Source organism: Malus sylvestris, chromosome 15, assembly GCF_916048215.2.
Source record: "Malus sylvestris chromosome 15, drMalSylv7.2, whole genome shotgun sequence".
Taxonomy (NCBI): Eukaryota; Viridiplantae; Streptophyta; class Magnoliopsida; order Rosales; family Rosaceae; genus Malus; species Malus sylvestris.
The window spans coordinates 9,733,990-9,862,279 of NC_062274.1; the positions used below are offsets into that span (position 1 = coordinate 9,733,990).

At 38.2% G+C, this 128,290-nt stretch overlaps 11 protein-coding genes and 1 long non-coding RNA gene across 20 annotated transcripts; 7 read left to right on the forward strand and 5 right to left on the reverse strand.

Moving 5' to 3' along the window:
* The first annotated feature begins 503 nt into the window (after positions 1-503).
* LOC126601924 (nuclear transcription factor Y subunit B-7) lies at positions 504-1,665 on the forward strand. The gene has a single exon (XM_050268702.1). The coding sequence runs from the start codon at positions 767-769 to the stop codon at positions 1,475-1,477; it is 711 nt and encodes a 236-aa protein (XP_050124659.1). The 5' UTR covers positions 504-766; the 3' UTR covers positions 1,478-1,665.
* Positions 1,666-3,992: 2,327 nt separating this feature from the next.
* On the forward strand, positions 3,993-22,025 carry LOC126601912 (DNA topoisomerase 3-alpha). Of its 2 annotated transcripts, none has more exons than XM_050268686.1 (25): positions 3,993-4,396; positions 4,582-4,760; positions 4,847-4,919; positions 5,184-5,306; positions 5,445-5,566; positions 5,644-5,716; positions 5,799-5,915; positions 6,497-6,580; positions 7,548-7,727; positions 7,855-7,983; positions 9,566-9,640; positions 10,469-10,558; positions 10,701-10,805; positions 11,461-11,495; positions 12,599-12,728; positions 13,773-13,825; positions 13,913-14,003; positions 14,800-14,838; positions 16,255-16,333; positions 18,300-18,371; positions 18,819-18,890; positions 19,987-20,151; positions 20,484-20,645; positions 21,149-21,269; positions 21,628-22,025. In XM_050268686.1, the coding sequence occupies exons 1-25, from the start codon at positions 4,103-4,105 to the stop codon at positions 21,863-21,865; spliced, it is 2,901 nt and encodes a 966-aa protein (XP_050124643.1). In that variant the 5' UTR covers positions 3,993-4,102; the 3' UTR covers positions 21,866-22,025. The 2 variants fall into 2 exon arrangements, with proteins under 2 accessions (XP_050124643.1, XP_050124642.1); XM_050268685.1 differs by having other exon boundaries at positions 3,994-4,396; positions 13,904-14,003.
* Positions 22,026-25,753: 3,728 nt separating this feature from the next.
* Positions 25,754-29,654, forward strand: LOC126601916 (protein kinase STUNTED-like). Its single transcript, XM_050268692.1, has 10 exons — positions 25,754-26,224; positions 26,343-26,425; positions 26,512-26,764; positions 26,911-27,597; positions 27,689-27,937; positions 28,037-28,200; positions 28,281-28,357; positions 28,429-28,576; positions 28,793-28,942; positions 29,047-29,654. Exons 1-10 carry the CDS (start codon positions 26,041-26,043, stop codon positions 29,281-29,283), a joined length of 2,232 nt encoding a protein of 743 aa, XP_050124649.1. The 5' UTR covers positions 25,754-26,040; the 3' UTR covers positions 29,284-29,654.
* A 1,428-nt stretch (positions 29,655-31,082) lies between these two features.
* On the forward strand, positions 31,083-35,119 carry LOC126601918 (F-box protein At5g39450). Its single transcript, XM_050268694.1, has 4 exons — positions 31,083-31,468; positions 31,698-33,573; positions 33,686-33,755; positions 34,622-35,119. Exons 1-3 carry the CDS (start codon positions 31,438-31,440, stop codon positions 33,711-33,713), a joined length of 1,935 nt encoding a protein of 644 aa, XP_050124651.1. The 5' UTR covers positions 31,083-31,437; the 3' UTR covers positions 33,714-33,755; positions 34,622-35,119.
* Positions 35,120-38,035: 2,916 nt separating this feature from the next.
* On the forward strand, positions 38,036-42,196 carry LOC126601919 (farnesylcysteine lyase). The gene is made up of 5 exons (XM_050268695.1): positions 38,036-38,636; positions 38,723-38,896; positions 40,500-40,859; positions 40,990-41,165; positions 41,736-42,196. Exons 1-5 carry the CDS (start codon positions 38,106-38,108, stop codon positions 41,998-42,000), a joined length of 1,506 nt encoding a protein of 501 aa, XP_050124652.1. The 5' UTR covers positions 38,036-38,105; the 3' UTR covers positions 42,001-42,196.
* Positions 42,152-45,015, reverse strand: LOC126601925 (vacuolar protein sorting-associated protein 20 homolog 2). Its single transcript, XM_050268703.1, has 6 exons — positions 44,666-45,015; positions 44,264-44,416; positions 43,992-44,144; positions 43,270-43,353; positions 42,601-42,742; positions 42,152-42,464 (listed from the first exon to the last, which is right to left on the reverse strand). Exons 1-6 carry the CDS (start codon positions 44,765-44,767, stop codon positions 42,439-42,441), a joined length of 660 nt encoding a protein of 219 aa, XP_050124660.1. The 5' UTR covers positions 44,768-45,015; the 3' UTR covers positions 42,152-42,438.
* Positions 45,016-46,372: 1,357 nt separating this feature from the next.
* LOC126601927 (RNA polymerase II transcriptional coactivator KIWI) lies at positions 46,373-48,558 on the forward strand. The gene is made up of 4 exons (XM_050268705.1): positions 46,373-46,557; positions 46,699-46,804; positions 48,176-48,198; positions 48,290-48,558. The coding sequence occupies exons 1-4, from the start codon at positions 46,423-46,425 to the stop codon at positions 48,344-48,346; spliced, it is 321 nt and encodes a 106-aa protein (XP_050124662.1). The 5' UTR covers positions 46,373-46,422; the 3' UTR covers positions 48,347-48,558.
* A 95-nt stretch (positions 48,559-48,653) lies between these two features.
* LOC126601910 (protein CHROMATIN REMODELING 24-like) lies at positions 48,654-101,811 on the reverse strand. 5 transcript variants are annotated; one of them, XM_050268682.1, is made up of 22 exons: positions 101,594-101,811; positions 101,382-101,483; positions 100,471-101,246; positions 100,247-100,377; positions 100,096-100,150; positions 99,492-99,617; positions 98,751-98,858; positions 98,590-98,645; positions 98,413-98,503; positions 97,606-97,743; positions 97,431-97,508; positions 90,136-90,345; positions 89,964-90,035; positions 89,151-89,231; positions 88,948-89,066; positions 88,631-88,742; positions 88,071-88,139; positions 87,879-87,973; positions 87,435-87,566; positions 87,232-87,297; positions 87,008-87,140; positions 48,654-49,040 (listed from the first exon to the last, which is right to left on the reverse strand). In XM_050268682.1, exons 1-22 carry the CDS (start codon positions 101,718-101,720, stop codon positions 48,867-48,869), a joined length of 3,051 nt encoding a protein of 1,016 aa, XP_050124639.1. In that variant the 5' UTR covers positions 101,721-101,811; the 3' UTR covers positions 48,654-48,866. The 5 variants fall into 5 exon arrangements, with proteins under 5 accessions (XP_050124639.1, XP_050124637.1, XP_050124638.1 ...); XM_050268680.1 differs by having other exon boundaries at positions 100,471-101,249; XM_050268681.1 differs by having other exon boundaries at positions 101,382-101,486.
* Positions 49,264-68,779, reverse strand: LOC126605590 (protein CHROMATIN REMODELING 24-like). The gene is given in 22 exon segments (XM_050272997.1): positions 49,264-49,357; positions 55,596-55,705; positions 55,829-55,923; positions 56,035-56,103; positions 56,624-56,735; positions 56,913-57,031; positions 57,116-57,169; positions 57,431-57,494; positions 57,819-57,844; positions 58,519-58,590; positions 58,691-58,900; positions 59,748-59,825; positions 59,923-60,036; positions 60,038-60,061; positions 60,733-60,823; positions 65,920-65,975; positions 66,074-66,182; positions 66,819-66,905; positions 67,452-67,502; positions 67,592-67,722; positions 67,816-68,077; positions 68,712-68,779. Coding segments are annotated over 21 exon segments (1,998 nt in total). The 3' UTR covers positions 49,264-49,357; positions 55,596-55,599.
* LOC126601926 (probable glucan 1,3-alpha-glucosidase) lies at positions 69,310-73,448 on the forward strand. 4 transcript variants are annotated; one of them, XR_007615862.1, is made up of 6 exons: positions 69,310-70,613; positions 70,767-70,971; positions 71,413-71,556; positions 72,321-72,545; positions 72,622-72,724; positions 73,149-73,448. XR_007615862.1 is itself a non-coding variant. In XM_050268704.1 (3 exons), exons 1-3 carry the CDS (start codon positions 72,167-72,169, stop codon positions 73,160-73,162), a joined length of 426 nt encoding a protein of 141 aa, XP_050124661.1. In that variant the 5' UTR covers positions 71,904-72,166; the 3' UTR covers positions 73,163-73,448. The 4 variants fall into 4 exon arrangements, 1 of the variants encoding a protein (XP_050124661.1); XR_007615863.1 differs by having other exon boundaries at positions 71,413-71,519; XR_007615861.1 differs by lacking the exons at positions 69,310-70,613; positions 70,767-70,971; positions 71,413-71,556 and having other exon boundaries at positions 71,904-72,545.
* Positions 73,678-77,202, reverse strand: LOC126605591 (WAT1-related protein At2g39510-like). Its single transcript, XM_050272998.1, has 8 exons — positions 77,053-77,202; positions 76,550-76,602; positions 74,916-75,164; positions 74,722-74,838; positions 74,399-74,627; positions 74,082-74,249; positions 73,844-73,995; positions 73,678-73,756 (listed from the first exon to the last, which is right to left on the reverse strand). Exons 1-8 carry the CDS (start codon positions 77,200-77,202, stop codon positions 73,678-73,680), a joined length of 1,197 nt encoding a protein of 398 aa, XP_050128955.1.
* On the reverse strand, positions 93,095-96,518 carry LOC126601929 (uncharacterized). Its single transcript, XR_007615865.1, has 2 exons — positions 94,236-96,518; positions 93,095-93,320 (listed from the first exon to the last, which is right to left on the reverse strand). It is a non-coding gene; the product is annotated as an uncharacterized LOC126601929 (long non-coding RNA).
* Positions 101,812-128,290: the final 26,479 nt, after the last annotated feature.

The following is a 128,290-nucleotide window of genomic DNA, read 5'->3' on the forward strand; positions in this document are numbered from 1 at the left end:
CTCAACTTTACTTTTCGTTTTATTTATAAAAATAAATAAATGTAAGAGCATGACTTGCTAGGATAGGAGCTAGCATTTTAAGCTTGATATACCGTGTGATCGATGCCCTTATAATTCCTTGTGTCTAGACCCTAGTGGGTGTCGGAAATTGAATTAGAGTCTTATCTGCAAGACAAAACTAGATGGTGGTCAAGTTGACGTGAGAGCCATTTTATAGTGTTAAAAAAAACAAAATTCAGAGGTGAAACCTTGTAGCAATGGGAAATGCCTCGCAACATAAATGTTTTTATGGTCACTTATTGACTAGTCACCCATCTGATGATCGAAAAATGTTTTTAAGGTTTTAATTTCGATCTTTGATATCAATTTCAATCAAATTTAAGGACGGATGATTATAAATTTTTAATCACCGAGTGACCAAGAGAACAAGACTCTGCCACGTAATTAGGGAGTGAAATTTATTGAGGGGAAAGGGTTGCTTAGATTAGGTGAAGACAGTTAATTAGCAGATGTTGACTCCGGGGAGATAGAGCGAGTCCCTGGGATTTTTAATTGCTCAAAATCAACCAAAGCTAACACTCCCTCTTCACCTGCCTATTTTTCTGCCCTCTTTTTTCCTTTGTTTTGTTTCTCCTTTTTTCTTTCTATTTTTCTGCGCTCTTTTTTCCTTTGTTTTGTTTTAGCCCATTCAAAAACCAAAATCCTCCAAAAGCTCTCTCTCTCTCTCTCTCTCTATCTCTCTCTCTCTCACCAATCAATCACTAATATGAAAAGGGAAACGGATGATGAGAGGCTATATGTGCCAAGTGGAGGAGGAGGAAGCCCAGAAACCCCATGCAGTTTAAAGAGCAGTACTACTGCTACTGCATGTGCAAGTGCTAGTAACAACAACAACAATCACCAACACCACAACCACCACAACAAAGAACAAGATAGGTTCCTTCCCATCGCCAACGTCGGTCGCATTATGAAGAAAGTGATTCCGGGCAACGGAAAAATCTCAAAAGATGCAAAGGAAACTGTCCAAGAATGCGTCTCCGAGTTCATCAGCTTCGTTACAGGAGAAGCATCCGACAAATGCCAAAGAGAAAAGCGCAAGACCATCAACGGCGAGGACATCATTTGGGCTATCACAACGCTCGGGTTCGAGGATTATGTACATCCATTAAAATCGTACCTCCATAAATATAGAGATCTCGAAGGAGAAAAGCTAAACGTTCCAAAGCAACAAAGATCGGAGCAAAGGCTGCACCAGCAACAACAACAACCAGATCAACACGATCATCACAACCAAACTTTACTACCTTACGATAATAATAGTAGTAGCAGTGTATATTCTTCGACGACGAATGTCATATCTCAGCCGTCATTCATGGCTGATCATCATCAGGCCTTTTCTTTGCCTTTCTCCCCAAGTTCAATTCAAAAACAGTTTCAGCCACAACAGGATCAGATTGATTCAGTGGGGCATTGGTAAGAAGATATTCAATCGGGCCTTTTCTCTTCGTTGTTGCTTGAGTTTCCCCGGCCTACCTACCCTCCTTATACATACACATATATACATATATATATATATATATATATATCTATATCGTGCTAATCAATACAAATGTAATTTAATTAATGTTGTTGACAATATATATAAACACTTACGTATGAACTCAACTCAACCTTGATTGTTTGGATCATAAGGAAGTAAAAGTGTGTATTTAATTGGTAAGAGTTTATGTCTTAGGGTTTTCTTGTAGATAGGATTTGGTTTATTTCCTATAAGGATTAATTAGGGTTTGTTTGCACCATATCATATCAACCACAAAACCATCAAGTACCTGTCAATTATGAAGCACCATGAATGCACCGAAGTGTCTCCTACTAAGGCATTCTTGCCGAAGCACATGAACCAACCCCGCAACAAGTGGGAGCCAGCCACAACACGCAACAGTCATGTACCCTTTAACTATTCCCATAACTAATCATAATGCGACAAGTGACAACATTATATTAGCTACATTCAAACCCACATTGGAAAAGTCAAAAAAGTTCCACCAACTTGCCTTTTTAAAATGGTAATCTCTACTTCCTTCTAAAGGTAATTGTTATTACTATTCAAAACTATATTTACCATTAAACTCTGCCACATGGTGTTTTAAACACATATTGCTAACTCAAGCATCGAAGGCTCTTAGGTCGGTACCACACTGATACCCTTCGATACTTATTCTACCTTCCATGCAAGTTGCTTCTCCCTCCTACCCTTAACAACTCGATTTTGTGCATCAACATAATTAGTTGTTTATAAACATAACGTTTTGAAAAGTAAGTTTAATAACATGTATTCTTTTAGAAGTATGGTGTTTTGACCAATATTGTAGTGTTCTTTATTTTTGTTTGATTGTTGGATTGTGTTTGTTTGAATTGAAAGTAACTGATTGAACTGACTATTATGATGTCTTCAATTTTGTTTTGGGAAATTTTATTTGAACTCATATAACCTCTTTCTAAACCTAACTTATTATTTACACCCATATAGTTTTTAATTAAATTATCAATATCTCTTTAAACCCAATTTTACTACCTAAACTACCCTCACAAACCTAATATAATATGCAAATTTATCTTTACACCCATTTTAAAAATAAAAATCCAAAATCAATGTTCTACAACTTGTTTTCCACAACTCGTTGATTAAGAGTGTAATGTCCATACATATATGGAGTCGTGTTTGATGAATTGGTCAAACAAGCAATCTAGAACCGGGAAGTGATGTGAGCAGGCAAGATTAAATGAAGTAATTAACTCATATGTTATGGTGTTTTTGTGCTTATTTGAGATTGAAATGTTAAACCAATATGTTTATTTCTCTTACAATATAAATCGAGTTGGTTTTAATCCTTGTGTGCTTTATCTGAATTGCATTCCCATTGTTTTTATCCCATTGCCGCTTCATAAACAAATGCAGTAGCGTTTTTCAAATGCTTTAATCTCAAGTTTTTTCCTCGGTTTTAAGATTAGGTGTATTGGGTGGTGGAATTGTAATCTGTAAATCCATATTCTTAGGCATCACTTGGGTTTTAGCCACAGTAATTCAAATCTGCATGAATTAGAAGACTCAAAAGCATTTTATGCATACGCATAAACTAGTAATAATAATTAACTTAGGCTCTCCGTTGTCATTGGAACCGGAGGTGAGTATATTGATTAGTGGGTTTATTGATAAATTTTAGTTTCATTTCTGATTTCATCTTGTGTTTTATGGTAATTATACAATAGGGTAAAACTGATCATTCACATTTTAAATTTAAGTTGGGTGTAGAGTGAGGTTATATGCGTTCAAATAAAATTTTCCTTTTGTTTTATCTTGGACCTATTTCTTTACATGTTTGTATCGCAATTAATCGATCTATTTGGTGCTAGTGGCGCTAACATTCAATCTATGTGACCTAAACCATACGACCACTTACTATCATTTCATATTTCTAAATTGACTCAGCAGTTGGTGCTATTGACACAATATACTTGTTAGAAACAACCGTGCCCGGTTTAGTTCTTTGACCAAAGTTGACAGTTTTTTTACGGTTTATTTGTTGTGATTCAGTTTGGTTTCCCGGTTCATGAATTTTTATGCTCCTTCCTAAATACAACTAGATAAAAATCACACATTATGTGTGTGTTTAAATACATGATAATTTAAAAAAGAAATTGAAATAAAAATAAAAAAAAAGGAGAAAAACACGAAGCGGGAGAGAGAAAGTAGAAGAGTAAAACTATAGTTATATGTGAGTGAGAAAGAAAAAGAAGCAAAAACTTGTGGCTGGTGTCCTACAAATGGATCAAGATCTACCAGTAAAGCCCAACCCAAAAATACAAAAGCAATAACCCGGCCACGTGCTTTGGTGAATAGAGTTAGAGGTCCTTTCTGCGTCCAACGGTTTGGTAAGGCGGGTCGGGTCAGAATCAGAAATGAAAAGGCCCAAAATAAAGAAATAGGCTCCCTGAAAAATCCCTCCGAACAATTGGAGTTGGCGCAAGCGGGAAAATCCAGGAAGTAGAGTTCAATTCGAAGGCGAAATCAAATGGAGGCAGGGCGAGTAGAGTGGTGAAAATGTCAGGGGGTATTAGGGTGCTGAACGTGGCGGAGAAGCCATCGGTGGCTAAGTCGGTGGCGACATTACTGTCAGGGAACCAAGGGCAAGGGCTGAGAGTGAGGGAAGGCCGATCCCGCTACAACAAAATCTACGAGTTCAACTACTCAATCAATGGCCGCCCCTGCCACATGCTCGTCACCTCCGTCACCGGCCACCTCATGGAGCTCGAATTTGAGGACCGCTTTCGAAAGTGGCACGCCTGCGACCCCGCCCTTCTCTTTACCGCTCCCGTCCATAAAAAAGTCCCTGAGGTCAGCTCCTCTCTCTCTCTCTCTCCGTCAAGGATTCTGATATGTTAGGGCTATTTGATTTATTTACCGTATTCTTACTGGTGTGTTAGGGCAGTAGCAAGAGTAGTGTGTTAATCTGCAATCGAATATGCAGCAATGTTGGCCTCTGATTTTTGTTTGTGTGGATTGTAAATATAAAAATGTAGGACAAGTTGGATATCAAGAGGACGTTAGAGGAGGAAGCAAGGAGGTGCCAGTGGCTTGTCTTGTGGCTCGATTGTGATAGAGAAGGAGAAAACATTGCGTTTGAAGTCATAGAAGTATGCACAGCCGTGAATCGTCATCTTACCATAAGGAGGGCTCGTTTCTCAGCTTTGACTGAAAGGTTCTGGACCTAATTAAATTCCAAATTTTCATTCCTCTTGGTTTCAAGTAGTCGAACCGCACTGTTTAATTTTATTGTCGTTTCAGGGATATCTATAATGCAGTGCAGAATCTTGTCAACGCAAACAAATTCTTTGCTGATGCAGTGGATGCTAGGCAAGTGAGTACCTTTCATTACCCAACTCTCTTTTTGTTGGTCGTAACTTCCAAGTTAGTTTGTTAGGTTATATAAAACCCTATAGACTTTTGGGAACTACAAATTATGCTCTAGGACACCTACGTTTCTCACCACCCACTATTTGTGGTTAACTCAAGGGATCACTGTTAGTCATATCTTCATACTAACATTATTGGTCTATCATTCTTTGGTAACACTGTTTTCCTGTGTCAAATAAAGTTTAATCTTCTTTTCTTTTTTCTGCAGGAAATAGATCTTCGGATTGGTGCTTCGTTTACTAGGTTTCAGACTATGCTGCTGAGAGATGCATTTGTTATTGATTCCACTGCAAGTGACAGAAATCTTGTTCTAAGTTATGGTCCTTGCCAGGTATGTAATTGATTACAAGTTTACAAACTTTAGATCCATAACATATACTGATTTAAATGTCAGAATATTCAATCTGCCTCCCCTTTCAGCACAGTGCCCTACAATTATCTATGCTTTATAATTTCCCTTTGTTTGTAGTTCCCTACACTTGGATTTGTTGTGGAGAGATATTGGGAAATACAGTCGCACGAGCCAGAGGAGTTTTGGACCATAAACTGTTCACACAGATCAGATGAAGGCATTGCTACATTCCATTGGATGTAAATTGTGAAGACTTTGTGTTTCCTTTTCAGCTTCAGCAACCATTTGAAGTTTAATGATTTTAATACTTTTGCAGGCGTGGACATTTATTTGACTACGCTTGTGCTGTTGTTATTTATGAAATGTGTGTTGAGGAACCAACTGCTACTGTAAGTCATGTTGAGTTTGTGTAACATTACTAATTTTCGTATATCCATTTGCACTCTCCGCTTTAAAATTTCCAAAACACAGGTGACAAAGGTTAGACAACAGGAGAAGCTGAAAAAGCCTCCAAATCCTCTGAATACAATTCAGCTTGAACAGCGTGCCTCAATATACTTTCGGATGAGTTCTGAACACACAATGAAGGTGAGCACATGGGCCACAATGTTGTCTTGATGTATATCTGTTTCTGGGTTGCAGGTAAATTGATAAAAAAATCAATGCCAATTGCTTCATAGTTCTCCTAAAGATTTGACTGTCCTTGTCATTGTTTTGAAGCTACAAGGGAAAGAACCTAATAGACTTATCCATAGCATTGAATTTAAGTTACAGGCACTGCCATTCCTGGTTTTCTACTAAAGTTTGATTTGTGATTCAGATGTATAGTTTATGAGTAGAATTTTAAATGATTGTCTCATAATTTATAATTTTCTATGAATCTTCTAGTTGTGACTGAAGGTATTTAGGTCTTAGAGTTTGATGAAATGGGCTGGTTCCGTTGTATGTCAGTAAATGTTTCAGAGGGGTTATTTGCCATTATAATATATTCACTTTTCTTCTTCTCCAAAGGGGAGGATAAAAATAATATATTTCTTGTGCAGTAAAGGGGCAACATCCTTTTTCTTAAATTCTATTTCATATTCATTTAATAGACATTTGACATGTTTTTGTGGCTGTGGATTTCATCACATTTTATCCCTGCACTCATTCACCCTTACTGATTGTAGGTGGCAGAAGAGCTGTACCAAGCTGGTTTCATCAGTTATCCTCGTACGGAAACTGATGGCTTCTCTGAAAGGACGGATTTGCGTGTTAGTAACCTTTTCTTCTATTGAGAATCACAAACTATGTTACTGGTTCTGGCAGTAGTAACTGTTGAAAAGCATTGAGATTTTGTACAATTTAGGATTTTGATATAGGCTGGGTAAAAGAATTTGAAAATAACTAATTCAGGAATTGAGGTCAAGCAGATGCAATGTGAGAGCAATGAAGAATTTGGAACAAAGATGGTTAGAGAATAGAGAATGACAGAATTCACAGAGAAACTAGTTCATGTAGGTGGATGCAATAATAAAATGTATGCGTACATTTATGGCATGAGATCTAATGTTCTCATAAATTGAGTAAGGAGATTGTGGATGCACAAGAATGGTGCAGGGTATGGTTTCGTAGCTTAGGGTTTTAGTATATTTATGGTTGACTTTATTTAAGTATTTTGATTCCATTTAAGATCAAAGTTTTTCATCTCGATAGCATGACCAAGAAAGTCCATGCTATATGATCAAGTTACTCTTTTCTTCTCCCACTTGCCACTTTGTGAAAAAATTTAGTGTTGTTGTCCCTTCCTAAGCCTATCAAATTTTGCTCTGTCTCGAGTGCCTTTCCTTCTTGAAAAGCAGATCTTCGAGACTAAATCTCAGTCGATCCTCGATTATAGATGCATGGGCAACTCCCCCCTTTCTTCCTTTCAATCTAGTTTTATGAACTCTGACTGGAGGGGAGGTTGAACAATAAATTACCAAAATGAGTAGTACTTCTGGAAGTGTCATTTTAACTTGTGGAACATGAAATGATTTCTGTTTTGAAGCCTTTAAAGTTCCCCTTTGTATGCCATTTATCATACATTAGCATAATTTGTCATTTTTATTGCCTTTTCACTCTTCGGGGTTTTAGCCTCATAGAACGCTTATTCTGTTCATCTCTCGGTTCTTGCAGCTCTATTTTGGTAATATTTCATTGCCTTTTGCTGCATGACTGACTAGTTGGATCGTAATGTAGGCAATTGTGGAAGAACAACAAAGGCATCCTGGATGGGGATCATATGCTCAACGATTGTTGGACCCAGCATCTGGGCTTTGGAAAAACCCTAGCAATGGTGGACATGATGACAAGGCCCATCCACCTATCCACCCCACTAAATTTTCTTCTGGAGAATCAGGATGGAGTCAAGATCACCATGTAAGTAGTCTAAGGCATGCACATGTGATAATTTGTTCAGTGCATGTTCTTCAATTGCTCTTTTATTTGATCCAAGCTGAGATATATACTTTATCTTGTATTATCTTTTTTTTTTTTCTGTTTTCAGAGATTGTATGAGCTGGTTGTTCGCCATTTCCTGGCATGTGTCTCACAGCCAGCTGTAGGGGCAGAAACCACTGTTGAGATTGATATTGCTGGTGAATTGTTCTCTGCTTCAGGGAGAGTTATACTAGCAGTGAGTTTTCTGTTCCAGTCTTGATTCTTCTTTACTCTTTGGAGTCAAATTTTGGTCTTGCTGGTTAATATATGTTTTTTATATTTTTTCTTAGTCCCCTAACTAAGTGTTATCTTTTTGTTTTTTGTTTTTGTTCAAATGTTGGAAACTCTGTAACCATTAAGCTGCGTGTTGACTTTCATGAGAAAGGTGTTGTCAAGAGTCAAGATTAGGTTCGCCTTGAAAAAATTTGGGTGGGTTTTTTTTTTGGCCTACAGTGATCTTAGTGCCATTTCTTACTAGCTACTTGTGCTGGGAATTCTTTAGATGTGTACTTTCTTGTGTTTTGGCTGGCTGAAAAGGGGTGATGGTAGGAGATCTGGTAGCGGATAAATATAAGAAATGATTAAAACTACTTACATCCCTCTAGTAGAGTTCCGGAAATCACTCGTAGTGTTCTTTGGAGCGAGTCCTAGACTTTTAAAGACTAGGAAAACATAGTTTGACTAGGACAATACATGAAAATCCTAGACTTTAAAAGACTAAAGTTTGTTTCAAAACATGAATTATCAATTTTGTAGTCCTTTGGAGTGATCCAAAAATACTTGATTATGTTTGTAAACCTGTTTATAGAAATATATATAGAAGTATTGATATCAGCGGAAGTTTCTGCGGAAAATAGCAAAAGTTGGTTTCCTGACCAATTTCTTGAACCCCGTTTTTAAAAGTTTAGCGAAACACTGTATGAGAGTGAGCAATATTTTCATGATATGCATGTGTATATAAATATGTTTAATAAGGTGGCCCTGTGGTGGGAGGAGGAAGACTGGCGTTGGAGGGTCACAGTGTCATTGAAAAGAGATGTGTTATCTGGATTTCTAGGGAAAGGTTTAAAGTAGGGTAATGCCAGCAGTTGGCATGGTAAATCCCAAAAATGTATTAACTAAGGGGAATTGAAGTGTGGAAATTGCGAAACAATGAATGCTGATGTTCATTGTAGGAGCTTCACGTTCCCATGCTTCTCAAGCTGTACAAATACTTGTGACATTGGCTACTCTGCAGTAGACCCTCTTGTATAGCTTATATGGCTGACTTAGGGTTTGAGTTTGAGCGTTTATTTTCTTATTACTAGCATGTGATGTTTTGCTAACATAAATGAGATGGACCCCATGTCCAGGACCTTAGACCCATTACCTCTAACTCAGTCAGGACCAAAATATGGGTCCCAACACTCCGAATTTGGGGAACCTGAAATCCATACCAAACCTCGGAACTGTAACCCTAGACTCCAGATCCATTTTCTGTTCTACTTTCTTCCTAGTAAGTCTCTTTCTTGGTCCTGAATCAGCTCTAGGCTTAGAAGTTGAACAGTATCCTTGGGCCTTGCCGTTTTGTCTTTCCTGCGGTGAGTTTGATATGCTTTCAATGTGTTCGTACATCTTGCATGATTTTTGAATTGTCCCTATGTGATGGTTTGGCAATACATAATCAATAGTTTTTATATGTTTGGAAAATAAGCAGTACTACATAATCAAGTCTTTATTTGTAAATAAGAATGAGTTTTTAAATTTTTTATTTGACTCAATTACTTTTTCTTTTCCAGAAAAATTACTTAGACGTTTATCGATTTGAATCATGGGGAGGTTCGTTGCTACCAACATATGAATATGGACAACAGGTGTGTTTATTAAACATTAAGCTATGCATCGAAATTTTCAATTGGTGTTCAATTATTGTTTTATTTCATTCCTGTATATATGATCTCTCTGTCACCATTTCACAAGCCTTTTCTCATATCCTATCAGCGAGCTGAAAACCATAATCTAGCATATGACTCTAAATATACATCCTACTTAATATGAAATGATTTCAAGTGAATATGTGTGGTCGAACTGTTAGATCAAGTGATAAAACATGACTGAGTTACCCAAATTATCATGTAAGTCATCAAATTGCAGAGACTAGAAGTTTGGCTAATGTTATTGGTGATTTATGATGTATGTTTGACCCTTAATTAGGTGAGCATTAACTAAATTGGCCATTGATATGGCTTTAAAATTTCAAGTTTATTTCTAGGATCCCTTATTAATTCAGTGTTTTTTTTGTTCTTAAAGATTGAGTATTATTTCATTGTATCAATTTTGTACTTTGAATTCTTGTTTTTTTTAGGGGGCGGATAAAAGGACTGTTGAAATTACATTTTTATTAAGTGCAACTATGGCATAACGGTTCAATGGGTGTGCAAAATTTGTGTCAGATCATGTTTTAATCCTTTTAAACACACACACATACACACTGCAGGCAAAAGAAGGGAAAAAAATGGGAAGACAAAGATTCTAACAAATTTGCAGTACAGATTTTTTTGTTATTGAGCCTGTGGTTAACCCTCTGCTTTATGACTGGCCAACAGAAAAGAAAAAGAAATGAAACTGTGACTTATGTTGTAAATTGCATTGTAAAACCATAGGATTGTTATACATTAAAACAATAATCATTTATCTTGCAGTTTGTCCCAACAACATTAACTCTTGATTCGGGAGTCACTAGGCCTCCACCACTTTTAAGTGAAGCTGATTTGCTGAGTTGTATGGACAAGGTATCGACTCTATGAATTTATCTCTTTAGTAATTTTCTTAGGCAGCTATATTGATTTTTATTACTTTTTTCATGTATATACCCTGTATACATTATTACATATTTTAAATATATTTTTCTAACCTTTTTGTTTGATTTATTAGGAGGGCATTGGCACAGATGCAACGATGCATGATCACATAAAAAAGCTGCTGGATCGATTTTATGCAACCAAGGACTCAAGCATGCGTTTCTCACCGACCAATCTTGTAACTTTTCTCTGGCTATAACAATATGATATATTCTTTCTCCCTCATGTTTAATCTTTGTATGGTTTTCCTGAATGTTGTTGTTTTTTTTTATTTGGGAGGGAGGGGCTTGCCTACTGTTTGCTTCTTGTTGCGAGGGAAACAATTAGTTAATATTAGGAAAAAAGAAGTGGGGAGCAAAATGAATTGGAAGGTTATTTGTAGTTCTCAAAAGGTCTTCTCAGTAATATGTCGTGTTGCTCCCATCTAGGCATGATAGCAGAATTTGGAGTTGGAATAGTCATGAGTTTTTTTTTCTTTTTTCTTTTGCACGACTTTTCCTACTTTCTCGTTATTTGTTTATCTCACGAAATTTGAAAGGCTAAAGGTTGGGCTTTTTGCTTGGACAATTGCTCATAGTAGGTGAATTCCTATGACATGGTATAGAGGAGGAAACCCTGTTGGTATCATTCTCCTGAATGGTGTGTAATGTGCAAAAGTGATGCTGAATGCTTGAACTTCTTTTTATTAGAAGGAGAAATTTCATTTTATTAGAAATTCTTTACAGTAGAGTGGACAAGTAATCCACCAGGAGCGGAAAGAAAAAGAACATTTCTTTGTTGTATCCTAGTAGAAAGCTAGTGGAGTTTGTATTGATAATTTGGCATAATTGCAGGGCGAAGCGTTGGTGATGGGATATGATGACATGGGGTAAGAAATTCAAATTCATCTTCATTTCTGAAAAATAATATTTGAGTCTTAAACTACTGTTAAGAATCAGCTGCATTTTTTTCTTTCTTGATACAAGCGATAGAGTGAGAGGGGGGAATCGAGCCGAGGACCTTTAGTGTAGGGGTAAATGCTCTTAACCATTTGACTTGAGCTACAAGCAAGCCCATTGTGAATCAGTTTCTATTAAACTAGTTTGCTATGGAATCATAATTTCTTGTTGGGTGGCATGTTAATGTTTTAGTTTATCCGCAGAAACTAACTAAAGGAGTTATATGAAGATTGATTTTGAATTTTCTTATCATACCTGGAAATCTGTAAAACATGTTTTATGATTGATGAGATATTTTATAAATGAATGAACCATCGAATGCTAGTAAGAAGGGATATTGTATGGTTCATCAGTGGTCCATTTTAGATTCTGTTAGCAAATGCTGACTAGAGTCCTGGGATATCAATAAAAAAGTAAAGGATTTATACATCTTGAAAAATATGATAAAACATTGTGTACCGTTAAAAATGAAGACTGCCAAAAAAATTAAAAAGTATACAAGGCGTTGACCGTTGAGGTGTAAGTCATTTGGGACTTAAACTACTACAATTTGAAGTATATATGAAACTATTTCCGATGAAAGTCCTCTTCTCTTTTGGAATTTTTTATGAGAGTTGTATCATATAGATTGTGGATCTTTTGTTCACTACACGTAGTCTTTGTACTGTGTTGTATGATTACTGCCAATAATTTTTTATTGCTCAGTAAATAAATATATCCAAGATCAGCAAGTCTGTTGAGTGAACTCTTGAGGGTTACCTATATTCTATCATGAAAAAACCTCATATTTGAAGTTTCATTTTCTAGTTTACAATGTATGACATGTCAATATGCTTACAAAGCTGTCCAATAATTATTATTATATGGTTAGAAGTCTGAAGCTTCAAAGCTCCACATGAAGCTTACTTGCAGATATTTTTTGTTTCACATGATTTTTAATGACTTCATATCTAGAAAGAACAATATTTGTTAACTGATGTATGTCTTTTCAAATTCAAGGGGAATCAAATTTATGCGAATCTTTACTTACTAGGTATAAACTGTGGAAACCATACCTTAGAGCTGTTATGGAGCGTGACATGAAAGCTGTTAGTGAAGGTGCTAAGAGCAAAGCTGAAGTTTTGGAAACTTGCTTGCAGCAAATGAAAGCTTGCTTCCTAGATGTAAGTTCGTAGTTTGATTTTACAGTTACTATTTATAGCTTAATTTTCTTTTCTATTCTGATTCTAGTCTTATGCACATAGACAACCATATCGTACTAATTAGACTTTAGAACATATATCACCTAAAGATGAAACTGTCAGACTACATTTTGTATGCGGGAAAGAGAACTTGAGAATGGAAAAGTGCTGACTTTCCCATGTATGGTAAGTCCAAGTTTGAGAAATGATTTCCTGGGTCTTGGGGAAATAGGGGGTGGGGAGTGAATCCCTCCACCCCCTTTGTATTCACTTTCCTTCCCCATGGGAAACCAAAAAATGTATTGATTGCCATATTTCCTATTTTTCTATGACAAATTTCTCCTCATTAAAATTGCCCTTTATATCCCCCCAAAAAATGATATTTTCTACCTTCTTTCCCATTGTTACCAAGCTTGGGAAAGAAATTTTGCATTTCCCTTCCTCTAGGAAAAGAAATGGGAAATATTTTCCCATGAATTCCATTCCGCATACCAAGGCAACCTTAGTGTCCACTGATATGCTGGTAGTTTCGTTTTATGAAAATATCAGTGGAAATATGAACTATTAAAAGAAATATCATGTAGTTAAAAAAATGAAAAAAATTTATCAAAAAATATTGGAGATTTTATGAAAATTTTGGGAAAGCTACAAACACATCAATTAGACATGTAACATAGATTGGCATATCCATTGAAATATACAATGCATATGATGAAAGCCGAGCTTGGGACTCATACATAAGTGGTCTTGAAACTTTAATTTTGTAACAGGCAAGATATTTTCTTTTTCTTTTTCTTTTTCCACATGTATAAGCATTCCAAGTTCCTGTAATAAAAAATTCTTCAAGCTGCTTCCATACAGCATGAAAATCAGTATTAAATTGTGTAACATGGAATAATATCCATCCCAAAGACCTTTGGCTTTGAAAACAACTTGGCAGTTTTGGATCGATGCCAAGAAAAAATAGAAATTTCATTATGTTGTAGGATTTAAACCTTGATGATCACAAAATCTGGAATTTTGCAGGCAAGGTTGAACAAAGTAAAACTCTTTGAAGCCATGTCAGTATTCTTTGAGAGGTAACTTTACTTTCCTCTTGTTTCTCCACTGTATATATTTTTCTAGGATAGCAATGGCAGTCATTCAACTTGATGCAGATCTGGCAGGCCTAGTGGGGATGATCAGCACACATCTGGAGAGTTCATTCGGCGATGTGGACTGTGCCATGAAGCAGATATGGTACTTAGACAAAACCGGGTAATTATTCACTTGAGCCTCATTATGTTTACGCTTTGCAAAGTTTCTTGCCTAAAATTATTCACTTAAGCCTCATTATCTTAAGTGTGTAAAGCCTTCAAGAAAACCTGAAGTATTTGTTTAGCGAACATGTGTCTCTAGGAAACAAGCTGGTTGCTTTGTTGATATGAAGTCATATAAGCAGGTTTCTTTGTAGTTATCATCTTTAGTGCTCTCAAAAAGTATAGTTAGCCATAAAAACCAGCATATAAAATATATATCATTAAAATTAGAGATTAAACTCGACAAACTCCTGTAGCAAGGAACCTTCAAAAAGAGAATAAACCATGTTAACTTTAGAATGAAAAAGGTGTGATTAGTGAAACTAAAATGTTATAAATTTCATTATATCATTAAGCCTGATTCATTTTGATGTCTTTTCCTCTTAGAATATAGACCATTGATTAAGGGGATTTGAGTATGTGATGTGATTACTACAAGGAATCCTAATAGAAATAAGTGGAAACTTAATCGTTTTACCAAGCTTCCCTTTTTGGATGCTTGGTTTTATTAAATTGCTTTAGAGTTCTTGTAGTATGTAAATAGAGTATTGTTCAGATCTAAGTCTGTACATAGTTGTACTTTCTTGTAAATTATTTTTCAGGGATCTGGCTTTTGTTCTCCAGTTTCCTTTATGGCTGACAGTTGTAACTTTGTCATAAGTTTATTACTGTTTTATGGAAGTCTACAACCATTTGTAAATTGTAATCATCTCCACCTTTTTTTCTTATGTAATTGTTACGTGTCTTTCGTACAGGATGGAAATTTCATGGTTGGATGCTTGGGTTATCCTCAGGTTGGTCCGTGTCTAAGATATACTTATTCTAGTCTAAATTGCATGTTTGTAAGAAGTTTTATCTGCATTACTTTTAACAATTTGTTAACAAGAAAGACAATCTATTGGTTATATCATTGTTCTGACCTGACTGATTAGTATGCCTCCTCATGTCCCCTTTTGTTTCTCATTTGTTAGTGTATATTTTATATGGAGATCAAGATTAAATCTTGATCAGAGGAAGAAGCAACATAACTGACATCCCTCAAATTGTTCTCTTCATAGGGCATTATTGGGTAAACCTATCATGTGTTGCGTTAATTCTACTCGTAGGCTACAAGTTTCCATTTAGAATATTCACTTATATGAATTTTCATTTATTATATTGGTATTAGTAGCCTTAATTTTTCTTTATGTTATTCGTAGTCTTTCTACGTTGGCAGTAATATCTAAATACTAGAGAAGGATACCCATTGCTCTTTGCAGTCTTAACTTAATGATTCCAACATTGTCTTGTGGGCTACTTATGCTTATAGTGGGGACTTAGATGTCTGGAGAAATTTGAATGAAGCATTGGTGGAGGAGCTATCTGAATTACTACTGCTGTTAGAAAGTGTGCGCCTTTCTCAAAGTAAACCCGATTCTAGGGAATGATTTTTAGATCCCTAAGGAGAATTTTCATGCAATCCCTTTCTCAGATTTCCTTGTGACAGGCTAGAAGTTCCTTCCTTTCAACCTTAAAGGGAAAATTTGGAATGGTAATGGCTTGCTAATGGCGCATGGGAAAGTCAATATTTGTGATATGGTTCAAATGGGAGAAGCTAATTTTTTTTAGTTTTTAGTTTTTCTTCCCAGTGGTGTTCTCTTTCTAAATGAGATAGGGAAAGTGTGAATCTCATGTTTCTTTGCTGCTCGTTTTAAGTCTATGGCGGAGACAGTTGAGGAAGCAAGTTTGAGTTGTTTGTCCAAAATATTGTTGTTGACTGTTGGAAAGGCATTAGGTGGCTGGAAGGTGTAAGAAAGCTAAAGTGGTGTTTAGTATATGGACTGGGAGCAAATCTTTCGGTTGTAGTGGTATTCAATGAGATTACGTTGTATTCTATTTACTAGGCTGCGTGTTGATGATTAGAGTTCTTTATTTCTTGGGTCTATGGTTTACTTGTATTTGTTTCCACGTTGTAGCTTATCCTTGATTATTTTTGTAGAATAGGAGTTTTTTAGACAAGAAAAGTGTGTGAGAGACCAAGTCATCAAGTCTCCTCTTATTGATCTTCTTTTTTATCTCTTTTTTATTTAGGGCTTCGTGAGTCTTTCTCAAGTTGGAACTGTTTAATTCTGTTGAAATATGATGTTTGAAATTTTATGAGACTATCATATTTCATTTACTTGGCATCATTTTGGTCAAATAGTTGTAACACCTATTTGCTACACATTTAGTGTAGGAATGCTGTCTGGCTCCCTGGATCTGTATCAGAAGCTGCTGTAACAACTAACGTTTGCAACTCATGCACGCCAGGTTTCTTTCTGTTATTTTGTTTCCTTAAAGCTGCCTAAATAAATGATACAAATGCAATTTAATATGTGCTGAAATATGAGGATTCATATATACATATAATATATATAAATAACCGTTGAGGGATCCATCAACAAAAGGGGGCTGTATAATATGCATGTAAGTAGAATCGATGGAAACTTCAAATATCATCTGGATGCTGAAGGGTAAATGTCGTCAAGTTATTCCATCTATACCTGAACTTTGTTTATGCCGTCGCATGTTTCGTTTTTTGTTTTTGCAAAATGAATCAATTTTTAATATTCGTATGATGAGGAAATTACTTAAAGAATCATCTCTTTCGTTACTATGATAGTTATATGTTCCAAAGTGGGAGAAACCTGGTTCTAATCTCTGACCGATCTTTTCAAATGCATCAACTGAAAGGGGTGGTTCTGTCAAGGATTCCCCTTTTTACATGCATCCACTGTACCATACAGAACAAGGGGAGTTGCATTATGATGGAAGACAAGCACACATATTTTAGGATCCATTTTATAAACATTTCAGGCCCATTTGATGCCATTTCTTTTTCGTTTCGGTTTTAATATTTTGTTTGTGAGAGGGGAAATTCATGGGGGAACAAAGGGATGAAGAAGAGCGGATGAAGGATGGTGGGAGATGTAGAAGAAATGTACAAAGAAAGACGCTCAAAATGAAAATTCAAAACCGAAAACTAGTTTAAGTTCTTTTTCACTTTCAATATTATTCTTCTGTTCCTCATCCCATCTCTTCCATCACCTACATCTTCCCCAATACTTTCTTGATATCTCAATCAAAACAGTGAAAACTAAAAACAAAAGATGAAATGGTTATCAATTGAACTTTTCGTTATTGGTTTTAAGTTTCGATATTTTTGTTTGGGATGGAGAGGAAATATGTGGGAGAAAGGAGCGTGGTGGGAAGGAGGATGGAGAAATGGAGGAGAATATATGAAACAAAAACTTGAAAGTGAACAACTAAAAGATGAGAAAGGAGCGTGGTGGGAAGGAGGATGGAGAAATGGAGGAGAATATATGAAACAAAAACTTGAAAGTGAACAACTAAAAGATGTTTTCAGTTTATTTATACCTTCTTTCCACATCTACTTCAGCTCCCTTTCTGGATCATTCATTTTTCTCTTAAATTTCCCCTTCATAGGAAATAAAAACTAAAACAAAATGTTTACAAACATGGCATTAGCTTACCGAACCTAAAACAACAGACAAAGCATAAAATCCATTTAAAAAACTGGCAACAGACAAACCAATCCAGAAAGCACTCAGTGCAGAACCCCTTTCCCTAACTCTAGAAAAATTCTTGAATTGTTGGAAGAGATTCCTAAAGAGATGAAAAATTGTCTTACTCTATACCCAGTTGCTCCAGCACCTGACATTGTCACATATCCTTCTTTCAGTCCATTCAAATTCTCACATTGCTCCCAGCCCCCACAGAAAAACATGCCTCTGGCAAAATAAAACCACACTCTGCTGACTTGGTGCAACACAGATTGGCCTCCTTGAACTTTAACACGAGGGAAGGGCATTCAGCAACTCAACCAAACCGTAAAACAGGTCTTTCCAGGCTATAATAATTCTGTCTCAAATGAAGCGGACATGCAGTCATCCATACATAATACTTCTCAGCGTCTAAAATCAATGGAGTACTAAAATTGTACGGGTCTAACTAGGGTATATTAACTGGGTACAAAAAACAAAAGTCGAGCCCATAAATACAATTAGTGGTGTTGCAGTACTGCATTATTTTTTAACTTTGGTGCTCACATGCACCCACTCCTAAACTGTTCCCATTTTTTGTCACTGAAATTGTGGAGGTCATGTAATTCACCTTCTTTAAAGCATTATATGGTGCAGGTTGTCCACTAATTCTGTGTGTTACTACTCGAATTATTTTGGATCTAATTTTTTCAATATATTTATTTATTTTTCAGGTCCTGTTTACTTGATTCAATTTACATTTCGGCGGCTAGAAATACCACCAAACTATAGTGCCAACCATTTGGGTAAGTGCAGCATAAAGTAAGATTAGCTTTGAGTTTTTCAGGGTGCTTGAGATTGCCTTCAATAGATTGTTCTCTAGCTTTTGAATGGAAGTCATTTCCTTTTCCATTTTGCTCCTTGTCTTCATTAATCCATCAAATGATTCAGAGAATTCCATCATGCGTATGTTTGCATACTAAATATTAAGCCATTACACCATGCATTGTTGGTCTAGTATTGTTCATTGAATGAAGTTGGATTGGGGTGCTGAAAAAGGCTTCTTTACTGAGAGGATGGGCCTCAAATCTGACTTGGAGTCTATCTGAGTAGAGTAATCGGACATGATGATTCTTAAATTGTTTCTCAGTTCTATATTCATTTAAAACTTAACCTCTCTAGGCTTCTAGTGTCTGGAAGTTTATGATTCCATAGTTGGTCTAACATGAAAATTCATGCATATGTGCCATCAGGTTGCATTGGCGGCTGTGATGAGACTCTTAGACAGTTGACGGAAATCTGTGGAACTGGTTCTCGGTTATCAGGTTTGTGTTGTGAGTAATTGTTTGAAATTAATCGAACCAATTTACCTTTTCAAATAGAACCAATTTTTATATGAATTTTGTTATTGAGTATTTGAGATTTGAGTTATCTTCACGAATTATATTAGTCTCATAGTTTCATATTTTCTTTCACCCACCACTGTGACCTCCATCTACTATTTGAGGTTTGTGCATCATTATGCAAACAATTTATCATACCCTGAAAAGTGGGATACATTATGATCTTTGGATTAGTGGATTTCTTTTTATGTATTTTTATATGGTTAAAAATATACTTGTAAGTTGTCCACCGAAGGTTTCAATTATTTTTTACTTGTAAAGTATTAACTTTTGAGTGCTCTTGAAAATTGTACTGTCATTGTAAAACATCCTATAAAGCTTGTTTACGTTAATAATTCGCCTTTCTTTACCAGAAGTTAAAATTTTGGTAGATAGGGATCTCGGAAAAACTTCTTTCATAAAAGTTAACTAAGATGATAAATGACATAAGAAATGAAAAATTGGAACAACTTTATAGAAAAAGTGCTCAGTGTATGTTTTTAATTTAATTTTGTATGCGAATTACACAATCTTGGTGAAATATATTCGTCCCATACGATTCAAAATACTACACTTTTTATGAGAAACTTTATCCAATACAATCAGAAGTTCGAATTCTTATTAGAAAATGATTTTGCTTTGAGTGCTGTTTATTACATTCCAACAAAACAGAATTGGCTCATTCATATGGTAGCTAGCTTGGATTCCATGGTAAGATAGGGTCAGATGAACAAGATTAGTTCTTAGAATCATGAATGGGAAAATACATTTTAACCATAAGAGTGGTGCATGTCTAGACAATAGAAGCTGTGTTTTTTATAAATAAAAAAAAAACATGTAATATTTCTAATTGATATTTGTCCTATATTCATCATTGGACAGCATATAAATCTGGAAATCGACCATTCAAGCTTTTTCTAGACAAAATTTAAGATTAATTGTACAGTGTTGACTTTTAGTCCAACTAAAGGTAACTTACATTCTTGTGGTTATATGCGACACCAAACAGTCAAACGCTGATGTTTCATATGTTTTTCAGCAAGAGGGCGTGGGCCAGCGACATCCAACAATAATGTCCCACGAAGTAATACCAGGCAGGGTCCTTGCATATATTGTCATCAAGCAGGGCATTCTTCAGGCGATTGCCCTTCCCAATCTTCAGGTCCTCGAAGGGTGAGGCCTCAATCTATGAATGTTCAAAGTGGTATGACTGCTAAACTTCTGTATATTTTCTTAATGAGAAGCTATTGCCTGGATTAATTGCCGAGGCATGCACAATCATTTAGGATGAGAGCAGACTGATATAATGTTAGAGGTATTGTATTGTTGGTCGTATGGAAATGGAGTATGCTATCAAAATGAGAGTTTCATAAGGTTAGAGAGATGAATTTCGGATAGTTCTGTTTTAGAGAAATATAATCATGATACTTTTAAGAACTATTAATTTAATGGTATTAGAATTTCACTCATGTCGTTATATGCAACGCCAAACAGTGGAACATCAATTTTTGACATTAAGTTTCCTATGACGTTCAGCAAGAGGGGGTGGACCAGCAATGTCCAACAATGTCCAACGAAGTAATACTAGGCAGGGTGCTTGCATATACTGTCATCAAACGGGTCATTCTTCAGGCGATTGCCCTTCCCAATCTTCAGGTCCGCAAAGTGCAAGGCCTCGACCTATGAATGTACAAAGTGGTATGACTGCTGAATTTTGGTTTGCATTTGTTTAATTTTTAATTAGAATATTGAATGGATTAATTCCCGATGCATGTACAATGAGGATGAGAGGAGACAATAATATACTGCTATTATCAGTGCTTTGGAAGTAGATCATGTATTACAATAATCGTTATGGTGGTGATAAGTACGAATTATCCCAAAAGCTTAAAGCTTAAGCCTCCAGGATTTGATATATTCTAAACAGTAAGCACTATGACCATACCCTAAAATGTAGATTTATCACCTATATGAGCATAACATGTGAAGTTAAAAAATTTGTTCTTAAATTTGTGAGTTGTAAACATTCCAACAAAATATTTCATATTCTGGATTATTGGAACTTAATTAGTAAAGCATGTTGTCAGATGATTATCTTGTCAAACAGTTTCTGACCTTTTGATCCCCCTTGGTTGTTCATATACCATTTATGTTCGTGCACCATTTGGTCGAACTAATGTGTTTTTGTGATGTGTTTGCAGGACAAGTATCAATCTCATGTTCTACGTGTGGTGCACCATGTGCTTTACGAACAGCTAATACAACAGCTAACAGAGGAAGAAAATTCTACTCTTGTCAATCGCAGGCGTGCAACTTTTTTGTGTATGTAAAGATAAAAAGTTGGTTTTCTCAATTAATTGCTTTTTGTTTAAGATGCCAAAGGGGACCTTGTGAATCTATTATTTTCATTTCCCGCAAAGGTTTTTGCCCTTTTTTTCTTCAGTCTTTCTCATATAAGCATTTGATGCTTCAGTCGTTGGATTGTATCTAAATTGAACAAAATGGATTGTTATGCGCTAAGTAATTTTATCGAATCTTTATTTTATCGTAACTGCAACACACACCGTGCACAGATACACGTATCTGGGGGTGTTTGTGTTTATACATGTCTGTACATGCGCGTGCATGTATGTTGTTACCTTATCTAATTCCCGGTCTACGCTTCTTTCTCCTTGTGCAGATGGGAGGATAGCCTCAACAATGATAACGGAGGAAGAGGTTTTCAGCGTGCAAATGTTAGTGCCCCAGCATCTAATCCCACTCGGAATGGTGGCAGCGGTAGGGGTGGCCGGGTTGCAGGAGATGCTGCTGGGGTGAGTTTTGTATCAGCGACTGGTGATCCCGTCTCCGGTAGAAGGTGTTTTGCTTGCGGAGATCCATCACACTTCGCAAATGTTTGCCCGAACCGTGGTAACTGATGCACCTCCACCTCGTAGATTACATCTCTAGTGACTACTTTTGTGCTTAAAGATTGATGTCACTGTTCAGCGTAGATATATCAGGTTAGGTACCTAGTGTTCTACAGTGATGTTGATTTGAAAGGATAATTTTCTAATGAAAATCAAAAGATTATCTTCATTGCCGTCACGCCCATTATTTAAATCATCCCAAATCAACAATGGCTTGCAATTACATACGCTTATCCATAAAATAAAACTTGAGTGCCAATAAAATAGTTAAAATGACTGCTTATACTCGTAAAGAATGTGAAAGTGGCTTGTGAAAATGAACAAAGCTCACAAAATTGTGAAGGAATTTCTCGTCAAAATATTTTGTGCTCAATTTATGAATGTTTGTGCTAAGATCGAAATTGTTCAAATTATAAATCACTTTGTAAGATCATTTTTGTAAAAAAAAAAAATCAATTAAAATTAAGGTTGTTTAGTTAATCAATTGTAAAAGTAGATAAATAGTTCGTCATATTTTTACTAATTTCGATCATTTGTTTTTATACAGTTTGATGAATAAAATTTTATTCACTTTTTACGGAGATAATTTGTACATAGTAATTTATATTATGAACCCGTTAATCTACATTTTTAATCCATCTTTGCAATCTGCTCGAAATTTCACTTTGGTTTCATAGCTTTTGAGTATTATTAGACCCACCTCATTGTTTTATTTCCCCACTCACCTTATAATTTGACCCACTATAAAAAGTTAAAAAATTAAAATGTTATTTCTTCACCCCTGTTATTCCTAAAATATCTTCTAATTTATATCTAAACTCATTTTATTTTAATTTATCAGAATGTCGTCACCACAGCCGCACCACCCCCTCAAAACGTCACCCACCCCCGTCAACAACCAAACATTTGACACTTTCTTGGTGGCATCTTCTTTGTATCGTTTGGTATGCATCGGTTGGTATGCAGACGGAAGGGAGAGAGCAAAGATTCTATCGGATGGAAATAAGGAGGAAGAAGAAGGAGACAGAGAGGTTATAATTTTATGTTCCTCGGATGTGGAACGAATAGTTGGTGGAACGAAAATTCACCAAAAACTCATCCCGTCCCACTCCGTTTCGTCTCGTCCCACGTACCAAACGGTACCTTTGGGAACAGAGAAAAACAGGAGGGAAGTAGAGAGAGAAACGGGAAGGGAGGAAGAGAGAGAAGCATGAGGGAGGGAGAGGACGAAGATCCCCTCTCTTTGTCAGTGGTTGAAATGCAATTTTGATGGAACATAGGTGGACATCAGTGGGGTGGGGGTTGGGTTATGGAGTGGTGGTGGTTGATGAGGAGGGAGATTTTTAGTTTTCCCAGTTTGGGAGAGAGATGGAGAGATGGTGGTGGGGAGAGTGAGAAACGGGGTGGGAACAGGGGAAATGGTAGTGGGGTTTTTTTTATTGTTTTTTTTTGAGCTATAGTAACATTAATTATAATAAAATAAATAAGGATTTAAAAGTTTTTTTATAAAAGGATAAACATCCCATTAACATTTTTACTAAAATATGGGTGAAAAGATAGGACAATAGGATAGGTTTATCACCACTCTAACTTTTTGGGATGGATTTCGTACACGCAGTTTCATTACGTTACTAGCATTAGATGAACATGTCAAATTCGTTGAAATTCCTCCAAACGTAGGTTGTCAAAAGAGAAGACGTACTGTTACCATACAACACATGGTATTGAAAAGACAAACCTAATTTAACACGTAATATACCATCTTCTATGCCGACCATATTAAAAAATCTCTCGATTTAAAAAGAGAATCTAATGGTATGCATTAATTAACTTGTCTCCGTTACCAAACAACCAGACGTCCTGCCACCAATACTACACATGTTTGCACACAGACACAGCTTAACCTAAATAAATCAAAACCTGTTCCTTGCTTTGTGATCTGTGGCGTCATTTGATTTTTTATTTGTTTATTTATTTATTTATGTTTTTGTTTGTACTTTGAATAGTTTTAACTTTAATGTCCCATTGACTCCATTCTTGTTGTCACAACGATTGACGCCACTTTTGTCCTGGTATTGTGAATGGTGAGTGGTTGAGTCCTAGATTGTCTGCCATCTCCCATTCCATCCCCTTCATATTTTTTTTTATTTTTATGGTTACAGTTAAGTCACGTCAACATTTTATATTAATTTTTTTTATAAAAATAATAAGATAAAAAATAATAGGAATATAAAATATTAACGTGGCTTAATCGTGACCATAGAAATAGAAGGGGATGAGAAAGTATGAGATGGGAATGGCAGACAATCCAGGTCCAAATGGTTGGCCGAATAATTGTAGGAAATTACTCAAATCTTGTGCTTGACAAAATCACGATTTTTTACCTACTTTAATGAAATGACAAAACATTCACGGTACTGTTCACTTTTAACGAAAATGATATTTTTACTCTAAAAAAATCATTCATGGTATTATTTACGAACCAAAGTGTGTGAATATATATTTTTTATAAATAAAATAAGAGTTTAAAAAAGTGAGAGAACGTGGGAGTGGGGAGAGAAAGGAAAGTGGTTTATATTTTATTTTTTAATTAGAGGTATGTTAGAATCACATATAACTAATGCTTTAAAATAATAAAATTTTTGTTGTATGAAATTACATTATTGCTCATGTTTTATTTATGTTCATTTTTAATTAGAGAGTTATAATGATAATTTTATAAAATTTTGGTTGACATAAATGTTCTATTAATATGTAGTTTATATATATAATCCTTTTTTACCTTAGAGATACACAATGGGTTGGCTCGACCCAAACTTAAAACGATCACAATCAATTAAAAGTTATTTTGTTGGTTTTATTATTATGGCACGTAATAGTGTTTTTATATTTATATGTATTTAATACAATTATCATCTAATGATGAGATATAATTTATGTGAAATATATGTAGTACAATCACCATTTGATCATTCTGATGGAGATTGTATCAAATACATAAAATATGGTACCAAATGTAGAAATTCAAACCAAAAAGTAAAATTAGATATATCTTGTTAATTTGGAGTAAATATGGATGTTAGCAACACACATATATGGCTCGTTTAGAAGTGCACTCAAAATGACTGAAAGTGTTTATGGTAAAATTGATTTTGGATTCCAAAACTATTTAAGTGTTTTTTGGGAAGTAGCACCAGATACGTGCTTCTTGAAAAAACTACTTAAAGTGTTTTTCTATGATATATTTTAGATGTTTATTAAAAAATAGTTGCAAAAATATTTTCACAAAAATCGCTATTAATTATTTAAAAGCACTTCAATCAAGCTTTAAACGCAAAAAGAATAGCTCGTTTGGACATGCTTTTAAAATGACTAAAAACGCTTTTAGAGAAAATATTTTTGGATTCCAAAAGCATTTAAAGTGCTCTTTAAGTTCTTTTCCAATATTTACTTATATTTTTACTAAGAATTAATTCTAAAAACATGTTCATTAAAAATGTTTTCAATCATTTTAAAAGTATATCCAAACAAGCTATAAAATGTTAGAGAAAGACCAAGATAATAACTTCTAGAAGACGAGATTCGTTTGTAGATAGCACATGGGTTTGTGCGCACATGATAATAGCTTGTGAGCATTGTACATTCTGTGGCCAAAATTTTTTCCTACATATAAACAATACTAATCAAGGTTTTCAATTAGTAGAGATTATTTATTTCCCTTTTTATGATGGGATTCCAGCACTCATACTATTTTAATTTATTTTTTTACTTTTTTGTTTTTCAGAAGAAAGGAAGAAGCAGAAATTCTGTCCGAAAAAGATAAAAGATAAAAGAGAAAATAAAAAAAGAAAAAAGAAATTATGTTCCCTTAATTCTTGCGGTTAATTAATTGCAAGACCGAAATGGCCGGACACTCATCTCGTGGGCATAAGATTTCCCACCCTGTCTCCGACCCCACCCATTCTCCATTCTCCATTCTCCATTCTTCAACAACAACCGACCACGATTCGATTTCTCAATTCGCAATTGGCAGTTCGTAATTCCATCTGAATTTCCATTGGATTTTGGATTCGTTTCTTTCACTTGAATCATCTTCCTACCTACACATCGGCATCTCAAGAATATAACTGATTTTTGTCTGACAACTGGCAAGTGGGACACAATCGACGTCGGAGGCAGATGAGATGAAGTTGTTGAGTGGAACAGACGGTGCAGGCGGTGGTGGTGGGGGGAAGACGGTGGTGGTGGGAGTGAAGTTAGACTCACACAGCAAGGAACTGCTGACGTGGGCACTCGTTAAAGTGGCGGAGACTGGTGACAATGTCGTTGCCATTCATGTTCTTGAGGACCACCTTCTCGCTACCTCTGGTCTGTGCTCTAATTCTCTCTGTGGATTTTGATTTTCTTTCGTGATTGGATTTGGGTTTTTGGGGTTTTTGTTGAATTTGGGTTTTTGGGTTTTTGTTGAATTGGGTTTGTGTTGCAGATGGGACTTCGTCATTGCTCTCACTCGTGAAGACATTCGACTCTGTGCTCTCTGCCTATGAAGGTTTCTGCAACTTGAAGCAGGTTCCCATTTCACACTGCGATTCTCTCTATCTTCTTATTCTAATTGTTTCGTTTGGAGGCTGAGACTGCACTTCAATTGTGAACAGGTTGATCTGAAGCTTAAGGTCTGTAGAGGTCATTCGGTCCGAAAGCTGCTCGTTCGGGAAGCAAAAGCATTTCATGCGGCTACTACCATTGTTGGAACATCTAAAACCCACCACAGAATTGGATCATCATCGACTTCCGTTGCCAAGTACTGTGCGAGAAAATTGTCTAAAAATTTCTCTGTTTTCGCTGTTGATAATGGCAAAATTGTGTTCAAGAGGGTCGGAACTGATAGGACTGCAGATCAATTTCAAGGTTTTTGTAACTTTCTTCTTCTGGATTTTGTTGATTTTAGTCTGGTGCTGCCTGGAGGTTGTTTTTTTGTTAATTGCGGTGTAAATTTGGTTTTGATTCAAGTAATTGGCTTAACTATTTTGCTTATTTCCCATGTCGTTGAACAGGTACTGGTCAGAACCGGAGCTATGTTCATACTAGCTTGGTTGGTGAGTCACTGAGCAAGAATGCAAAAGCACCTAATGATTCTGAACTAAATCAATGTCGACATTTCGTAAGAAAATCCTGTTCCAAGTGTGGAAAGAAAACCCTTCAGATAAATTGTGAGACTTGTGTTGGAGATCCAGTTTTGCTGGACAATTCCGGGACTAAATTGGCAGATGAGTTGCCAGCGGAAGGTGTTGAAGACAATTCATTGGCTTTGGTACCAATCCAAAGACTAGACCTCGCTTCAAACTCTTTCAAGCTTCAAGATTCACAGTGTTTGAAACCTGGTTGGTCGCTTATACGTCAGGCCTTTTTGCCAAAGCGGCAACACGTGGAGAAATCTGAGAAAAAGACATCTGTTTTTCGATGGGTCCTGAGACCATTGAGCTGGCATACTTCATCTGTAATCTATCCTGATCAGAAACAGAATAATTCTTGCCATGGTGAAGATTCTTCTTCCGTGCTGGATGGAATAAGTGGAGCAATTGTGCCGTTTGAGCCGGATGCAATCTACTCTCCTCTATTCCCTAACCATGGCAATGACCCCCTTCCTGAAGAATTTGTGGATTCATGTAAGAAATTCTCATCCAGTTGTAGATTGTTTAGCTACGAGGAGCTTTTGTCAGCAACATCCAACTTCATTCCTGGTTTGTTTCCTTTCCCTAATTTTATGATCTTGGTTTTAAGTGTACTTCAAGCGGGATGTTATTCTCACAAATTTTAAATCGCATGTTTCAGAGAACATGGTTGGTAAAGGTGGCAGTAGTTATGTTTATAGAGGGTGTCTTTTAGATGGAAAGGAGTGGGCAGTGAAAATCCTGAAGCTATCTGGAGATATATTAAAAGAGTTTGTTCATGAGATTGAGATAATCAAATCTTTAAACCACAAGAACATAATCTCCCTAGTTGGATTTTGTTTCGAGGAGAACCATTTACTTTTGGTCTATGATTTTATTTCAAGAGGAAGCTTAGAAGAGAACCTCCATGGTAAATAATTGTTCAAGGTCTATCTCTTTAGTATTGACAAATGTTTTGCTTCTTTGTTTTCAATTTTCTTAACTCATCAAGCACAATTTTCTGATCAAGGTAATAAGAAGGATGCAAATGCATTTGGTTGGAAGCAGAGATATAATGTGGCGATAGGTGTGGCAAAGGCACTTGATTATCTACACAATGGTTGTGAAGAACCTGTAATCCACAGGGATGTGAAGTCTTCCAATATCCTTCTTTCCGATGATTTCGAGCCGCAGGTTCTGTGCTGTAACCTTAGTATTTCTTGTTAATCATTTGAAGCTTCCTCTGCTGATCAACTTTTATATTGGTTCTTCAGCTCTCAGATTTTGGACTTGCTTGTTCGGCATCAGTGTCAACCGATATTAGCTGTACAGATGTGGCAGGAACATTTGGGTGAGTAGTGGTCTTTTAGTTATAGTTTCACCATTTGATATTCTTGCTAACACTCTTCTTTACTGTGACAGTTACTTGGCTCCAGAATACTTCATGCATGGCAAAGTGAGTGATAAAATTGATGTCTATGCATTTGGAGTCGTGGTCCTTGAGATTCTTTCTGGGAGAAAACCAATCTTCAGTAAGGACCCTAAGGGCCAGGAAAGTCTGGTGATGTGGGTAAGTTCTCACCTCTGTGCAAACTTGGGACATGGAAATATTTGTGTGCGTAATCTTCTAATATTTTAGTCGTTTCGGATATGTAAGATTAAATGGAATGGTATATTTCTTTCTAGAAAGAAAGTGGATTTTCTGTTTCGGAGTCCAGCAAATGTTTGTTTACAATCAAGTGTGTTGTGGTTCTGTAAAATAGAACTTGAATGAATTTAATTCCAGGCAAAGCCAATTTTGAAGAGCGGGAACGTCGCCCAACTGCTAGATCCAAGCCTGGGTATTGCCTATGACCATGATCAAATTGAGAGAATGATTTTGGCTGCTAACCTTTGTATTAGACATGCACCTGGCCTTCGGCCTAATATCAGCGTAGTAAGTCTTGTACTTTTTTCTTTCGTTTTCAACTTTGAATTTTATTTGGTTTTTAATTTATCTGCAAATTTATTTAATTGGTGGTGATTTGCATTTTTTACCAGGTTTTGAAGCTTCTGCAAGGAGATGAAGAAGTGACAAGGTGGGCAAGACAAGTGAGTGTATCAGAAGAAGATGAAGCCGTGGATGGAGAAGCACCATCTTGTAACATTCAATCCCATCTTAACCTTGCACTGCGAGATTTGGAAGATGATTCCGTTTCTGTTAGCAGTGGCGAGCAAAGCATCGCTTTAGAGGATTACTTGCAAGGCAGATGGAGCCGCTCATCAAGCTTTAACTAGCCGCGTTTTTGGACACGCATTGTACTGTCTAAGTAGGTTCTGTTGTAAATTCCTATGGTGATTGTCCATCCAAAGTCAGTGCCTACTGGTTGAGTCACTTGAACTAGGTCCTGGAAGAGAGGTTGTTTGCAAGATTCGAGTCCTGACTTCCTCCTTGACCTGGTAGTTGTTGTATGGCAGTCTGACCGTCCCTCGAGTCCTCTGAGTCTCTCTGTTATACTTCTCGAGGCGAATGACGAGAGAAAATATGGCAGGAGACTCAGAACATCGCATAATAACCGCAGTTATCCATATGGTGTATATTAACTTCGGAACTTTATGAACTTTTCCTCACAGTACTTGTAATAGTAATGCTCTGAACAATTAACATCCTTGAGGATTGTGGCCGGAAGTAGGCCTGCCATTTTGGACCCAACCCGTTAACCTGATCCGACCTAACGCGTTAATATTTGTATTTGGATGGATGCTTAACGGGTCGGGTCGTTAACGGATGAACCTGTTAACAACTCGTTTAATAATAGGTCATTTTGGGTCAACCTGTTAGCACCCGTTAGTTTATGATATTTTAGTAATTTTAGTAAAGTCTTAATAACAAAAAATAAATTTTATGCAAAAAAAAAATAATAATAATTGTTAAGGGGTGACCCGTTAGCTTAACGGATTAGGTTCAGATGATTCGTTAGCTTAACGGGTTGGGTTCAGGTGACCCGTTAACTTAATTGGTTGGGTTGAATCCGATCCAAACTCAATAAACCTGATCCATTTACAGGTCTAGACGGAAGGCCAAACGTACATGACCCCGACCACCATGTCTACAACCATATCAGCTATCATCTGATCGTACGCTAAGCTCCCCAAGCAATCACTTAGTGGAGATTTATTTGTTTGTAACGAATACATCGTTTGCTAGTATGAGATTTTGTTTAATTGAGATTTAATCCTACTAGACTTGACCAAAAAAATTTATGTTCCAAAAAACTTATTTCAATCAAATGATACGCGTAAGATGCATGTATCTTTAGAAAAATAAAGCTTTGGATCTTACTGTTGACATATTGAATAGACTTAAACAAACTGAAATTACAATAATTTCGTTTGACTCGATTTCAATGACAATATTAGTTAAAATTATATTGTTAAATGCTAATTGATTTGGTTATATTTTTGGAATAAGATTCTTTTTCTTCCTATTCTCATCTTCTTTTTTCCTGTCCTCTTACACTTTGTTTTTTGCCTTATTGTTCCTATAAAAAAAAATCAATATAAAATTTTAACTTGACTTAATCGTAACCGTTTAAGTAGAAGGAGAAAGAAATTAAGAATAAGAGAGAGAATCCTCCTTTCTATATTTTTTATGTCGAACCGAATCAAAGTAACCACGTCCACCTACAGCAAGGGCGTGGGCAAGACTCGATTTCAATAATAATATTAATTAAAATTAGATTGTTAAATGCTAATTGATTTGGTTATATTTTAAGAATACAATTCTCTCTTTCTATTCTCATCTTTTTCCTCCCGTACTCTTACACCTTGTTTTTTGTTTGATTGTTCTTATAAAAAAAATAATATAAAATTTTATCTTAACTTAATCGTAATCGTTTAAATTGAAAGAAAAAGATAATTCGGGAGAAAAAAAAAATTATTTTTCTATATTTTTTGCATCGAACGGAATCAAAGTAACCACGTCCACCCACAAGGGCGTGGGCATGGCCCATCTGCCCAACACGATGGTTGTTGTAGGAATCAGACTGTTATTCCACACTGGGACACAGGAGGGGTCAATCAGTCAAGAATCATTGGAGTCTACTACACACACCACCCGCGTCACCAGTCCTTGTGGAAATTGTGGAATATCATTTCTCTCTCTCTCTCTCTCGCTCTCTCTTCTCTCTCTCATACGCGCACTGGTGTGGTGCGCGCATGGACTTTTGGGCTCTAGGCTTGAAGCTCGCTCACCGTTCAAATTCAATATCGGGTGGCTGACTCGATCGACTTTGATTCCACGAGTTAAGTTTGACCTCATCCTATTCCGATTGTTCGATGCAGATTTGGAAGCTCTGAAAATTACCCCCATTTTGTAATTCTGTTCCTTCCTAGTTCCTACTCTCTCTCTCTCTCTCTCTCTCTCTCTCTCAATTCAGAGATGGCGCTTCAATGAATGAAGGCAAACCCACTTCAGCTTCAGGTCTGATCTGTGAACTTGTCTTCTTTTTTCTTCTTTTTTTGGTGAGAAAGGGAGTGTCTTGAAGGAATTTGTTACCGATTGTTTCACAATTTTGTTTCTTAGTTTTGTGAGTTTTGTGAATTTTGTGAATTTTGTGAATCGTGAATTGCGCAGACTATGCATATATATGTAAATCATGTAAAGATAGATTGATTGTGCTGTGCCTGTGTGTTGAATTTGTTGTTAACAGTGAATGGTCCGTCGGTGACGGTCATGTCGTCGGAATCCTGTGGCTCCAGCTTGCTTCTGGGTCTGTCAGATGATGTGTTTTCCATTGTCATCGGCTCCCTTTCACCTCGGGACATTTGTAATCTCGGTCTCTGCTGCCGGAGTTTTTATGCACTCGTTGACTCCGATAAGGTCTGGCTCACCCAATGCCAGATGCTTGGAATTGTACCTCTCCAAGACCTTCTTGTCTGGCGTCAGGCCGTCTCATCTTACAAGGCGCTTTGCCGCTTTCTCTCTAGTGTTCAGCCTCTCATGGGAATTTGGGTTCACCAGAATCCAGAGCTTGGCAATGTAGTCTATGTCATGCCAGGTTTTGTTTCCGTTGTTGGCTGCCGCATTATACCTCAAGAACTTGGCCCGTTAGGCATTGAGGATGGCCCTCTTCTCTGGGCTCCTGTATTTGAAATTATTGGTGATTCTGATGGTTCCTCGTCCTTTTTTCTACATGGAAGGGACAACGGACAGGACTATGTCTATCCTGGTTTTGTGAAACCTGTTAGCAGGTCATGCAATGTTCTGTTGCTTGAGATCGAGCCTAGACCCCATAAAAATGGGGTTGAATTGTTGCACAGCAAGAGTTTTGTTAATGACTCAGATAAGGAGCTGTCAAGGAAGATTTGTAGGTCGAATAGTGATCTTTCAAGGTCACAGAGGGTGTTTCGGCAGAGTGAGACTTCGGTGCCCTTCAGTCGTTTGGCTTTCAGTGACAGAAGAAAATTGCTTGAGGTTGTCATGAACCAAATCCGTGTAGAGGTTCCCGATGCAGCAATTGGGCCACTCTTTCCAAGGTTGAGGGTTAGTGGGGAGAACACTCAGATTGGTACGGCGCTCTTATTGGAACGAAGATCATTGCTTTTTCAAATGCATAAACTTGGTGGATATCAGGTGGATTCGAAGGAAAGTAATCTGCTTCCACCGAATCCCACTCAACTGCGGTTAAGTGAGATCAGAAAGAGTCTTGATCGGTCAAGTGGTTCGCAAAGTTCTATTAATGAGGATGATGGCCACAGACACTGCAACAGGAGGAGAAGTCTTGGCAGGTACTTTAGGGATAGCTTCAATCAGATGCTGGGAAAGTCAATCTCTTTCAATGGTAATTCAAAGAATAGTTCTTCCAGCAGTGAGAGTAAGTATGCATCCCTTCAGGATTTTCTGAAATCAAGTGATACAATAGGACTGACTTTACATGCTTCCACTGTGAAGTTATCTTCTTATCGAGCATGGCCAAACATGCATGAAAGTCGATTTGCCATATACAAATTGCCTTTGCGGATCCCAACTGCTGAGCAAGAGTATGCTGGTTTATGGGGAGGCACTTTTGGGTGGCCTCCCGGGAGGCCGACCAAAGACAAGCCTGGAAAGGCTCTCTTCTTCCTTTTGCTTTCTTATGAAGAGTGCGAGGGGCAACAGCTTCTAATTGCAACCAAAATATTAGAGGGTACCCACTATGTTCTACACCCTAATGGCTCAGCCATGTTTATAGTAAATATCGATGAACCTTCATTGGATCCATTCCCTTGGGATACTGATGCTGATTCCCATCCTGTGAATGTTAATCATGCTTTTAAAGGTGAGGGTATTGCCAATGGGTATGGTTTTAGATACCCTGGCTCGAAACCTGGTTCCCTCTTTGTGTTTGAAGATGGTCAACTTGCCTTCATTTGGAAGGAGTCCAGGGCTATCTTGACTTTGCAGAGGCTGGACTTGCAAGAGCTTTTGAAAAAAGGTGAAAGGGTGCCTGCGCTACTTCCAATTGCTAACTTTTCATACTTAACCAAGTCTTACTCAAATGTGTTTGCTGAGTTCCCAAGCATCTCAACTTCGTGGGCGTCAACAAGGTATACCTTGCCTCCTCTGGATGTGCTCTTGATGCTTTTGACTTTCCCCATGCACCTAAATAATCAATTTCATCACCATGCTTATATTGTTTGTTGAACTCTATGCAAACAGGCAGGAGCAGTCTGACACCCCTAGGTGAACTCTGATCAATATAGATGAGGCTTTCACGTAAGCAGGATGGGTAAGTAGTAAAAGCAAAAATATAAAAAACAATCTTTAAAGTGACAATTGTATCTATTACTATATTACACCAGGATTTATTAGTCATCGTTGAGAAACCAAGACCACAAACTTGGGCTTTGTGTGTGTGTGTTTCCCTTTTTTGGTACTTAAGGAGGAAACCATTTCAGATTTCAGATACAACATTTTAATATTGAAGTTTTCAATTATGAGTGTGTCTAAACTTACAATTTATTTATAGTTTTTTTTTTCACTTATACCGTATGAATACTTGAATTGTGCATAACTGTTTTTGTTGTATAATTGTAAAAACACATTTACAAGAAAGCATGTTTTCCTCAACCTTAATTGTGTAAGGAAAAGAGGAGTATTTTCCAAAGGTGCTTACCTAGGAATATAATACGGGTTAGAATTTTATAATAACAGAATGTCACTAGGTTTGGACCATTTTTTCTTGGATTGTTGTGCGAATAGAAATTAGGGGGGAAAAGTTGAAAAGGCTTAGGTTCACTTTTGGAACCTTGTTGGCTTGGCAGCTTTGCCTTCACTCTGTGGAACTTGTTCCTGCGGCTGCCTCATGTAAAAACCTAGCTTCTCTTCTCCTAATGGGAGATGTTTGCATCCGTTTCTTTCTCTTGCCTTTTGCGTTTATAAATGCACCTTTTGACCAAAAAAAGAAACTGTTTCATACATTAGGCTCCTGATGTGTGGCATAGTTATTCGAAGCCTTAACAATCTTGTAATAGACCAATCTCTATCTGTCATGAAATGGTTTTCTACGAATTAAGACTAGGCAAAGTTTGTTTCATTGTGAAGTACTGATTTAATGTTCTTCTGAGGTGAGGGTTACGTGTTTCTTTCTGACAGGCGACGCATGATGTAGAGACTGAACAGATATTGTACCTGCATTGCTCGATTACTTGATACACACGCAGCGCTAAGAATTTCTCAGCTGCTAATAATGGCCGGAATATGCCAAACTTGATGTCCTTAATTTCGTCTTCAAGTCTTGTCTCTTGGATGACATAGAGGTGATGTTTATACTTTGTGGTGGATGGCTTATGTATGTTAATTATTTTCTTTTATGTTTAAAACAGTACATGTCTATGGACAATAGTTTGCCCATGTAAATGATTCTGCCACTATACCCCTCCATCTTGCCTTTTACAACTTTGAAAGGAGCTTAAAGTTGATGGTGGGTACTGGGTAGGTAGGTAGATACTTGTGCTTTCTACATATATGAACAACAATACAAGGGAAGGGGTGCAAGTGAGATTGAAAATTTCGTTTTCGACCGTAACGAATTGTATTAAATTTGTTTGTGTTGGATCAATTGTAAGGAGGTCGAAGCTTTACTTTGCTTTACTTTTGTGTAGTTAAATGCTAAATTACAAATTGAAAACTTATGATTGAAAATTTTGAATGATTTTTTAAAATTTAGGTGCATTCAATCAGAATTTTGAAGGAATTTTTAACATTTTAAATGTATTCAATTAGAAACTGAAGTTTAAAGGATTTTAAATAGTTGGGGAATTCAAAGGAGTTAAAGATATTTCGTACTTTATTGTAGCATTCTTGAATCTCACCCTTTATCCTGAGAATTTGAGAGAATTTACTCGTATGTATAAAATCTCTAGAAATCTATTAAACTCTATCAAATAATTTATAATTCCATTAAAATCCCAAAAAATCTCATTTGAATACACTCTTTATATAAGACAGATAAACTATTCTCATTGGCCACATCATGAAGTCAGTAAATTGAATACTCTTCAACGAGTACTCATATATTATCCAACATATAAATACAAGTTTTCAAGAAGAGGACCCTCATTTCCTTAACCATGGCTCTAGTTTCATTTCGTTCACATTCCTTTTGCCCCCTCTTTCAACTCTTTTACGCTAGACATACAACTTAGTCTTTAAACTCGTCTTTAAATTCCTAATTAATACGTAGTGCAACACACGTGTAGCAACACGAACGGCACTTGATGCTCTTTCTGAGGAAAGGGATTATATTCGGATCTCTTCAATCAAATCCTCTCAATCTATCAGTACGGACCTTTGAAATTTATCCAACAGCTATAAACAGAAGACCTTTTTAAAACTTATAATAACTTTAACCGTTGAATCAAATTTCAAGGATCTGAATTCGTGGATTGAGAGGATTTGATGGAAGGGATGCGGGAAGAGAGGATCCGCAAGTTGTGATATTTGACGTTTGGGTTAGACAGACTGTTTTGGACGGATTTAACTTCGCGGATGCTGAATTTGCAGCAGCAAGTCCAGTTCCAAAACTATGTTTTGTACCATGGTTTTGTACAGTACAAGGAAATCTCATCCTCATCCCCCGGGCCCCACCCTCACCAACTAGGAAGTCCGTAGCTATTTAGGTGTGTAATCAAATTAAGATTTTAAAGAATATTAAAAGATTTTAAAAGTGATAGATTTGATAGGATTTAGGAGGATTTGAAGCCCCTACAAAATTCATATGAATTTTAAAGAATTTGAATGGATTTAGTTTGTAGATTTGAATGGATTTAGTTTGTAGATTTTTGTGGATTGTGGTAGATTTTCATATAATTTTTATATTGAAAAAAACAAATTTCTTTCCCCTTGCCCTACTGTATTCGATAGCCACTTTATCCCCTCTCTTTTTGGGTCCCCTTTCACACAACCACGACTCTATCTATTTCTCAATTGATAGATCAACTTAACTTTGGTGAGCTTTTGAGCACTACGATACCAACAACCATTACCACCGATTGCCCTTTTGCCACAGACGTACGTTGTGGTACTTCACTAGTGCTTGTAGTACTACATACATTAAAAAAGCAGAATGACGAAAGAATAGTATTAACCAAAATCCTAGATCGATCATGTTCTTCGATGATCATACATGCCTAATTAAGGTTTAATGTTCATAATAAGAGATTCCACCAAAGTATATGATGGTTCCCTGTGTGTGGCTGGGGTTGGTAAATATTTGAGGACTGCACAGATGGAAAATGATTTGAAATCCTAGGGGGCGATGTTAGATTCTTTTTAGTCTTAGTTATATATACTTCTTGCCCTCAAATCCCACAAAATCCACAACTTATTGAAATCCTTCAAAATCTTAATTTTTTTTTAATACACTTAGATTTAGACAGATTTTAAAATTATTTAATTGACTACTCTTAGATTTGAATGGATTCTAAAATCCTTTAAAATCTTTTAATTAACTACACTAAAATTTTAAGGCTAAATAGCCAAAATTGTCCCTGAGATTTGCATAACTCATCACTTTGGTCCCTAACATTTCAAATCAATCAAAGTGGTCCCTGAGATTGTCCACCATCCATCATTTTGATCATTCAGTTAAGTGTCTCGGAGCTCTTGGCCGAAAGTTTGGGTAATTTTCAAAGTTTCGTAACTCAATCGTTTCTTAACCAAATTCGACCCATCATATATCAAAATGAAGATAAGAAAGTGTAGAATAAGATTATATCTATTTGTAAGACAAATGGTTGCCGGAGATGGCCGGAAAATAGCCTCAAAGTTGACTATTCCGAGGGAAAACTGGTAAACCCGTCGAAAACTGGGTAAACTTTAAACGTTCATAACTTCTTCAATACTAAACAAAATCAAGTGATTCAAAAATGAAAATCATACTTATCGACGAGACGAAGAGAATGGTACCTTTTTTTACTGCTAAACCGCCTTGATTTGGCCGGAAAACTGCTCGAAAGTGGCCTTGGACAGCCACTTTCGAGCCATTTTCCGGCCAAACCACGGCGATTTAGCCATCTAAATAGGTAACATTCTCTTCGTCTCGTCTAGAAGTATGATTTTCGTTTTTAAATCACTTGATTTCGTTGAGTATTGAAGAAGTTATGAACGTTTAAAGTTTACCCAGTTTCCGGCGAGTTTTCAATTTTCTCTCGGACCAGTCAACTTTGAGACTATTTTCCGGCCATCTACAACAATCATTTGGCTTCTAAATTGGTATAATCTTATTCTACACTTTCCTATCTTCGTTTTGATATATTATGGGTCGAATTTGGTAAAGAAACGATTGAGTTACGAAGCTTTGAAAATTGCTCAAACTTTCTACCAAAAGCTCCGAGACACTTAACGGAGTGTTTAATAGAATGACCAAAATGATGGGTGGTAGACAATCTCAGGGACCACTTTGATTGATTTGAAATGTTAGAGACCAAAGTGAGAAATTATGCAAATCCCAATAACCATTTTGACAATTTACCCCTTAAAAATCTTTTAAAATACTCTCAAATCCGGTTTGAGCAGCCCCTGGTTATTAACTGGAGAAAGAAGAAGAAACTTTCATAACTCTCATCCTCCCTCAGTCATGTCGTCGTGGTCAACTCCCACAGCCACCTTCATTTTCTCACTCCTCCCCCTCTTCCTCCTCCTCCTGTCAGATGCAAATGCAAATGCTGTTGACTCGGCTTCTACTGTCTGCATCATCGGCAGCGGCATCGGTGGCTCCTCAGTGGCCCACTTCCTCCGCCGTTACTCCCCTCCTCATCTCAACTTCACCATCCGGATCTTCGAGCGCAACCCCGTCGTCGGTGGTCGCATGGCCACCGTCAACGTCTCCGGCCACATCTTCGAGGCCGGCGCCTCCATTCTCCACCCCAGGAACCTGCACGCTGTGAACTACACTAAGCTTCTCAACCTCGCCGTCAATATCCCCTCCTCCTCTGATGAATCCTCCTCTTCTGCTTTTGGAATTTGGGACGGCCATCAGTTTGTGTTCAAGACTCTGAGCTTCAAATCAGAGCTTCCCTTTGTCGATAAGATTGTTTCGCTTGCCAATTCACTCCTCATGCTCTTCAGATACGGCTACTCCCTTATCAGGATGGACAAATTTGTTGAGGTATAAAACTAAATAAATGGTTTATTTATTGAGTTTTAATTTAGGGTTTTGTTGTTGAATTTGGTGAATTTCTTTGTGTGGTGCAGACTGCTGTAAACAAGTTCTGCAAGTATTATGAAAGCTTTGAGACGAGACCCGTTTTCGAGACGGTGGATGAGATGCTCAAATGGGCTGGTTTGTACAATCTCACCACCGCCACTTTGGCTGTCGAACTGGCCGATGCCGGACTGTCTCCCCTCTTGATACAAGAGCTTGTCACTGTAAGAACTAAAGTCCCCAGCTTTCTTTAATGGATTGCAATTATCAATAGTTTCACTTCTGTTAACTTTGGATTCTATGCTTTCAACTTAACATGATTGATAATTTGATTTTAACAAACATATTGGTACTTCTCCGCAAGTTCGTTGACTGTTTAGAATTTAAATTCATGTTACACAAGTGTATTGGAGCCTCTGTAGCTTGTAGATACTATAGTATAAAGAAGAAACATCACCCAAATATTTCATTTTTTCTCATATGCTTATTTCGAGACATGGTTACTGGGGTGGGGTTTCTAAAGTCAGAAGTGTCGTCTGTTTCATATAAACGAAACAAAACAAAACAAAAATTAGTAAAAGGAAGAAACATCACCAAAATATTTCAGTTAAAAATTTCACTGCTCATAACTAAATAAGAGTGGGGAAAAAATCTACTTCAATGGCAGCTTGCTTCTGCTGAGCATATCTTTTGTTTACAATAGTTAGTACGATATCTTGTGCAAAAAGTAAATAAAAAACTTTTTATTTGAGGTGTATGGTCGGCAAGTGGGAAATAAGTCTCATCCTCACCCCTAAACGACTACCATTGAAGTGAATCTACTTCAATGATAGCGAGCTTCTGTGATCTTGTCTTTTGTTTGCAATATATAGTATGATATCTTGTGCAAAAACTAGATATAGGAAGGAGTAGAAAAGGTTCTTTCTTTTTTGGCGCCCCTGTTATCTTACTTCCATACATAAAGTCTCATTAAATTAAAGATTTTTCATGCCCTCAATTTGAATTGATTTCATTGGGCCCTCATTAATGCCCAATTGAAGTATTATATAGGAATAGAGACCTGCGATACCAAGCTGTGCTGCATGTTTTCCACATTGTTATCAAATCTAGATATTAAAAACTTGCCAAAAGAGGATTTTTGTGCTCCGTTATGAGTGGTTTTAGATCCATGCATCTTCAAATTTCACAGAATTGGCACAAATTGTTTCAATGTTTTATCAAAACTTTGTCATCATGGATGGGATCGTAACTTTGAAGCATACTCAGATTAGAACTGTAAATGTCATTTTGGTGGTTTAAGATGATATCTTGTGGATTTTGGTGGGATATAGTTTTGCAAGACCAGCAATTAAGAACAATGGATGTATAGCCTCAAGTTTCAAAAGTACTTTATTTGATTCTGATTTTTCCCCCCCTCATTTGTGTATAATATACTGTATCCTGGATGAGGATTAGATAAATGCTCAGTTTACGTTTCGCTGGATATAGGGCATGCCATTTATTTTCCCTAGTCTAAAATTGTTATTGTTGTTCTTATACGGTAGTTTGCTTATCATATAGGGCTTCTCGTTTTTTTTTCTTTCTGGTTATCTTTATATCAGTGTATATGGAAACAAAAGCATGTGTCATGGGTGCCTGGAGAGGTTCTACTTCATTTCAACTTAAGGAAACTCTTGGTTTGTTGAAATTTTGGTATGCTGAACTATGGAGTTGGCTTATAAGTGCAGCAGTCTTCTGCTAAAAAACAAAAAAATAAAATAAAGTGCAGCAGTCTTTTGAGTTTTTCAAAATTCCCATTAGAACTTAGCACTCTGCTGAATTCTTCAGGTCATCACAAGAATCAATTATGGCCAAAGTGTCAGTATGAGTGGACTTGCTGGTGCAGTTTCATTGGCAGGATCAGGCGGAGGATTGTGGGCCATTAAAGGAGGGAACTGGCAGATGGCTGCCGGACTGATTGATCGTTCTGATGTTGAATTGCACCTTCAAGAAGAGATAGAATCTATTTCGTCAAATGGAGAATATTATGAGCTTAATTCCACCCTGCGGAACAGTTATACATGTGACATAGCAGTGGTTGCTTCACCTCTAGATGAGTTGAGTCTCAAGTTTAATCCTCCAATCTCCATCCCTAAGAGAGAATTGCAACACACGCATGCAACTTTTGTTAGGGGCCTCTTAAATCCTGTAAGTAACTCAGCATTGCTAAAAATCATGTGTGAATTATATGCTTATTTTTTCAGTTACGTATGATTTTGGGTTTAATCTTTATCCTATCCCTAATTATTATTTATTACTCTTTGTTTTTTGGGGCAAGGTATATTTTGGCCTGAATTCTGTGGCAGAAATCCCGGAATTGGTTGGCACTATTGAGATTCCTGATCTTCCATTCTCAAGTATATCAGTTCTGAAGCAACATGATGAGAAAGATTTCACTTACAAGATATTCTCTCGTAAACCAATGGCGGATGCAATCCTAGATAGTATCTTCAGGTAACAGTCTAGTTTTCTAAATAGTGAGCACTCGTTTTCTGGATACAGCAAAAGAGAATAAGGTGCTTGGCATACTGACATACATATTCCACCCTCAGAGTTTCCTCAGTTTTCCTCTTCTGTGATTGAACCAAATATTCAACTAGCAAATGGAACTAAAACTGATTAACCTTAGACATGCCTTGTTTGTGTACTGCATTAAAATTGAGCCTAGGGTCAAGCAAACTCAGGGTGTGTACTGCACCAAAATCTTTATTGTTTTTGCTTGGATAAAGGGAGAATGTTTGAGTGACCTTTCTCTAACAACTGTCAATTTTTGTCCAAAATCCTTTGGAATTGTCATCTTGTTCATGAGGCCCTTGACCCTTTAAATAAATGGGAGTTTTAACGAAAAGCCCACGGTACTGTTCACTTTAACGAAAAACCACATTTTAACACTAAAAAGTCAAACATGGTACTATTCACTTCACCCTTTATTTTGTCCTTATCGTTAAAACTTAAAGTTTTCAAGCCATTTTCATTAGTTTTCCTTATAAATACTGATTATTGGTTTTCTTGTGCAACTACTAGTGTGAGGACGGAGACAATTCGAATAAATTGGGGTGCATACCCTCATTATACAGCTCCTGAAGTATTTGCACCGTTTATTTTGGATGGTCAGCATTTGTACTATGTGAACGCTTTTGAGAATGCAGCAAGTACAATGGAGACGAGCGCTGTTGCAGCTGAGAATGTTGCAAGACTCATCCTGTCAAGATTTCCTAGCATTGTACCTTTAAGTTTGCCAAGCTTGAGCTCCGAAGGCGATGGAGGGGATGTTCATGTAGATCTGTGAATTCTGTTTGTGGTCTCCAGTCCAGTCATTAGTTTCGGATGTAATTAAGATCGGGGTGACAGTGTCATATGTGTAATAATATGTTAGGCCAAAATAAGCCTGTACTATAACTTGGAACAAGTTTCAACTGAGTTTATCGAGACATGGGACATTGATCTGTAAATTTCGTTCATCAGAAAACTGAAGAATTGTCCAATTTTTTCTCGCTTTTTTGTTGGCAAAATATAATACATGTTGGACCAATGCGGTGTTTGGACCGAGTCCTGAAAAACACATATTTGTACAAACCAATTCGGGTAATCAAGAAAGAGCACAATCAAAGTTATCCCAAGTATATAATTTTTACTGGTACATGAATCGTTGCGGAAGGGAGGAGGATCAATTGACGTTTGAAAACAGTTCGACCAGACGGCAACCTAATTCAACTGTTCAATCCAATCAAGCCACCAACGGCTCCTCCATAACTGCATATCCCCAAAATATTGTCAGGCATTTGCAATTGAGTTAACGAGCAACTAGCAGTTAGCATTGTGCGTGGGGGTGCTTGTTCTCTGTGTGTGTGTGTGTGTGTGTGAGAGAGAGAGAGAGAGAGAGTGCGACCTTTTGTCTTGGTGGAAACTTCATCAGTTGTGACCACATCAGGTGCAACTGGTACTTTGGTTGGTACATCAGGAAGGTCCAACTTCTCGTTTTCTTGAGAAAGCACTGAAGCAGGAGCTGTAGGCAGATCTTGAACGGTGATCTGACAAAGGAGCGGAGTTTCACTTTTAGATGAGATGAAATCATGTGATACCGGACTAATAAAACTAACAAGACAAGAAACAATCAACAGAACGTTCATGCTATGATTTGATATGCACTTAGTTCATTAAAGATTTAATTGGTAATTCAAAATCTGCTTGATCCAATTTCAACATAAATGAAGATCCGGTGAAAGACCTCAAATATATGGCATTGCATGAAAACTAGATGGGTAGTTGTAATATTGGTAATCGGATAAATGAAGAGCACCTAAGAGAAAAGGACTTACTTTCACCATTTGAATAAGTATGAAAAAAATGATTTTTACACAACAATCCTGATACAACATGAGGTTTTCTAATAATCTCAGAAAGCAGTAATGAATCGTATGTTAATTACTACATAAAGTATTGAAACAGGAACAGATTGGCTACATAAAAAAGACTTAGAAGGGAAAACATGACAAACAGGAAGCAAAATAATCGTTAGGGTTTTGTGGACCCATTATTAGAATAGAAATGACATTACCTGAGCTTCCAAGTTCTCTAATTCTGCTAAAATATCCTCTTCGTCTTCTGCTGATAATTTCTCCCCCAAGATTCCATTAATTTCCTAACAAAAAGAAAATCATGAGAGAAACGGCAGAATTTATTAAAAAGAAAAAACTAAGGAGAAGATGATAAGCAAAGAAAAAGACAAGTTTAGATGTTAACACAATTGTTTACAATGACCTGAAAAATATATGGGACAGAATACACGCAAGCGATGTGAAAAAACAGAGGCATAATTTTTTATGAGATCACAGCAGATATAGTTATATAGGGTATCTAGTATCAAACAAGATGATGGGTGGGGGTGAAAAGTAAACTTGTCAATAGGAAAAGAACATGTAAAAACTTACAAAAACGAAGATCTTTACAAACTCAACTTAGAGGTAAACATTTTATCCCTCTTGATTTATGATAAAAACAACAACAGAATTCCAAGCACTTCCGCTCCATTACCAAAAGAAAGAAAAATGAAGGAAAGCTCTCAAACACTAATAAATGAGGGTGGGAAAGGGGAAGAGGGAGGGCCTTGCACATAAGGAGCATCATAAATTTCAAAACTTGGTGGGCAAATAAAAATCCTCCCAAATTGCCAAAATGTGTTTGATAGAGGTCCTCATTCTAAGAATGCAACCCAAGGAAACTTTGGTGCAATACCAAATAAATAAAACCAAAAAAATAAAGACGAGAAGTGAAGCTCACATCTTGGTATGCTTTAGCTTCATCAGTATCATCCATTAGCTTTTGCACGTCCTCGAGATTGATCTCACTTTGTAAGGCTTTAATCGCATTATTACCAGCCTTCAAACTCTCAAATACCGCTTTCTGCTTGCTTGTCAGTTCGATATCTTGCAACTGAACCAAAGTATTTAGTGTCAACATGTTGTTTGCTTTCTCTTAAGGTAGACCAGGTCTTAAAAGGAAATCGAAAGAAAGAAAATGGACATGTAGGGTAGGGTTGTGCAATTACATACTTGTTGCTCAACATTAATAACCCAGGTATCAACTTGCTTCAACAATTCTTCCTGTGCCTTCTTCTTCTTTAACGCTAACAAAGCTCTTTCCTTTTTCTTGTCACGAATCAAATCCCTTGCGGCTTGCTTTTCGGCTTCGATTACAGCTTCGAGCTGGGCAAAGTGGGATACAAGTGAACTCGATCGACGGGCAAATATTAAAAATTCCAGAAGTATATGCAAATTCAAAACCCCATTAAAAAAAAAAGGCAATTCTTCAGTCGACAAAAATTGAATTAAATTCTTCGTTTTCTGTTAGCCCATTTGAGATGAGAAGGTAGAATTTATTTCTATTTGACAGGATTATCCACATGTAGATAATTAAGAATTAAGAGATTAACAATTAAGAATTAAGATTAAGACCTGTTGTTGGTACTGAGCAAGCTTGCGTCTCTGGGTCTTGAGAGAAAGAATAGCTCGATCAACCTCCGTGATCTTGGGCTTCTTCACGAACAAATTCCCCATCTCTCAATCTTCTTCTAATCCGATAACTTCTTAAAACATTTCGTGTTCGGTGAGAATTAATTACAATTCACTCTCAATTATCTTCCACGATGATTTGATTGGGTTTGATTTGCTCCCTCCTAATTTCCCCACAGCAAATCTTCTTCTTCGCTCCAGAGTTCTCCGAGTACTCGTCTCCTACAGAGAGAGAAACAGGAGAGGGAGAGAGCGAGAGAGAGAGGGTTTTCGTAGGAAAGGCAGCTGTGATGTTCGACTCGTGACCGACCATATAAAGTAAAAAATTCCTTCTTGTTTTTTATTGGCCAATTACAAGCCAAATGACGCACAAAACAAGCTGCGAATTCACATAAAAGCCTGCCAGGTGGGCTAATATTAGGCTACGGAGACTAAAATTTTTAAATCAAAATTGTAAACTAAATGATGTAGTTGTAGATGATTGGATTATTAATTAAATTTCGATCAACGTACTTATTTCTTATTGATGACACATTATTTGGTTTAAATTTTTTGATCTTCTTACTATTACTCTTCTATTTTTATTTGTTTTAAGTTGGGCTCAAGTGTACATTATTTGAGCTGCTGTGCTACGCTTAAGGCCCAAGTAAGGTGCTGGATGGGCTGTAGGCCACGAGCGAGCAAGCAGACAGGCGAAAACCAGCCCTAATTGGGCCTGGTTTGAACAAATCGGAGTGTTGACCCCGCAAAATAAGAACTCTAAGTGGCACGGCAGATGTAATCTCCACGTTTGCGAGTTGATTAGGGCTTTGTATGAAGTACGTTCATACACGTTGTTTTTTGGAGTTATTTATTTTGATTATTTGGTTTTGATTTTCGAATTTGTCTTGTTTTTTTTTTCCATTCTTAACTGCGATACTCGCATAATTTATACTGATTATAGTTAGGGATTTACTTAACTCCCAAGTGATAATAGGATTAGGTCTCCTAAATCTTATTGAATTCTATCCTAAATTTACACATTTACACTCATAGAATGGCTTTATTCGTAACACTCAGTAATCACAATTCCCTATACAGTCCTCTAATGTAGCATCAGCAAAAAATGAAAAATTGAGGGTGTTTCTCTTAATCCTTTTAGCTTGATTTCTTAGTTAGTCACATATCGTATCACTAGTAGTTCATAAAAGAGCAAAGGCCTATCCTTTTATTGACAATGAACACAAGACCAAAAAAAAAAAAAAAAACTAATGAACAATCCTAAAAAAATTTAGTTTGAATCCAAAGGACAAAATCAAAAAAATAAAGGAAAACTTTTGAAAAATCTTGAAACATTTTAGTTTTAATCAAAAGGACAAAATAAAAGTGTAAGTGAATAGTACCAAGAGTGACTTTGTGGGCAAAATATATTTTTAACGTTAAAAATGAACAATACGAAGAATATTTGGTTAGTACTTCCAAAAAAAAAAGCAATGTAGGACTAAGCTCCAAAATCCACAAGGGATTCCCAGGGAGTTTAAAAACTTAAGGTGTAGAGGTGGAGGAGAAGACTGGGCTTTGGGCTTTGGAGTGTCGGGTAAGGATGAGGGCCCGGCCCATTTTATTCTTTCTATTCTTACTCTCGTTTAATTGATAAAGAAGAGTAGAAGAAAAAGTGAAAGCGGCGAAGGCGAAAGAAGCTAAAAACAGCAAGGAAGGGAATGTCGGGGAGAGGGAAGAGAAAAGATGAGGACGATCACGCTTCCGACGGGGACTCTGAGGGCCACCCGCCACCCAAGAAGGCCTCCAAGAGAGACTCTTCCGACGACTCCTCTGACGACATCACTGTCTGCGAGGTCACCACCCTCACCCTCTCTCTCTTGTTCTTCCTCTTTTCGATGCATTGGCGCAATTTGCCGTTTTATCTTTGATTAGGGTTATGGTTTATCAGTGTGACTGGTACTGCTGTCTAATTTTAGGGTTTTGGGGATTTGTAGATATCCAAGAATAGAAGGGTAAGCGTGAGGAACTGGAATGGCAAGGTTGGGGTCGACATTCGCGAGTTCTATGTCAAGGATGGCAAGCAAATGCCTGGAAAAAAAGGTAACCTTTACTTTCATTTCTTTTTACTGTCTAATTTGCTATATTGGGTTTTTGCATTTCGATCATATTTGGAGAATTTATGATTTGTTCTTATGGTTTTGGGAGTCTGTCACATTTCAAGTGGGAAAACGAAGGTGGGCTCATTTTTAATCGTAAATCTAATCGACCTTAGGCAAGAGAAATTCGAATCAGGAACCGAAGAAATTTAGTTTTCTCCTGTGTGTTATATATCTTAGGAAAATTCTAGCTTTTTCATGGAAAATTCTAGTTTTCTCCTGACCTCATTGATCAAAAACGAAGTTCTCGGTGCTCCATTGTCTTCTCTTTAAGCGACATAAGAACTAAACATGTATGTTCATTTTATTGTTGTTTACATATCAAATGCTCTATTTAATACACATTTATATTGGTCTTAGTGTTTTTAATGTTTATCCTTAATTATTTGCAAAATAGTATCAAATACACAAGTGGTATTATCTGTATATGAATTCGTTGGGGTCAGATACGTAAATTTAGTGGTAACAAAGACATCTTGTTGGGGTCAGAGACACCCATCCCCCCACAAACCCCCCACCCCCGCGGCAAAAAAAAAAAAAAAAAAACAACCACCACCACACTAGTGCTCATGGGGTTTTCCATATAGTAGTGAGACCAGTCCATTAAAGCAGTGTTGCTTTTTAAGAGTCAGGACAAAGTAGAGGAGGTGAGGAGGTTGGGAACACATGAAGTGTGTTCTAGAACGTTCATTGGGAGCAAATCTACGAAATTGGAATCCTCTATCTAATGTTACCTGTCACAACATCTTGTTTGAAGGGATTGGGGACTGCCATTTATTCTACGGAAGAGAGAAATCCTTTAACAAATTGAAATATGGGAGATGGCAGATAGTGGGGTTGTCCGTGATGCACCTGAAGACAGATGCTGGTTGACAAATTCAAAGATTCTTCTTGTAAGCGTAATTGTGAGTTGATTTAAGAGAGCCATATTTTGGAGAAGGAAACAAAAGTTATCTAGAAGGGCAAGGCAGGGAGGAAGGTGTCAAGATTGTCCTTTATGCCCTAGTTTTGGAATGAGGTGGGCTAGGGACAATGCTCCAGAAGGAATGGAAGGCCGACGGAAATGGTTTTCAGAATCGAGGGTTTACTAGAGCCCTGAAAATTCTAACTGGCAATATCTTAAGTTGCCCTCAGGTTTGTGTCCGTTGGGGACAAATAGAGAACTTATAATCTGCTAAGGCACGACTTAATTAAAAATCAGAGCAATAACTATTAATTTAATGATAAAGCAATATGTATTTTCTTTTTAGCGTTAAGCATGCCTTCTGATGGATAAGCGGTGCGTAGTTTCTGACTTGGTCGCACTTGTTTTCAGGAATCTCACTGACGATGGATCAGGTTGGCGCCTATCTTGATTGTTTCTTTATTTTTACATTTCAATAACTGGCTGCTTAGAGAATTCTCACATAGTAGAGGTTTTCATGTGCAGTGGAATGTGCTACGGAATCACGTTGAAGAAATTGACAAGGCTGTTAACGAGGCTTGATAGCTTAAAGCTTTGGCTTTGGTTTGTATGACTAGATTATGTTGTAGCTTGATTCGAACGGCTGAAATTTTGTTTTGGGTGTCGGAAAGTGAAATCAGGTGCCGGTGTTTTGTATTTACCTACAAGTGATAACTGGAAATTTGGAACAGTGCATGTAATGTAATGACTTTAATTATCAACTATGTCAAGGAAAGGAATGGTTTGGGGGCTTATGATCGATCTATAATTTATCTTATATTAATTAAAGAGGAAAATTGCTCCTGTTACATTTGTTAAAAAATAAAATGCCAAACTTGGTACCGAAATATAAAATTGTTTGTTAATCTATATGTTTTTGCATAAGCATGCGATACTTGTTGCAATCCAATACAAATAAGGACCGGTCAGCATCCGGTATTAATGGAAAAACTTGTACCGAAATAAGGACCGTCTGTCAAATTATCTTTAGATCAGCGTCCCTTGGGAAACATCCGATAAAAATTCGAACGACATCGTATCTTACACCACCACTCTTCTTGTCTTATGTCACCACTCTTTGGAACTCCCCAGTTATATCATCATTCAGTTCCAAGTCGATTACATTTCTCTCATTTCCTTGCGCTTCCACTTTTCCAAGTCTATAAAGCTCAGAATTCAGTTCACCAATTTGCTTTTGTATTTTCTCCCCCTTATCTGGTAATCTTGAAACCATTGCCTGAATGCGTTGTTAATCACAACGGCAAATCAATTAATAAGAATTGCGACTATCATGCACTACTGAAAAAAGAAAGCTAAGTTCAGAATTACTCTTTAACTGATTTTACATCCCCTTCTATCTGATTTTTTAGACTAAACTGAATAGATTCTGAACATCTTCACCGGAAACCGGGCATAAGTTGCTAACCAAAGAAGACAATGTGTAACAGTACCTTATTTGCAAGAGTTTGTGACAGCCTGTTGATTCTCTGTTTAATCGGTGAAGAAGGCTTCTTGTTTATGTTTACATCCTTTGGCTTGAAAGCATATTCAGCCCTGTCCATGATGCAACAACAACAACAACAACAAAGCCTTTTCCCACTAAGTGGGGTCGGCTATATGAATCCTAGAACGCCATTGCGCTCGGTTTTGTGTCATGTCCTCCGTTAGATCCAAGTACTCTACGTCTTTTCTTAGAGTCTCTTCCAAAGTTGTCCTAGGTCTTCCTCTACCCCTTCGGCCCTGAACCTCTGTCCCGTAGTCACATCTTCGAACCGGAGCGTCAGTCGGCCTTCTTTGCACATGTTCAAAATCACCGGAGCCGATTTTCTCTCATATTTCCTACAATTTCGGTTACTCCTACTTTACCTCGGATATCCTCATTCCCAATCTTATCCTTTCTCGTGTGCCCACACATCCCACGAAGCATCCTCATCTCCGCTACACCCATTTTGTGTACGTGTTGATGTTTCACCACCCAACATTCTGTGCCATACAACATCGCTAGCCTTATTGCCGTCCTATAAAATTTTCCCTTGAGCTTCAGTGGCCTACGACGGTCACACAACACGCCGGATGCACTCTTTCCATCCAGCTCGTATTCTATGGTTGAGATCTCCAACTAATTCTCCGTTCTCTTGCAAGATAGATCCTAGGTAGCGAAAACGATCGCTTTTTGTGAGCTTCGCTAGATTGCTCCGGTCATTAGTGTGGATAAGTATATAAATGGATAGAGATAGGAAAGCAAACACAAGATGTACGTGGTTCACCCAGATTGGCTACGTCCACGGAATAGAAGAGTTCTCATTAATTGTGAAGGGTTTACACAAGTACATAGGTTCAAGCTCTCATTTAGTGAGTACAAGTGAATGATTTAGTACAAATGCCATTAGGAAATATTGTGGGAGAATGATCTCGTAATCACGAAACTTCTAAGTATCGGAGTGTGGTGTCGTCTTGACTTGCCTTATCTGTCTCATAGGTAGATGTGGCATCTTCTCTGGAAGTACTCTTCCTCCATCCAGGGGTGGTATCTTTAACTGGTGGAGATGCACAAGGTAATGTATCAATTTCACTTGAAGCTTACTTGTAGTTTCAGGCTTGGTCAAGCGCGATACAAACCAGGTAGTAGGAGTCCCCCAAGTCGCCGAGCTAGGGGGTCTGCTGAAAGAGGTGACAAACAAGGTAAGCAATCAGAGCTCCGACTGATTGTTCACCTTCTCCCCATCTTGCAGCAGCATGAAGGATAAAGAGAAGAAAAATGAGAAGAGATGATATGAGATACTTTTGCTTTTGAAGAAGTAACTTTCCACAGGCTTATTCTTGAACTGAGCTGGAGGGTTTTCTGGTTTCCTCCAGAGTATAAGGCCGACTGAAGAATTTGAGGGTCAAAACAAGTCCATCAAATCTAGAGTACGTTCCACCCTGCTGATATGGGATACTTTTGCTTTTGACAGAGTAATGAATGTATCGGCACGTGTGCTGTTACGCTTGTCTCCACATGCTTCCTTGTATCCTTCGCACTTGCCCTATCTGTTCCTCAAGCAGATGCGGAATCTTCCCTGGAAACATAAGATGTTGAAGATGAGTACTCGAGAGCAATGCCAGGTAAGTAATCAGGTAAGGGGTTCCAGGCAGTCAGTTCCTGGCTGGAAGCTTGATTCCAAGTGCTGACTGATTGCTCTCTTTCTCCTTGTCTTGCAGGTAAAAACAAGGCCAAAAGAAAAGACAGGGAAAAAGCATGATATGGGATACTCTTGCTTTTAACCCTGATGATATGAGATATTCTTGCTCTAGTATAGCTTGTTTGCAGAGGTATTATCGGGGGGAAAGAAAGCTGAATATTTCGAAAGGCTTCGTTGGGAGTGCCCTCTCAGATATGATGAAGGGTTGAGCATTTTTGCAGGTCTGCCTGTCCGTTGGGGATGGAGGTCGACATATATAGGAGTCTCCCTAACAACAAGTAGTAATGCTATTCCTTTACCCTGCTTGGTCATAGCACGGTAGTGGGAGCTGCCAGTTTCACATGTTTTAACTCTGTCAGAGCACTTTGAAAAAGTGGTCTGTGGTATCTGGCTCTCGAGATTCGGAGAACGATGCCTCTTCGATTTTTGAGAAAGCAATCATGCTGGGGGTATGACTATCGAGATTCGGAGAGCAGTGTCTCTTCGATTTTTGAGGAAGTAATCATGTTGGGAGTCTGGCTCTCGAGATTCGGAGGGCGGTGCCTCTTCGATTTTGGAGCAAGCAATCTTGTTGGGAGTGTTGTCTCGAATGTGAGTAAAGGTTGGGCATGTTTGCTAGTCTACCTTGCCACGAAGCACAAAGGTTGACACACAGGGACTTTCCAATTATCCAGCAATGGTACTGTTCCTTTACCCTCTCTTCGATTTTGAGAAAGTAGTCATGTTGGGAGTCTGGCTCTCGAGATTCGGAGGACGGTGCCTCTTCGATTTTGAAGCAAGCAATCTTATTGGGAGTGTTTTCTCGAATGTGAGTAAAGGTTGGGCATGTTTGCTAGTCTACCTTGCCACGAAGCACAGAGGTTGACACACAGGGACTTTCCAATTATCCAGCAGTGGTACTGTTCCTTTACAGTTGTGGGTAATAATATGGTAGCTAGACCTTCAAAATTTATGTGTCTAAACTTTTGTTAGTGCTGTTTCTTTGCTATTCTTTTACCTTTCTTGGTCAGAGCGATGTAGTGGGAGCTGCAAGCTTCACGTGCTCAACTTTGGCAGAGAACTTTGGCAAAGTTATTTGTGGTACCCATGAGCTATTGTTGCGTGTGGGAAGTGGGTGATTGAACAGTAAGATTCATGTGCTTTCTACTTCACCAGAAGTCTTCGACAGAATGCCCATAATTTCTGCAAAGCTGAGTGTGCGTGTGACAGGTGCTGACAAGGCTAGAAAAGTAGGTGCCTCTTCGATTTCTGAGATCGGCCCTCGTGGTCTCTGAGCAGCCCATCTTTTGAGAAAGCGAGCGCCTCTTCGATTGATTCGGAGAACGATGCCTCATCGATTTTTGAGAAAGCAATCATGCTGGGGGTCTGGCTCTCGAGATTCGGGGAGCAGTGTCTCTTCGATTTTTGAGAAAGTAATCATGTTGGGAGTCTGGCTCTCGAGATTCGGAGGGCGGTGCCTCTTCGATTTTGGAGCAAGCAATCTTGTTGGGAGTGTTTTCTCGAATGTGAGTAAAGGTTTGGCATGTTTGCTAGTCTACCTTGCCACGAAGCACAGAGGTTGACACACAGGGACTTTCCAATTATCCAGCAATGGTACTGTTCCTTTACCCTCTCTTCGATTTTTAAGAAAGTAGTCATGTTGGGAGTCTGGCTCTCGAGATTCGGAGGACGGTGCCTCTTCGATTTTGGAGCAAGCAATCTTATTGGGAGTGTTTTCTCGAATGTGAGTAAAGGTTGGGCATGTTTGCTAGTCTACCTTGCCACGAAGCACAGAGGTTGACACACAGGGACTTTCCAATTATCCAGCAGTGGTACTGTTCCTTTACCCTTGTGGGTAATAATATGGTAGCTAGACCTTCAAAATTTATGGGTCTAAACTTTGTTAGTGCTGTTTCTTTGCTATTCTTTTACCCTTCTTGGTCAGAGCGATGTAGTGGGAGCTGCAAGCTTCACGTGCTCAACTTTGGCAGAGAACTTTGGCAAAGTTATCTGTGGTACCCATGAGCTATTGTTGCGTGTGAGAAGTGGGTGATTGAACAGTAAGATTCATGTGTTTTCTACTTCCCCAGAAGTCTTTGACAGAATGCCCATAATTTCCGCAAAACTGAGTGTGCGTGTGACAGGTGCTGACAAGGCTGGAAAATGCTGGAAAAGTAGGTGCCTCTTCGATTTCTGAGATCGGCCCTCGTGGTCTCTGGGGAGCCCAGCTTTTGAGAAAGCGAGCGCCTCTTCGATTTTTGAGATCGGCCTTCGTGGTCTTTGAGCAGCCCAACTTTTGAGAAAGCAAACGCCTCTTCGATTTCTGAGATCAACCCTCGTGATCTCTAAGCAGCCCAGCTTTTGAGAAAGCAAACGCCTCTTCGATTTCTGAGCAGGCGCCTCTTCGATTTCTGAAGCTTCGTCGAGTGCAGATTTTTATAGGGGCTGGCATTAAGTTCCAAAGCACACTTGAATCTCCACCAGTAGAAGCTTCATTCTTGCACTTCTAAGATCTTGATTTGTCCGACCTCTTCTCTCTTCAACACCTTTGAAAATGTCTGGCCCCTCCGACCGTCGTTTTGACTTGAACCTTGTTGAAGAGGCAGCCCCGCCTTCTCCAGACAACATATGGCGCCCATCCTTCGTCTCCCCTACTGGTCCTCTTACCGTTGGGGATTCCGTGATGAAGAATGATATGACCGCTGCGGTGGTGGCCAGGAACCTTCTCACTCCCAAAGATAACAGACTACTTTCCAAACGGTCTGATGAGTTAGCTGTTAAGGATTCGCTGGCTCTCAGTGTTCAGTGTGCAGGTTCTGTGTCTAATATGGCCCAACGCCTATTTGCTCGAACCCGCCAAGTTGAATCATTGGCGGCTGAAGTGATGAGTCTCAAACAGGAGATTAGAGGGCTCAAGCATGAGAATAAACAGTTGCACCGGCTCGCACATGACTATGCTACAAACATGAAGAGGAAGCTTGACCAGATGAAGGAAACTGATGGTCAGGTTTTACTTGATCATCAGAGATTTGTGGGTTTGTTCCAAAGGCATTTATTGCCTTCGTCTTCTGGGGCTGTACCGCGTAATGAAGCTCCAAATGATCAACCTCTGATGCCTCCTCCTTCTAGGGTTCTGTCCAGTACTGAGGCTCCAAATGATCCCCCTCCGGTGCCTTCTCTTTCTGGGGCTCTACCGACTGCTGAGACTTCTCCTAAGCAACCTTTGTGAAGGCTCCCTCTTGTGTGCTTATTTTGACTCATGTATATGTACATATTTGTAGCTTATCGGGGATATCAATAAATAAGCTTTCCTTCATTTCAACGTATTGTGTTAAATACACCAAAGCCTTCTTCGCTAAGTTCTTTGAATTTTCTTTTGTTAAAGCTTGTATGTTGAAGCTTTCTGAGTGGAGCATGTAGGTTGGGGTAGTGTTCCCTTAATTTCCCGAGTGAGGAAAACTTCTCGGTTGGAGACTTGGAAAATCCAAGTCACTGAGTGGGATCGGCTATATAAATCTTAGAACGCCATTGTGCTCGATCCTGTGTCATGTCCTTCGTTAGATCTAAGTACTCTAAGTCTTTTCTTAGAGTCTCTTCCAAAGTTTTCCTAGGTCTTCCTCTACCCCTTCGGCCCTGAACCTCTGTCCCATAGTCGCATCTTCTAATCGGAACGTCAGTAGGCCTTCTTTGCACATGTCCAAACCACCGTAACCGATTTTCTCTCATCTTTCCTTCAATTTCGGCTACTCCTACTTTACCCCGGATATCCTCATTCCTAATCTTATCATTTCTCGTGTGCCCACACATCCAACGAAGCATCCTCATCTCCGCTACACTCATTTTGTGTACGTGTTGATGTTTCACCGCCCAACATTCTGTGCCATACAGCATCGCCGGCCTTATTGCCGTCCTATAAAATTTTCCCTTGAGCTTCAGTGGCATACGGCGGTCACACAACACGCCGGATGCACTCTTCCACTTCATCCATCCAGCTTGTATTCTATGGTTGAGATCTCCATCTAATTCTCCGTTCTTTTGCAAGATAGATCCTAGGTAACGAAAACGGTCGCTCTTTGGTATTTCTTGATCTCCGATCCTCACCCCTAACTCGTTTTGGCCTCCATTTGCACTGAACTTGCACTCCATATATTCTGTCTTTGATCGGCTTAGGCGAAGACCTTTAGATTCCAACACTTCTCTCCAAAGGTTAAGCTTTGCATTTACCCCTTCCTGAGTTTCATCTATCAACACTATATCGTCTGCGAAAAGCATACACCAAGGAATATCATCTTGAATATGTCGTGTTAACTCATCCATTACCAACGCAAAAAGGTAAGGACTTAAGGATGAGCCTTGATGTAATCCTACAGTTATGGGAAAGCTTTCGGTTTGTCCTTCATGAGTTCTTACGGCAGTCTTTGCTCCTTCATACATATCCTTTATAGCTTGGATATATGCTACTCGTACTCCTTTCTTCTCTAAAATCCTCCAAAGAATGTCTCTTGGGACCTTATCATACGCTTTTTCCAAATCTATAAAGACCATGTGTAAATCCTTTTTCTTCATCACATGAAAAATAACTTACCTTTTGTTCTCAAATTACATAAAAGCCATGATTCGTAGAGCTCTACCCATTCACATTGCGTTCTTGTAAAGAACTTGAAAATGAACTTCCCGCGGTTGAAGATCCTCTGATCGTGTGCCCAGAGTAGTAAAGTAAACCAGTGAAGATTTCAAAATTCTAAGAAACAGACATATAAAAAAGAAAAACCAATCTGTTGTTACGATCCATCAAGTCACAGTCACAGAAACACAATTACAACTGTTATTATCAACACTACTGCATACAAGTAATATTCCGTACACTGTGTGCTGGCGATCGTGCTCCTCATATAGCTGCTGCTGCGTAAGGGATACATCAAAACCTTCTTTTGGGAGACTGAAAAGTTCACGAAGGTCCTAAAACAATGAAAGAATTTCAGTATAGAATGTCGCATTCTACTAAGGTTGAGAGTCTGAAATTTCTCACTATAGCAACAATTACAACAACTTTAGAATTCACCTGCTAACTAAAGTACCGAATCTGTTCTTCTGTTCTTTATGCTCGGTTGCAGTTTTAAACAATCCGCCCTTGTATATCTAAACAAAATGTTAGAGAAATTAATATGAAGATGTTATACAACATTAATCAAATAATGAAGTAGAAGTGAACCACGTGCAATAAATATCCAAACAGGCAGATAAAGGAAATGCTATCACACCACAGCAAATGAGGTCCGATGACATCGTTGTGTCAAACACATAGGTACTTAATCATATAAATAACTATGCTTAATGTCCTGAAAAACCTACAGAAACCCTACTACAGGACCCAGTAACACTTATCTAAGCATTGTCAAATAATGAAGTAGAAGTGAACCACATGCAATAAAAATATCCAAACAGGCAGATTAAGGACATGCTATCACACCATAGCAAATGAGGTCCAATGACATTGTTGTGTCAAACGCATAGATATTATCATCATTTAAACAACTATGCTTAATGTCCTGCAAAATCTACATAAGCGCTAATACAGGACCCAGTACGCTTATCTAAGCATTGTTAAATCCTGCATTCATACCGTTGAATATAAATAGCTTGGAAAGCAATCTCTAACCTGTTTTCTGTATATCTTTTCTTCAACAGTCCCACAAGTCATTAATCTGTATACAATGACATCCTTATTTTGTCTGATTCGATATGCACGATCCACGCTTTGGTTATCTGTACTGCAAACATAAGAACCATAACAACAAATTAGGTACCACAGCTTACACAATTAATATCCTTGTTAAGTTAAAATAAAGATACAACTAAAAGATGCATTTTTTTTCTCTCTAAACTTAGAGAGAAAAAAATGCATCTTTGTAGAAAACATTCAGGAAAAAAAGAGTATAAGAGAACACCTTGGGTTCCAAGCAGGATCAACCACTATCACACGATCTGCTCTTGTAAGCGTGAGGCCCAAACCACCTACTTGAGATGTCAGGAGAAATATGGGAGCTCCATTACCTTCTAGGAAATCCTATTCATAAAACCAACACGATTTCAGGAACAATTTGAATATTATCGTTACCACTTTTGCTGATTTAGATGATTTGACACTTACATTAACAACCCTCATTCTGTCAATAGCTTTTGTGGTTCCATCAATGCGTACGAACTTGTTGTTGGATAGTGGCCAAATTAGTGGTCAAGTGGTCAAAGCATATAATAAAAAATGAAGAACATAATGATGTGGGAACATCATTATGAGGAGACCAATGATGATGTTTGTTGAAAAGAAAAAGAAAGGTCATGATGATGTTTGTAAAGGAATGATTATTCCTTTACTTTGGATTTTTTATTCGATGCTTTTGTATGGATAAAGGTTGCAGCCGAATGTGGGAGACGAAGGGGGAGCGGCATCAGATGAGAGCCATACCAGGGAGAGCGTTCGGCTCTCCCATTTGAAACAGTGATGCTCCTTCCCATTTGTTTGTAATTCCCTTTTGTTAGTAATCCCTCAATTAAAGATGTTGCTGCTACATGTTGTGTAGCTTTTGGGAGAGATGGTATTTGATGTGTGTCCGTCTTCTCTAATTGTTCTTTGTGAGAGTGAGAGCTATTGGGAGTATGTGGGATTTGGGTTTGAGAGTTAAAACTCTATTTGTAATCTCCTTTTATATTAGTAGAATTTCCTCGCCATCTCGAAACTGGACGTAGGCTTACGCCGAACCAGTATAAATCCTTGTGTCATTTGGATTATTTTGTCTTATCATATTTTGCCGTTGTAGCTTATTGGTTTCATATTTGACGCTTCCGCACAACACTTGTAACCATGGGATACTAGTGATTCCTGTAAACAAACAGTTATCCATGAATAATTAACTTCACTAATTTGAAGTAACAGTTATCCATGAATAATTAACTTCACTAATTTGAAGTCTCAAAAAATATACTTCGAGAGATATTTTTATATAATCGAACTAGACTATTCATCTATTAAAACGCTTTTTAATTCAGGAAAGTATGCCCTCAATTTCATATTGCTTCTGCATCAAACTCCCTGCCTGTAAAAGATGTCATAAAGTCAAAATCGCAGGCATGGAATTCTCCATGAGAAGCTTGGAACTGAAATTATCTTATCCAAGTAAAGAGAGGTTGAATATTTGACCATGCTTGAACATTTATATGCCACTGCATCACTAACAAGTAACCACATAGAAACCTAATGATTCCAAACCTTGAATATTTTCTCAAACAATTTCACCCTCTTCATGAAGTACTTCACAACAATTTAACTTGTTTAATAGTATAAGTTATGTGCCAAGCATTTGCTTATAAAAAATAAAAAAAAGTAGATGAAATTTAACATAGTGATAGCTGCTCGAATAAGTGTTTTCAAACAAATTTTTTTTCTCTATTAAAATTAACAAGAACTTTGGGGAAGCTAAAGCCCTATACGATTAAACTTGGTAGGCAACTAGTTGGCATCCAAAAAGTCATCCAGAATTATTTTAAATGGCTAACCTGAATAAGATTAAGCATCTTTCGAGTTTGAGAGAAGATAAGAACATTATGCCCCTGAGGAATTAAGTTTTCCTGTATAAAAGGTCATTGAACACCATTCCATTTAAAATTATGTCAGCAAACGCATGAAAACATTAAAAACATCAAATCTATAAAGACATCACACAGTTACCAGTAAAGACAATATAAAAGATATTTTGCATGACAGGTTGGCATGCTTTTCATCAAAGTCCTCTCTCTCAGCAACATCGGCAATGCACATTGCCAATTTTTCTGCCATGCAAGTTTCATCTGGCTTCAACATTGAATCCATCTCTTCCAGTACATCTTCAGCTGCTCGCTTTGTCAATAGAAGTGGATGATCACATATTTTCTTCAGGATCTAGTTCATATCAAACAGTCCTTGACAATTAGTATGATCAAAAGAGAACTGACAACCTAAAGTATTATCTTCTTTAATTATGGCTAAAGACCATAACAGGTTAAAAACATGGAGAGTGACAACAATGTTTGTCCTGGACTCCTGATCCAAAATCTGAAAGGACGGACTGACATAAAAAAACTAACATGAAGCAAAATTTGAATTTCTTCTACAAAGAAAAGATACTTATTTTTCCAATAGTTAATTATAGCTTACTTTCACATTTAAATCCTACCTTCACAAAAGTTTATTCGTTGTGTTTATATTTTATTATACAAAAACCATAATCTATTTTCATCCCAACATATCCAACTACACCAAGCAGAGTATACGAAACAACAGCATGAAATCTAGAAATGTGACCCCGCCTACCAAAATAGATAGATAAAGAAAAATTGTGACACTGTTAAAAAAATTGAAAACAAGTTCTTGCACAATTTCTCTGTGGCACACCATTAAATTACTTAGTGTGATACAGTACTTTAACTTCAGATACACAAATCAAGCTCCAAAAATGAAATTAAAGATAATTCAAACAATCATTATTAAATATTCTCTCAAAATAATTCGAAAAATCAATTAATAAATGCCAACAAAACCAATAAAACAGACCGATTCTCCTATTTTCATTAAACTATAAGAAAAGCAACGGGGAATTTTTAAAGAAAGATACCATTCTAACAGTTTCAACTACACGGAAAAACACTCATAAAATAAATTTGTCATTTAACTGGATTTGACTCTCCTCAGAACAAGTTGCTTTGGAGATAAGCAGTAAAGAGGACTAAGACCTATAAACAATTTGTACCGTAAGTGCAGCCAACGGGGAGCCATCAAAAGCAGAAAGAACCAGCTCACTCTTTAGAAAAGCTTCATAAAGTTTCCGCTACACCATATAAATGATCAACTTGATAAACATTCAAATAATAAATGAAACTACTTTGAAGGATTAAAAGAATATCATGAAGCATAGCAAATCAAACCTGACAGCCAGTCAATCTCAACCAAACAATGATTTCATGCTTTTTAGAAAGTTTGGCACTTGTTTGGTCACTGTCTTCATTAAATACCTCATTCTTTAAGCGACGCAGAAAAAAAAGGTTTAATACGTTCTCTTAGTTCCTGTAGTAAAATGTACAGATATTTATCGTTAATATTATCAGACATCATAGGAACATAGTTTGCAGCAATATATAACAAGTAATATTATCAGACAACTGAAATAGTCAAGAATTTAGAATAAGAAAACAATCACGAGTAAAACTGCATTCAAAGGGTCAGCGTATAAAGACTTCCCATTTACAAACACAGAAAATCTTGTATGCTTGCAACGTCACCAATGAATTTTGCCTATTTCTACAATGCATCGGTTAGGTTCAATGAAAACATGATTAGATTTATAAATTTAAATTTAAACCATTGTTGGCAAAACAATAAGATTCAAACAATCTACGATTCTAATATGTTCCAAACACTAGAATGTTTGATTCTATAATTTGTCTGCTAAACTAGCAGAAAAGGACACCAGAAATGTTATGTTCGACATAGGTTACTGTCATCAAACAATTAGAAACCTTTAAGAGTGAGACTGAGGCCAAAATAAAACCGTATCATACACTGATTCCTATTGGTTTAGCATCACTACAGCTACATTCAATAACTAGATACAGGAGATACAACATAAACAAACGACAGAAACAATTTGGTCCATAACATCGTAATATGGACACCAAAAAGAAATTACATGATATCAGGTCACACAAAGCATAAAAAAACATTTATGGTGTCATTACCTTTGCAACCGTCGAACCAATATGCTTTTCCCTATCGGAAGCATTTTTCTCATTTCCACGAACAATGAGAGACTCAAACTGTTCCTTAAAACTGAAAAAAGTTCGATAGTTTTATACGGAAACAGATAAATGATAGACAAGATGGAGACAATCATGCTCATCAGGCCACGAAATCATCTGTCCAATAGATGATTTCGTGATCATACTCATTTGCCTTATTAAGATCCCTGATTTTATGTAAATATTGATTTGTAGAATCTTTCCTATGCAAATTGTCAAAGCTTGTAAACCCTCTGTAAAACTGTATAAATACAATATTCTGAGATCAATTGAAGACATCCAAAATTTCAAACAAAAACATGTGCGTGTTCTTTATGTTATTCCCGTTATTCCCTTGCACTGTTTAATCTTTCATGGTATAACAGAGCCCTTGACTAATCGTCCAATTTTTTTTTTTCTCTTCTCTACTGTCTCCTAATGGCTGCCACTACCAAGACTCCCTCTTCCGCTGAACCTTCCACCTTCCCCAATGTTTCCCATGTCATCACTATCAAACTTGATACCACCAACTACCCTCTCTGGCTTGCTCAGATTGTACCGGTTATCAAAAGTCGCCGTCTGATGCACTTTATTGATGGTTCTTCAGAATGTCCTCCCCCTTTTCTTAAGGATGATGCTGGCCAACTTACCACCACTGTCAATCCTGATTATGAGGATTGGATTCAGAAAGATCAGTTAGTCCTTTCTTGGATCAATGGGTTTCTTGGCCTCCAGGCTCTTTCTGCAACTGCTCGCCACCAATCTGCTCGTGATGTCTGGGCTGCTTTGCAGCACCGATATGCTTCCCATAATCAGAGTCGCATCATTCAACTTCGTACTGACTACCTGGATCGCATTAACTCTCTTGCTAATAGTCTGGCGCTCGCTGGTTCGCCGATCACTGATACTGATCTTGTTTATGTGATCATGTTTAATGTTGGACCCAAGTTCGAAAACACCGTTGCTGTTGCCCAAGCTCGTGAAACTCCAGTGTCTTATGTTGATTTGGAAGCCCTTCTCTTCTCTACCGAGCTTCGCCTCGCTGATCCAACTCATGCTGTTGATCACTCTGTTCAAGCTATGGCGGCTTCTCGCAATCGCGATTCCTCTCACGGGGGTGGTCGGTCCTTCTCTGGTCGCAACGATGGCCGCTCCACTCGTGGGGGTGGTTCCTATCGAGGCAACTCTAATGCCTCTTGGAATTCTAACCGTGGTGAACGTAATGGTGGCTTCTATCGAGGCACTCCTAATGCCTCTGGAAATTCTAATCGTGGTCAGCAAGCTCCAGGTCTTTTAGGCCTGGCCCCAAATCAGCATCATGCATCCTCTTCTTCCACCTTTGGTGAGTCCCGCATCAAGTGTCAAATTTGTGGTGGTCTTGGGCATCCTGCAATTGATTGTTTCAACCGTATGAATCTGGCGTATGAAAGGCGTATTCCATCTAAGCGTCTCACGGCTATGGTGGCTCAAGCTCCTCAATCTGACAAACCTTGGCTTCTCGATTCCGGTGCTAATTCTCACATCACCAATGACTTGGGCAAACTCATTCTTACTCGAGAATATCGTGGCAATGATTCTGTTGGCGGTGTGCTTGGTGGACCAGGTTTGCCCATTAGCCACATCGGCAACTCAACCTTATCATCAAATAACCTCACTTTTAAACTGCAAGATGTCCTCCACTGCCCTAATGCTTCAACTTCCATTGTCTCTGCATATCAATTTATGAAAGATAATGGTTGCTTCATTACCTTATTTCTTGATTATTTCTTTGTACAGGATTCGGTGACGGCGAAGATCCTTTTTTGGGGCAAGAATAGGGATGGTGTTTTTCCAATTCACTCCTCATCAAAAGATTTTCATGGTCATGTAGCAATGCTAGGTGTTCGTGTTGGTAGCAATATTTGGCATTCTCGTCTTGGTCATCCCTCGTCTCAAGTTTTTCAATTTTTATTTTCTAGAAATAAATTGTCTTCTTCTGGCAAAATCTCTATGAATAATTTTTTTTGTCATTCATGCCCTTTGGGCAAAAGTATTAAACTTCCTTTTTCTCCATCCTTGTCTGTTACATCTCATCCTCTTGAACTCATTCATTCTGATGTGTGGAATGCTTCAAATTTATCCATTAGTGGTTATAAATATTATGTTTTATTTGTTGACAATTATTCTCGTTATTCTTGGATTTTTCCAATGCGCTTAAAATCTGAAGTTTACTCCATCTTTGTTTCGTTTAAGACTATGGTTGAGAATCAATTTTCTACTAAAATTAAAATGTTTCAATCAGATGGGGGGGGGTGAATATACTAGTACTCAATTTAAATTTTTTTTTACTCAACATGGGATTCATCATCGTCTTTCTTGTCCTCACCATCCCGAGCAAAATGGTTTGGCGGAGCGTAAGCATCGCCACATTGTCGCGGCTCACCTTGATGGCCCAAGCGTCGATGCCTCTTGCTTATTGGGCCGAGGCCATGCACACTGCGGTATACTTAATAAACCGTCTTCCTTCCAAGATTTTAGATTATGATACTCCTTTTCAAAAACTGTTTGGCAAAGAACCCAATTATACCTTTTTAAAAACATTTGGTTGTGCATGTTTTCCATACTTGCGTCCCTATAATAATAATAAACTACGTTATCGTTCTACCAAATGTGTGTTCTTAGGGTACTCTTTGAATTATCAAGGGTATAGATGCTTAGATATTTCAACCAACCGAATTTTTTTGTCACGCCATGTTCTTTTTGATGAGTTAAATTTTCCATTTTCTGAGTTATCCTCTACTCTTGCCTCCCACAAGACATCTTCGTCCCCGGATCCCGCGCTTGAAATTATTGGGCCCTTCCCCACACACACATCCTAGCACACGTCACCCCTTGCTAAACCTATTACCCAGATGCCAACATCTTCCCCAACCCCCCAAGCGGTGCACCTCACCACCACCCAACCGGTGCAATCCAACATCATACATCCTACCCCACCCTACCTATTCCCCCCGCCTCGATGCCCACCTCATCCATTACCACTCAACCTGCACCTCCTGTTCACTCATCCCCTACTGTCCCGCAACAACCTACACCTGCCCCCTTACACGTTTATCACCGTAAAAATTCTCGCCCTCCAGCCTCTGAACCTATTCCGCCAACTTCTTCAAGACACCCACCTGTCCCCGCCACGTCTTCGGTAAGAGAGATGAATGCTCATTCTATGGTGACTCGGAGTAAATCTGCTGGTCTTAAGTCAAATTCAAAATATGCTCATTTTGCGGATGCTTCTGTATCTCCTAATGTTTTCTTTGAGCCTACTTGTTTCAGTCAAGCAAATAAATTTCCTGAGTGGCGTCAAGCAATGGCAGATGAATTCAATGCTCTTCAACGAGCTGGCACTTGGGTTCTTGTTCCCCGTACTTGTTCAATGAACATTTTGCCAAATAAATGGGTCTTCCGTATCAAGAGGAACTTTGATGGCTCTATCCAACGATTCAAAGTCCGCCTTGTTGCCAATGGGTTCCATCAGCAACCTGGACTCGACTATGGCGAAACTTTCAGCCCCGTGGTCAACCATTCCACCATTCGTCTCATCCTTGCTCTTTCTGTTCAGTTTCGATGGCCTGTTCGTCAGCTTGATGTTCAAAATGCATTTCTACATGGTTTTTTATCTGAAAACGTCTATATGCTCCAGCCAAGTGGATTTGTGGATTCCCAATTCCCTGATCATGTTTGTAAACTTCAGCGGTCTCTCTATGGTCTTAAACAAGCCCCTCGGGCATGGTTTCAATGTTTCTCTTCTCACTTGGAGGATTTGGGTTTCACTCCATCCCAGGCCGACACATCTCTTTTCATTTATCTTCTTGGATCCATACGGATTTATTTGCTTATCTATGTCGATGATATTTTGATCACAGGAAATGACTTGTCTCACATTACACAATTGATTGCCGACTTAGGTCGTCGATTCTCTATGAAGGATTTAGGCCCCGCTCATTATTTTCTTGGCATGGAGATTGTTCGAACCTCGGATGGCTTATCTCTTTCTCAACATAAATATGTGCAGGATCTTCTATCACGTACGAAAATGGCAGCAGCTAAACCTGTTCATACCCCCGCTGTCAGCGGTCGAAGACTCAGCCTTCAAGATGGCGACCCTCTTCCGGATCCCATGGAATACAGAAGTGTTGTCGGTACTCTCCAATATCTCACTCTCACACGTCCTGACATTGTGTTTCCAGTCAATCAAGTCTGCCAATTTATGCATCAACCTACCTCTCAACATTGGTTAGCTGTCAAACGTATCCTACGATATCTAGTTGGTACTCCCTCTCACGGTCTTACATACAAACCTGGCTCTATTCTTCTCACTGCCTATTCTGATGCCGACTATGCCGGTGATCCTGATGACCGACGTTCCACTGGTGGATATTGCATTTATCTTGGTTCTAACCTTGTCTCTTGGAGCTCTAAGAAACAGGGTGGTGTTTCTCGTTCTAGTACTGAAGCGGAGTACCGCCAACTTGCCTACACTGCAGCTGCGATATCCTGGTTTCGTAAGCTTTTTCATGATCTTCGACTTCCCCTGTACTGTCCAAAAGTCCATTGTGATAACATTAGCGCAATATCTTTAGCCTCCAATCCTGTATTTCATGCCTGCACTCGTCATGTTAAGGTAGATTATCACTATGTTTGTGAAAAGGTTGTTCGTAACGAGCTGAAAGTTCTTTATCTTTCGACACATGATTAGATTGCTGACATCTTCACCAAAGGTCTGTCCGTTACTCGCTTTCGCTATCTTTTGTCCAAGCTTCCAGTGCTCTTTCGCCCCGTCAGCTTGCGGGGGTGTGATAGACAAGATGGAGACAATCATGCTCATCAGGCCACGAAATCATCTGTCCAATAGATGATTTCGTGATCATACTCATTTGCCTTATTAAGATCCCTGATTTTATGTAAATATTGATTTGTAGAATCTTTCCTTATGCAAATTGTCAAAGCTTGTAAACCCTCTGTAAAACTGTATAAATACAATATAATGAGATCAATTGAAGACATCCAAAATTTCAAACAAAAACCTGTGCGTGTTCTTTATGTTATTCCCTTGCACTGTTTAATCTTTCAATAAATAACTCATGGCAACCAGAATGTGGAGGAAATTATTACCATTTCTTATCACCCAGTAGCTCAGGGCAACAGAAGTTGAATAAGGCCCACAGCTCCTATTTTGAAAGTAAAAGTACAAAGAATCTACAAATTATGTCTAGGTTTTTGTTTAAAACATAAAAAAATGGAATAATATGGCACATCAGAATCTGACCTTCAGATTATTTTGCAATGGCGTGCCGCTAACAATAATGCGATGGGCACAAGGTATCTCAAGCAAACTTTTGGCTCTTTGTGTACTAGGGTTCTTTATGAGATGCCCCCTGAGATATAAATAGGTCCATCAAACTAAAAGTTATCATTATGCAAGGAAATAAAATTCTTACACGAATAAATTAGGTTGCTTCATGCACTTTTCAGATAAAGAAATCTGGTTTCCCTCACAGGCAACTTAGTACTTTACAAGTATAATTTGGTGTGTTGGATGCGTGTGAGTACGGGAGTGAACATTCAATTGATATAAGCAAGGAAATTGATTGGGTGAAACACAAGGGTATGAAATTCTTCAAATGTACAAACTAACACAAGGTAATTTTGTTAATAATTTCAAAGATATCTATATATCTGAAAGAACAATTGTTTGAAAGTATCCGTAAAAGCAATAAAATTTCTTGAAAGGATGACACTTCTAGAAAAAATACGGAAATACTAAACAATCAATAATTCACCAATTAAATATGCATGTTTTATCAAAGTTCATCCCTGATCAATATGTGACGTATACAAGGAAACAAGCCTTCTCTTAGACGGGACCCTGCACTATGGTATGTGAGAGGCGGTTGAATATTTGGGATGACTAATAAGCTTTCTTTGGCATGATGATAATTAACAGAAACTATAATGTTCCCTTAGGAAAAAAAAAAAGTAACAGTCAATTACTTAAAGAAAGTACCATATGCAATCTCACCTCATCAAGTATCATATAATCCCATATGATATCTTCCCTTCCATCATCATGAACATAGTCATCCCCTCTTAAAGATTTTGAGTTAACCCGCACAATATCATAAGTTGTGAGAAGAATGCCTTTGTCCTATGAGAAAAACAATGAAAAGTGAGAACAGAGTCATATGGAGTTTAAGCATAGTTCTTATTACCAAAGAATAAAAGTGCAGCCAAAGTCGTACTACAAGTTCACTCAAACTACATTAGTTAAATAATGTGGATCGCATCATGATGCTTCATTCTGTGGTCATTAAAGATTTTAACGATTGCATCAGCTTCTCTCCATTCCTATATTCATGTTGAATTCAAAAGAAAAAATGGCATGTGCATAGTTAAACATGTTGTTTGCTAATAAATATATTGCATCTCAGATGAAGTTCATGGAATTTGTTTATGGTTTCGGAGTTTTTTTTCTGTGTTTTGGCCCTTTTGGGTTGGTCTTCTTGACCAACCTCTTTGTTGTTTTTCTCTACTCTTAATTGAAGTGTTCTTTATGAAAAAAGAAACAAAAATGTTGACAGTGATTTTGATTGGACAAAAAGACACATCAATCACCTGATGTATTTATATTGTAGAGGAATTACCTAAGTACATACTGAAGCTCATATTTTCGTGCTTTAGCGCAAGTCCCATAGTATCTACATAGAAGCACAAGCAGATGATGATTACTTGGCTTTCTTACATACATGATAAATTAATCATATAAAACAAGACCAAGCAGCCTCACTCTCTTATCTTATCAGTGAGACCCACAGATGATAATTCTTTAATCCAATGGGAAAGTAGTGTTTTAGGGGCCACAAGCATAACTCTTTTAGTCAACCGTGAATGAAATAATCCTGCTAAAAAGCTACAAATCTGCAATAAGATAGAACCAGTACCTATAAATTATACAAAAGAAGAAAAAGGGCACCAAAATAACGTATCTGTTAAAGTATCCTCTTTCTGTACCTGCATTGTTTTTCCCAAGCCCATGTCATCACCTAAGATTCCACCCTTTCCCTGACAATGCAAAGACCATAGCCACTTTAAGCCATCACGCTGATGGGGAAACAACATCGTCGCAATCTTCCCAGGCAACTTGTAAGTAGATGTGACACCACTCAAAGTAATAGAACTATCAGTCGCCAGAGCACAATCATCAGTAGAATCATCGATCACAATAAGCTCATCAGATTCAAATTGTTGTTGCTTTGCCAACAATGGTGGCCAGCTGCCGGGGTAAAATTTCAGTTTCATTAACATTCGATAACATGCATGATCTGAATTACTTTTTTGAATGAAACACCTACATTGCATTTTATGGTTGATTATCACTTAACTTCTTAGACGACAAATGTTCTCCCCATTCTTTCATGTCTTTCTTTGTGTATCATTGTACTGATCTAATTTACTCTTTGTAAGGAGTATATTTGGAGAACAGTCCTCATATTGTCTTGCACCTTGCATATCAATATGTACTGCAATGTTTCCATCATGTGGCTTAGGCCTAATACTGTTTTATTACTCTTCTATGCTTCCCCAATCTGCCAGGCATTCTTGAAAAAGGCATACAAATTGATGGCCTTGGTATGAAGAAATTTATGACATATGATATGACAACAATGTTCTTTATGCTCTTCTTTTCATGATTGATTGCGTCATGGTTGGTGGAAATTGGATTGAGGTCCCTGCAGGACCCTGCTGGACAATATAAGACAACTAAGCCTTTGTCGTACTGCCAGAAAGAGTTGCATTGCCTGTATCCTTATGCATTCAAGGCACTATTTGGAGTTTGGCGAAGCATGTAATGAATGCCATTTACATTTTGAGCTATTTCCTACTTGATTTATCTATCCTTGACTAACCATTTTCTTAGATATTCAGACCTTATCAGCCATAATCCAGAAGGGAACTTTTTTGAAGATGGCTCCATTGCGCATATTGAGCTTTGATATTGAGTGTGCTGGCTGTAAAGGTCATTTTCATGAGCCTATCCATGATCCTGTTATCCAGGTTCTCTTCTTTTCATTCCGAGTGTCTTAAATAAAATATTTAAGTGATGTGCACACACTAAGGCCTATATCTATGCCAAGTCACAAGCCATGATGCATGCAAGTAACAGAACTGAAGCCAATTGATGGACAGTTTAACAATCCCCTCACCAAACAACACGGTAATCTGTAACATATGAGCTCAAAGCTAGTTATAATGAATAAGTCTTATTCTGGATCAAAACTCTCTCTTTAGTAGGATAGCCTTACTTATAGGCTTCAAATTGAAATAGTAATACTGCTGTAGCTTTTTCAGTCTTATCTTGGAGCAAAACTCCCTTTCATTATAATGATTCTTTCTTTACTGCATGCAAAAGGCCAATGAATCACTGATGCTTCTAATATTCTTACTTTGTGAATCAAAATTTCCTATTGATTTATGTGCTTGGATCAATCTCTATCAAGGAAGAAAATATCGGTAATATCGGAAATATCGGTAATCCGAAAACACGGAAATATCGATGGAAATATCGGGATAATATCGATATCGATAAAAATTACATGGAAACCACGGAAATTGTAAGAAAAACTTGGAAATTTTTATTGAAACTTTGCAGGATGTTTATTTAGTCAATTATCTATTAGTTTATCACAAAAAATTGGAAGGAAATGCATTGCATGATGGATTTAACATTATCAAGTTGATTATATAGCGAGCTGGCAAACATTGTGAGTGTAGAAAATATGTAGTAATTAATGAAAGAAATTTAAACACACCATAATCATTTATATATAATGAATTAGTACAATATTTTACACTTTATACATTGCATTTTTTTTTTCTCTCGGATAACACACACGGACTGACACATGGGCTGGATATTTTGAAAGCAGGTTTGGATTTTTTTTTTCTTCTCTCGGATAACACACACACACACCCCACGATACACACTTCAATAACACACACACACACACACATCCCACTTCTACACACACACGCACAGACACACACTTCAATAACACACACACACACATCCCACTTCTACACACACACACACGCACAGACACACACTTCAAAGTGTGGATTTCTCTCGGATAACACACACACACACACACCCCACTTCTACACACACACACTTCAAAGTGCAAATCCACACCAGGGACCAAGCCATTTCCTTCTCTCACTCACTTCGACTCTCTCTCTCTCTTCTCTGCACTGTCTCTCTATCTCTCTCTCAAAATCCTCTTACCTCTCTCCCTCTCTTGCCGTGACCACACACACACACAGCATCAGCACCATCTGCTCGACTTGAGCAGCTCGAGGACGACACCACCATCATCACACATCATCAGTCTTCTCTCTCCCGCCTCTGCGAGAATGGCGGACGACACCGTGACCTCCACCGTGGCGCACACTCCGGCGAGCACCATCACCACCTGTGAGAGGCGCAGATCTTGGCAGAGAGAGGCGCAGATCTTGGCAGCTGCGACGACGGAGCTCGGCTGCCGTTCCGACGACGGAGAGAGAGAGAGCGATATTATCGATAATATCGATAATATCGCAATATTATCACGATAATCAATTGGAATACTCTGAAAATATCGCTGTTGAAAAAAAACGATATTATCGGCGATATTTCGCCGATAATATCAATATTTAATTCCATGATCTCTATTCATTTCAGGTTTAAAACATTTGGGGCCAGAAATCTTCACGGGCCAGCTGAAGATATTGCTTTTTCTGTAGCTCAGTTTTTCATAAAAGGCGGAATTATGGTACTTCATTTTGTTGCATCTATCGTCACATTCCATGTTGATCAATTTTGTCCTTAATTTCTTTATTGTTGTTGGCATTACGGTTGACATAATTATCAGTGGTGTTAATTTCAGCATTATCTTTTCTTTTCTTTTTTTCTTTTCGTGGTTTAGTATCATGGAGGAACAAATTTTGGTCGAACTTCAGGGGGGCCATTCATTACCACGAGTTAAGACTGTGAGCCACCAATTGATGAATATGGATTACCTAGGCTTCCAAAATGGGGGAACCAAGCAACTTCACAGAGCCATCAAGTTATATGAGCATATTATGCTCAACAGTTAGCCAACTAATGGATCACTGGGTCCTTCCCTGGAGGTATACTTTTTTATAGTACAGTAGTACTTGACTATATCTTTGCTAGATATTAATCTTTTATTTTTGTATCTAAATTTAGTTATCAAATAAAAGTTTAAAACTAGTTATAAGCTTGGTTGATGTAATTCAGGTTGTTGTCTTCGGCACTAAAACATGTTGAAAGCTTGGTATTTGGCTGACTTCATCTTCAAGATCATTGTATATGTTCGAATTAATTTGATGTTCTGATACTGACATATGCAAGGGTTGCTTATACGGTTCTTGTTAGTGGATATGTTAAACCTTGTACTATCATATCGTTGTTGCTTGTAATTTTCTACTTGGACTCTCAATCTCTAGTTCCGCCTGTTTGTGCTTTAATCATTATACCAAAAAGAAATATGCTTTTAATTATCTGCTTGACACTGGGGAACCATTACTGAACAGTGTCCTGTATTGTAGGCTGATGTCTTCACCGACTCTTCTGGAGCATGTGCTGCCGTTATAGCTAACATGGATGACAAAAATGACAAGACAATGACAAGAATGTAGTGTTTAATACAGCAACGGTAACTATTAAGCTTCTGATGCCTGCATTCTATTAATGTAAGTTTTAAATGTTTGAATGTTTAGCTTATCTTGTATACAAAATGCACGTATCACATGTATCTCTCTCTCTCTCTCTCTCTATATATATATATATATATATATAGAGAGAGAGAGAGAGAGAGAGAGAGAGAGAGAGAGAGAGAGAGAGAGAGATCTTACACATACAGGATGCTGTTCAAACTGCAAGTCAGATGGTTCAAATGGCAGGCCACTTTAATTATTACATTTAGATCTTAGTGTTTATGCTGTCCTGTATGACGAACTTAGCATCCTAGTAAAATAATCCGAACCATCTAATTTTTAAATCTCAATTCACGGTTCATCCTTGTCAAGAAATCAGCCAAATATGGAGATACTGAATCATTTTATGACCAGCATGATGACCCTTAAACAGAGGTTTAAAAAACGGACAGTTCAGATCATTCAACTATAATGCAAAGGTATTTCAGTGTTTTCCCTAAAATGGGGACCCCTCTTGAGATGCTTGTTTTATGTCTACATGTGCGTGCTCCCATTCATGAGGAAACAGTGAAACAATGAAACGGTGTGTGTGTGTCCACGTGCGAGCGCATACAAAGAGAATATATAGAAAGGAAACAATAGAACAATGAAACAATATGCATATGAAAATGATTTGGTTCTTTTTCTGCTTAAGTCATACCTGATCTGCAGGACTAGGTATTTTGAGTCAATATGCATATGTAGGGTATTCTTAGTGTTTCATGTCAGTAAACAAGCTCCTGGTTCTCCACCTTTGGCAGTTGGTTCTGGGTTGGATGCCTATGGGTACTATTTGGCAACAGCAGATGGGCTTGTGAAGCGAGGTGATGGAAGGGATATACCTTTTGTTTTGTCGAGAGCAGTATTTGCTGGAAGTCAAAAGTATGGAGCGGTATGGACAGGAGATAATTTAGCTGATTGGGATCACCTTTGGGTTTCAGTTCCAATAGTTTTGACACTTGGTCTTACTGGGATCTCATTGTCAGGTATCAAAAGCAATATATTCTTATTAACGCGAAGTGTCTTTTTCAACTGGTGCTCATGGCTGTAATGTTGTTACAGGTGCTGATGGTGGGTTCTTTGACAATCCAGAACGTGAGTTGTTAGTTCGTTAGTATCAGTTTGGAGCATGCTATCCATTTAGGCGAGAACCATGGTTATTTGGGTAGGAGTTGCTCCCTATGATGGTTTTGCACTTAGTTTTGCACACATTTTAAACCTTTGGATGGTTCACCATCTGGAGATTGAAGATGCACTTGACATTTGAGTATTCATTTCGTATAGGACCTAGAATCAATGTTTTGTATTGCCTAAGCATTTTGATGATGCGGTGGATAGATATATTTATTGGTAAAATTTACTACCTATGCCAAATCGTTTACACGTTTTAACGTTTTAATTGAAATATGATTGTAGATTGAAATACTTATACTTTAGACCAACACTTACATACCATTTAACTGTGAAGTTGGAACACTATTCTAGTTTATTTTTCTAGTACCTTTTTGAAGTGAATTATTCTTTGAAGTATGAAAAGTGTATGTTGTAGTAGAGTGGATGGTTGTAAATTTTTTGTTTAAGTGTTGCAGGTGATAGCACTTAATAGTTCACAAGCAGCCGAAGGTGAACTCTATGTCGACGATGGTGGAAGGTTTGAATTCAGGAAGGGGCCTGCATCCATGGTCGTTTTGTATTCTCAGATGGGAAGCTCACATATCTTAATATGGCACCCGCTGCGCCTGGCCAAACCCAGTTTTATTCTGAATGTGTTGTTGAGAGGATTATTTTGTTTAATACACACACACACACACACATCGTGAATAACAAAATTCAATGGAAGTGAATCTTTCTCCATATATAGTATTCTTTGAAGAGATGTGTTCAAATTATCTGAGTGTACAAACAAACACCTATATCCATGCCCAAGTCACAAGCCTGGATGTTTGCAAGTCACGCAACTGAAGTCAATTGATGGACAGTTTAACAATCCCGTATGCAACAATTGCTTAGTGATAGTCAGTCAACTGCCCTGATTTTGTGAAATTACACACCACCAATACTTTGTATCTATATATTTATATATTTACAGCATCTAAACTTTTATTTGAAGTCAAACTGCTACGCGTCGGGTGCTGGCTGCCTCCTGCCCCAATGGAAAACGAAAAGGCCTATCACTATAACACCACCTCCAGCAATGCTGAAACATAAAACCAACTTTTTAAGTTTTCACGATATGTTAAGATTAAACAAAATTTTGTATAAAAAGATTAGTTTTTTTTTTTACCTCCCACTGTCAAGTTCTTCCTTTAGTATTGTAAACCCTAATACCATTACAACAACGGTGGCTAGGGGACTAAAGGAGGTCAAAAAGACCGCGTCTCTCATCCGGATCACCCGGCTCTGTAGCCATGCCGTGAATGCAGAAACCACCACACCCTACAAGAACAAGCCAAAACTTAGAATTATGTATATATTACACAGCCAAAAAATCATTTCAAAATTCAAATTACAAAAAAACTCACCGAGTATAGGTAGCATGCCAGCTTCACGTTCAAACCCAGCATCCATGCATATGTAGTCCTCCCAGTAAGCGCGACGGCCACTATAGTGTCCATCAGCGCTCCAATGGCGACAACGTATGCATTAAGCCAAACTAATGGGAAGTCAGGGTACTTCGTAGTAGTCTCTTGCTAAAATATCACAAAAACAAACGCAAATTGTAAGATAAAGATAAATGTCATTTTGAAAGCAAATGTGTTTGTGTTTTCATTCGAGTGCGCACAATGTGTTTGTGTGTTTTAAGTCAACCCAAAAACAAACAAAAAGTGAGCACGCTTACCATCAACAAGTTGTAGCAAACCAAAAGAATAACTGAAATCCCGACTAACAGTGGACCTCTCACCCAATTATTAGATAGCTTGTAAGGGTGGCCACTGCTAGTGGAGGCATGCGCAATGGTAATGGTGGGGCCATCAATCAGACTCACAACTATGGCTCCACCAATCACCATCAACACCCCCAGCAATTTTGCTTGACTAGGTCTCTCATGGATGTGGACCGTCTCCAACCTGTAACACGAAAAATGATAATCAAATTTAAATACTTTATTAACAAAAATTAAATGAGTTGTAAATGACAATTAGCCGATAGTTTAGAACATACCCGCGATACCACGAGACTATGAATGTCAAGGCCGGGCCAACTGCGATAATACAACTAGAGAAACTGGCCGGCGTGAACCGTAGTCCAGCAAACACAGCAAGTTGCCCCAAAAATGGCCTGTTAAATGAAAAATAATTAATCCTTGAAATATAAATTATTTGTTTTTCAATTTTTATTTAAGATAGGGTACTTACTCGAATACGGCCAAGCACATGATCCAAGCTAAGAGACGACCCTTGGGAACAGGAGGTCTCTGTCTGCTGTAGAGTGCCGCTATAAGTAGAGCACACAAAGCTACTGTGTTTTTATAACATAAAAACACAGTAAACTTCATATCAGCTCTGAATGCGCTCTTGATCATGATAGAGTTGCACCCGATGAGCACTTGGATTGTAAACCCAAGAATATATGGGATAGCTCCCTTCACTCTTCCCACAAATGGACTATACCAAAAAAAAAATTTAATTAATTGGAATAATATTTAAATTCTGGGAGGAGTTATAATCACGTGGCAGAGAAACGAAATCCAAGTTGATGAATTCTTGAACATATCAGTTTGGAAGTAATATGTTGGAATTTTGACAAGAAAATATTTTCTGACCTATACTTTTTGAAAATTGCGGGTCTTGTTTTCTGAACTCTCTTCCACTCAAAAAGAGGGTTCAGCAAGCCCTTTTCCAGAACACTTTGCACTCTTGGTGCTCATGTCAAGCTTTTATTTAGCTTGAACATGTCTAGTTCTTCAGAGTCGGGCAGGGAGAAACAACAACGTTTTTCTCCACTTTGATGCCTTTTTTCATGTTGCTTTCTTGCTGCCATCTTTTGGTTGAAGAATGAAAAAACACAACATGGTTTTCTTGACTGCAGATGTTGAGGGCAGTGAGCAATGACTTTCTGCTCTATTTTCAACAGCACCTTGCAAAGTTTCTCTCTAACAAACGCCTTTCTTCTGGAGGGAAGCAAACACCTTCCTTGACTGCAGCCTTCCATCTTTTCTGCTCCTTTTTTTTTCTTTGTTGTTGGATTCGGCACCGAGGTTGAACACTTTGTGCCACAAACTTGTTCCTCTCCAATCTTTTTCTTCTTCTCTTCTCTTTGAACCGAAGTTCTGATACCATGTTGGAAATTTGACACGGAAGAGAAGAAGAAAATATTTTGACTACTTTGGAAGAGGGGGCTCTTCGGCTCTCCCTCAATCTTGTGTTGTATTTTCACATTAGAGAGAGACATTGTTCTCTCTCTCTCTGTGGGTTCACACGGTTAGCTTTTCGTTTATAGGAAAAGTCTACCCAGTTGCTTCTCTCACACGCCACACATTTACATGGTGGAGAATGGAGATTAGCTCACTTGAAGTACATATAATGCACACAAGCACTTGACACTAACTGCATAACTAAACAATGAACAAGTTAGAAGATATTTCTTCCAACTCTTCTCACACTTGCACTAGCTTTGGATCCTATGGTCTCTTGTACACCAAGCATGTATTGGTGTAGTTATATTGATATTAAAACAAATTACCGTTAATATTTCAACATATAATATATATACAGGTTATGTAATGTATCAAGAAGTGAACAACTATTGGCATTTATACATAAGAATAATTGAAATATAACTATCGGCATTCCATTTATACGACGTTAATCTTTATTCTTACTTTCCTAAGATGGTTTCTACTTACTGCAGGTTTGCTTAAATAAGAACCAATGCGAAATAGAATTAACATAAGAAAAATTAAATAAAGCTTGTGTGTGGGTGAAACAAAAAACATATGGATACATTAAAGTGAGAAAATGGATGGATGTGAGTGGAGAGACAAACTTACGTAAGGTGCGGGACCATCCAAAGCGGCAACTGCTGTAGAGTCAGCATCTCGAGCTGCAATTAACAAATAAATATTGAGTTTATACTTTATAACAAGATATCTTGAAAGTCTTACACATAACAAATAATGAAAGAAGCAACAGAAATCGGTGAGGCATTACAGCTTTAGTGAAAAAGGGCATTAATCTCACCCCTCCCCTTTTGCCCTCCATTTCAAAACAAACAAATACAATTGACAACAACTAGTCTACTTAATAAGGTTTCAGCTTTGTCATCCCCATTATTTCAGTGTTGGCACGACAAGTTCAGTTGGAGAGACAGGATCATTGATCGCAGAGAGTTGATCAGCCAAGCTTTTGACATGAGAGAGATACTCAGGGATCGTCTTCAATCCTTTTTGAACAAAGAGAAGTTGGAATTTCAACTGTGCGGCATTACAATGGAGTGTTGGGAAAAGGTGGAATGGAGACAATCCCAAATCTCCTTCGAAGTCTGAAAACTGACAACTTGCGAAAGCACCAAGTTGGTGAGGGTACTGTAAAGAATACTAACAAGAAACTGATCAGTATGAAACCATGTGAGGTAATCCGGATTAGGAACGGGAGCAGGAGGGAGGATAGTGGTAGGTGGGGTGGAACCGTGGAAGAGAGCCATCAACAGAAACACCTTCGTTCAGAGGCTTGGTTGGTGAAGGAAGAATAGTGGTATCTCGACAAGGATGAGAGCCATCAACAAAACGCCAGAGATTTTGGCCAACTAAATAGGGACGGACTTGGCTTTCCCAGAGGAGATGATTAGTGTCACTAAGTTTAGAAGAAACAAGAGCACTAAGGCTTTTTGGGTTTGGGGTGCTGCTAATGCTAATGCTAATCACACTAATAGCATACACTACCATCTTGTGAATCAGGTGGTGATTAATCTACTCAACACCACTAGAATCTCATCTCATCATCCCATTGCTTAATGTAACCTTTCATTTCGTTTTTCTTGTGGGTAATTTCCAATTTCCAATTGCCCATTTGCTGCCACTCAAATCGTGCTACTGGACATTCAAATTAATGAATGTCGAATTCATGTATTTTGACGAACGGCTATAACAAATAATTGAACAAACTGTGAGGGCCGTTTGACATCTTACTTGAGAACTGAATGCAAAATTTTTATTTTTTTAAAAAACTCATGTTTTGATTTAAAATTTTTAAATCCAAAACCTTGTTTGGTATGCAATTTCTGCGTCTCAAACTAATCAAAATTTCTATGCTCTTTCAAAAAAGAAACAAATTTGAACACCCAGGCCTAACATTGATGAACTCATTGTTATCATCTCTCTCACTCCAACCTTCGTGCATGTATGAAATTTTGATCTGAAAGTTGGGTTATTTTGTACTGAAATTGATTGATTGAGAAGAAAAATGGGACCTGCTGCTTTTGAGCGAAAGCTTCCAAGTGGGTTCGGAAAGTAGTAAGATGCTCCTTTATGAGATCGGTTCTGATCTTGGCAACATTCTCGCCCAACAGACTATATTGGTCCTGCAAATACAGGATGGCTTTGGGTTGGATTCCAGGACTTGGTAGTCGAAATCAATGGCAGCAATTCTCCGTGCAGGTTCCGACGTTCGGCGCGGCTGCGCCAATGGTGGTTGGTATGGGGGATCCAATTGAGATGAGAGATCAGAGAGAGAATCTAAGAGGCAAGACGGAAGAGAGGGGATTGGGAGAGAGACAAACGTGAGAGAAGATCCAAAAAGTCTAAAAACACGTTTTCAACAAGAAGGCTTTGTTTTGAAAAAAAAATTGGGTTGTGGTTTTGAGAATTGGATCCAAATCAAATAACAAACAAGAACTTTAAATTTGTGACTCAAAACTTGTGTTTGAGTTATAAAAAAAAAAAAAAGATCCAAATCAAATACCAAACTGACCTTTAATTATTCCTCAAAATTTAAAATATATTCGCAGACACATATATCGGAATAGACTGGAGACTCATGAAGGCCATGAAACATTTTGCAGATGTAATTGAAGAATCTTGAAGCTGATCCATGACTGAAGAGAACCCAAAAGAGAAAACTCATCGTGCAAACAATAAAAGCTCCGGCCTTCCTCTGTGAATCTCCAAACGAAATCGTTGGATTTGGTAAAATGGAAGAACACGCTTTTTAGAGAGAGAAAGTAGAGAGAGAGAGAGTCGAAAGGGAGATTTCAAGGGAGAGAGTCAGTTGAAATTGTGAAAAAAATTATGAAAAAAAAATGGGTTTTAATTTTTCGGTTTTGCGTTCTGATTTTCGATTCCGCCTAATTAATCAGGATTGTCATTTGCTTCTGCACGCAATCTCCATGAATGCGAGTAGGGCTGAAAGAGGAATTGGCCATTTCTGAAAATTGAAAGAATTGAGATGTAAATGGAATTGTTGGCCATTTCTGGGTTTCAGTGGAGTTGCTGGAATTGGCAAGCACAACATAAACAGGGCAAGGGAATGAGCGGGAAAGTCATACTTTTGCACCCCTACTTATTCACAACAGTATTCTAAATATATTACACTATAATAAAGGCTAGCGGGATTAATTTACTGCTATTAAATAAGGACCGTTGATTTGTCATCTTATAAATGAATATTGTTAATTACACATGGCCGTCAATGATTTTGGGGTAAATTACATTTTACCCTCTCAGGTTTGGGATCAATTTTAATTTCTTACAACATCTTTAAAACATTTCAATTTCATATATTTACTTATCATTTTATTTCAATTTCATACCTTCGTTAGAAAATCTGTCAAGTAAACCGGTAAGTGACGATATAGCAAATATATGATCCACATTTGTGCTGACGTGGCTGCCAAATTTGTGCCACGTGGCAAGAAAATAATTTTTATGCATTTAAAATATAATAATATTTACCTTATTTATAGTACATCGTACGGTCAGCTATTTATATTTAATTTTAAATTTTAAATTGTAAAATGATTTCTAACAATACAATATACGATAAATGATCACGATCAACGAATTCTTAACAACCCCAAGATCCTTTTCCATATTACGAGACGCTAAAAGCTATGTCAGTAATATTTTTATGTATTTTTTCTATTAGAATATTGAGTGTTAAAGCATCTTCAATTTACGCTAAAAGTCTTATTTTATAATTATCTTTATTTATTTTTCTATCAGAGCATTGTGTGAACACCACCAGTTTAAAATGTAAAAGATGTTTGCACTGGAGGTCTCACATCTTGGTTGACCCAATAAAAAACCCCAATTTGGAGTTGCAAAAGCTGTAAAACCCATAACTTGCTCAGCGCGTTTCACAGTTGCAAACTTGCAACTAATTTTTCACCTCATTTGTTGGCCCTACACGGTAAAGCTGGAGAGAGAGGAACATTTTCAAGTGCAAAGCCATATTTCCATTTTGTTTTGATCTAAAATTAGGTTATTTCCAACCGAATGAGAATTAGAGGGCTCTCTTTAATTCTTAATCCTCCAAGAAATTATATTTTAATGCATACCATCTCCAACCGAATGGGCCAAAGAATCATAGGCCAAACATAGTCATATGACAAAAAATCATCTCCAACCGAGAGGGTCAAAGGGTCATAGACCAAACATAACCATGTGACAAACAACTATCTCCAACCGAAGGGTCAAAGGGCCTTAGACCAAACATAATTTATTATTTTAATTGAATTAATATAATTAATTAAATTAAACTACCATATTAAACTAAGATTTTCGGACATAAGAAGATTATTGAAAGAGATGGCCATTTGAAATTTATTGAAAAAATTAAAGGAAAGATTATTGGAAGAGAATAGAACGTGAAGAATTGAAATAAAATAAGGTAAGATAGTATGGAATGGCGAAAAGTATGTGAGAAATGGTGTATGAAAAAAATCGTCAAAAAAAAGTGGGTTGGGCAAAAAAATCGTCCAAAAACAAAAAAGTGGGATGGCTAGCTAGTTAGAGATGACCAGCCCACTGGCCTGATTTGGTGGTTTTGGCCTGGTGGGGCCCACAAGCCAATTGGCCTAGCCCTTTGTTGGATACGGTTTTCATGTCATTTCGGGCTATTTTCGGCCCTTTGGCCCTCTGGTCATCTCCAACTGATCCAGCCAAAAGGTTGAAAATAGCCTAAAATGACACGAAAACTGTCTCCAATCGAGGGCTAGGCCAAACGGCTCGTGGGCCCCACTGGGACAAAAAAGGCCAAAGGGCTAACCGATTGGCCCAACCCAACCAGCCCTGGACCAGGTTGGAATTCAAATGTAACGGCTAGGTGTTGTCACTTAGGCGTTATATTTGAATTTTTTTTTCAGTTTTTTTTAATTTAAAATTTCTATTTTTTTCCCTATGACTTCCCAAACCATTAAATAACATTACATAACATGAAACAACATTAAATAACATTAAACAACATAAATAAAAAAACATTTAACAACATGAAACTTAAACAACATTTTTAAAAACATTTAACAACATAAAACTTAAACGCCTACTCCATGCTTTTTTTGGCCCAAAGATGTGCAACAAGATCTTGTTGTAGGAACTTGTTTGTGGCACGGGAAAGTATCATCATATAGCGCTTCATGTACTCATTTAAAGAGATATTACCAGTTCTTGGATTCAAAGGAAAAATAGACCCATCATATATTTTTAAATTTAAGTTGTTGTAGTTTTTAAATTTAAGTTGTTCTAGTTTTTAAATTTAAATAATAAATTATGTTTAGCCCTATGATCGTTTGGCCCCTTCGGTTGGAGACGATTTTTTGTATGTTTGGTCTATAACCCTCTGGCCCCTCGGTTGGAGATGGTAAGAAATATAGTCATGCACTGTTCATTAAAAATTTAATTTTTTGGAGGGCTATAGCGCTAAAACGAGCCCTTTGACCTTCTTTCGGTTGAAGATGACCTTATATCCTATTTGTATCGATGAAGTTATGATAATACTTGGATACTCATAATGGATCATACTTGTATATTCATTACTGAGAACTTACTTTTTAATTTTATTCAATGATATTTTAACACATATTTTATTATTTTAAAAAATAATAAACATGTTATTTAATCTTCCTTGAGCTTTAAAAAACAAATATCACATGTCATTTTCTGATTGAGCCAAATCAGAAGGGGAGTACATATTCAACATTCAGCAACAAGAAAAAAAAGCGTCAGGGCGGCGGTGGCGATTCAGAGTATCTTAGCTTCGGTGATGTTGAAATTGTGGATAGCTCTGGTAGTGGGATTTCGAATTCGAGGTCGTTGGGTTTCATCCGACGCCGCTGCCAAATCCTCCCGCTGGGTTTGTGGTGGATGATCATGGCAAGGTGCTCATGGCTTCATCCATGCGAATTGCTTCCAAAGTGAGTTTTTTCTTGCTTTATTTTGTATACCTCCGTCGTCGTTATTTATATTTCTCAGTTCAAGTCTCATATAGTTATAGATTGAATCTCATGGATTTTTTACGATTAGAGTTCATATAAGCGATTAGAAGCTTAAGTTTGTTTATTTAACTTTGTATATGACTTATGAATCATTTGTTTGCCGTGAATCATTCACCAGCTACGTTCATTTTGGGATTATTGGGTGCTGATTTAGTTCTTCTGGTTACCCAACATCATAGATTCTTAAGATTAGAGCGAAAAAGAAAGATACTAGCAGTGACTGCTCATCTGGATTCTGAACTAATGATTAAAAGGTCGTACCCAGTGCACAAGGTTCCCGCTTTACACAGGGTCTGGAAGAGGTGAATGTCGGCTAGCCTTACCCCCATTTATGGAGAGGCTGCTTCCAAGTCTCGAACCCGAGACCTACCGCTCATGGGCGAAGGCACTAGAATACTATTTTATATTGTTGATGCTCTCTTTGTTTCGTCGGACCAAAATAAGAGAGATCAATAATGCTGTTGTAAATAAAAGTTTCATCTACCATTTACTCATTTGTCCTTCCTTTCGTTAAATTGTATTATTCTGAACTAGTCATGGACGGGTCGATCCTACCAATAATTTCCCTCTACCTCTAGAGTGTGTTATAAGGAGAGTATTCAGAAGCTCGCGAGCGGATGAATGTATGCTGCTTTGGCTTTGCCCAGTTGACATGTAAGTAATAGGGTGACACTCCTCAATGGTCCCATTAACCAGGTTCTCAGTTTAAGAGTCTTTGGACATCCCCTGCACCCTAGTTAAGAAACTAGCATTCCATTCCCATTAGAATCAGTCACAATACCTCTGGCGCCTATAAGTTTTAGGTCTCTTACATCACCCATCAACATTCAGCTTGCAAACACCTACAGGAGGAAATCCGCAACCCGGGGCAGCTTTCTGCCTGGCTGGTTTGCCGGAGGAATTTACATTGGCTCTATCCTGATCATTGGCCGAAGCAATGGTTACGTTTCAGGCCAAGGATGAAGAGAATATTGCAATCAGGTTTGGAGTTTATCAAGGCTCCACTCATGATTATCGACATGGTCAGCAACGTTTTCATTCATATACGCCATGTGGGGCGGTCTATCTACAAGGACAGATGGGATTTTGTTTAGACAGATGAAATGTTCTATCCAACCGTCCTCTTGTTTCGTGTGTTTCTATTCAACTATGACTAGGAAAATGTGGGAGGTCAGAATGTCGCAATGAAAAAAAATTGTTGCAGTAGCATCATGACCAAATATATGATTACATTAAGAAATAACCCACTTTTTGATTGTGTAAGGAATCAGCTTTAGTTGTCACATCGACATCATGACCAAATATATGCTCTTACATATTCTGTTTGTTGCAGCATTAATATCTTTTGTGGAATGGACTAGTTTGCTGATATATATTCGAATAGAAAAAATTTTAGTATTCAAATTATTCGAGCAAGTTACGATTCAACCAAATCCCCTGTGCTAACATAATTTGAGCGGGCAAATACTGTAATAATAATACTGCTTGAGAATAATATTTTAGCATTGGGGGAGTTGATCAAATTTGAGAGGTGCAGAGAGAAGATGCAATTTTTATGTTGGTCGTAGCATAAACTGAAAATCTGCAACATACAAATAAATTTTACTTTAACTTCTTTTCTTTACTTGTAAACCTTGTATTGGAGAACAATTTAGAAATAGAAATAACAGAACTTGAAATACTTATACTTTATTACTCAAAAATATTTGCAATACAGAATGATACATAATAAATACAGAAACAACCCTAAAATTAAAATGATAAACAGAAACAGCCCTATTGCCGCCAACCATTGCAACCGCACCAGTGACACCACCCCATAGGAGACGCTGCTCCTCACAGTTGGCGAAGCTTTCTTCCCTTTTCTTTCTCTCTCGATAACTTAGCACTTCTCTATTAACTTAACCTTCTTATGTATGCTCAATCTCTACACCATGAATTTTATGATTTGTGAAGCAACTTCCTTGCGTTGGGGTTGAAATGAATTTATACATTATTTTTGGAGCAACTTCGTGAAAGTTAACTTTTAAGTTCACTTTCATATTCAAATACTTTTTTTTTTTATTCAAATGGTTCATAAGTTGATGTTACACTCGCTATACATCGATGCGGGCAAATTATTGAATTGACCACAAATATGGTCAATCCGTGATATCAATGTTGAATTTAATAACATCAAATTCATTTGGGCTTAAAGCTTATTTCTAATAACTGATATAACATTATGTCAAGTGTCACTTCAAGGAGGAATGAGTTAGTTGAGGATTGTAGTTAGTTAGAAGGGTATACTATGAATTGTCGTAAGTAATGAGCTGTTATAAATAGCATTGTGAAGAATCATTTAGTACGGTTTTTGTAATGGACAAGGATTGTCTGCCCTCCTTGTTTCGGTGCCCTTTCGTGCTCTTCTGTTTTGTATGGTTACGGTTAAGCCATGTCAACATTTTATATTGTTTTTTTATATATAATAAAACAAAAATGAATAGTAATATAAAATGTTGACGTGGTTTAACCGTGACTACACAAACAGGAGAGCATGGGAAGGCACGGGAACAAAGAGGGCAGACAATCCTTGTCCTTTTGCAATAGCATCAACTCTGAGAAATACTTTCAGCTTCATCTCTCTCTCTCTCTCTCTCTCTCTCTCTCTCATACTTGAAGCATTTTCTTAGTTTCATTTCACAATGTTATGAATTTCAACGTCGACTAAATTCGATCTCGAATCTCGGCCTAAACCTCCAACCCAAATAATCATAAAAATCTGTAGGCGGGTAACGTATCTCTTTTATTATCTTGATTCAACTAACACTATAATCTTGGGTCAATTTGAGATCTTATGCAACAAAAAAGAAAGAAAAAAAAGAGAGAAGTAATAAAAGTTTCAACTAGAGAAATGGAAATAGGAGGAAGCCCCTTTTCAATTTATTCATCCAATCACTTATTCATCCAAACTCTTATTGTTTCAATCACTTCTGCCAAATGTACACAAGATCCCATCGATCCTTGGTCTCATCGTAAGAAAATGCTCCGGTTTGTTTAATTCTCCACCAACACTTCGATGCGCATCGATTATCATCTCGTTGAGCTTTGTACACATCAAAGCTTCCGTAGACATTTTGCCACCACATGTTGCAATAGAATAGTGTGTTTGGGAAGAGAGAATTGGACTTGAATTCCCAATGGAAGTTACTCTGAAACGAGAGATCGTGTTTGCCAAGATCGTCGTCGTTGGATTTGCATTGAAGGGTGAGGATGATCCCTGGTCCCAAATTATTAGTTATGTTCACGACTCGTGTTTCACCAGTGTCGACAGCTAAACTGCATTTTGATAGCAGCGAGAGCAGTGATAAGATCGTAAGCAATGCTACTGATACTTTAGCCATTGCTTTTGGACGTATATATCCTGATGATTCATCCTTTATATATTCTATCAAGGAAACGTTAATTAGCAAAAAGAATAAATCAAGCAGAAATGAATTTTTCTAGAAAATCAGATGTATACATCATGCATGCTCTTTTTTCTAATTTATTGAATTAATTGCAAAGGTTAGTTCCTTTCTCGTTGTAGTCCATGCTCGAATTTCAAATGACTGGATATAATTATTATTTATTAACCGTAATTAAAATATCTACGAGATTGTCCATATTTGTTATCAGTGAATTTTTCTTGAAAAGCAGATGTATACATTTTGTGTTTCTGTCTAATTTATTGAATTAATTTCAAAGATTAATTCCTTTCTAGTCGTGGTCCATGCTGAATTTCAAATGGTTGGATAGAATAAACAACAATAATTATTATTTATTATCAGTGGTTAAAATATCTACGAGATTGTCTATATTTAGATTGAAATATTTAGAAAATCAAGAATTGATATGAAATTGGAGAGTGGAATGCAAACTTTACTACATACCAACAAATATAGAAAAATCAATAAATATCAACAAAATATATATATATATATTGATTCACTAATTGCGTATCTGAATGCATTTATATACCCTCTAATTCCAAATATCCATAATTTTCTTCGAAGCTAACCAATATCAATATCAATATATGCATTTATATTCCATAATTTGTATATAAATATTTCCAGTCACCTACATGAACAGGATCGTTTTCTTTCTCTTCTGAATTCTAACAAACCCTAAACCACCCAAATTCAGATGACTATCATCCCGAGAGAAGTAAAATCTGGCTTTAGTCCACTGCACCCTTGTAAAATATGGAGAGACTTGAATTTTCACATGTTAATTCGTTCTTGTGTCGATATCCTTTTATGCTAAATATTCTTTTGTCATTAATTTAACGTGTTGACATCATCTTTCTCTTCACACAATTAACCATAACATTACAAAATTATCAGTAATATAATAAGAGAATTATTATTAACACACTCAAACAACGGCATTCATATCGTACATAAAACAACGGCAAATGAGACTCGTTGCAATCCAAAACACACTCAAACAAATAAGGACGAGTCAGTATCCAAGTATTAACGGAAAAATAATAACGGCAAGCAATTACAATGATAACGTTTTCTTTTTTCAGGTTGCAATGCTCAGATCAATCTATTTACCGTATATCTGCCTCCCTTCAGGGCCATCCGATAAAATTACAACGACATCTTGTCTTATATCACCACTCTATGGAACTCCCCAGTTATATCATCTAAGTCGATAACATTTCTCTCATTTCCTTCCGCCTTCACTGTTCCAAGTCCATAAAGCTCAGATTTCAGTGCACCAATTTGCTTTCGTATTTTCTCCCCCTTATCTGGTAATCTTGAAACCATTGCCTGCAGACATTGTTAATCACAACGGCAAATCAATTAATAAGAATTGCGACTAACATGCGCTACTGAAAAAAGAAAGAAAGCTTAACTCAGAATCACACACAACTGATTTTTACATCTCTTTCTATCTGATTATTCAGACTAGACTGAATAGATTCTTAACATCTTCACCAGAAACCAGGCCTAAATTGCTAACCGAAGAAGATAGCGTGTAACAATACCTTATTTGCAAGAGTTTGTGACAGCCTGTTGATTCTCTGTTTAATCTCTGATTCTGTCAATTTATCCGCATCAATCGGTGAAGAAGGCTTCTTGTTTATGATTACATCCTTTGGCATGAAAGCATATTCGGCCCTGTCAACGATGCAAACCAGAAATATAATCACATGAAATAACTTTACTTTCTGTTCCCAATTGAGAAAAGCCATGATTCGTAGAGCTCTACCCATTCACATTGCGTTCTTGTAAAGAACTTGAAAATGAACTTCCCGCAGTCAAAGCTCCTCTGATTCTGTGCCAGGAATAGCAAAGTAAACCACATAAGATTTCAAACAAACAGACATGAAAAAGAAAAACCAATCTGTTGTTACGATCCATCAAGCATAGAACCTAAAGTTACAGAACGATAACGAAATAAATGGGTTTCACCTTTCAACTTCCTCTTCTACTCCTACGGCGACAGGTAGAGGTGCTGTCTTGGAGAAGAGTAAACTGTGATGACTGACTCCTGCTATACCTTGAGTTTCCAAGAACTCGATATGGGACTTGAAGTACTTGTCCCTACAGTAAATAATGACAAGTAAATAATGAATTCAGTTTCTACTTTCAAAGTCACGTCCAAAAAGGAAATGCTTTTGAACACATTTGAGATACTAATTAAAAAAAAACATCTTTGCTCCAAAAATTCTTAACACTTCGAAGTAATATTCTTTAGTCAAATATTATAAGTATCACAAACATTGTTGCTAGTACCTGAAGGCTTACTCTTTAATTTAGTTATACTAACACTATAGCATCAACTCACAGTTAGTCACAGAAATACAATTACAATTGTTATTATTAACACTACTGCATAAAAGTAATATTCCGTACATTGTGTGCTGGTGATCGTGCTCCTCGTATAGTTGCTGCTGAGTAAGGGATACATCAAAACCTTCTTTTGGGAGACTGAAAAGTTCACGAAGATCCTAAAACAATAATAGAATTTCAGTATAGAATGTTGCATTCTACTAAGGTTAAGAATCTGAAATTTCTCACTACCGCAACAACTACTTTAGAATTCACCTGCTGACTAAAATACCGAATCTGTTCTTTATGCTCGGTTGCAGTTTTAAACAATCCGCCCTTGTATATCTAAACAAAATGTTTGAAGAATTAATATGAAGATGTTATACAATATTAATCAAATAATGAAGCAGAAGGGAACCACGTGCAATAAAAATATCCAACCAGGCAGATAAAGGAAATGCTATCACACCATAGCAAATGAGGTCTGATAACATTGTTGTGTCAACACGTAGGCAATTAATCATTTAAACAACTATGCTTAATGTCCTGAAAAATCTACAGAAACCCTACTACAGGAGTCAGGACACCAGCAACACTTATCTAAGCATTGTCAAATAATGAAGTAGAGGTGGACATGCTATCACACCATAGCAAACGAGGTCCAATGACACTGTCGTGTCAAACACATAGATATTATCATCATTTAAACAACTATACTTAATGTCCTCCAAAATCTGCATAAACGCTAATACAGGACCCAGGAACACTTACCTAAGCATTGTTAAATCCTGTGTTCATACCATTGAATATAAATAGCTTGGAAAGCAATCTCTAACCTGTTTTCTGTATATCTTTTCTTCAACAGTCCCACAAGTCATTAATCTGTATACAATGACATCCTTATTTTGTCCGATTCGATATGCACGATCCACGCTTTGATTATCCGTACTGCAAATATAAGAACCATAACAAATTAGGAACCACAGCTTACGCAATTAATATCCTTGTTAAGTTCAAAAAAAAAAAAAAAGATACAACTAAAAGAGTGCAAATAAATGCAAGGGATATATTGCTTATATTACATATGAACCTAAACTTAGAAAAACTGCATCTTTGTAGAAAACAATCAGGAAAAAAAAGTATAAGAGAACACCTTGGGTTCCAAGCAGGATCAACCACTATCACACGATCTGCTCTTGTAAGCGTGAGGCCCAAACCACCTACTTGAGATGTCAGGAGAAATATGGGAGCTCCATTACCTTCTTGGAAATCCTACTCATAAAACCAAGATGATTTCAGGAACATTTTGACTATTATTGATACCACTTTTGCTGATTTACATGATTTAACACTTACATCAACAAGCCTCATTCTGTCAATAGCTTTTGTGGTTCCATCAATGCGTACGAACTCGTAACCATTGGATACTAGTGATTCCTGTAAACATACAGTTATCAGTGACTAATTAACTTCACTAATTTGAAGTCTCAAAAAATATACTTTTCAAATAATCCAACTAGACTATTCATCTATTAAAACACTTTCGAATTCAGGACAAGTATTCCCTCAATTTCATATTGCTCCTGCATCAAGCTCCCTACTTGGAAAAGATGTCATCAAGTCAAAACCGCAGGCACGGAATTCTCCATGAGAAGCTTGGAACTGAAATTATCTTGTCCAAGTAAAGAGAGGTTGAATATTTGACCATTCTTGTACATTTATATGCCACTGCATCACTAACAAGTAACCACACAGAAACCTAATGATTGCAAACCTTGAATATTTTCTCATACAATTTCACACTCTTCATGAAGTACTTCACAACAATTTAAGTTATTTAATAGTATAAGTTATGTGTCAAGCATTTGCTTATAAAAAACTAAAAAATGTAGTTGAAATTCAACATAGTGATAGCTGCCCAAATAAGTGTTTTCGAACACTTTCTATTAAAATTAACAAGAACTTTGGGGAAGCTAAGCCCTATACTATTAAACTTGGTGGGCAACTAGTTAGCATCCAAAAAGTCATCCAGAATTGCACAAATTTCAAGAAATTATTCACTTTTCTAGCAAGGAAAACATTGAATTGTCCCATGAAATGACCATGTAATTAAATACCCCAGAAATTCATACCATTAGTTTACTAGTAATATTATTCTAAATGGCTAACCTGAATAAGATTAAGCATCTTTCGAGTTTGCGAGAAGATAAGAACATTATGCCCCTGAGGAATTAAGTTTTCCTGTATAAAAGGTCATTGAACACCATTCCATTTAAAAATATGTCAGCAAACGCATGAAAACAATAAAAACATAAAATCTATATAGACATCACACAATTACCAGTAAAGACAATATAAAAGATATTTTGCATGACAGGTTGGGATGCTTTTCATTAAAGTCCTCTCTCTCAGCAACATCGGCTATGTACATTGCCAATTTTTCTGCCATGCAAGTTTCATCTGGCTTCAACATTGAATCCATCTCTTCTAGTACGTCTTCAGCAGCTCGCTTTGTCAATAGAAGTGGATGATCACATATTTTCTTCAGGATCTAGTTCATATCAAACAGTCCTTGACAATTAGTATGATCAAAAGAGAACTGACAACCTAAAATATTATCTTCATTAACTATGGCTAAAGACCATAACAGGTTTAAAACATGGAGAGCAACAACCACATTTGTCCTGGACTTCTGATCCAAAATCATCAAAGGACGGAAAAAAACAAACATGAAGCAAAATTTGAATTTCTTCTACACAAGTAAAAGAATTTTTTCCATAGTTAATTATAGCTTACTTTCACATTTAAATCCTACCTTCACAAAAGTTTATTCATTGTATATTTTATTGTACAAAAACCATAATCTATTTTCATCCCATCATATCCAACTACCCCAAGCAGAGTATACGAAACAACAGCATGAAACCTAGAAATGTGACCCCGCCTACCAAAACAAATAGATAAAGAAAAATTCTGACAACAACAACAACAACAACAAAGCCTTTTCCCACTAAGTGGGGTCGGCTATATGAATCCTAGAACGCCATTGCGCTCGGTTTTGTGTCATGTCCTCCGTTAGATCCAAGTACTCTAAGTCTTTTCTTAGAGTCTCTTCCAAAGTTTTCCTAGGTCTTCCTCTACCCCTTCGGCCCTGAACCTCTGTCCCGTAGTCACATCTTCGAACCGGAGCGTCAGTCGGCCTTCTTTGCACATGTCCAAATCACCAGAGCCGATTTTCTCTCATCTTTCCTACAATTTCGGCTACTCCTACTTTACCTCGGATATCCTCATTCCCAATCTTATCCTTTCTCGTGTGCCCACACATCCCACGAAGCATCCTCATCTCCGCTACACCCATTTTGTGTACGTGTTGATGCTTCACCGCCCAACATTATGTGCCATACAACATCGTTGGCCTTATTGCCGTCCTATAAAATTTTCCCTTGAGCTTCAGTGGCCTATGACGGTCACACAACACGTCGGATGCACTCTTACACTTCATCCATCCAGCTCGTATTCTATGGTTGAGATCTCCATCTAATTCTCCGTTCTCTTGCAAGATAGATCCTAGGTAGCGAAAACGGTCGCTTTTTGTGATCTTCGCTAGATTGCTCCGGTCATTAGTGTGGATAAGTATATAAATGGATAGAGATAGGAAAGCAAACACAAGATGTACGTGGTTCACCCAGATTGGCTACGTCCACGGAATAGAAGAGTTCTCATTAATTGTGAAGGGTTTACACAAGTACATAGGTTCAAGCTCTCCTTTAGTGAGTACAAGTGAATGATTTAGTACAAATGACATTAGGAAATATTATGGGAGAATGATCTCGTAATCACGAAACTTCTAAGTATCGGAGTGTGGTGTCGTCTTGACTTGCCTTATCTGTCTCATAGGTAGATGTGGCATCTTCTCTGGAAGTACTCTTCCTCCATCCAGGGGTGGTATCTTTAACTGGTGGAGATGCACAAGGTAATGTATCAATTTCACTTGAAGCTTACTTGTAGTTTCAGGCTTGGTCAAGCGCGATACAAACCATGTAGTAGGAGTCCCCCAAGTCGCCGAGCTAGGGGGTCTGCTGAAAGAGGTGACAGACAAGGTAAGCAATCAGAGCTCCGACTGATTGTTCACCTTCTCCCCATCTTGCAGCAGCATGAAGGATAAAGAGAAGAAAAATGAGAAGAGATGATATGAGATACTTTTGCTTTTGAAGAAGTAACTTTCCACAGGCTTATTCTTGAACTGAGCTGGAGGGTTTTCTGGTTTCCTCCAGAGTATAAGGCCGACTGAAGAATTTAAGGGTCAAAACAAGTCCATCAAATCTAGAGTACGTTCCACCCTGCTGATATGGGATACTTTTGCTTTTGACAGAGTAATGGATGTATCGGCACGTGTGCTGTTACGCTTGTCTCCACATGCTTCCTTGTATCCTTCGCACTTGCCCTATCTGTTCCTCAAGCAGATGCGGAATCTTCCCTGGAAACATAAGATGTTGCAGATAAGTACTCGAGAGCAATGCCAGGTAAGGGGTTCCAGGCAGTCAGTTCCTGGCTGGAAGCTTGATTCCAAGTGCTGACTGATTGCTCTCTTTCTCCTTGTCTTGCAGGTAAAAACAAGGCCAAAGGAAAAGACAGGGAAAAAGCATGATATGGGATACTCTTGCTTTTAACCCTGATGATATGAGATATTCTTGCTCTAGTATAGCTTGTTTGCAGAGGTATTATCGGGTGGAAAGAAAGCTGAATATTTCGAAAGGCTTCGTTGGGAGTGCCCTCTCAGATATGATGAAGGGTTGAGCATTTTTGCAGGTCTGCCTGTCCGTTGGGGATGGAGGTCGACATATATAGGAGTCTCCCTAACAACAAGTAGTAATGTTATTCCTTTACCCTGCTTGGTCATAGCACGGTAGTGGGAGCTGCCAGTTTCACATGTTTTAACTCTGTCAGAGCACTTTGGAAAAGTGGTCTGTGGTATCTGGCTCTCGAGATTCGGAGAACGATGCCTCTTCGATTTTTGAGAAAGCAATCATGCTGGGGGTCTGGCTCTCGAGATTCGGAGAGCAGTGTCTCTTCGATTTTTGAGGAAGTAATCATGTTGGGAGTCTGGCTCTCGAGATTCGGAGGGCGGTGCCTCTTCGATTTTGGAGCAAGCAATCTTGTTGGGAGTTGTCTCGAATGTGAGTAAAGGTTGGGCATGTTTGCTAGTCTACCTTGCCACGAAGCACAAAGGTTGACACACAGGGACTTTCCAATTATCCAGCAATGGTACTGTTCCTTTACCCTCTCTTCGATTTTGAGAAAGTAGTCATGTTGGGAGTCTGGCTCTCGAGATTCGGAGGACGGTGCCTCTTCGATTTTGGAGCAAGCAATCTTGTTGGGACTGTTTTCTCGAATGTGAGTAAAGGTTGGGCATGTTTGCTAGTCTACCTTGCCACGAAGCACAGAGGTTGACACACAGGGACTTTCCAATTATCCAGCAGTGGTACTGTTCCTTTACCCTTGTGGGTAATAATATGGTAGCTAGACCTTCAAAATTTATGTGTCTAAACTTTGTTAGTGCTGTTTCTTTGCTATTCTTTTACCTTTCTTGGTCAGAGCGATGTAGTGGGAGCTGCAAGCTTCACGTGCTCAACTTTGGCAGAGAACTTTGGCAAAGTTATCTGTGGTACCCATGAGCTATTGTTGCGTGTGGGAAGTGGGTGATTGAACAGTAAGATTCATGTGCTTTCTACTTCACCAGAAGTCTTCGACAGAATGCCCATAATTTCTGCAAAGCTGAGTGTGCGTGTGACAGGTGTTGACAAGGCTAGAAAAGTAGGTGCCTCTTCGATTTCTGAGATCGGCCCTCGTGGTCTCTGAGCAGCCCAGCTTTTGAGAAAGCGAGCGCCTCTTCGATTGATTCGGAGAACGATGCCTCATCGATTTTTGAGAAAGCAATCATGCTGGGGGTCTGGCTCTCGAAGATTCGGGGAGCAGTGTCTCTTCGATTTTTTAGAAAGTAATCATGTTGGGAGTCTGGCTCTCGAGATTCGGAGGACGGTGCCTCTTCGATTTTGGAGCAAGCAATCTTGTTGGGAGTGTTTTCTCGAATGTGAGTAAAGGTTGGGCATGTTTGCTAGTCTACCTTGCCACGAAGCACAGAGGTTGACACACAGGGACTTTCCAATTATCCAGCAATGGTACTGTTCCTTTACCTTCTCTTCGATTTTTAAGAAAGTAGTCATGTTGGGAGTCTAGCTCTCGAGATTCGGAGGACGGTGCCTCTTCGATTTTGGAGCAAGCAATCTTATTGGGAGTGTTTTCTCAAATGTGAGTAAAGGTTGGGCATGTTTGCTAGTCTACCTTGCCACGAAGCACAGAGGTTGACACACAGGAACTTTCCAATTATCCAGCAGTGGTACTGTTCCTTTACCCTTGTGGGTAATAATATGGTAGCTAGACCTTCAAAATTTATGGGTCTAAACTTTGTTAGTGCTGTTTCTTTGCTATTCTTTTACCCTTCTTGGTCATAGCGATGTAGTGGGAGCTGCAAGCTTCACGTGCTCAACTTTGGCAGAGAACTTTGGCAAAGTTATCTGTGGTACCCATGAGCTATTGTTGCGTGTGGGAAGTGGGTGATTGAACAGTAAGATTCATGTGTTTTCTACTTCCCCAGAAGTCTTCGACAGAATGCCCATAATTTCCGCAAAGCTGAGTGTGCGTGTGACAGGTGCTGACAAGGCTGGAAAAGTAGGTGCCTCTTCGATTTCTGAGATCGGCCCTCGTGGTCTCTGGGGAGCCCAGCTTTTGAGAAAGCGAGCGCCTCTTCGATTTCTGAGATCGGCCTTCGTGGTCTTTGAGCAGCCCAACTTTTGAGAAAGCAAACGCCTCTTCGATTTCTGAGATCAACCCTCGTGATCTCTAAGCAGCCCAGCTTTTGAGAAAGCAAACGCCTTTTCGATTTCTGAGCAGGCGCCTCTTCGATTTCTGAAGCTCCGTCGAGTGCAGATTTTTATAGGGGCTGGCATTAAGTTCCAAAGCACACTTGAATCTCCACCAGTAGAAGCTTCATTCTTGCACTTCTAAGATCTTGATTTGTCCGACCTCTTCTCTCTTCAACACCTTTGAAAATGTCTGGCCCCTCCGACCGTCGTTTTGACTTGAACCTTGTTGAAGAGACAGCCCCGCCTTCTCCAGACAACATATGGCGCCCATCCTTCGTCTCCCTTACTGGTCCTCTTACCGTTGGGGATTCCGTGATGAAGAATGATATGACCGCTGCGGTGGTGGCCAGGAACCTTCTCACTCCCAAAGATAACAGACTACTTTCCAAACGGTCTGATGAGTTAGCTGTTAAGGATTCGCTGGCTCTCAGTGTTCAGTGTGCAGGTTCTGTGTCTAATATGGCCCAACGCCTATTTGCTCGAACCCGCCAAGTTGAATCATTGGCGGCTGAAGTGATGAGTCTCAAACAGGAGATTAGAGGGCTCAAGCATGAGAATAAACAGTTGCACCGGCTCGCACATGACTATGCTACAAACATGAAGAGGAAGCTTGACCAGATGAAGGAAACTGATGGTCAGGTTTTACTTGATCATCAGAGATTTGTGGGTTTGTTCCAAAGGCATTTATTGCCTTCGTCTTCTGGGGCTGTACCGCGTAATGAAGCTCCAAATGATCAACCTCTGATGCCTCCTCCTTCTAGGGTTCTGTCCAGTACTGAGGCTCCAAATGATCCCCCTCCGGTGCCTTCTCTTTCTGGGGCTCTACCGGCTGCTAAGACTTCTCCTAAGCAACCTTTGTGAAGGCTCCCTCTTGTGTGTTTATTTTGACTCATGTATATGTACATATTTGTAGCTTATCGGGGATATCAATAAATAAGTTTTCCTTCATTTCAACGTACTGTGTTAAATACACCAAAGCCTTCTTCGTTAAGTTCTTTGAATTTTCTTTTGTTGAAGCTTGTATGTTGAAGCTTTCTGAGTGGAGCATGTAGGTTGGGGTAGTGTTCCCTTAATTTTCCGAGTGAGGAAAACTTCTCGGTTGGAGACTTGGAAAATCCAAGTCACTGAGTATGATCGGCTATATGAATCATAGAACGCCATTGTGCTCGATCCTGTGTCATGTCCTTCGTTAGATCCAAGTACTCTAAGTCTTTTCTTAGAGTCTCTTCCAAAGTTTTCCTAGGTCTTCCTCTACCCCTTCGGCCCTGAACCTCTGTCCCATAGTCGCATCTTCTAATCGGAGCGTCAGTAGGCCTTCTTTGCACATGTCTAAACCACCGTAACCGATTTTCTCTCATCTTTCCTTCAATTTCGGCTACTCCTACTTTACCCCGGATATCCTCATTCCTAATCTTATCCTTTCTCGTGTGCCCACACATCCAACGAAGCATCCTCATCTCCGCTACACCCATTTTGTGTACGTGTTGATGTTTCACCGCCCAACATTCTGTGCCATACAGCATCGCCGGCCTTATTGCCGTCCTATAAAATTTTCCCTTGAGCTTCAGTGGCATACGGCGGTCACATAACACGCCGGATGCACTCTTCCACTTCATCCATCCAGCTTGTATTCTATGGTTGAGATCTCCATCTAATTCTCCGTTCTTTTGCAAGATAGATCCTAGGTAACGAAAACGGTCGCTCTTTGGTATTTCTTGATCTCCGATCCTCACCCCTAACTCGTTTTGGCCTCCATTTGCACTGAATTTGCACTCCATATATTCTGTCTTTGATCGGCTACAAGAATATCATGGAGCATGGTAAAAATGAAGTTAAAGATAATTCAATCAAATTGATTCTCATTTTCTATGTATAAGAGTTAGAGAGTTAAGCAGAAATAAACATAAACAGTGAGAGAAAGATAGAAAAAGAATATTAATGATATATAATTCCAATATATAAGGTCTATGAGTCATCTCATATAAAGGGAATGTAATAAAGCATCAAAGATCCCGAAAGCGGCTAGAAAATAGAAATTTCTATCCGCCCGCATGGTAGCGATCCAACCAAAGATTTTTATTCTATTGAGCCCCCCCACATGGTAGCGATCCAACCAAAGATTCTTATTCTAGTGGGGACGGCTACCGTACACGCCCTTTGACGGCGAGCTACCCTCGCCTTCCTCATCTATAGGCATTTCTATCCGCCCGCGCGTCTCGTGACTGTAATGGTTGGGGTTGGCTCTGCTCGCCGGTGCTTAATGCATTCAATCTTACTTGGGTCTACTGCAACCCCTTTAGCTGTAATGACATGCCCCAAATATTCTGCACTTGGACTTCCCTGGAAATTAGTAACTGAACCTGATTCCCTATGGGCCTCGATTCTGGGAAGCAAGTATCTGAACAACTCTTTCTTCAATTGTGAAGCAAATTCTAAGTCATCCTAAATTTTCATATTATCTCAAAATAATTCGAAAAATCAATTAATAAATGCCAACGAAACCAATAAGACAGACCAATTCTCCTATTTTCTTTAAACTATAAGAAAAGCAATGGAGAATCTTTTAAAGAAAGATACCATTCTATCAGTTTCAACTACACAGAAAAAAAACTCATAAAATAAATTTGTTATTTAACTGGATTTGACTCTCCTCAGAACAAGTTGCTTTAGAGATAAGCAGTAAAAAGGACTAAGAACTATAAACAATTTGTACCGTAAGTGCAGCCAACGGGGACCCATCAAAAGCAGAAAGAACCAGCTCACTCTTTAGAAAAGCTTCATAAAGTTTCCGCTACACCATATAAATGATCAACTTAAGAAATATACAAATAATACCTGAAACTACTTGGAAGGATTAAAAGAATATCATGGAGCATAGCAAATCAAACCTGACAGCCCGTCAATCTCAACCAAACAATGATCTCGTTCTTTTTAGAAAGTTTGGCACTTGTTTGGTCATTGTCTTCATTAAATACCTCACTCTTTAAGCGACGCAGAAAAAAAGGTTTAATACGTTCTCTTAGTTCCTGTAGTAAAATGTAACAGATATTTATCGTTAATACTATCAGACATCATAGGAACATAGTTTGCAGCAGTATATAACAAGTAATATTATCAGACTACTGAAATAGTGAAGAATTTAGAATAAATAAACAATCATGAGTAAAACTGCATTCAAATGATCAGCGTATAAAGACTTCCCATTTACAAACACATAATATCTTGTATGCTTGCAAAGTCACCAATGAATTTTGCCTATTTCTACAATGCATCAGTTAGGTTCAATGAAAACATGATTAGATTTCTAAATTTAAATTTAAATCGTAGCTGGCAAAGCATTAAGATTCAAACAATCTAAGATTCTAATATTTCCAAAAGTGTTTGATTCTATAATTTGTCTGCTAAACTAACAGAAAAGGACACCTGAAATGTTCGACATAGGTTACTGTCATCAAACAATTAGAAACTTTTAAGAGTGAGACTGAGGCCAAAATAAAACCGTATCATACACTGATTCCTATTGGTCTAGCGTCACTACAGCTACATTGAATAACTAGATACAGGAGATACAGGATATACAACATAAATAAACAACTGAAACAATATGGTCCATAACATTGTAATATAGACACCAAAAAGAAATTTCATGATATCAGGTCACACAAAGCATATTAAAACATTTATGGTATCATTACCTTTGCAACCGTTGAACCAATACGCTTTTCCCTATCCGAAGCATTTTTCTCATTTCCACGAAGAATGAGAGACTCAAACTGTTCCTTAAAACTGAAAAAAAAAAAAAAAATTCCGAGAGTTTTATACAGAAACAGATAAATAACTCAAGGCAACCAGCACGGGGAGGAAATTATTACCATTTCTTATCTCCCAGTAGCTCAGGGCAACAGAAGTTGAATAAGGCCCACAACTCCTATTTTAGACATAAAAAGTACAAAGAATCAACAAATTATGTCTAGGTTTTTGTTTAAGACATAAAAAATGTAAAAAGGAATACTATGGCACAACCGAACCTGACCTTCAGATTATTTTGCAATGGCGTGCCGCTTACAATAATGCGATGGCCACAAGGTATCTCAAGCAAACTTTTGGCTCTTTGTGTACTAGGGTTCTTTATGAGATGCCCCTGAGATATAAATAGGTCCATCTTATCATTATGCAAGGAAATAAAGTTCTTACACAAATAAATTAGGTTGTTTCATGCACTTTTCAGATAAAGAAATCTGGTTTCTCATAGGCAACTAAGTACATTACAAGTATAATTTGATGTGTTGGATGCGTGTGAGTACCAGAGTGTGCACATTCAACTGAGGCAAGCAAGGAAATTGATTGGATGAAACATCACGGCGTGAAATTTTTCAAATGTACAAACTAAGTAACACAAGATCATTTTGTTAATAATTTCAAAGGTATCTATATATCTGAAAGAGGAATTGCTTGAAAGTATCTGTAAAAGCAATAAAATTTCTTGAAAAGATGATACTTCTAAAATAGTTACGGAAATACTAAACAATCAATAATTCACCAATTAAACATGCATGTTTTATCATAGTATATCCCTGATCAATATGTGACGTATACAAGGAAACAAGGCTTCTCTTAGACGGGACCCTGCACTATGGTATGTGAGAGGCCGGTTGAGTACTCGAAATGACTAATAAGCTTTCTTTTGCATGACGATAATTAATAGAAGCTATAATGTCCCTTAGAAAAAACATAACAGTCAATTACTCAAAGAAAGTAGCATATGTATTCTCACCTCATCAAGTATCATATAATCCCATATGATATCTTCTCTTCCATCATCAAGAACATAGTCATCCCCTCTTAAAGATTTTGAGTTAACCCGCACAATATCATAAGTTGTGAGAAGAATGCCTTTGTCCTATGAGAAAAGCAATGAACAGTGAAGACAGAATCATATGGAATTTAAGCATAGTTCTTATTTTAAAAGCAAAAAAAGTGCAGCCAAAGTCATACTACAAGTTTACTCAAACTACATTAGTTAAATAATCTGGATGCATCGTTATGCTTCATTCTGTGGTAATTAAAGATTTTAATGGTTGCATCAGCTTCTCTCCATTCCTATATACATGTTGAATTCAAAAGAAAAAAGGGCATCTGCATAGTTAAACATGTTGTTTGCTAATAAATATATTGCATCTCAGATGTTCATGGAATTTGTTTGCGGTTTCTGAGTTTTTTCTGTGTTTTGGGTTGGTCTTCTTGACCAACCTCTTTGTTGCCTTTCTCTACTCTTCATAGAATCGTTCTTTATGATTAAAGAAACAATGTTGACTGATTTTGATTTGACAAAAAAGACACATCAATCACCTGATGTATTTATATTATAGAGGAATTACCTGAAGTACATACTGAAGCTCATATTTTCGAGCTTTAGCGCAAGTCCCATAGTATCTACATAGACGCACAAGCAACTGATTACAGATTGGCTTTCTTACATACATGATACTTGAGAAATTAATCATATAAAACAAGACCAAGTAGCCTCACTCTCTTATCTTATCAGCAAGACCCACAGATGATAATTCTTTAATCCAATGGGAAAGCAGTGTTTTAGGGGCCACAACCATAACTCTTTTAATCAACCGTGAATGAAATAATCCTGCTACGAAGCTACAAATCTGTAATAAGATTAAACCAGTACCTATGAATTACACAAAAGAAGAAAAAAGACACCAAAGTAATATATCTGTTAAAGTATCCTCTTTCATTACCTGCATCGTTTTGCCCAAGCCCATGTCATCACCCAAGATTCCACCCTTCCCCTGACAATGCAAAGACCATAGCCACTTTAGGCCATCACGTTGATGTGGAAACAACATTGTCGCAATCTTCCCAGGCAACTTGTAAGTAGATGTGAGACCATTCAAAGTAATAGAACTATCAGTCACCAGAGCACAATCATCAGTAGAATCATCGATCACAATAAGCTCATCAGATTCATAGAACTCTTTAACAATACCACTCTGCCTCCCTGATTCTTTAACTATCTTATTGTCACTCAAAAATACACAGCCATCCTCAACACCAACCTCGCTTTTTACGACTTTAGGAACAAGAGGACAGGCCACAGTTTTTGGTTTTTCATCCACCCATAAAGTTTCTCTTTTCTTTTGACCATCATGTTTCATAGCCAGGCTGCCTTGTTGAGGTTCACTCGGCAAATAAGCATCTGTCTCCTTGCCTTTGGTTTTAGACACATTAGAACCTTCAACCATGTCCGCTTTTCTGGCACCCCTCCTCTCAATTGACAGTAACTCAAGCCTCGAGCTCAAGTCATCAAGAATATCCCTAATCTCATTCCCGCCACCATTGGCACTAGTCTTGCTCGGATTTTTTTTCAGAACTTCCGGTGATTCATAATCAGCAATGCCCGAAACGTTGGGCTCATCAAGCACTGGTTGTTTATCAGCATGATCACTGTCAGCCCGATAAGAAACTTTACAAAGACGGCGTCTACCTTCAATCTTAACCTTTGAAGGTTTTTCTTCTTCTAGAATTGATACCATAAACAAAAAAAAACAAAAAAACAAAATGTAAGGAAAAAAAAAATCAAACAATTTGGGGTTTTGCAGTCACACGAGCATTTAATCAAACAGATAGTGGGCAAGAGAAGAGCGATTACCAGGAGAAGAATCAAAATCAGCGAGTGAGAAATGAGGAAGGTTGTGAACCCTTTGGCCTTCGATCGGTGGCTTCACCTCCTCCATTTCCCCTTTATCGCCCTCTGCTGATAACCCAACAAAAAAATAACAAAATAAAATTAACGAAAAATAAATATAATAATGAAAAATTAAGGAGGGAAGAGAGTAAAGTGGTTAATAGGGTTAATAATACCGGCGGGTGTGGAAGAAGGATTGGCAGCAGCAGCAGGAGGAGGAGGAGAGAGGAGGTCTTGAAGGAGGCGATAGTGGCTGTCGTTTAGACTCTCTGGTTTTTTGCCGCCTTTCCTCTCCTCCGCCATTTCAAAAGTAAAATACGACAACTTTTTAAATTTTATTTTTCGTTTTTAATGTTTGCGGTCTTTCCATACATGGAGCTTTTCATTTCACGCTTTTGAGTGCCACTTTCAAATTTGAACGTTTGTAATTTGCACAATTTTTAATGTGGTATTCATCTATATTTTGTTTTTTTTACAAACATATCGTAAGTTTTGCATTTACATAGTAAAACCTTAATAATTTAATGTTTAATAAATTAATAACCTTCATTAAATAACATGCTTAATTAATAATTTGCTAATTATAATATAATACATTATACATCAAAACAATATAGTATATTTTTACTGTACAATTTATTTAAAAAATTATAATATAAATTTTACTTAATTAAATAAATACATCGATTAGCTTATAAAACAAAAATCTAAATACAATAACAAGCTTTAAAAGTATTGAATGCATCAAAGTACAGTTACAAAAGTTTATGAAAAGACGCAATTTGTTGTTTGGTAGATGTTTGGCTGGAAAAAAGTGCTTTTATATTTAATTATTTATAAATATATTACTTTATGATCTTTAAATATAGATTGTAATTAGACAAAGGCAAATATTACTTTGTTTTTGGTCGAATGGAATCTGAATTCTTGTCGGATTCTCTTTGTGAGGATTTTAAAAATTCGTGAATCATATTCGTCCATCGTATATCATGCGGTTATAAATTATTTAAAATTAATTACAAAAAAATACCTGACAAAAACTAATCGTACGATATACGATGAACATACGCAAGTTACAAATCCCTATGATCCTCACCAAAAGAATCCAGAGATGATCCAGTACTGTTTACTTTAACGAAAAAGGACATTTTTACTCTAAAAAATCACTTCTGGTACTATTCACTCGCAATACCTTTTTGTCATTTTGATTAAAACTCAAAGTTTTCAAACTCTTTTTATTAGTTTTCCTTTATATAAGTGGTGAAAAGAGAGGAATAGAGAGTAAAGTAGGTTCCGCTTATCACCTATAATTAATACCATTATATTTGCCAACTATTGAATGGCTGCAATTGCCTTAATTAATTTTGAATTCGGTTGCCATTTATTTGAATTTGCTCCTGCTAATTGAATTATTTTGAGGTGCTCCAGCGTGAGAGCATTTTTAATGCAAGATAAAAACCGGGCCCACTATTTTTTCTTTTTTTTATGACAAAAGTAATGATTTAAAATGATTACTTCTAAGTTCTAGCTAATTTTGAAACATTGGTTATAAAATTATCTCCCTTGGAGAGAAGCAAAATGAGAAATGTAAAAATCATATTGAAAATTGAATTACAATTGAAACACGCATTAATCTAACACATATAATATCTCATTTGCATCTTTGAGAGATGTGAATACTGAATGCGAATTATAATCAAATGGACAAGCATAAATTTGAGATCTTATGTAACAGAAAAAAATTTTAAAAAAAATTTTAAAAAAAGAATGAGATTCCGGTAATAAAAGTTTCAACTATAGAAAAAGAAATAAGAGGAAGCCTTCTTTTCAATTATTTATTCATGCAAACACTTATTCATACAACTCTTTTTGTCCCAATCACTTCTGCCAAATGTACATAAGATCCCATCGATCCTTAGATTCGTCGAAAGAAAACGCTCTGGTTTGTTTGATTCTCCACCAACACTTGTCTCCGAATCGCTCATCATCTCGTTGAGCTTTGTACACATCAAAGCTTCCATAGACATTTTGCCACCACATGTAGCAATAGAACAATGTGTTTGGGAAGAGAGCATTGGACTTGAATTCCCAATGGAAAGAGTTCTCAAACGAGAGGTTGTGTTTGCCAAGATCGTCGTCGTTGGATTGGCAATGAAGAGTTAGGACAATATTTGGTTATGTTCACGACTCGTTTTGGGACGTTCATACCCAAAGTATCAAAAGCCAAACCGCATTCTGTTAACAACAAGAGCAATGATAAGATCATAATCAATGCTACGGAAGCTTTGGTCATTGCTTTTGGACGTGTGTATGTCCTAATGATTCACCCTTTATATTTTTTTTATTCACCCTTTATATATTTTATCAAGGAAACGCTAATTACCAAAAAGAATAAATTAAACAGAAATGAATTTGTCTAGAAAATCAAATGTATACATCATCTATTTTTCTCTAATTGACTGATAAATCCTAATTAATTGCAAAGATTAATTTCTTTATCGTCCTGGTACGTTATCCAATTTCAAATGACTGGATAGAATAACAACAATAATTATTATTTATTACGCAATTAAGGACAACTTTATCAGGCATAATATTTTCTACCAATTCAAGGTAATGTGCTATATGGGCACAGAGGCCTCATAACCAACCTCATTTTATGTTTGGGTTGGGTCAACCCATTGTACATTAATAATATTTAAATAAACTAAAATCAGAAACCCAATATACAAATCATACAAGTCTTTATGTTAAAGAACTCATCAACTTGGAATTCGTTTCTTTGCCACATGATTACAACTCCTTCCAGAATTTAAATATTATTCTATTTTTTTTTTGTACAGTTCATCGGTGGGAATAGCGAAGGGAGCTATCCCGTATATTCTTGGGTTTACAATCCTAGTGCTTATCGGGCGCAACTTTATCATGATTGAGAGTGCATTCATAGCTGATATGAAGTTCACTGTGTTTTTATGTTATAAAAACACAGTAGCTTTGTTTGCTCTACTTATAGCGGTACTCTACAGCAGACAAAGACCTCCGGTTCGCAAGGGTTGTCTCTTAGCTTGGATCATTTGCTTGATCGTATACTCATATTCAAGTAAGTACCCTATCTTAAATTAAAATTGAAAAACAAATCATTTATATTTTAAGGATTAATTATTTTTCATTTAACATGCCATTTTTTGGGCAACTTGCTGTGTTTGCTGGACTACAAGTCACGCCAGGCAGTTTCTCTAGCTGTATTATCGTAGTTCGCCCGGCCTTGACATTCATAGTCTCATGGTATCGCGGGTATGTTCTAAACTATTGGATATTGTCATTTACAACTCATTTAATTTTTGTTAATAAAATATTTAAATTTGATTATCATTTTTCGAGTTACAGGTCGGAGACGGTTCACATTCATAACAGACGTAGTCAAGCAAAATTGATGGGGGTGTTGATAGTGATCAGTGGAGCCATAGTTGTAGCCTGATTGATGGCCCCACCATCTCTATTGCGCACGCCTTCACTATTAATAACCACCCTTACAAGCTATCTAATAATTGGGTGAGATGTCTACTGTTAGTTGTGATTTCAGTGATCTTTTCGGTATGTACAACTTGTTGATGGTAAACGTGCTTACTTTTTGTTTGTTTTTATTGATTGTGCTTGTTTTATGTTCGTATCAAGCCAACCTGTTGTACATCTATAATCTAGAAGTATATATTTAAAGAAACAAAAATTAAAAACCTGATATGCATTTCATATTAACTATTTACACCAATCTCTAACCCATTGATTTGTCTCATTTTGTTAGTACATTTGTACTCATTTTATGTTTGGGTTGGGCCAACCCATTGAACATTAATAATATTTAAATAAACTAAAATCAGAAACCCAATATACAAATCAATCTTTATGTTCAAGAATTCATCAACTCGGAATTCGTTTCTCTACCACATTATTACAACTCCTTCCGGAATTTAAATTTTATTCTATTTTTTTTTTTTGTATAGTTCATTGGCGGGAAGAGTGAAGGGATCTATCTCATATATTCTTGGGTTTACAATCCAAGTGGTTATCTAGCGCAACTCTATCATGATCAAGAGCGCGTTCAGAGCTGATATGAAGTTCAATGTGTTTTTGTGGTATAAAAACACAGTAGCTTTGTTTGCTCTACTTATAGCGGCACTCTACAGTAGACAGAGACCTTCGGCTCCCAAGGGTCGTCTCTTAGTTTGGATCATTTACTTGGCCATATTCGAGTAAGTACCCTATCTTAAATTAAAATTGAAAAACAAATCATTTATATTTTAAGGATTAATTATATTTCATTTAACATGCTATTTTTGGGGCAACTTGCTGTGTTTGTTGGACTACGGTTCACGCCGGCTAGTTTCTCTAGCTGTATTATCGTAGTTCGCTCGGCCTTGACGTTCATCGTCTCGTGGTATCGCGGGTATGTTCTAAACTATCGGATAATTGTCATTTACAACTCATTTAATTTTTGTTAATAAATTATGTTGATGCACAAAATCAGCGAAGACTTTGGTACAACAGAAAGTGTCAGGTTTTGTGACCTTCGCTTGGTTGCTTGGTTGCTTCAGTCACTAGTGAGGATAAGTACGTAAATGAATAGAGACAGAGAAGCAAACACAGGATGTACGTGGTTCACCCAGATTGGCTACGTCCACGGAGTAGAGGAGTTCTTATTAGTAGTGAAGGGCTTACACAAGTACAAAGGATCAAGCTCTCAATTTAGTGAGTTCTTGTGAATGATTTAACACAAAATGGCATTAGGCAATATTGTGGGGGGATGACCCCTATTTATAGAAAAACTTGTAGCTTTGTCACATTGACATGTGTCATGTTATGATTGGTTCTTGATGTTGACACGTGCTGCGCTCTGATTGGCTTCTAATCTTGACACGTGTCGAGTAGTGATTGGCCTCCTGGTCGGAGGGGAACTCTTCTGGGTCCTTGACAGTATAGCGTTGGCCGGTGCTCGGTAGTTTCGGGATTGGTCAAGTATGGTACAAACAGTGTTCCCCTAAGTTCCCGAGTGAGGGAAACTCCTCGGTTGGGGACTTGCAAGATCCAATCCCTTGAGTAATCACGAAACTTCTAAGTACCGAAGTGTGGTCTGATCTTCATCTGCCCTTCTCTGGAAGTACCTTTCCTCCATCCGGGAATGGTGTATTTAGCTGATGTTGACGCACAAGGTAATGTATCAATTTCACTTGAAGCTTAGTTGTAGTTTCGGGCTTAGTCAAGTGTGATACAAACCCTATAGTAGGAGTCCCCCAAGTCGCCGAGCTAGGAGATCTGCCGAAAGAGGTGACAGACAAGGTAAGCAGTCAAACTTCCAAGTAAGCAACCCAGGATCAGAGGTTTGACTTCGGCTTCCGGTTGATTGTTCTCCTTCTCCTTGTCTCTCATTCAACTGCCAGGATAAGGAGAAGCAAATGGATAAGAGATGATATGAGATACTTTTGCTTTTGAAGAAGTAACTTTCCACAGGCTTATTCTTGAACTGTGCTGGAGGGTTTTCTGGTGCCCTTCAGAGTATAAGGTCGACTCAAAAATTTGAGGGTCAAAACAAGTCCATCAAATCTAGAGTATGTTCGACCTTGATGATATGGGATACTTTTGCTGTTGACGGAATAATGAATGTGGTATGGAAAGGTGTCGTGCTGTAGTGATCTGTTTCAGCTCACCGTTGAACCTTCTGCTTCAATCTTTTGCATGGCAGAAGTGGTGTGCAACCTTTGCATTTAAATGGTCCTTCAGAACATTCCTTCATAGTGACTCATCCACGCTTGGCAGCTTCAGTGTAAAGAGCCAATATCTGATCAACTGTCATGAGGTATTTGCCGGTGGAATTCGTGACCTTGACAGCAGTTGAGGATGAGTACTCGAGAGCAATGCTAAGTAAGCAACCAGGCAAAGGCTCCAGGCAGTCAGTTCCAAATTGGAGGTTTGATTTCAGGTTCCGACTGACTGCTCTCTTTCTCCTTGTCCTGCAGGTGTGGACAAGGACAAAGACAAAGACAGGGAGAAAGCATGATATGGGATACTCTTGCTTTCGACCCTGATGATATGAGATACTCTTGTTCTTGGTGTGGCTTATTTGCTGAGGCATTATCGGGGGGAAATAAAGCTGAGTATTTCGAGAGGTTATGTTGAGGGTGCCTTTTCGAATGCGAGAAAGGGTTGAGCATTTTTGCAGGTTTTTCTGTCCGTTGAGGAGGGAGGTCAATGTATATAGGGATTTCCCAATAACAAGTAGTAATGCTATTCCTTTACCCTTCTTGGTCACAGCAATGTAGTGGGAGTTGCCAGCTTCACGTGTTTTAATTTTGTCAGAGCACTTTGAAAAAGTGGTATGTGGTATCTGGAAAGCTGATGTTACGTGTGAAGATTACAGACAAGCTTTATCTAAGGAAATCTGGCTCTCGAAGTTCTGAGAGTTGTGCCTCTTCGGTTTTCGAACAAGCAATCCCGTCGAGGATCTGACTCTCGAGATTCGGAAAGCGGTGCTACTCCGGTTTTTTAGAAAGTAATTATGTTGGGAGTCTTTTCTCGAATGTGAGTAAAGGTTGGACGTTCTTGCCAACCTGTCTTGCCGCAAAACACGGAGGTCGACACACATAGGGACTTTCCAGTTGTCAAGCAGTGGTGCTGTTCCTTTACCCTTATGGGTAATAGTAGGGTAGCTGGAACTTCGAAATTCTCGTGCCTAAACTTTGTCAGAGATCTTTGACAAAGTTATATGTGGTACCCGAGGAGTTGATGGTGCATATGGAGAGCGGTGATTGAACAGTAAGATTCACGTGCTTTCTACTTCACCAGAAATCTTCGACAGAGTGCCCGTAATTTCCGCAAAGCTGATTGTGCATATGACAGGTGCTGACGAGGCTGAAAAAGCAGGTGCTTCTTCGATTTCTGAGATCGGCCCTCGTGGTCTCTGAGCAGCCCAGCTTTTGAGAAAGCAAACGCCTCTTCGATTTCTGAGATCGGCCCTCGTGGTCTCTGAGCAGCCCAGCTTTTGAGAAAGCAAACGCCTCTTCGATTTCTGAAGCTCCGTCGAGTGCAGATTTTTATAGAGGCTGACATTAAGTTCCACAGCACACTTGAATCTCTACCAGTAGAAGCTCATTTCTTGCACTTCTAAGATCTTGATTTGTCTGACCTCTTCCCTCTTCAACACATTTGAAAATGTCTGAACCCTCCGACCGTCGTTTTGACTTGAACCTTGGAGAAGAGACAGCCACGCCTTCTCCAGACAACATATGGCGCCCATCCTTCATATCCCCTACTGGTCCTCTTACCGTTGGGGATTCTGTGATGAAGAATGATATGACCGCTGCAGTGGTGGCCAGGAACCTTCTCACTCCCAAAGATAATAGACTACTTTCCAAACGGTCTGATGAGTTGGCTGTTAAGGACTCTCTGGCTCTTAGTGTTCAGTGTGCAGGTTCTGTGTCTAATATGGCCCAACGCCTATTTGCTAGAACCCGCCAAGTTGAATCATTGGCTGCTGAAGTGATGAGTCTCAAACAGGAGATTAGAGGGCTCAAGCATGAGAATAAGCAGTTGCACCGGCTCGCCCATGACTATGCTACAAACATGAAGAGGAAGCTTGACCAGATGAAGGAATCTGATGGTAAGGTTTTACTTGATCATCAGCGGTTTGTGGGTTTGTTCCAAAGGCATTTATTGCCTTCGTCCTCTGGGGCTGTACCTGGTAATGAAGCTTCAAATGATGAACCTCCAATGCCTCCTCCTTCTGGGGTTTTGTCAAGTACTGAGGCTCCGGATAACCACCCTCCGGTGCTTTCTCTTTCTGGGGCTCTACCGACTGCTGAGACTTCCCCTAAGCAACCTTTGTGAAGGCTCCCTTTTGTTTGTTTATTTTGACTCATGTATATGTACATATTTGTGGCTTATCGAAAATATTAATAAATAAGCTTTGCTTCATTTCAACATATTGTGTTAAATACACCAAAGCCTTCTTCATAAAGTTCTTTGAATTTTTGCTTTTGTTGAAACCTGTATTGTTGAAGCTTTGTGAGTGAAGCATGTAGTTTGAGGTAGTGTTCCCTTAATTTCCCGAGTGAGGAAAACTTCTCGGTTGGAGACTTGAAAAATCCAAGTCACTGAGTGGTTGTGAGACTGCCGAGTATCAAGGTGCAGTAGCATATGGTGGGAGTCCCCCAAGTCTTCAGGCGAAGAGAGTTGCCGAATGAGGTGTCTCGCGTGTTACTAATTTGTCAAAGTAACGAATTCTTGTTTCGATGTCACACATTCGTATATGCTTTATCTAAAAATATTTCCAACTTTTGTGTGTTTGATGCTGCATGCTATTGACTAGACAAGATCAAGTGCAATTAGTAGCTTTTCTCTCTTTTTCATCTTTTCTTTGGTGGAATTGCTTTTCGTTTCCACTAATCAACCTGAGTGGATGCAAGATAACACCTTTCTCTATAGCTCAGATTGCAAGGTCGTCTTCATGAAAGTTTTTCCTTATCTTGTGAACTACAACATATCCAAATTTGAGATCCATCGGAGTAGTACAACTTCAGAAATTCAAGTATGATGAGTAACTGTTCATCAATGTTCTGTTAATCCGTCAGACTTGTTGTGAGCTTCGAAACTCCATTTTCTCTTGTTCAGATCAACATACTTTCTTCATCGAAGTTGTTCCCTAACTTGTGAACTACAACATATCCAAATTTAAGGTCCATCGGAGTAGTATGACTCCAGAAATCCAGGTATGATGAATGACTGGTTATTATTTGTCTGTCAACCCGTCAGATTTGTTGTGAGCTTCGAAACTCCATTTTCTCTTGTTCCGATCGGTATGCTTTCTTCATTGAAGTTGTTCCTCATCGACTCTTTCATAACATATCAAAAATTCAGGATGAACTAACGGTTAAATATTTCCAGATCTTTGAAACATCACAACAGCTTCGAAATCTGCAAGAAGCCGACTATCATGTTTGGAGCTTCAACACTTTAATTTCCGTCGCTCAAACAGAAATGGTTCCTTCTTGAAAGTTGTTCATATGCTCAAGAACTATAGGGTGTCCAAAATTCAGCTCCATTGGAGAAGAGCAGAGGTTGCAGAAATTTGATAGATGAAAGGAGGCGGAAGAGGGAGAGAGAGAAAAAGTCTCTTGGGTTGGATTTCTATTTTGGGGCAGATTCCAATTTTTGTAGCACCTTCATTATTGATGAATTGCCTGTACTTTTGTCCATTATGAAACTTGGGACTTTGGCTTGTTGTTGGATCTATTATAATATGTTTGGGAACATATATAAGTGAATAAATAAGAAGGAAAATTTTGGGCCCTTGTGGGTGTAAAACAAAAAATGTTTATGTTTACCCAAGTGTTTTTGTACAAGTTCAAGGGCATCTTGGGTTTTGTGAACAAAATTTGTTTATTTGGAGCAAGGTTTTGTGTTGAAGCTTTGTAGGTGAAGCTTTGGTGTTGAAGCTTTCTAGGTGAAGCTTTGATGGTGAAGCTTTGTAGATGAAGCTTTGTAGATGAAGCTTTCTAGGTGAAGCTTTGATGGTGAAGCTTTGTAGATGAAGCTTTCTAGGTGAAGCTTTGATGGTGAAGCTTTGATGGTGAAAGTATGTAGAGGGAGCTTTCTAGGTGAAGATTTTTTAGGTGAAGCTTTGTAGGTGAAGCTTTTTTAAGTGAAGCTTTTCGGGTGAAGTTTTTTTTTTGGGTGAAGCTTTGTGGGTGAAGCTTTTTAGGTGAAGCTTTGTGGGTGAAGCTTTGGAGGTGAAGCTTTTCGGGTGAAGCTTGTTGGGTGAAGCTTTTTAGGTGAAGCTTTGTGGGTGAAGCTTTTTAGGTGAAGCTTTGTGGGTGAAGCTTTGGAGGTGAAGCTTTTCGGGTGAAGCTTTTTGGGTGAAGCTTTTTAGGTGAAGCTTTGTGGGTGAAGCTTTGGAGGTGAAGCTTTTCGGGTGAAGCTTTTTGGATGAAGCTGTTTTTTTTTTTTTTTTTTTTTTTTTTTTTGGCGCTTGACACGGTCTTCATTTGCTTGTTTTGTAGTGACTGTGGAAGACGGATTGCTTTCTGATTGAGAAGTGTTCTGGCATCGCTTGCTATGAATATAAAAGAGTGAGGGCTGAGTTGGCTAAATTACCTCTTTATTGAATTCATTGTCAAATGGCCTTCATTACATAGGATGTCGAACGGCTATAGCTCAACACTTGTACATCGTGAGTCTATTTGTAGTAGTACTTCAAGTGATCAGCGTTCCATGGATGGCCAAGGGTCTTGCCATCAGAGCTTCTAAGTGTGTAAGAGCCAGGGCGACTGATGCCAATGACTTCATACGGTCCATCCCAGTTTGGACTAAGTGTGCCTTCACTCGGGACTCTGTCGCAGAGTAATCTTTTCTTTAAGACCCAGTCTCCTATTTTGAAAGAACGAGGCTTGACCCTAGAGTCATAATAGTTGGAGATGCGCTGCTTGTAGGCGACATTCCTCAAGTGAGCTTGGTTTCTGTGTTCCTCGACTAAATCCAAGTTGAGGGTGAGTTGTTTGTCATTTTCACTTTGAATGTAGTTCTGGACTCGGAATGTTGCTTGCTCGAGCTCAACAGGGACAACTGCCTCTGTGCCAAAGGCAAGTGAGAATGGAGTTTCTCCTGTTGAAGTCCGATATGAAGTGCGATATGACCAAAGAACTTGGGGTACAAATTCTGGCCAACAGCCTTTAGCTTTGTCCAAGCTGGTTTTCAAAGTGCGCTTGATTATTTTGTTGATGGCCTCAACTTGTCCATTAGACTGGGGATGAGCTGGAGAGGCAAAGCATAAGTTGATGTTGAACTTAGAGCAGAACAACCTGAACTTCTTGTTGTCAAACTGTCGCCCATTGTCAGTGACTATCGCATTGGGAATGCCGAATCTACAAAGGATGTTCTTCCACACGAAGTCTTCTATCTTTGCCTCAGTAATGGTTGCCAAGGGTTCTACTTCGGCCCACTTTGTGAAGTAGTCCACTGCAACGACTGCGTAACAGACTTTGCCCTTCCCTGCCGGCATTGGGCCGATCAAATCAAGTCCCCACTGGGCGAAGGGCCAAGGGCTGATCATAGGAGTAAGAGGCTCTGAAGGGGAATGAGGAATAGTTGCATATCGTTGACATTTGTCACATGAGCGGGATACTTTGATGGCATCCTGGTGGAGTGTTGGCCAGTAATATCCTTGGCGAAAAGTCTTGTGTGCTAGGGACCGAGATCCAGCATGATCTCCACAGACTCCCTCATGTATTTCCCGAAGGACGATTTCCGCCTCGGCAGGCGTAAGACACCTTAAGTATGGCAGGCTAAAACCTCGCTTATAGAGTTGATCATTGATGATCAGGTAGCGGGTAGACTTGTATCGAATTTGCTTAGCCTGGACTTTATCATTTGGGAGGGTGCCATGAGCAAGGAAATTATAGATCGGGGTGATCCAACTATCCCCCTGTTGTAAGTTGCATACTTCTGCGGCCATGGTGCTTGGTGTTGCCAACAGTTCGACATGAATTTTTCTTCCAATCTTGTCTTCCACAGCCGAGGCGAGGCGAGCCAGGGCGTCTGCATGACTGTTTGCCGCTCGAGGAACTTGGGTGATCTGGTAGTGGAAGTGCTTGAGCAAAAGTTGTGTTTGCGCAAGATATGCTGCCATGGAGCTGTCCTTAGCATCAAAGTTGTTGGTAACCTGGTTGACCACCAATTGGGAGTCACTGAAAATATCAATTTGTTTAACCCCGAGGTGTTTGGCCAAACGTAATCCTGCTAGAAGGGCTTCATACTCGGCCTCATTATTTGATGCCTTGAATTTGAAACGAAGAGCATACTCCATTGCTACTTTGTCGGGTGTAGTCAAGATTAGTCCCGCTCCACAGCCCTGTTGGTTGGATGAGCCATCAACATACAGACTCCATGCTGGGGTTGTTGGTTCTATCTTCTGAGCTTCCGGGGGTAATGAAGCCACTGCTTCAGGTGTAGAAGCAATGTCAACCGGATATGTGAAGTCGGCAATGAAGTCTGCCACTGCTTGGCCCTTCTCAGCTGGCTTTGGTTGGTAGGAGATGTCAAACTCACCCAACGCTATTGCCCATTTGATCATTCGCCCTGAAGTGTCAGGACTTTGGAGTATCTGTCGAAGAGGATAATTGGTAAGCACGGTGATGGAGTGCGCTTGGAAGTAAGGGCGGAGTTTTCGAGCAGACATGACCAATGCCAGAGCCAATTTCTCAATGTTAGAGTACCGTGTCTCCGCATCTTGTAAGGCTTTGCTAGCGTAGTAGACAGGTCGCTCAATATTCCCATCCTTTCGAATGAGAACGGAACTTACGGCTGAAGCTGATACCGATAGGTAGATAATGAGAATGTCTCCTACCTCGGGCTTGGAGAGTAGAGGGGCTTTACTCATGTACTCCTTGAGGTTTTTGAATGCCTCGGCACATTCATCAGTCCATGTAATGTACTTCCTACTTCCCTTAAGTGCTTTAAAAAAGGGAGCACATTTGTCTGTGGCCTTAGAAATGAACCTGGTTAAGGCTGCCACCTTGCCAGTAAGGCTCTGGATGTCCTTTGAAGTTACCGGTTCCTTCATGTCGAGGATTGCTTTGATCTTCTCGGGATTAGCTTCAATGCCTCGTTGGCTAATCATGAAACCTAAGAATTTGCCAGAGCCTACGCCGAAGGCACATTTGTTGGGGTTTAACCTCATTCGATACCTCTTCAAAATAGTGAAAGTTTCAGATAGGTTGGTGATGTGTTGGTCAGCATGTTTGCTCTTGACTAACATATCATCAACGTAAACTTCCATGCTCTTCCCAATCTGCTCGGCGAACATTGAGTTGACTAGTCTCTGATAAGTCGCTCCTGCATTCTTTAGGCCGAAAGGCATGACTTTATAGCAGTATAGTCCTCTGTCGGTAGTGAAGGCTGTGTGTTCTTGATCCGAAGGGTTCATGAGGATTTGGTTGTATCCTGAGTAAGCATCCATGAAGCTCAGGAGTTCACACCCGGCCGTAGAGTCTATAAGTCTGTCAATAAGAGGAAGAGGGAAGCTATCTTTCGGACACCCTTTGTTTAGGTCGGTGTAGTCAACACACATTCTCCACAAGACCTTTTGAAGCAAAAGACTTTCTTTGGTCGGATTTTTCTTAACAAGGACCACATTTGCTACCCATGTCGGGTAATTGACTTCGCGGACAAAGCCTATGCCTTTGAGTTTTTCAACTTCTGCTTTCATTGCCTCGTATCGTTCAGCGTCATAAGATCTTCGCTTCTGTCTCACCGGCTTGATCTTGGGGTCAATACTCAAACGATGACAGATGACATCGGGAGAGATGCCTGGCATGTCCTCGTATGACCAGGCGAAGACTTCAGTGTTCTCTTTCAAAAAAGATATCAATGCTAACCGAAGGGGTGGTGACAATGTGGTGCCAATCTTCACCATGCGATCTGGATAATCTCTTGAGATAGGTACCTTCTCCAACTCTTCAGCAGGTTGGGCTTGCTGGGTGAAAGAGTCATCTCGAGGATCATCGGGTTGATTGTTGCTATCAGGAAGATCCAAGTTCGCTTCATCTAGGCTGGTCTTTGTGACTTGGTCATGTACAGACAGGGTTTCCTTGGGTCCGGGCAAGTGTTGTTGCTTAACTGAAGTGTTGTAACATGATCGTGCACTAAGCTGATCTCCTCTGATGTAGCCGTTGCCATGGGGGGTTGGAAATTTCATCAACAGCATATGCGTGGATACCATAGCCTTGAGATCATTGATGCATGTGCGCCCAAATATGACATTGTATGCCGTTGGGCAGTCAACCACTAGGAAGTTAGTGGTAATGGTAGCCGTGTAAGGGCCTGTACCAATAGTAAAGGGTAAATGTATGCTCCCTAAGGGTTGCACGATATCACCGGAGAAGCTTATCAGAGGAGAAATCGAGCGATCGAGCAAGTGTTCAGCTACACTGAGTGCCCTGAAAGCTTCGGCAAACATGATATTGACCGAAGCCCCTGTGTCTACGAGGATTCGTCGAACATCAAAGTTGGCTATGTGAGCCTCCACGATCAATGGGTCGTTATGAGGGTAGATGATGCCTCTTTCTTCCTCAGGGTAGAAACATATCGGATCCCAGTTAGGCTTTTGATACTTCCCTCCCCTGATGTCTTCCATGTGAAACACTTGGTGACCAGGCCTCAGAATTCGTTCACTGTTTTTCATGGCCCTATTGGAAGATTCAGATATGGGTGTGCCGCCGCTTATGGAATATATGACATTCACCTGGCGTTGGTTACGGTTATCCCTTTGAGGGTGAAGGAGGAATTGATCAATTTTTCCTTCTCGTGCCAAAGCTTCAATACGATCACGGAGGATGATACATTTCTCGCTATCATGGCCGTTATGCTCATGGTAGCAACAAAACATGCCCGCGTTATTCGGGGGCGTGTAATCTGGGTGCCTCGGCTTTGGCTTTGGTATCAGGTGAGCTATGCTGGGGTAAATGGCCGCGCATGTGGCATTCAAGGGCGTGTATGTCTCATACCTTGGGGTAGGGGTTATCTTGACGCGGGTTTGACCCACTGCATTGACTGCCTGGGGGCGAGCGTTATTGTGGCGATACCCTTGGTTATCGGGATAGTGTCCCTTACTCTTTTTACTGAAAGGAGAGTGGTGAGGATGGAAATCCTTCCTCTTGCCTTGAAATTGATATGTCTGTTGATTCGGTGAAGCATTATGCAAGGCATGGGGAGGTGCCACTGCTGTTTGGAAAGTCGAGGTCTTCTCATTTAGGTGAGTCTGGCTTCCACCTCCCACTTGTTGATAAAGGATGGTTGTAGGGGGTTTCTCCTAATATGTCTTTGCCTCGGCGGAGGCATGGTTATAAGCCTGCGCCATCACCTCAGAGTAAGTCTTCCAAGTATTGGCATTGATCATGTATTTAAAGAAACAATCACGTAGGCCTGCCGTGAAGGCTTTGAGGGCAGTCTTGTCGTCTGCCTCGGCACACCGGGAGTATTCATGGCTGAAGCGGCCAGCATACATACGTAATGACTCGTCTGGCTTCTGGCGGATAGTGTACAAGTCATCTGCAGAGTGCAAGCGATCGGTTTGGAAAATGTGTTGGGAAACAAATAGTTTCCTCAATTCCTCAAATGAGTCTACCGTCTCAGGTGTAAGACGACAATACCAATTTAGAGCTCCACTAAAGAGGGTGGAGGGGAAGAGAAGACATCGCTCTTCGTCGGTGTGCATCCGGTATGCCATGGTGGACTCAAAGAGGTTAAGGTGCTCAATCGGGTCCTCTTTTCCAGTATAAAGTTGCAAGCCAAGCTTTTGCTTTGTCTTTGCTTGAAGGGGGGTGTTGAGGATCCTCCTTGTAAGAGGGCCAGGCCTGGGTTGGTTCCAGTCAGGTATTTCAGCCTGACGTTCAGCCTTCAACTTGTTTACTTCCTCAAGAAGTTGTAGGACAAGGGGGTCCTGAGCGGAGTTATGTGTCACTGGAGCTTTCTTTCGTAAATCTCCATCTCCTATTGGAATTAGGAAGGTTTGATCAAGGGCATGTGATTTTTCCCTGGACTCGCTGTACTGGCTTCCAGGGTATGTCTGTCGGAACACCTCTGAGTCCCCTGTACCCTCATGTCTCTCTAGGACTTGTTGCCCCTTCCCCAAATTGGTGGCCGGCTTGGGCCGTGGCAGGGGACCGAGTCGCTCAGAAATCCTTGGGTCATTGATCTTTGAGCTTATATGGATGGAATTCTCTCGACGTTGCTTCAGGAAATCCCGACAATCGCGAAAGACGGCTTTCGATCCTTCTGCCCCTTCAGCAAAGAGGTGTCTCCCTCCACTTCTCATGGTTCGGGTCGAAGCAACTGGGTTAAGAGAAGCCTCATGTTGATTATCAAGTCGAGGGGTAATCTGTTCCCTATCAGGGATATCTATGTCGAATGCATGTGACCCTCCATGTTGGAGGGCACCCAGTTGATGGTTGACTTCCACGGGGGCAACAAGCTCTCCCACGGGGGCAACAAGCTCGCGTGTCTGAGCTTGCCTAGCTTTGTGGAGTGTCTCGAAGAGCTTCTCATATTGCTCCTGGAGGACCTCATTCCTCATTGCTATCTTGTTGTTCTGAGCTTCCAACTCATCGACTTTAGCTTGAAGAAGAACTCGTTTTCCTTCCTTCTTTCGTTGTTTCGCACTATGTGCAAGGGGGGTGTCATTCTGTGTGCTGTGGCTTCCTTCGCTTCCCATGTTGGAGAGGGATGCCTGATCAAAAGAAAGTGTACGAATGATAGAAACCAGCTTGACACAGCTGAAGAGAGTAGGAATAAGTGTCGTTTCCCACAGACGGCGCCAAATGTTGATGCACAAAATCAGCGAAGACTTTGGTACAACAGAAAGTGTCAGGTTTTGTGACCTTCGCTTGGTTGCTTGGTTGCTTCAGTCACTAGTGAGGATAAGTACGTAAATGAATAGAGACAGAGAAGCAAACACAGGATGTACGTGGTTCACCCAGATTGGCTACGTCCACAGAGTAGAGGAGTTCTTATTAGTAGTGAAGGGCTTACACAAGTACAAAGGATCAAGCTCTCAATTTAGTGAGTTCTTGTGAATGATTTAACACAAAATGGCATTAGGCAATATTGTGGGGGGATGACCCCTATTTATAGAAAAACTTGTAGCTTTGTCACATTGACATGTGTCATGTTATGATTGGTTCTTGATGTTGACACGTGCTGCGCTCTGATTGGCTTCTAATCTTGACACGTGTCGAGTAGTGATTGGCCTCCTGGTCGGAGGGGAACTCTTCTGGGTCCTTGACAGTATAGCGTTGGCCGGTGCTCGGTAGTTTCGGGATTGGTCAAGTATGGTACAAACAAATTATTTAAATTTGATTAACATTTTTCGAGTTACAGGTCGGAGACGGTCCACATTCATGAGAGACATAATCAAGCAAAATTGATGGGGGTGTTGATGGTGATCAATGGAACCATAGCTGTAGGCTGATTGATGGCCTCACCATCTATATTGCGCACGCCTTCACTAGCAATAGCCACCCTTACAAGCTATATAATAATTGGGTGAGAGGTCTACTTTTAGTTGGGATTTTAGTGATTCTTTCGGTATGTACAACTTGGTGATGGTAAGTGTGCTTACTTTTTGTTTGTTTTTTGTTGATTGTGCTCGTTTTATGTTCGTGTCGGGCCAACCTGTTGTACATCTAGAATCTAGAAATATGTATTTAAAGAAACAAAACTTAGAAACCTGATATGCATTTCATATTAACTATTTACACCAATCTCTAACCCATTGATTTGTCTCATTTTGTTAGTAAATTCGTACTCATTTTATGTTTGGGTTGGGCCAACCCATTGTACATTAATAATATTTAAATAAACTAAAATCAGAAACCCAATATATAAATCATACAAATCTTTATGTTTAAGAATTCATCAACTTGGAATTCTTTTCTCTGCCACATGATTACAACTCCTTCCATAATTTAAATATTATTCTAATTATTATTTTTTTGGTATAGTTCATCAGTGAGAAGAGTGAAGGGAGCTATCCCGTATATTTTTGGGTTTACAATCCAAGTGCTTATCGGGTGCAATTATATCATGATCATGAGCACGTTCAGAGCTGATATGAAGGTCACTGTGTTTTTATGTTATAAAAACACATTAGCTTTGTTTGCTCCACTTATAGCGGCAGTCTACAACTGATAAAGACCTCTGATTCCCAAGGGTCGTCTCTTAACTTGGATCATTTCCTTAGCCAATTCAAGTAAGTACCCTATCTTAAATTAAAATTGAAAAACAAATAATTTATATTTTAAGGATTAGTTATTTTTCATTTAATAGGCCATTTTTGGGGCAACTTGCTGTGTTTGCTAGACTACAATTCACACCGGCCAGTTTCTCTAACTTTATTATCGTAGTTCACCCAGCCTTGACATTCATCGTCTCGTGGTATCGCGGGTATGTCCTAAACTATCGGTTGATTGTCATTTACAACTCATTTAATGTTTGTTAATAAAATATTTAAATTTGATTATCATTTTTCGTGTTACAGGTCGCAGACGGTCCACATTCATAACAGACGTAGTCATGCAAAATTGCTAAGGTTGTTGATGGTGATCAGTAGAGCCATAGATGTGAGCCTGATTGATGGCCCTAAGATCTCCATTGCGCACGCCTCCACTAGCAGTGGCCACCCTTACAATCTATTTAATAATTGGGTGAAAGGTCCACTGTTAGTTGGGATTTCAGTGGTTATTTTCGTATGCTACAACTTGTTGATGGTAGCGTGCTTACTTTTTGTTTGTTTTTGTTGATTGTGCTCATTTTATGTTCGTGTCGGGCCAACCTGTTATACATCTACAATCTAGAAGTACATATTTAAAGAAACAAAAATTAGAAACCTGATGTGCATTTCATATTAACTATTTACACCAATGTCTATCCCATTGATTTGTCTCATTTTGTTAGTACATTCGTGCTCATTTTTTTGTTTGGGTTGGGCCAACCCATTATACATTAATAATATTTAGATAAACTAAAATAAAAAACCCAATATACAAATCAGACAAATCTTTATGTTCAAGAATTCATCAACTTGGAATTTGTTTCTTTGCCACATGCATGATTATAACTCCTTCTAGAATTTAAATATTATTCTAAGTATTATATATTTTTTTGGCATAGTTCATCAATGGGAAGAGTGAAGGGAGCTATCACGTATATCTTGGGTTTACAAACCAAGTGTTTGTCGGGTGCAACTTTATCATGATCAAGAGTGCGTTCAGAGCTGATATGAAGTTCACTGTGTTTTTATGTTATAAAAACACAATAGCTCTGTTTGCCCTACTTATAGCGGCACTCTACAGCAGACAGAGACCTCCGGTTCCCAAGGGTCGTCTCTTAGCTTGGATTATTTGCTTGGCCGTATTCGAGTAAATACCATATCTTAAATTAAAATGGACAAAAAAAAAATTTATATTTTAAGGATTAATTATTTTTCATTTAACAGGCCATTTTTCAGGCAACTTGCTATGTTTGTTGGACTACTGTTCACACCAGCCAGTTTCTCTAGCTGTATTATCGCAGTTGGCCGACCTTAACATTCATCGTCTCGTGGTATCGTGGGTATGTTCTAAACTATCAGATATTGTCATTTACAACTCATTTAATTTTTGTTAATAAAGGATTTAAATTTGATTATCATTTTTCGTGTTATAGGTCACAGACGATTCATATTCATGAGGGATGTTGTCAAGAAAAAATGATGGGGGTGTTGATGGTGATCGGTGGAGTCAAAGTTGTGAGCTTGATTGATGGCCCCACCATTACCCTTGCGCACGCCTCCACTAGCAGTTGCCACCTTTACAAGCTATCTAATAATTGGGTGAGAGGTCCACTATTAATTGGGATTTCAGTGATCATTTCGGTATGCTACAACTTGTTGATGGTAAGCGTGCTTACTTTTTGTTTGTTTTTGTTGATTGTGCTCGTTTTATGTTCGTGTCAGGCCAACCTGTTGTACATCTAGAATATAGAAGTATATATTTAAAGAAACAAAAATTAGAAACCCGATGTGCATTTCATATTAACTATTTACACCAATCTCTAACCCATTGATTTGTCTCATTTTGTTAGTACATTCATGCTCATTTTATTTTTGGGTTGGGCCAACCCATTGTACATTAATAATATTTAAATAAACTAAAATTAGAAACCCAATATACAAATCATACAAATCTTTATGTTGAAGAATTCATCAACTTGGAATTCGTTTCTCTGCCACGTGATTACAACTCCTTCCAAAATTTCAATGTTACGCTAATTATTATTTTTTTGGTATAGTTCATCGGTGGAAAGAGTGAAGGGTGTTATCTCGTATATTCTTGGGTTTACAATCCAAGTGCTTATCGGGTGCAACTTTATCATGATTCATGATCAAGAATGCGTTCAAAGCTGATATGAAGTTCATTGTGTTTTTTATGTTATAAAAACACAGTAGCTTTGTTTGCTCTATTTATAGCGGCACTCTACTGCAGATAGAGACCTCCAGTTCCCAAGGATCGTCTCTTAGCTTGGATCATTTGCTTTGCCGTATTCGAGTAAGTACCCTATCTTAATTAAAATTGAAAAACAAATAATTTATATTTTAAGGATTAATTATTTTTCATTTAACAGGCAATTTTTGGGGCAACTTGTTGTGTTTGCTGGATTACGGTTCAAATCGACCAGTTTCTCTAGCTGTATTATCGCAGTTGGCCCGACCTTGATATTCATCATCTCATGGTATCGCGGGTATGTTCTAAATTATCAGCTAATTGTCATTTACAACTCATTTATGTTTGTTGATAAAGTATTTAAATTTGAATATTATTTTTCGTGTTACATGTCGGAGACGGTCCAACTTCATGAGAGACGCAGTCAAGCAAAAATGTTGGGGGTGTTGATGGTGATCAGTGTAGCCATAGCTGTGAGCCTAATTGATGGCCTCACCATTACCATTGTGCACGCATCCACTTGCAGTGGCCACCCTTACAAGCTATCTAATAATTGGGTGAAAGGTCCACTGTTAGTTGGGATTTCAATGATCCTCTCGGTATGCTACAACTTGTTGATGGTAAGCGTGCTTACTTTTTGTTTGTTTTTGTTGATTGTGCTCGTTTTATGTTCGTGTCAGGCCAACCTGTTGTACATCTAGAATCTATAAGTATATCTTTAAAGAAACAAAAATTAGAAACCCGATGTGCATTTCATATCAACTATTTACACCAATCTCTAACCCATTGATTTGTCTCATTTTGTTAGTACATTCGTGCTCATTTTATGTTTGGGTTGGGCCAACCCATTGTACATTAATAATATTTAAATAAACTAAAATCAGAAACTCAATATACAAATCATACAAATCTTTATGTTGAATAATTCATCAACTTGGAATTCGTTTATTTGCCACGTGATTATAACTCTATCCAGAATTTAAATATTATTATAATTTTAATTTTTTTTGGTATAGTTCATCGATGGGAAGAGTGATGGGAGCTATCCCGTATATTCTTGAGTTTACAATCAATGTGCGTATCGGGCGCAACTCTATCATGATCAAGGGCGCGTTCAGAGCTGATATGAAGTTCATTGTGTTTTTATGTTATAAAAACATAGTAGCTTTGTTTGCTCTACTAATAGCGACACTCTACAACAGACAGAGACCTTCGGTTCCCAATGGTCGTCTCTTAGCTTGGATCATTTGCTTGGCCATATTCGAGTAAGTACCATATCTTAAATTAAAATTGAAAAACAAATAATTGTTATTTTAAGGATTAATTATTTTTCATTCAACATGCCATTTTTGGGGCAACTTGTTGTGTTTGTTGGACTACGGTTCACGCTTTCCAGTTTCTCTAGCTGTATTATCGCAATTGGCCTGGCCTTGACATTCGTCGTCTCGTGATATCGCAGGTATGTTCTAAACTATGGGCTAATTGTCATTTGCACTCATTTAATTTTTGTTAGTAAAGTATTTAAATTTGATTTTCATTTTTTGTGTGACAGGTTGGAGACGGTCCCTATTTATGAAAGGTGTAGTCAAGCAAAATTGCTATGGGTGTTGATGGTGATCAGTGAAGCCATAGTTGTGAGCCTGATTGATGGCCCCACCATCACCATTGTGCTCCACTAGTTGTGGCCACCCTTACAAGCTATCTAATAATTGGGTGAGAGGTCCACTGCTAGTTGGGATTTCAGTGATCATTTCGGTATGCTACAACTTGTTGATTGTAAGCGTGCTTACTTTTTTTTTGTTTTTGTTGATTGTGCTTGTTTTATGTTCATGTCAGGCCAACCTGTTATATATCTAGAATCTAGAAGTATATATTTAAAGAAACAAAATTTAGAAACCCAATGTGCATTTCATATTAACTATTTACACCAATTCTCTAACCCATTGATTTGTCTCCTTTTGTTAGTACATTTGTGCTCATTTTATGTTTGGGTCGGGCTAACCCATTGTACATTTATAATATTTAAAGAAACTAAAATATGAAACTCAATATGCATTTCATGCAAATCATTTACACCAATTCTCTAAGCAAATTTTGTTTTACTCGCCTACTCATACTGAATAAATAAACTGCACAAAACTAAACTTTGGATTAAGGTTGGTTTATATTGTGTCTTTGTTGGCCTATGATTAGTGGATATGTTGGTTTACATCGTTTTCTGAAAACAAGAAAAAAGTTATGGAATTTTATGTCAAAGTAGACAAATTATGGACAAGCCAGTAATTGATGGCTGAAGTTTTACTTATTCCACACTCAATCTAAACTAGATGACCGACCTAATATATGTATTAAGACACATTATCACTTGGATTAGATGAGCCCATTTCGATATGTAAAGACCAAAAATTGATGTAGATGGTTATTAAGGTCAACTGATATGCTTTGGCTGCCACTTGCCCCACTGAAACACTAAAAGGCCAATCACATGCTAAGGCCTCCAGTATCGCTGAAAGATAAACTATACTTTAAGTTTTATGATACGTTAAAAGTAAACAAAATGTTATGTAAGAAAAAAGATGCAGCTTTTGACCTCACATTGTTAAGTTTTTTGTGTTTCTATTTGAAAGAAATCCCAAATTACAGTACTACTTTTAATAGATTGTGCTTGTTTTATGTTCGTGTTGGGTTAACCTGTTGTACATCTAGAAGTATATATTTAAAGAAACAAAAATTAGGATCCCAATGTACATTTCATATTAACTATTTACACCAATCTCTAACTCATTGATTTGTCTCTTTTTGTTAGTACATTTGTGCTCATTTTATGTTTGGGTTAGGCCAACCCATTGTACATTAACAATATTTAAATAAACTAAAATCAGAAACCCAATATGCATTTCATACAAATCATTTACACCAATTATGTAAGCAAACTTAGTTATACTCACCTACTCATACCGAAAAATTAAAACCCTTTTTTTTCTTCATATATGTTTTTTTTTCACAATTTCAATGGATTTGTGGTTCTTCATATGCAGCTGACTCTCTCCCTTGAAATATGCCCTTCGACTCTCTCTCTACTTTCTCTCTCTAAAAAGCGTGTTCTTCCATTTTACCAAATCGAACGATTTCTTTTGGAGATTCACAGAGGAAGGCCGGAGGTTTTATTGTTTGCACTGTTAGTTTTCTCTTTTTGGTTCTCTTCAGTCATTGATCAGCTTCAAGATTCTTCAATTATATCTACAAATTGTTTCATGGCCTTCATGAGTCTCCAGTCTATTCTGATATATGTGTCTGTGTATAGTTTCCCATCTCCAACTGATTAGCCCGATCCCAACTCGCTTACCCCAACCATTTCTAAGGTTATGGCTAATTTCATTGTGTAATTGGGCATGTATACGTCGAATTGGATTAATTTACATTATTTTGGTCAAATGTTTAATTTGAATTGGGTTTTATTTTGCTGTGAATTTTTTGTGATTTTGAATCGCTCAGACCATATATTATTGATGTTACATCTATATATTGTGTAAATTCACATACATGTAGGTTGAATTTTGTGTGAGTGTCAATTGAATATGCATGCTTAAGGAAGGAGAGAATCAATGGAACCAAACATTAGATGTTTTGGCCAACAGCTAGGCTAGGTTATGGAAAATTGTTTGAACAATGACCGAAACTAAATTATTTTAGAAACTATGGTGATTTTTTTTGTGTCATTTCGTTTATTCAGAAGTTACTAACTGGGGGCTGGATTAAGTTTGATAGAAGGGTGGGAGTATGTAATTGAAGAAAATCAAACAATACCTTGGGTTGTAATTGCTGAGATTTTTGCTATGGTGCAGTTTCTGTCCCTAATGGTAATTTGAATTCTGAATTTGAATTATGGGATTTTTAGGCCGTTTGAAGCTGGAACAAAAATTTAAAGTCAAGCATATATGTTCCTTTAGCACGTAGAACATTGACACATATGCCACTTGAAACTTATGTAACTTGACATGATAGACTTCTTGGCGTCCTCTGGTTCCCTTTTCCTTCATGGCATCCTCTAGTTCTCCCAATGTCATTGCTACTCTTCATTCTCCTAGTCTTAGTGCTCTTGTTTCTTCTAAACTTAGTGACACTAATTATCTCTGAAAGCCAAGTCCGTCACTATGCTAAGGCCTCCCGTATCTCTGAAAGATAAATCAAACTTTAAGTTTTATGATACGTTTAAAGTAAACAAAATGTTATGTAAGAAAAAGGATGCAGCTTTTGACCTCCCACTATTAAGTTTTATGTGTGTTTCTATTTGAAAGAAATCCCAAATTAGAGTAGTACTTTTAATAGATTGTGCTCATTTTATGTTCGTGTCGGGCTAACCTGTTGTACATCTAGAAGTATATATTTAAAGACAAAAATTAGGAACCCAATGTGCATTTCATATTAACTATTTTCACCAATCTCTAACCCATTGATTTGTCTCATTTTGTTAGTACATTCGTGCTCATTTTATGTTTGGATTGGACCAACCCATTGTACATTAATAATATTTAAATAAACTAAAATAAAAAACCCAATATGCATTTCATACAAATCATTTACACCAATTCTGTAAGCAAATTTAGTTCTACTCACCTACTTATACTGAATATATAAACTACACAAGACTAACCTTTGGATTAAGGTTGGTTTATATTGTGTCTTTATTGGCCTATGATCAATGGATATGTTGGTTTACATCATTTTATGAAAACAAAAAAAAAAGTTATGGAATTTTATGTCAGAGTAGACAAATTCTACACAAGCCAGCAATTGATGGCTGGAGTTTTACTTATTCCACACTCAATCTTTACTAGATGACCAACCTAATTTTTGATATTAAGACACATTATGACTTGGTTTGGTTGCCGGCTGCCGTTTGCCCCACTGAAACACCAAGGTACCGTTTGGTACGTGGGATGAGACGGAACACCCTTGTCCCATGTTTGGTGTGCCAAAGACAGTGGAACGCGTTGTCCCACATAATGAGTTTTGGCTGAATTTTTGATCCACCCCACCCCCTTAGAACGACTGGTTCCACCCTTTGGAACACAAAATTATAACATTTTAAGACAAAAATGCCCCTTAACTTTTTCAATATTTACACCATCCAAATCATAAAACAAACCCTAATCTATTCTCTGCTGCTGCCTTTCTTTTCCCGTAGCCTTACTCCTCATCTTCATCATTTCCTTATCTTTTCCACCGACTACACCCAACTAGTAGGCAGCAGCACAGAGCCATGTCTGTTGCGCTGTAGATTGACCCAAGTATGCGATTGAATATTGGTAGCTTGTTGAATCTCATTTTTTGACTTTAATCGATTGATAGCTTGTTGAAAGTTTTATGGGTTTCAATTAATCGGGATTTTCTTTTTTATCTTTTGTTGTTGATCTTATTTATTCAAGGGCCGCAAAATTTATGGGTTTATTGAACACTATAATAAGGTATCTCGTATCGCTGAAAGATAAATCAAACTTTAAGTTTTATGATACTTTAAAAGTAAACAAAATGTTATGTAAGAAAAGGATGCAGCTTTTGACCTCCCACTATTTTTATGTGTGTTTCCATTTGAAAGAAATCCCAAATTAGAGTAGTATTTTTAATAGATTGGGCTCGTTTTATGTTTGTGCCTGGCCAACCCGTTGTACATCTAGAATCTAGAAGTATATATTTAAAGAAAAAAAAAATTAGAAACCCAATGTGCATTTCATATTAACTATTTACACCAATTCTCTAACCGATTGATTTGTCTCATTTTTCTAGTACCTTCGTGCTCATTTTATGTTTTGGTCTGGCTAACCCATTGTACATTTATAATATTTAAAGAAACTAAATCAAAAACCCAAAAATCATTTCATACAAATCATTTACACCAATTCTCTAAGCAAATTTAGTTCTACTCGCCTACTCATACTGAAATATAAACTGCACAAGACTAAACTTTGGATTAAGGTTGGTTTATATCGTGTATTTGTTGGCCTATGATCAGTGGATATGTTGGTTTATATGTTGATTGCACCCCAAGTGATACAATCATACAAGGATAATCTTATTACATTCCTTCATCTACTTTATACAATCACACTTAATATATAAAATACTATTTGTTTGTACCATACTTGACCAATCCTGAAACTACCAAGCATCGGTCAACGTTATACCGTCAAAGACTTAGAAGAGTTTCCCTCCAACCAGGAGGCCAATCACAGCGCAACACATGTCAACACCAAGAGGTCAATCACAGGACGACACGTGTCAACATCAAATGCCAATCACATCATGACACATGTCAAGGCCAGAACAAAGTTATAAACTATCTTCTATAAAAGGAGATCATTCTCCCGCTATAATCTCGAATGTCATTGGTACTAAATCATTCACTAGTACTCACTAAATGAGAGCTTGAACCTATGTACTTGTGTAAACCTTTCACAATTAATGAGAACTCCTCTACTCCGTGGACGTAGCCAATCTGGGTGAACCATGTACATTTTGTGTTTGCTTCCCTGTCTCTATCCATTTACATACTTATCCACAGTAGTGACTGGAGCAATCTAGCAAAGATCACAAACTTAATACTTTCTGTTGTACCAAAGTCTTCACTGATTTTGTGCATCAACACTATTCTATAACAAAACTAAAATAAGAAAATTAAAAAGACAAACAAACAAATATTTGTTATAGAAATACTATCATTTATTTTAAAAGCAATTCTAAACGGTCATAACGTTGTAAACACGAGATAAATGTGAGTGTACTCACCTTGGAAAGTGAGTTCACTGATCATAATAATACAGAGAGAGTGTGAATTGGTGATTTTTTTTTTTT

What these genes read in the sequence shown, in the direction of transcription:
- LOC126601924 (XM_050268702.1), top strand. Translation starts at nt 767, where the DNA reads ATGAAAAGGGAAACGGATGATGAGAGGCTATATGTGCCAAGTGGAGGA.
- LOC126601912 (XM_050268685.1), top strand. Translation starts at nt 4,103, where the DNA reads ATGTCAGGGGGTATTAGGGTGCTGAACGTGGCGGAGAAGCCATCGGTG. An exon ending in TTCTCAGCTTTGACTGAAAG is followed by an intron (nt 4,761 to 4,846) that starts GTTCTGGACCTA and finishes TTGTCGTTTCAG; the next exon opens with GGATATCTATAATGCAGTGC. An exon ending in GATGCTTGGGTTATCCTCAG is followed by an intron (nt 14,839 to 16,254) that starts GTTGGTCCGTGT and finishes CTACACATTTAG; the next exon opens with TGTAGGAATGCTGTCTGGCT.
- LOC126601916 (XM_050268692.1), top strand. Translation starts at nt 26,041, where the DNA reads ATGAAGTTGTTGAGTGGAACAGACGGTGCAGGCGGTGGTGGTGGGGGG. An exon ending in GATGTGGCAGGAACATTTGG is followed by an intron (nt 28,358 to 28,428) that starts GTGAGTAGTGGT and finishes TTACTGTGACAG; the next exon opens with TTACTTGGCTCCAGAATACT. An exon ending in TTCGGCCTAATATCAGCGTA is followed by an intron (nt 28,943 to 29,046) that starts GTAAGTCTTGTA and finishes ATTTTTTACCAG; the next exon opens with GTTTTGAAGCTTCTGCAAGG.
- LOC126601918 (XM_050268694.1), top strand. Translation starts at nt 31,438, where the DNA reads ATGAATGAAGGCAAACCCACTTCAGCTTCAG. An exon ending in CAAACCCACTTCAGCTTCAG is followed by an intron (nt 31,469 to 31,697) that starts GTCTGATCTGTG and finishes TGTTGTTAACAG; the next exon opens with TGAATGGTCCGTCGGTGACG. An exon ending in ACTTCGTGGGCGTCAACAAG is followed by an intron (nt 33,574 to 33,685) that starts GTATACCTTGCC and finishes CTATGCAAACAG; the next exon opens with GCAGGAGCAGTCTGACACCC.
- LOC126601919 (XM_050268695.1), top strand. Translation starts at nt 38,106, where the DNA reads ATGTCGTCGTGGTCAACTCCCACAGCCACCTTCATTTTCTCACTCCTC. An exon ending in TGATACAAGAGCTTGTCACT is followed by an intron (nt 38,897 to 40,499) that starts GTAAGAACTAAA and finishes TGAATTCTTCAG; the next exon opens with GTCATCACAAGAATCAATTA. An exon ending in TTAGGGGCCTCTTAAATCCT is followed by an intron (nt 40,860 to 40,989) that starts GTAAGTAACTCA and finishes TTTTGGGGCAAG; the next exon opens with GTATATTTTGGCCTGAATTC.
- LOC126601925 (XM_050268703.1), bottom strand. Translation starts at nt 44,767, where the DNA reads ATGGGGAATTTGTTCGTGAAGAAGCCCAAGATCACGGAGGTTGATCGA. An exon ending in AAGCTAAAGCATACCAAGAT is followed by an intron (nt 43,354 to 43,991) that starts GTGAGCTTCACT and finishes TCTTTTTGTTAG; the next exon opens with GAAATTAATGGAATCTTGGG. An exon ending in TAGAGAACTTGGAAGCTCAG is followed by an intron (nt 42,743 to 43,269) that starts GTAATGTCATTT and finishes CTCCTTTGTCAG; the next exon opens with ATCACCGTTCAAGATCTGCC.
- LOC126601927 (XM_050268705.1), top strand. Translation starts at nt 46,423, where the DNA reads ATGTCGGGGAGAGGGAAGAGAAAAGATGAGGACGATCACGCTTCCGAC. An exon ending in GCAAATGCCTGGAAAAAAAG is followed by an intron (nt 46,805 to 48,175) that starts GTAACCTTTACT and finishes ACTTGTTTTCAG; the next exon opens with GAATCTCACTGACGATGGAT. An exon ending in TCTCACTGACGATGGATCAG is followed by an intron (nt 48,199 to 48,289) that starts GTTGGCGCCTAT and finishes TTTCATGTGCAG; the next exon opens with TGGAATGTGCTACGGAATCA.
- LOC126601926 (XM_050268704.1), top strand. Translation starts at nt 72,167, where the DNA reads ATGAAACAATATGCATATGAAAATGATTTGGTTCTTTTTCTGCTTAAG. An exon ending in TACTGGGATCTCATTGTCAG is followed by an intron (nt 72,546 to 72,621) that starts GTATCAAAAGCA and finishes ATGTTGTTACAG; the next exon opens with GTGCTGATGGTGGGTTCTTT.
- LOC126605591 (XM_050272998.1), bottom strand. Translation starts at nt 77,202, where the DNA reads ATGGCTCTCTTCCACGGTTCCACCCCACCTACCACTATCCTCCCTCCT. An exon ending in TGGATGGTCCCGCACCTTAC is followed by an intron (nt 75,165 to 76,549) that starts GTAAGTTTGTCT and finishes TTTTTGGTATAG; the next exon opens with TCCATTTGTGGGAAGAGTGA. An exon ending in GAAGAACTTGACAGTGGGAG is followed by an intron (nt 73,757 to 73,843) that starts GTAAAAAAAAAA and finishes TTTATGTTTCAG; the next exon opens with CATTGCTGGAGGTGGTGTTA.
- LOC126601910 (XM_050268679.1), bottom strand. Translation starts at nt 101,720, where the DNA reads ATGGCGGAGGAGAGGAAAGGCGGCAAAAAACCAGAGAGTCTAAACGAC. An exon ending in CCCCGTTGGCTGCACTTACG is followed by an intron (nt 90,346 to 97,430) that starts GTACAAATTGTT and finishes GATATGAACTAG; the next exon opens with ATCCTGAAGAAAATATGTGA. An exon ending in AAAAGATATACAGAAAACAG is followed by an intron (nt 88,140 to 88,630) that starts GTTAGAGATTGC and finishes CATTTTGTTTAG; the next exon opens with ATATACAAGGGCGGATTGTT.